The sequence below is a fragment of the Alosa pseudoharengus genome, unplaced genomic scaffold, assembly GCF_046254945.1.
Source record: "Alosa pseudoharengus isolate Yale_2024_CS ecotype anadromous, Long Island Sound unplaced genomic scaffold, YU_APseudo_1.1 YU_APseudo_1.1_scf_10, whole genome shotgun sequence".
NCBI classification, from domain to species: Eukaryota; Metazoa; Chordata; class Actinopteri; order Clupeiformes; family Clupeidae; genus Alosa; species Alosa pseudoharengus.
Window position 1 is genome coordinate 13,245,738 of NW_027468565.1, and position 144,179 is coordinate 13,389,916.

The 144,179-nt window shown below is 44.4% G+C and overlaps 2 protein-coding genes and 1 long non-coding RNA gene across 8 annotated transcripts; 1 reads left to right on the forward strand and 2 right to left on the reverse strand.

Annotated features, from left to right (window-relative positions):
• Nucleotides 1–12,095: 12,095 nt before the first annotated feature.
• On the reverse strand, nucleotides 12,096–106,842 carry peak1 (pseudopodium-enriched atypical kinase 1). Of its 2 annotated transcripts, none has more exons than XM_076264272.1 (7): nucleotides 106,688–106,842; nucleotides 79,743–79,799; nucleotides 59,208–59,305; nucleotides 30,334–33,809; nucleotides 23,736–23,956; nucleotides 16,551–17,359; nucleotides 12,096–13,930 (listed from the first exon to the last, which is right to left on the reverse strand). In XM_076264272.1, exons 4-7 carry the CDS (start codon nucleotides 33,672–33,674, stop codon nucleotides 12,572–12,574), a joined length of 5,730 nt encoding a protein of 1,909 aa, XP_076120387.1. In that variant the 5' UTR covers nucleotides 33,675–33,809; nucleotides 59,208–59,305; nucleotides 79,743–79,799; nucleotides 106,688–106,842; the 3' UTR covers nucleotides 12,096–12,571. The 2 variants fall into 2 exon arrangements, with proteins under 2 accessions (XP_076120387.1, XP_076120378.1); XM_076264263.1 differs by lacking the exon at nucleotides 106,688–106,842 and adding an exon at nucleotides 99,909–102,500.
• Nucleotides 106,843–110,959: 4,117 nt separating this feature from the next.
• On the reverse strand, nucleotides 110,960–123,361 carry hmg20a (high mobility group 20A). Of its 5 annotated transcripts, none has more exons than XM_076264306.1 (9): nucleotides 123,243–123,361; nucleotides 120,078–120,177; nucleotides 119,454–119,663; nucleotides 118,344–118,476; nucleotides 117,474–117,511; nucleotides 116,420–116,495; nucleotides 113,639–113,854; nucleotides 112,310–112,442; nucleotides 110,960–111,522 (listed from the first exon to the last, which is right to left on the reverse strand). In XM_076264306.1, exons 2-9 carry the CDS (start codon nucleotides 120,141–120,143, stop codon nucleotides 111,411–111,413), a joined length of 984 nt encoding a protein of 327 aa, XP_076120421.1. In that variant the 5' UTR covers nucleotides 120,144–120,177; nucleotides 123,243–123,361; the 3' UTR covers nucleotides 110,960–111,410. The 5 variants fall into 5 exon arrangements, with proteins under 5 accessions (XP_076120421.1, XP_076120400.1, XP_076120410.1 ...); XM_076264285.1 differs by having other exon boundaries at nucleotides 110,960–111,525; XM_076264295.1 differs by having other exon boundaries at nucleotides 110,960–111,525; nucleotides 120,078–120,180.
• Nucleotides 123,362–132,481: 9,120 nt separating this feature from the next.
• On the forward strand, nucleotides 132,482–132,871 carry LOC143139732 (uncharacterized). Its single transcript, XR_012990455.1, has 2 exons — nucleotides 132,482–132,518; nucleotides 132,784–132,871. It is a non-coding gene; the product is annotated as an uncharacterized LOC143139732 (long non-coding RNA).
• Nucleotides 132,872–144,179: the final 11,308 nt, after the last annotated feature.

Consider the following 144,179-nt stretch of genomic DNA (forward strand, 5'->3'; position numbering starts at 1 on the left):
CCCAAATAAAGGTGCTGTGCTTTGCGGAGCCTAAATAAAAGAGCCCCGCCATAAGGATTTGAGGATTTACGATAGTCCTAAACATTCCTCACCCGTTATCTAGACATGCATGAAAACATTTGAAAACAAAACTCACTGCCATGTAGGCTAATATTTGATCACTGTTTTGCTACTAATTATATTTCACATAATGAATACACACACACTATAAAGTAGGCCTACTATGCGCTCCGTGTCTGTAGCCTATCTGTCTGTTCACGTCCGCAATCAATTATAACGTTCCTCAAATGGAGAACACATCCATGTTCTCTCGCGTTATAGGCTGTCATGCTTCTGTGAATTTTCTGACGGTTCCTGATCGCTAAACGTTTGTTTTCCTTTCCTGTCGATCGCGGTTGATGTAGAAGCACCTAGGCTATAATTTGACTTCAGCGGTGAGAGAGAGGGAGAGAGAGAGGCACCTGCAAAGTGGTCCTGCGCGTTGGTCCGTCCAGTCAATAGTCACGCTTTCAGGCCGCTCCATTATTGGATTAATGTTATCAGACAGCGCTGTAACATGTGTGGGAATTTCTCTCATTATGATGGAGTTGTGGGACTTTTATCATTATGCTCAATACTTAATAACTTATGCGCAATACCCGCTGAAATTTAGGCCCTGGTTTTAAATGCATATTTTTTTTCTCTCGCTCTCTCGGAGGTGGCCAACCGAGTATTTCTTCTGCTGCCAGCTTGTGCCAATATATCGTCCAAAATGCTTGTTGCTTGCATTGCATTCTCCACATTTTTAGCTAAACTTTCATGTACCACATCAGCATTTTTGTTCAGTGAATCTTTTGTAAATTGCTTTACAATTAGCGTGGGCACTCGTCAGCAGCCTTCGGCTTGCCTCTTGCCGCTATTCACTCCGTCTTCATTAACATTCTCAATATTTTTGGCCTCTATGTGTCCAGTTACATCTGTCTGTTCTTGGTCTTGGATTTTGTGAAATAAATTTCTAAATATCACCTGCTTGCTGCAGCTTTGGTCTGCACGTCCTATTAAAACCGGTCTGTGCACGTCTTTTTAAAACCACATCTTTTTCTCTCTCGTGGGCATTTAATCTGCTGCCGGCTTCTCACTCCACATTGCCCAAAATGCTTGATTGCATTGCATTCTAAACATTTTTAGCTAAATTTTCATGTACTATATCAGCATTTTTGTTCAGTGAATCTTTTATAAATTGCTTTACAATTACCTTCGGGCCTATAGGTCTCTGCCTGGCTTGCTTCGGTCACGTCCTTTTAAAACCATCTTTTCTCTCTCATGAACATTTAATCTGCTGCCAGCTTGTGACTCCACATTGCCCAAAATGCTTGATTGCATTGTATTCTCCACATTTTAGCTAAATCTTGGTGTACCACATGACATTTTCTTTCAGTGAATCTTTTGCTTTACAATTAGACCTTCCAGCCCTCCTCTTGGCTGCCTTCACTCCTTCGTCTTCATTAACAGTAATCTTTTTGGCCTCAATATTCCAGTTACATAGTCTCTCTAGTCCAGTGCGACTTATATATGTTTTTTTCCTGTTCATGACGCATTTTTTGACTAATGCGACTTATAATCCGGGGCGATTTATAGTCTGGAAAATACGGTAAGACATAAGAGGTGAGATGCAACTGTCTTGTTAACGCTGAACTCTCTTGCATATGGAAATAGAACTCTTGTCACATTCTACCTCACACATTTAATTACCACATACCCACATATGGCACTTAGTTCCCCCAGCAACACATCCTTTATGCTTCAGGACACATCTGTGGAAGGAAAAGGCAGTAGCTTTCCAAACTATATTCAGCAGTCGGTGTGGGTGAGTCTGTACTCCATTGCCATATTATTTTTTGTAAATATGGGGCAAAAAGCTTTTAATGTTTAATTGTCCCCACCATGAATAGCTACAAAGAAAAGACTGAATTTCCCAGTGGTGGAGAGAAAACAGAGGGAACCAAAACAGCCAGCCTGTTCCAGGGAAGACTTGGCAGAAGCTTTCATAACATGCCGCTTCTAAATCTGTAATGTCTCCTTCTGACTAAGAGCAGACAGATAAGCAAGAGGGAGAGAGAGAGAGAGAGAGAGAGAGAGAGAGAGAGAGAGAGAGAGAGAAAGAGAGAGAGAGACTTGAGTATGAGTCATACCCCCACCCAGTGCCCCTGCTGCCACGGCTCCCTGCATCTCCACACTGGTGCGGAGGCTTCAGGAGAAAACAGCCACATTACACTAATGATATGGAGGAAGCGGGGACCCAAACACAACACACTCACAGAGAGCTGCTAAGGAAAACGTGAGTGAGGTGGCCGGATTAAATCGGCTGCTGCAGTGTGGAGGGTGTGTGTGTGTGTGTGTGTGTGTGTGTGTGTGTGTGTGTCAGCAGCCGAGTGGCCATTAGGGAAGCCCTGGTGCCAAGTCGACAAGCTTACATTTGACAGCACTCGCCTCTATGGAAGCAACCCCCCCCCCCCACACACACACACACACTTTCCCTGTCTTTCTGCTTCCCCCTCTGACACCTCACTTCTTTGTCAGCCAATCCCTTTATGAAGCCAAAAATGAAACACCTGGAGAAGAGACTGCCATCTTCACCCACCATCACAGTCAGCCCTCTCTCTCTCTCTCTTTCTCTCTCTCCTATTCCCTCTCACTCCTCTTTTCTCTCAACATTTAGCAGTGTTTAACAACTACTCAGGAACCCACAGCGCCACGCACGCTCCATAGTCCAGAGGGAGTTGTGTATGTGCTTGCTGCTCAGGTGTCTCACTATATTTTAACATGGCTCAGCTTAGGGGCTTTGAAAAACAATGGTGGTGTTATTTGCCACCCTTGGCTGAGTTTGTGAAAAGGTTTCTATGCTGCTGTTATTTATTTAGTAGGTTGATTAGAGGGAAGCATCAGTAAACAGACTCAGACAGTCTGGTTAACTGTTAACAAGACACTGTTAGTACCGGTATGCTTTGTAATTGCTTGGCTGCAGATATTTCCAGTCACTGAGCTGCATCAATAAACAGCTCTTGATTATTACATCTGATTGGAAGTACTCTCATCCAGCCACACTGCTTACATTTAGTACATTTAATACAATTAGTTACCACTTACATCACATGAATGAATGTGATATAAGTGGCACATGAATTATACTGTTGAGAGTCATTTTTCATTGACTGATTAATAGACTATGAATAAAAGAATTTAAAAATCAATCTGTCACGATGAACCATAAATGTGCTTTGGCTCAGCCCACATGGAGAAGAGGCATTGGCACTGATCACTGTGTCTTTAGCTGTAACCATAGCGCCAGCCAGAGCGTATGTAAACAGACTTGGACTTGGAAGAGAGGCTGAGTTGAGACAGAGGCCGTGGGGTACACAGGAGACAAAGTGGACAAGACAGATCTCAGCCATCGTAGACAATATTTGTGGTGCCCCCCCCCCCCCCCGGACTGAGAAAGAGAGAGGGAGAGTAAAGCAGGAGGAGGAATTGAACCAGAGAAGCCAGAGAGTGAGAGGCAGCAGAGGAGCAGGGGAAAACCCCCAGCGCGCTGCCTCTGCCGAGGAAAAATGAAAATGTGTACTTCCCTTTATTGGTCCCTCACGCTAAAGCACCAGTGATCAATAATAATGGGCATTGCACTGCTGCGCGACGGGAGAGAGAGTGGGAGCGCCAGCCCAAGTGTGCACCGTCAGCTTCTCCCCGCACGGCTCAGCAAGCCCTAATAAATCAACTTTGCTTTTAATCTCGCGCAATGAGTCATAATAAAATTAACTGCATCGTCGCCACATAGCAGGGGGGCTTTTTTCGAGAAGCGCCAAGGACCGGTGGCACCCTGCCGGAGGGTCCATCTGTGCCAGTCACCGCGGACGGAGCCAGGCTGCCAGCCCTGTTTCGGACGGCACCTTCCTGCTGGTGCTTAACTAAAGCCAGAGAGGCGTGCTGCTGCACCACCGTGGCGAGCAGGTGAGGGGAGGGGGGAGAGATGGGGGGGGCAGTGGTGGAGTCAGGGAATTGAGAAACAGTCCATCAGACAGACCACAGTGTGAGAGAGAGGCACGAGAGAGAGAGAGAGAAAGAGAAAGAGAGAGAGAGAGAAGATGGAATCTTTAAGTTGGGGCCTCCCACTCGATTGTGAGTCAGCGGGCCAATCAATCATACTTAAGAAGGAAAAACAACATCATCTCATCCCCGACATGCCCACTCTGCTTTGCTTTATGTTTCTTGTTTCTATTTTCACACGTTTACTTCTTGGGAAAGAAACTGATAACCAGCCTCGGGATTTGCTCCCTGCTGATTTACATTACTGGGCTTTCTCAGTCACTCAATCCAAGTAAGTGCACTGTTGCCTGGGGGAATAGAAGTGAGGAGACCTAGTCCCTTGGCTTTCTTAGAGACAGCACTGGTACTTAGCTCTGAGCTAGTGTGTGGAAATTAAATTAATGGACTAAAGGGAGTAGCCTAGCCTATTCCTATAGGCCCAAACTACGGTCTTTAAAGGACTGAGAATCTTACTATTGGACTGATAATATGAGGGAGCTATAGTGAGATATGTAGAGAGGAATAGCTATAAGGAAGGTGGAGGGATTTTAGTGCATGGGTAACCATGTCTTACAGTAGATTCAAAGCTGACATCTCAGACATGTCATCATGTTGATAGTCCTTTGGGATCATTTGAAATGATCAGATCTTAAATGATAGGCTATAGAAGTGCATCATAACATCTTATTCCTAAGTAAACACATCAGGGAATTACTCTCTCCAATGAAGAGACAAATACATCAGAGGCATCTAATTGACAGTGAATACCATCTAAACCAAACCCAGGTAAACAACAAAAACATTATGTGTGTAGTAGGTGTATTGCACCTAAGTCCTGACACATCATTTAATTTGTTAGGCGTGTGGGATGTTCTGACGTAAGTAGGCAGGAGTCCACGAATCTCAGGTGGTTGTCATGGCGAGGGATAACTGGACATATGTTGCTTTTATAGTTTCTCACCCTATAGCTATTTTATGCCATACACTCTTTTCATCTCACAACTTCTCATTTGATGAACAAGAGAAGTCACTCACTCTGAGGGTGTTGCTTTAAGGTTTGTGAGGCACGCGGCTAATTAATTGATATAAAGTGAACTTTGGCCTGTTTATAGGCTAGGGAATTCAACACAAATCTCAGTCTCTCAAGGAACTAGCTGATTAATACATTCAGATATGTATCTGCGGCGCTCAGTAACTTCAGAACCATTTACTTACATTTTAATAACCAGCTACATTTGTGGAAAGTGCAAATCAATTTCCCGGTCAATTGTTGCATGGAGATTCGATGACTTGCATATGATATTCTGTAATTTATAAACTTAGGCTACTGAAACAAGTGTAAAGGAATAATGCTCTATGCATAAATTAATGTCATTATAGGTGGAATCACCCCAATCCACCATGACTGCCAAACACAAACACGGTGCAGGAACTGCCTGCATAACGCGACACGCAGATAACACTTCATAGGTTCCTGGGGTACTTTCACAATAAATAATAATAATAAAAAACATTCCTTCATGAAAAGACAGGCAAACTGGTTACTCAAGACAGGTTACTCTTACTTACCTTGAATGAGTTTTGTTTTGGTGCAGTGAGAAAGGGGAGAAACTCCACCACTCTCCCTTCTTCAGCTCACTCGCCGTTATCCATGAAACGCACAGGCACTTCACTACGCGGGAAACGATGGGCTACCCGTCCAGTGGATTTCTCTGTCGGAGCACAAAATCAATAGGGAATGCCTGTGCCGTTGTCAGTCCATTTGCTATTTCGTGCAGCAGGCGTTTCAGATGCGTATACAAACCGCTACCTCCATGTAAACTGTGTGCGATGCGAGGTCCTGTGGAGACCGTTGCTGAGAGCATCTCTCTTGGAGCGCTCCTCCCGACTGCAGAAGTCCCACCCCTGCAATGCAACTTCCAGCCCTTGACCAGAATACGCCGGAGCGCTCAATACAAAGGCTTTCCCCAAACCTTATTTTCCTTATGCAATGGGAACATACGGTGCACGTTTGTTATGTGCGCCATGGCTTATCCCTTCGATGCGGAATAGAGCGGTGGCCAAAGGTTCTCAGCCATAATGGCCTATTCATAGGGCTGTCCACAGAATAATGCAACCGTGGTCTCGTTTTTATGGCCATTGCCTTTCTTGTGCCTGCATTGGAGGCTTGTATCAAAAAAGACAAACAACCAAACACTCCTTTTGTTTATCTAACAGTTTTTCTTTTTCCATGCGTAATGTTTTGTTTATTACATAGATTGTCCACGTACTTTTGATTATCACTTGCTTTTTACTTAGACATGCTCTACACGAGTAGCCTAGGTCACAACAGGTTTCATCTCCAAGAAATAATATCTCATTCCTTTTCCGTATTAGGTAGATTTCTGACAATCCACACAGAGATTACGTTGAATTAATATAAAAATAGTGCCTACTTCAGTGTAATCAGGATGTCTTAAGTCCCAGACCATCCATGCAGAGGGCCTATGGAAAGAGTCCTCCACACACGCATTGGTGGGTGGTGACCCCAGAATGGAATGAATTTCACACTTGTATCGGCTTGTGTTGTCCTTGCATGTTTCAGAGTGCACACAGTGAGATGTCCCAAATATTATTTTTTTCAGAGCCAAACATCCCAGCTATCTTCCTCTGGTTGTTGGTTGACCTTCGTCTTTAAACAAAATGACCACAATGGATTCATATGTGGCTATTTATTGTCCGGGAATTTTGGACCCCCAAAGAGTCACACTGAGGATTCTTGATACTTTGGTTTGCTTACATCATCTCTGGGTATAGGGGTCATGGAAACATTTAAGTATTTGAAGAATGCACAAAGAACATGAAATGTAAAGGAACTGTTCCTACTGTGAGCAATGTGATATGAACAAAAAGGACGATGCACTGTATGTCAGGACCTGCATGACTTAATGTCAGAGACATTATGATCAAATAGTAAAAAGTTAGGGTGCTCAACTTTCCCCCAAAGTATTATCGATCTGTTACCTTGGCATTGTGCAACAGTGTTATGCAACCGTGCAATAACTGTTACGATTCGGATGGAATTATGAAACCATTGGAAGATGTGTCAATCCTGCAGTCATATAATTCATTAAAATAAAATATATTGAATATTAACATTAAATATATTGAATATATTCATTAAGATTAAAATTAAGAAATAGTTATCATGATATCAGAAAGTGATATCTCAGACATGGTGTACATCTGTGTTCACATCACTCTGCTTTGCATGCATTTACTTTATTGTTTGTGCTATCAATTTTGATTACCTCTAATGGGCAATGGCAACAGAAACACTTCAATTCTCAAAATATTTTCTCAGAACTGACAAATAATCTTGAACAAGAATATAAATGGACAAGATGTAATCTCAATGATTAGGACTAAATATTCTCTTGCATTTTGGACACAGAGCTGCTTATTGCAATTACACAATTAAAGCAGCCTCACTTGGCAAAAAAATCTGCCATTAAATCTGTTCTGGAGGGCAGTCAGCATCTGGATACACTCATTTACAACAAACACAAGGCCCGTCTGAGCTCTTTACGCTGTCTGACACATTGATCAATTCTGTAAATGTAGTGGGGATTTAGGCCTGTGCTTCTCAGAGCCTCCATTTCCCTAAAATCACCAGAACAGACTGTTCTCCCTGTTGGGGGGGGGGCTACTACACCTAATGAAACACAATGTCTCCATCGTGTGGTCATGTCTCTGAATAGACTTTGCACACTCCTACTGCTCCCTTTTAAGGGCTGTCTTCGTATTTCATGTGTTTGGGCATAGGCAGGCTCTAAAGCGGACATGCATCCACAAAAATGTAGTCTGTTCAGTTGACTATATAATGATATTTGAGTGTTCAATATGTTCTCCTCAAGGAAGGAACCTTTCAACACTGCCATTATGATCAAGGATTTAATGGAAGGTCTAAGTCGGCACTTTTCATGCCATACACTGATGCATTACTGATAACTTACAAATAGGTTCAGTGGGTACAGTCATTCTGGTTCAACAAGGTTGCTAAGTAGATCACATGCAAAATGTTCCTTTTGAGAGAACTGCTTTAAAACATGTTTTTTAAAAAGGGTATTTCTTTTTTTTCTTTTAACAAGCTGTTAAATTTGGTTGAGAAAATATTTCTGGAAATTCCATAAACTGTGTGCCTACTGTGAAATTCAACAATTTTTACCATTCTGCTTTAGGATAAGACCAATATGACTGCAGTGACATGTGATAATACAGATAGCTAAATATGAAACCTGAGAAGAAATCATTAGAATAATTTACACGAGAGAAGACAGATAAAGTCACAGAGTGTATAAAAACATATATTCACTGTTTATTTAATGTTGGTTAACTTGATCGACAATGTTTGACCGTGAGCCACCATATATACACCAACAGAAAGCCATGAAAGCTCCTTTGTATGTTCATGTGGCAATTAAAATATACTGATAAAACAGATATACCCAATATTGGCAGCACTATGCATACATGTTCAAATGTGTAAATGGACTTGATGTAACTAAGCTCCTCCCAGTTGCTCATTAAGTGGTTCGGCACACTGACAGTTAGAACCAGGAACAGAAAAATAACACTAAGCAAAACAGCAACTATCAAAAGGAACACAAAGGACCTCTTCCCAAATGTGCACAATACAATTGAGGCCATTTTGTTTTACACTATGGTCATTGTTCAGCGCTGCTGGCTGGGAGACGTAAAGCTTTTCTGGAGAGGGAGGAGAACACTAGCATGCTGATGCATTAATGCACAGCATTAGTGCGGTGGACTCTCTTGTAGAGAGATACCATTGAGTAGATTATATTAGATTTGAACAATGGTGTTGACTACAACAGATTCAAATAGAATTGATCACTCTCTCTGTCTGACACAAGGACGGCCACCAGTGCGGTCCATGTGTATTCCTCAGTATATAAACTAGTCAGCAGCAACCTGGACTATGCGTCCAGAGTCCCTCTGAGAACAAACCCGACTATGTTGAGGATCCCACCTCCACAGCAGAACTGCCACTGAGTACAGAGTGTGAGTGTGTGTGTGTGTTAGGGGGTGAGGATGTAATATGGGATGAGGGAGCCAAAGCCATCAGAAAGACATTAGTGATATGTATGTGCTGTTTTGATTTTTCAAATCAATCAGGTTTTGATGTGCAGATGAATGTGGTGCTATAAGTGGAATGGGACCTTTTAAAAACCCTACATAGCACTGTACTGTCTCTATGTGTATCAACAACATTGCCATTGATAACCTGTCACAGATTCCATAAGTTATACCGTACATACAGTACTATTTTCTTTAAAAAAATTACTCTTAAAAGAATGAGCCTTTAATAACGCTGTTTTAGTAATCTGGAGATATCCTACTGCTCTCTTTTTACAAGCATTGTTTATGCAAAAAATATCATGGTAGATGGCAAAAATGGTAGATAGTCTACATTAAAGACTTCAGGGGGCAAATGAAACAAACTTCATTGTAATTTCCTTTTCTGAATGTTTGCAAGGAATGGAAATGATCCTGAATACCTGATGAAAACGCTATATGCTGCAATCTCACCGTGGCAAATTCCCCCCTTTTACTGCCATTGATTCTAGGCTGCCATTACTGCAGCTGAGACAGAGGGCCTTTCCCAGGTCGGCTCATCAATCTGATTTGCACGCTGCAGTGTGCGTGTTTGTGTGTGTGTGTGTGTGTGTGTGTGTGTGTGTGTGTGTGCTGCTGGACTGCAGTCTGACAGGCTGTTTGCCACTGGTCTCTTGACCACATAATCGATCTCTGTGGTTCAGCTTGGATGATGCAGAGTTGGGCTGGTGCAGTTGGCTAAGATGGAGCAGATTGGTTTAAGGCAGTGGTCACTTTCTTGATCTCTATTGATCTGGAGTTCTCTGAGTGTAGTGGTTCTGCACACTGGTTAAAAAAAAAAAAAAAAAAAGACAGCTGGGCGGGTGCAGCCTATGGGAAATCAGGCAGCTGCTTTAAGTGAGGGAGGGATCCTTTCGGGCAGAGGGTCACTGGTCACTTCGCTAGAAATCGACAAACACACATACATTCCATGTGCTGCTGGACTGACATAAAAACACAGGGGCCAGCTCAGTTCACTCCCCCCCCCCCACTTATGCTGACACGCCTCTCACTCATTCCCTCACTCCATCTAGGAGTGTGACAGTTTTCTACTGAATGTGCAAACTTTTGTCACTCGTAATCACGATAAAGGAAAAAAATATATATATAACAGACAATATAGAAACAAAAAGAAAAAAAGAAAAATGTGTGCAGTCCCTGATACAAACATCCAAAGCCTTCCCCTTCAACATGCACACAAACATACACACACTGCAAATATCATATCCTGGCTTTGGAGCACACTTTACATATCATAGCATGGTTCATGTGAGGAAAAATAACCTGTAGCAAGATGTTCTTATTGTTACTTATGTGCCAAACTGAAAAAAAGAGTTGTAACTTATTATGTTGCATATAATGATATCAAGTACATAAAATATGTTTAAATACTGTCAGTTCCATATGTTGTTTTAACAACAATTGCACAGGTATCTTTAAGTAGAGAAGCATTTGTCCACCCAAAGCTATTTGTAAAAAGACGTCCTAGAGCTGTTCTGACCTGTGCTTCACTTAAACCCCTAACTTCTGGATTCACTCTGACTCACTTGCATGACACAGAAGTGCCATTTCTGACTTGAACCCTGGCTGACGGACTTGGGCCAGGCAAGAGGCATTTCATCTACCGATTCAGATTTGCTATGCAGTGTCGACTGTGTAAGGGCACTTGGATCTACAAAAATACTTTCAAACAACCTTATTTCCCTACCCAGCAATAACTGGATGACATGCTAGAGTGAGAAAGAGAGAGAACACATCCTGCAAATCTTTGGCTTGCCTCCTCCTCTCTCTCGTTGCCTGTTTTGCATATAACATTACTCAGTGATAGAAAAATATGAGATTTAGATTGGGTGACTTTGGGATAAACAGCCTGAACATCCACTTTTCCATGAGATGCTATCCACAGAGACAGCCACTAATGTCCCGCTCTGTTATCACTCTCTCTCCCTCTGTGTGTTTGTGTGTGATTGTGTTTCACGCCTATCAAAATGAAAACTGAGCAGGGCTGATCTGCATTAAGTGCTGAAGAAGAGGACGTGAGGACAGGGTCCCTTGGCTGGAGGGGGTCTCCCGTCTGTCCTAGTGTGGCGCTCCCTTCCCTTTCTCTTCTCCCTTATTTCCCCTCTTTCTATTAATATTCTCACCACACGGCCTGGCTGTGAGAGCCTAAAGCCCCGGGCTTAAGACAGCTCGTCCTGTGGGCAGCCTGTGAAGAGTCCTCTGTGGACAGAAGAGGGCGAGGGGGGTGGGTGGGGGGGTTTAGGGGGGGGGGTGAGGGGATGGGTCAGAGGGACAGTCCTGTCAGAACAGCTTGGCCCAATCTGGATCGGCGTTTCACCAGCACATACTTTGTCCTCAGCAATGGCTCCCTGTCAATCATGTACGTGGGACTTTCCCCAAACGAGCGTAACTCACACATCAGCACGCGGTTTGAAAAACACAAACACCTCTCCACTGGTCGAACGCTTTTGGGTGGACAGCGGGCAGCCTCCTGATTCGTGAATCGGTTGGTGAGCGATGAGTGGTTTGATTGCAGCCAAAAATCCCAGGTGAATTAAGTACTGATACCAGACCAGCTCATTCACAAGTACCTGATATGCCGGCCACTTTTGCTGTTCCTAAGACATTCAATGCCTTCTAATTCTGTTCGGTCAACTTGATCTCTCTCCTTCATCTCCCTTCCTCTGTTGTCTTTCTGGACTTGATGGTATGTCTTTTCCAGTTGCTTGCGAGCTATTTATTCTGACTGAGGTTGTTCTGAACAAACACACTGGTAGATGTACTGAAGCAGCTACTTCCCTCACAAAACACAGTATGGACTACAGTTATATCAAAAGGTACATGGATTATTTAGCAATGATATGAAATTCTCTTTTTTCCCCCCTCCACTCTTGCGGCACTTCTATCAAAGAAATGCTTGTGTCTGTTAAGAAAGTTCTTATATGCTTTGCCATGTTTCTTTTTTATGAGTTTGTCAGTCTGTTTCTCAAAACTGGTCAGTACTGGTCATCAAACCCTTTCAAATCCTCAGAACCAAGTCTGACTGGATACCAGGAAAAACAACAACAAATAAACAACAAAATCCAAAGCACAACCATAACATGTAGTTAAAATGCATGTGGTACAAGTACAGCGCATAGTAATAATCAGCCACAAACAAAGCTGATGGACTCGTCCAGTTCTCCAAGCGGCAGAGTCTGGTTGTAGCCGTGTGGGACAGAGGAGCACGTTGAGGGGGAGGAGACAGCAGGCCTGCAGCCGTGCCCCCCTCCCTGGGAGGGGCGTCGGCACGGTGACTAGTGCTAAGCGCTAGGCAGCAGCCCAAAGGCGGTCCGGAGGCGCGCCAGAGACAGGGGGCTCAGACGTGCAGCGCCTGCAGGGCCTGCTGCTGGTGCTGCAGGATGCGGACGACGCGGCCGAGCGAGTCCGGCGTGGAGAAGGCCAGGTACTGGCAGCAGAGCCAGTCCTCCAGGCTGACGCCGCACACCGTGTCCAGCGAGCGCTCGGCGAACTTGATCATCATCAGCGTCCGCTTGAGGTCCAGCCAGTTCTGCAGCGTGGCCTGCCGATGGCCGGGGCCCGGCGAGGCGCTGAGCGCCTGGAACAGGTCCTCGCGCGGCCCCCACAGCAGGCACTGCAGGCAGGCGCGCGCCTCCGCCATCTGGATGCGCTCCGACGGGTTGGCGTTGAGCAGCAGCGCGGCCAGGTGCTGGAGACCCTGCGAGTAGAGCGAGCGCACGGGCAGCGGCGGCAGGTCGGCAGTGGAGTACTCGCGCTCCTTCAGCTCGGGCGACTCCTCGAAGGGGTTGGCGCGGTGGAGCATCTCGTAGATGAGGATGCCCGTCTGGAACTCGTCGCACTTGCGGTACTGCGTGGCCGTGACGATCTCCGGCGCCAGGCGCGAGTGGTCGCGGAGGGCGTCGGCCGCCGCCGCTGCCGCCTGGTGCTGGGCCAGCGCGGCGCCCTTCTGCTTGGCCTGGGCGAAGTTGCTGATGATGAGGCGCGCCGGGCAGGCGTTGGCCAGGGCCCCCTGGCCCGCGTTGGCGCCCGTGCCCGCGCCGAAGGCGTTGTTGTTGTTGTTGGGCTCGCCGTTGGGCACGTCCAGGTTCCAGGGGTTGCCCGGCTGGCAGTGCACCAGCAGCAGGTTCTCCAGGCGCAGGTCGCAGTGCGTCACGTGGAAGGGCTTCATGTGCTCCAGGCCCGAGCACAGCTGCAGCAGCAGCAGGCACACCTGCCGCTCGTACAGGTCCGGGCTGTGGGTGTGCCGCTCGCGGCCCTCCCGCACAAAGTCCGCCACCGTCTGGAAGGGCACCTCGCGCGTGATCACCACCACTCGGCTGCGCAGTTTCCCAGATGGCCCGGCGGTAGCGGCGACGGCCTCGCCCTCCTGCCCGTTGTGTGCCGCCGTGTCAGACGCCTCAGACGCCTCTTTGCTCGACCGCTTCTCCGCGACCTCTTTCCTCTTCTCCCTCTCTGGGCCGTTCTCCTTTTTGTGCGACTCCTTCTCTTTCCCCCCCTCCTCTTCCTCCTCTTCTTCTTCTTCTTCTTCTTCACTCTCACCTTCCTCCTCTTCCTCCCAGGGCAGCAGGCGGGAGGGCACATCGGCCACAAAATGGCCGCAGTCCTGCTGGATGTTGAAGTGGAGCGGCAGGCTCTGTCTCACCGCCAGGCTGTGGAAAAACTGCTGCTGGGTCTCCTTCACTTTACTCCTGCAGATCTAAAGGGAAGAGAGGAAGAGGCAGTGAGCTCAACATTCACACTCATAGGAGTTAACTACACTCGTGGGTAGGAACCTGCTCGCTATGAAAAACAGCATGTATTTCCTTTTCACTAAATTCACCAGGCAGTTACTACTGTGGGGACATTGGGAGAAGACATAAAAGCAGGCCATGTTTGTTTATTTTTTCAACAGTTTATATGCTCCATGCTTCTCCCCTCCAAACGCTTTGATATCACGTGAGATTAGTTTGTATACAGATGGCACTTAGACATGGGAATAAGCTGGAGTCTTTGCATACAGTAATTAAGAGTGCAGTCACTGTGTGGGTGACACAGGTGATTTGCAAGATGGAAGCCTGTGAGTTTGCTAATGGTGCTTCAGATGCTCACACAAACACAGTGTAAGTGAGTTATTTGGTGTGTTAGATCTCCCACGCCCCAATACACTTCAGTGGGTGGGAAAATGAGACACCAGTCTTAGTGGTTGATCACGCAAATGAACGGAGTAAAAGCAGGAAAACCCTCCAAAATATTTCACTTCATTACATGCCTCAATACAGAGCAGAGAAATTGTGTACGTCAACATTTACATCAATATCAACTATGTAACAGTGTCCGTTTAAACACACACGCACACGCAAACGCACACACACACACACACACAGAGAGGCTCCAGCGGCGATGGGCAGCCAGAGAGACCTCCGGGATGAGAGATGGCCTCCAACGAGATGGTAATGACGGGGGAATAATGCTTTTTCATCTCTCCTCCTCTCTCATTCTGTCAGATGATGCAGTGCGCATTAGCGTTTACGCTATTGATCTCACAAATAACGCAGAGAGAGAGAGAGAGAGAGAGAGAGAGAGAGAGAGAGAGAGAGAGAGAGAGAGAGAGAGAGAGAGGATGGCTGCGGTGGAGGATGGTGGTGTGGGATGGAGCGGCTCCAGCAGCAGGATTGACTGGCTCCGGCCCGGCAGCGCTCTAACTCAGGCTGACAGGTTTCCCCGGCCGCCCCCACTCTCCAGCACCGGCACACAGCCCCCATGCTCCCCTTTCATTCTGCCCACAACACCCCCCCCCCCCCCCCCCCCCTTCACTCCTGATCAAAGCGGTCGGGCAGCCACCTTATCTCCGGGCCTCTGCTCTCTCTCTCTCTCTCTCCCTCGCTCTCCCTCTGTCGTTCCTCTGGCTCTATCCCCTCACTAAAACACCAAAGGGAATCCTTCACTCCCACTCCCTGACAGGGAGAAATTGGGGTAAGGCCCTGCAGAGGGAGGATACCATTCAGATCACAGAGAATACCGAGCTCACTCACACAGTGGCTCTGCTGCTCCGCACTGCATGACCTTTTGAATTCCGATGTCCGATGATGTCCACCCAACATAACACATCCCTCACAGCTATGCACTCTTGTTATTTTTTAATCACTTAACATTTAACAAAAACATTCTTTGACATGAGGTTATTCAATTATAAAGGCCTCCATATTTTGAAGATAATGAGCCTTTGGAGGGAGGCAGGAGATGACCAGAGGCACCCAGTGCGAACGCCTGCTCGGCTGCTCCCGTGCCGTCCAGCTGTGCGTCTAGTGCAGCCGGCAGCAGCCAGTCTAGGCCCGAGTTGAGAGGTGTAATGGGGAGGAGGGGGGAACGTGTAATGAGAGACTGTGAAAACTCGCAGACCTTGTGAAAAGAAGCACCCTGTCGCTTACAGGAGAAGTTGATGAAAAAAAATGTCACACCATTTCAGAACGGCGGAGGGAAGAAAAAAGAAGCTGAGGAGAGTTCTCTCTCCTCTAATTGGGGCTCTGAGAGAGAGAGAGATAAACTGAGAAAATGAGCGAACGAGTCAGAGAGAGAGAGAGAGAGAGAGAGAGAGAGAGAGAGGGAGAGGGAGGGAGAGAGAGGAGTTAGAATTGTTGTTTATTTATAAGAGAGAGAAAACAAGCATCTCTCCTGAGCCCGTCTTTAATAGAGCAGTCGTTTTGAAGAGCGAGGTTTTCACCATGTGTAAATAATGCACTCTCTACTTCACTCCCTCAGTCATCTGGTAACATGCCTCTGCTCCATCTCTCCTCTCCCTCCCACTTAGAGGCATACTAATGAAGCTCTCCGAGCTGTCAGTCAACACAAACAAACAAACAAACACTCAACTATAACGATGCCTCCTACTGAGACAGTGACTAGATCAAAACAGCCAGAGATATGAAATAGTGTCATCAGCAAAGACAATATTCCATCAAACAGCTAAATAAAAAAACAGTAATTAACAACAACAACCAAAAAACATATTTCACTTCATAATGTCTCAATGCAGAGTGAAGAAACGCATCATCTCATCAAGACAGTGTTCCTTTGACTTCTCACTGCACCTTTGTGCTGTGACACTTTGTGTTTCGATCTGAACATGCACTATTTGCGAGGCTTGTGACCTAGAAAATATATCACTTTTTTTCAGTAGTGCGAAGAGGTATGAAAGTGATGAAAAGTAAAGCTTTTTTAGTGTGTCCCCTGAGATCTCCAGCTGACGCTTACAGAGGTAACGAAAGAGATTGAGAAGGAGGAAGAAAAGAAGAGAGAGAGAGAGAGAGGACATTCAGAGGACGTTTGTTGGCTCTCACCTTGATGGCATAGTTGACGAGCGGGTCTTTGGCGTAGGAGGCCGTGTAGTAGACGGCATCTCCGGCCTCGCAGCAGGGCTTGCCCGTGGTCAGCCTGAAGTGGGACCAGCTGTCTGTGCCGAAACGCACGTGGTCCTTCTGGCCGGCCATGAAGCGGTCTTCGCACTTGCCGGCCAGCTTGCGCAGCGTGTCCGTGTGCAGGCCGCGGATGCGGCCCACCACCTCCTCCCAGCTGTCCATGCCCTTGTAGAGAGCCTGCCTCTGAGGCTTGGCGCTGGCTGCCGCCCCGGCTCCGCTGGCAGGCACCCGGCCCGTGGTGCGGGCTCGGCCTGCCAGGGACTCGGCGCTGCGGCAGCCCCGCCACTCGCGGCCGGCCGTGGCGCTGTTGGCGGTGGCGGCGCCAGTGGCCAGGCACGAGAGGCTGTTGGCGGGCCGGCCCTTGCCCACGATGGTGGGCCGCTCCAGCGAGTCGCCTGACTCGTGGTCCAGCGCACCGCGCGCCTCCGAGCTGAGTGAGGAGCTCTGGCTGGCCGTCTCCCAGGTGGAGTCCAGGTCGTAGAGCGGGTTGGCCACACTCAGGTTGGTGCCGCCAGGTTTGGCCTCGGCACGCGGCCGCAGTGGCATCACCTCCCTGGTGAGGTGGGCATCAGGCGCGGAGGTGCGCCCACCGGTGCCCTTCTTGGGGAGGGGAGGCGGCGTGTCCTTGACCGCTGACTCAGGGGCATCCGGGTCGACTGAGGCGAGAGTGTCGTCCGAGGTCTTGACGTTCCTGGGGTGCTTCAGAGGGATCATGTTGGCTCTGGACTGACCTGTAGGATCAAAGACAACACAAAGTCACTCTTACATCAAACTGAAACACAATGACAATAGGCCCTTTCGCACTGTAGGAACTTTTTGCAGTTCCTAGAACATACAGTTCCAAGAACCCTTTTTTTTGCACATTCAGACAGCATGGAACTGGGGATTAAAAAGTTCCTCTGACTGCAGTTCCTATACTGTAACTATTTGAGCTCCTACTTAGGGGTACGGTCTTTTCCCTGTGCATAGGAACCATGACTAATGTGTATGCCAAGACAGCAGAAGCCACATTTAAAAAAAAATCTCTGTAAAAATAATTCAACTTCTGTTCTAATTTGCATAACATACAAACTGCATGAGAAGGCTACAGACACTGTCATGAAAACTAATGCTTTCTGAACAGATGAGAATAAATGTTATTAACAATGTTGATTCTTTCTTTTTAAATGTTTCCTGATACCATGAGCCTCTAGATTGTCAATACACTTCAGTAGCTAGTAACTAAATAGCAATGCTATCTGTTTCTTTAATTAATTGTTCATGTAATAATTGGGCTTCTAATGTGTGTTAAGTCATCTCAGAGTTCCTAGTGTATGTGAATGCAAACAGAAAAAAAGCCCTAGGAACTGTGTAGTTCTAGGGGTAGCCTCTCCAGCTAGTAGTTACAGTAGTAGAACTGTGTTCTTAGAACTGTTGTGTCCGAATGTGCCTAATAAGCAGCGACAGCGTCGACGCCTGAGAAAAGGTGGGCCCAGGTGTGATACTTGAATGCTCTGAGTTCCTGCTGCTTTGGATAAAAGCGTCAGCTTAATCCTACTTTAACTGTTTACTTTAACTTAACTTCACTATTGACAAACCACATCACAGCTCCCCGGGTAAAACAGTAGGCCCAGATGGCCCTTGTGGTGCCCATCTATGGCCGGTCTCTGGAGGGATGAACCAGACAAATCCCAGGGTAAGGTCTCCTGGGGAGGAGTCAGGACCTCCAGAGGGACAGCTGGAGAGAGGGCTGTCCAACCGCCCGTGTGAGGGTGAGATAAAAACTCAAATCTCATTTCTGGCCAACACCAGTGAGGCTTAAAGAGGCAAGCAAAGGGTGATTTTGCCTGACAGCTTTAGTTAATTCTGCCCTAATTTTGACGACCAAGCTAAAAATCACAAAAGTCTGTTCCATGTTAGAGAGAGGAAAAACAATAGTCAAGAGGAAGAAAATAGAAAGAATAATGACAATAGAAGTCTGAGAACTTCCAGGACAGCTTGTGCATAAGATATGGGTTTAAATAATGTGAAAAAATAAACATGTACAGATATTCCAAGGCACTCAGTGTCTTCTACTAAAACGTCTTTGAAATAAGATAGAAAAAAATATCAAAAGGGCCAGCTACATAAGATTGTAAGTTAGATATGAAGAATCCTGTTTCACGACCTGATAGCACTTAACATTGTCCACTTAAGCCACCATCAGCCCTCCAAAGACAGTGTAATCTCTACTCCTCTCCAGATGGGCTCCTGCCTCTAAGACTCTTAGGGCCATGATGTTATTTTTCATCATGGAAACGACAGATCTCGTAATGAATGCCAGAAGAGGTGGCCTTCCATTTTCGTAATGCTGAGTGTGTTGAGAAGATGTATAATAAAAAGTTGTATAATTAAAATCTGTATAAGTAAAATCCAGAGCCCAAAGTATTTATTCTCCTTACCCTTCCAAGTCTTACACAATCAAACAGCTTTCTATTCACTAAATTAAGGATCCAAGTTTTGACCTCACCATAGGCGTAGACAAATACCGATCCCCATGTGTAAAGAATGCATACAAATCAAATCCTGGGGCAGTGCCTCACTTAAAAATACCATTAATTATTGATTGATCACTGGCTGAGCTACATATTAATCAGAAACCAACCATGAGTGGAATATGGCACCTGGCACCATTAAAACACAATGAACAATGACATGGCAAAAACGGTGTTGATGAGACCTTGTACTGTTTTGTTTTAACTTCCAATCATATTTTAATGATCCTACACGGTTGGGTGACGAGGCCTCCATTGCCAATAACAAGCTGTTCTTAATTCCTTCCCTGGTTAAATAAAGCTTACAAAGAGTTTATCTTCTTTCTATCTAAACAAGTCTTCTTTGCACATGTGGCTGTTCAGGTGTTCCCTTCACTGACCCAAATAGATTGCTATTTCCTGGCACCTTTTCATACATACTGGAACGTGAGCCAGGATTGCGACTTCTTGGTGAGTCTACCCCAGCCTCGATATACACCACACACACACAGGTACACACAGGTACACACACACACACACACGTGTCACACTCTTACACTTAATTTGGGTCCCAATGCTGTCTCTTGGGACCTTAACATGCTTGACACTGCTAATAACAACCCACCCATACCAAACCAGAAGAGTCTGATTAATATTCACTATGCAAAAGAGTTTTAGCCTCTCTTCTGGTGGATCAGGATAGCCCTGAGGTCATAAGAAGAGTTCCATTTCTAAAGGGGCGTCATAAATGCCAAACAGGGTTGGCCTGGGGCATCCAAGTCAATGAGGGGTTCCAAGTGCTCTATTCCCACACACAACAGAATTACACATTTCTATGCCCGAGAAAAAAAAAAAGGAGAGAACATCATCAAGCTAATTTTTGCCACTTCACAATGTGAAAATTAAATATTGTGAGGACTGACACTGTTTTAACAATCACCTCCTGTTGATGACTTCCTTGTTTTTTTTCTCCCTCTCTCTCCCCCCCTCTCTCTCTGTGTGTGTGTGTGTGTGTGTGTGTGTGTGTTTGTGTGTGTGTGTGTGTGTTGATCTGTTGGCAGTAATCTTATTGGATCTTCAGCACCGGTGCTGTGCCAACTAAAGGGCCAATGAGAGAAAGTGTAAGGTCAGAGTCACATGGGACAATCTCTTGACTGAATCCCTTCAATCTCCCTTCGATGGTCAGCAAGCTTACTAAATTCCCCTCTCATCATAAAAGGTAACAGAAACACAATTCCAATCATACAACACTGACAAAGTAAAAGCCAGCCTTCTCCTCCACATAAACGTCTTTAACGTTGCTGTTAAAACTACCCATCAGAAACCCATGTCACCCTCTCAAAGGCTTAGGATTCCAGCACTACAAAACTCCTTGTGGCACTTTGAAAGCAGAGCAGAGGGGGAAAAAAGAAAACAAGACAGCTACATGATAAAGCATGACAGATCACCATTCCTTTGATCCCCCCCACCCCACCCCACCCCACCCCACCCCGATTCTCACAGGTGTAGATTAGCAACAGGACAGCCAGCAAAAGTCAGCTTTACACTCACCTCTCCTCCCTGCTCACTGATCTCCTATCACAGCTCACCGTGCGCAGGATTAACATATGGCAAGCCTGATAGCACACTCCACTGACCTGAGTACAGCACTGCCAAGTGCCAACGCAGACAGCGCAGCGCAGAGCAGAGAGAAGAACAAGCAAGGCGAATCTACAGATAACATGCGAGAGTGAGACAGAGAGAGAGAGAGAGAGAGAGAGAGAGAGAGAGAGAGAGAGAGATAGAGAGAAAAAACCCTACCTCTGTTGCTCTGTGCCTCCCCACTAAATGCTACAAAGTTCAGAGAAGTGTCGGTGGCGGCGGAAGCATGAGCAGCATCCTTGCTGCTAAGCGTGCTCAGCGAGCTGTTTTAAGATTTCCTGCTGCACCACTCGCCACCAGGCAGGAGACAGTCTCCACACTCTCAAAGACCGACACAGAGTGAGAGAGAGAGAGAGTGAGAGAGAGAGGGAGAGAGAGGGAGGGAGGGAGTGGGAGGGAGAGAGGGAAAGGTAGCCAGCCATGCTCCCTCCTCTCCACTGACACTTCACAAAGGGGAGGGGTGCTAGTGTGTGTGTGTGTGTGTGTGTGTGTGTGTGTGTGTGTGTGTGTGTGTGTGTGTGTGTGTGTGTGTGTGTGTGTGTGTGTGTGTGTGTGTGATGGCAGCAGAGCGACAGATAAAGAAAATCAATACAGTTCATTTTTCGCTTTTATGAAGGATATTGTTGTTTGTAGCGCCAAACAATAAAATCTCTATCAGAGCATTCAATACGTTTTCCACTGTGCTGTCTGTAATAGTGAGTTGTAGTAAGTCAGGCGAAAGTGCATGTGCTTTGTGTGACACAGTAGCAGAGGACAGGCTTTTGCAGAAATCGTGACACTCTGCATGCAACCCTGATGGTGACTAGTTCTTTCTAATGTTGCTAATAGTTCTTTCATTAACCTCCAGAAATCAGTGGAGGAGCTGTTTTTTCACACCCGCACACAAAAACCTATAGACACACAAAAGCTCACAAATGGTCACCCCATTAAGAAGATCAAAGTGCCACACATGGCTCACACAGCAGGGCACACACACACACACACACGCGCACACACTCCTGGCTGCTCACAAAAGGCCCACCAAGGGGCTTAACACACATGTCATTAGGGAGCAATGAGAAAAGCCCTTTTCCAGAAGCTTCCCAGGGCCTGCAGGATGCATCAGAGCCCTGTCATTGCCAGGCAGCCTCCCCTGCCCAGGCTCTGGCTGGGCCGTTAGTCACAGGGAAACTCAACTTCCTCCGCACATAGCTGAGGCAGCGGCAAACGGCTTGAGCACAGAGAGCTGAACAGAGAGAGGTCAGATGGAGAACAATGCATAATGACCGCAATCATACGGGTCAGAGGACACAGCGAGGGAAGAGAGTGAGAGAGAAAAAGAGGAAGAGAGAGAGAGAGGAGGTGGGGTGGATGATAAGGGTGGTAGTCTACACAACTAGAACTACAACTTGTACTGCCTGTGCTGTCGTCTCATACATTTTAAACTTCAGAAACGTCATCCTTCTGCGCAAAATAACACAGTGAAGTGCAGCCAGAGATCCACATACATGATGGAATGATGGAAGGCCTATATTGTATTTTGAGTGGCAAGGGCAAAATAAACAATACAAAATAATAAGTACAGGATATGCCTCCTATGCCACCCTATTTCAGGGATACATTCTCTTACATTTTCACCTGTCAAAGAGCTGAGCCCAAAAATGGTGAGCATAATGCATCCTGACACATAAGTGAGGAAAAATAAATTTCACATATTCTTTTCTGTCAGATAAAACAGCATCGCTAAGGTGTACTAATACAGTATGCATGAGAGTTACACTTTTCAGTGTAAAAAATACATCTCACATTTCCAAATTGACACATTCACTTCCTTACATATCATTTTTACCACAATTAGCTGTCTGATGGGGAGGGGGAAACTGCCTCAAGAGTTCTTTGCAAGATAACTAGCATACTAGAGTTTCAGACTGAAAGCTCCTGATTTCTATTTCCATTGTAAAGACTATGCAAGTTTCATTAGTATGTGGAAACGTGGGACATCATTAGGGAGGTATGGGGAGAGTTGCCAATGCCAACCCTCTCCCAAAATATGTCAGTTATGGAACAGCATGTAACTGGGTTAGAGGCGGTCATGTTTGTCCTAAAAACCAGGCAGCTTCACACTCAGTCACACAGCAAGGAATGTGGCGCGCAATTGCAATGTATGACTATAATCTTAATCACTTGCCAGCCAAGCTGTTATATTGATTTCAGTGATCTCAGTGGGCAGTGGGTCTGTGTGAGGCTAAAATGTCAATGTACACTTTTGGCACAGAAGGATAGGAGAGGGCAGGGCAGTCAATTAGTCATGCTCTTTCTATCTAGTGTCTCTTTCCTCTCATGAATAATGCCTCTGCTTTCACAGTAACTTTAGTGAGTCAGGTGCAGATCATTTCATTTGAACTCACATCTGAGTCTGGGATGATATTGGTGACTCAAGAAGAATATCACTTACATTGCTTAAATTGGACTGCCAAGTTTTTACTTAACTTGGTAATGACAAGCACTGATCACTTTGACTGGATTCACAACAACAATCATGAAATTATATTCATTCTCTATTGAAAACTACACGAGTAAGCAAATGACAGCAATAACATGGACTGTACGGGTGCAAACCAACAGTACAGAGGCACACTGGTTTCTCTAATAGCAGGTGCAGGCCAGGGAGTGCACAACAGCATTGTGATTTTTCTTGTAGCCATGGTAACCCAACCCCTGACAGTTTCTGAAGAGGAACACTCAAGTTTTGATGAGAATGTGCAGGAGTTTTACAACTGTCACGACGACTACAAAAACTACTGATGCACATTCGAATAATACTATCTACTGAGACAGGGTGGAGCAAAGGCAGAGAGACAGTAACAAACAACAAGTCCAGCTTTTACTTCCATATCCCTCCCTTTGTGGCTAAATTCTTTACGCCAGTTGGAAAATCCTGGCAGACCATGGAGACAGTGAGTGGGAGACCAGCGCTCCCAGTGTGTGCTCTTACCCAGATTGCTGTAGGTGGCGCTGCAAGAGCTGGAGGCGGGCGAGTACGAGTGACTGCCTTCCTCCTCCTGCTCCCCGAGGCTGGCACTGCCCTCGCTGGCTGATGCAAGGATGGGCCTGGCGCTCGAGGCGCAGGCCTCAGCCACCGACGACAACTCTAGCTTGGCCGGCAGGGAGGCAGCGGTGGGCATTTCGCTTTCGGCCGACTCCATCTGCGCTTGGCTGTAAGGGGGGAGGGGGGAGATGGTGGGGAGAGAGAGAGAGAGAGAAGGAGAAAATGCAGAGGAAAGGGAAATGAGTTGGGACGGTTAGCAGGACAAGCAAAGTAGGCCATCATCTATGATGACAAACTCGGAACTAAATTGGACTTCCTGGTTCCTCAGCTCAATAAAACCAATGCAAAAGGGGCAGCCGTGGCCTACTGGTTAGCGCTTCGGACTTGTAACCGGAGGGTTGCCGGTTCGAACCCCGACCAGTAGGCACGGCTGAAGTGCCCTTGAGCAAGGCACCTACATTAACACCTGACTGCTCCCCGAGCGCCGCTGTTGTTGCAGGCAGCTCACTGCGCCGGGATTAGTGTGTGCTTCACCTCACTGTGTGTTCACTGTGTGCTGAGTGTGTTTCACTAATTCACAGATTGGGATAAATGCAGAAACCAAATTTCCCTCACGGGATCAAAAGAGTATATACTTATACTTACACTTAAAAAAAAAAAATCCTCGATGCTTAACACTGAAAAACAGAAAACGCTTAACACTGAAAAACGTAAAAGAACATTTAAGCAATGTAGTACCTTATTTTAGTGCCTATATTGAACAGGTTCAAGTGTGCACTTAGCTAATGATTGCACTATATGCTCTCCAAGCTTTTGGACTGCCTCTTAGTGAAACATTCAGCAGTTTAGACTAGGCTACCAGATGCGGAGAAGCAAGCTGATTATGAGTGTGAGGAAGAATTAACACGTCTTTCTCTGCTGTCTATGAAGTAAGTTTTGTGGAGATGTGCCAGACACCAAAGTGTTATTAGCACCTGTTTTATAAGATGCCAGTAGGAAAGTGTGTCGGTGTGTGTGGGTGTGTAAAAAGGGTATATGGGATGAAAACCACAAAATGAACCATTTGTGTGTAATTTCCCACAAAAACATGTCCCACACAGACAATCACTGAACAAGACAAATAAATGCACATCACCTTTACAGTCACTGAAAAGTATTGGCACCCCTTTAGAAATGTTGGTTTTTAAGCAAAATACACACACTTTTGGAGTTTGTTTGAGAAAACAACACAAAATATCACCAAAATGCTGCAGGAAGTGAATACTGTCAAACTGACACGGCCAAAAGACTTGGCACCCTTCACAAAAAGTGTCTTTTGCACTGATAAAAGCACACTTTTCATTGTCAAAATCCAGTGCTAAGGTTATGGGTAGTCAATCGTCAGCTGTGATAGCACTTCTGAGAAATATCAGTCCATTTCTAATGAACAAAACAGAATACTGAACCAAAATTGTAGAACTAACTGCCAAACCTATTGTCACTCATTTATATGGTTTTGGTTCAGTATTCTGTTTTGTTCATGCTTATAAAACAGCAGTATGTTCGGATGAGGAAGAATAAAGCATACACTGTGATGTGCACCCTGTCTAAACTGATGCATGGCAATAACTAGGTAGGTAGATAGATAGATACTTTATTGATCCCCAGGGCCAGGGGAAATTCAAGGTGATACTTTAGGCCTAAAGGGGTAGGGTAGAGTCATTCAAATATTTGGAAATCCTTGGAGAAAACATCATACTGTCCATAGAAACCAATAGAAATGTACAGTAAAGTGACTAAACTTGAGTCTATTGTCCATTAGAAATGGACTGATATTTCTCAGGAATGTTCCCACAGCTGACGTCTGACTACCCATAATTTTAGCACTGGATTTTGACAATGAAAAGTGTGCTTTTATCAGTGCAAAAGACACTTTTTGTGAAGGGTGCCAAGACTTTTGATCGTGTCAGTTTAACAGTATTCACTTCCTGCAGCATTTTGGTGATATTTTGTGTTGGATTTGGGGAAATCAATTGTTGTTTCAGTTGTGTGAGCTATTGAAATGGTCCTAGTTTGTTTGTTCTCTCAAACAAAGTCCAAAAGTGTGTGTATTTTGCTTAAAAAACAACATTTCTAAAAGGGTGGCAATACTTTCGTTAGTGACTGTATATTAACTGAGAATCTCAGTTAATATACAGAGCTCTCTGACGGGATGAGAATCTAATGGATAATGAATGGTACCTGGACCTGAGGCCCTCTGATGTCTTCAGATTGACTGCTGTGCTTTGTTCATAATGCAGTCACCCACTGGTTCATTCAATGATTTAGACATGAATCAAAAGATTCTTGCTGTGTGCGTTCTGCAACTATTATTTATGGAGGGCTTAAATTATGTATCCAGATCGCAGATGCAGATAATTCTATTAGAGAAACACATTGCTGCACAGCTGCAGCTAGAGAATTTCCCCCGTCCAAACTATTGAGGGCCATCAATCAATGTGGCCCTAGGGGAAAGTACTCTCCTGCAATTATGGTGACTTAAATAGGAGCAAGCTACACAGGTATGACACATGGTAGAAGCAAATTGTTCCCATAAAGGGTATGATCAGGTCAGCAGGCCAGCATCTTCACATGACCCCAAACGAGGTGGTGCGAGAAGACGGCCTGGTTTGGCCACATTCTTACTGGACCTGATCGGTGCAAATGCAGAATCTTTGGTAATCCTACAGGTGCTGTAGGAGGACCTGCTGAGATATAAAACAGGCCACGTGACATAGGCCGAGTAATGTTCTCCATACAGCATGTCACAACTGACCAACCTTATCACAACTACCGGTACTCATTTATCCCAATCCGTGAATTAGTGAAACACACACAGCACACAGTGAACACACAGTGAGGTGAAGCACACACTAACCCTGAGCAGTGAGCTGCCTGCTACAGCGGCACTTGGGGAGCAGTGAGGGGTTAGGTGCTTTGCTCAAGGGCACTTCAGCCGTGGATGTGGGCATGGGAGAGCAGTGCTCAACCACTTCCCCTGCCCACATTTTACTACTGGGTCGGGGATCAACCGACAACCCTTCGGTTACAAGCCCAAAGCCCTAACCCCCATGTCTGCCCCAGATGGCAAATCACGATATGACAAAAATAACTTTTTACATCAGTAACAACACCTTGTCCTCCTAAATAAAACCAACTTTTACGTCTGACGTTTGGACCTCACAAACATTTACCCAACTATGACTATTTGTTTCACATGCAGTTGGCTGAAACTGTTCAGTGTCAAAATCAATCAATCATCTCTAAGCTTCTGCAGCAAAGGAAGACGTTTTCTGAGAGCCCTTTGGACACTTCCTGACAAAGCAACCAATTACATTTAAATGTAAGCGTGCCCGCAGCAGAAAACATGTGTGATTGTCTACATTTTGGTGGAGAGTGAGAGAGAGGAAGTGGGGTTTTGAGTAACAAAATATCCTTGGCTAGAGAGAAAGACAAGAGCATTAAAGACAAATACAGTGAGAGATCATGGTGAGTATAATAACCATATATACAGTGAGAGATCATGGCAAGTATAATAACCATAGCCGAGGGAATCAACAACTACATGAGAAAAAAATAGCCAAAACCTAACATAGTTTTCAGTAGACCTCACAAAAAGCCAAATGGGTTGGTGATGTTCACAAAAACAGCCAGAGAAAAACAAAACAAAAACAACGCAAAACACAAAAAGTTCTTCACTGTCACAGTATAGTATTTAATCAGATCAACAGGCTGCATTGTTAGGATGGTTCCACTGGTGATTTTTAACAAATAATTTAGAACCTGTTGAACTTGCAGAAAGTTGGAGAATGCTGGAAAATATGGGGGTGGGGGCCATTCCATCCATTTGATCTACTTGTCTATGCTTCCAACCAGAAAAAAAACAAGCACAACTTCCACATCCAAGTTCTTGCTACAGTATGCTCACACTGGTACACAAAAAATCTCAACTGCACAACTTCAACAAATGTAAGCTCCAGACACTGGATGAAAAACCAACACCTCCCCAACAAATACCTGAGCCCACTGCGAGCACAACATGACAGCTTTCGGTGTTAGGACTTGTTCAAACAGTCTGAACGTGCCTTGTACTTATTGCAATGTTATTGCCTTGTGTGCATACCTAAACGTATGTGCCCACAAACAATATAGAACACACAAGCATGTGCGCACATACAGTACACACACACACACACACACAGTGAGACACTCCTCGCTAAGTCAACAGGACAGATGAAAGGTGTAAAGCGGAGCTTACCCTTTGTACTGGCTTACACAGTTCCCCATGAGAGCAAGTTTTGAGAGTAGCGGGTTGAGAGAAGCAGTCCTAGAGCAGGCACATTCTTCGAGGGTGAGGAATCCCTGGCTGCCTCAATGAGTGGGAGCTTTCCCTTTTTGCGTTAGGCTGGCTCTCTTTAACTCACTCAGCCTTTACTCTCCACAGCACTCACCTGTCTGAGGTGCTATTTGGCGTGGTGTCAATGAGCACGCCCATAACCAATCACTTGGCTCGTTCACAAGCTAAAGGCGGCTTAACCCCTCCTCTCCACCAAAGAAAACTAGACACTTTCCTGTCAACCTGGTTTGCCCATCGAAACGCTTCTGTTGTGCTACTGGAGATGAGAGTCTGACGATGAATAAACGTCCTCTGACAGCTAAGAGCAAAAATGGGGAAGGACATTTGGGGCTTTCCCAAACACTATTCATTTAATGAGTATGATTTTATCACTCTAGGGATCAAAGGTTGTATGGTGAACATACTGCAGAGCTCCCGTACCGCAGAGCACACAGGAAGTGCTTGCGACACCACAGGAAGTGGCTTATGTAGGTGGGGGAGATTGCAGGGTTGTCTATCCATCTACAAATGCAGGTCACATTACAGAATGTCAACAGGGCAAAGATCCTGTTGGCATGACAAGTTGGTTTTGTAATTTATGATTTGGTGGAGCAAAACAATTTCAATGGTCTGACAGAGTGTGAATCATAGGCTTGCCCTCTAACCAAACATACAGTTATAAAAAATAAAAAAAACTTCACAATAGAGTATAGAAGAAAGTAAGACCAAGTCATATAATTTCAGGCTGAAGTTCAGACTGTGTGGAGGCACATACTTGTGAATGATCAGAACATCATGTACAGTAAATGTGTATCAATCATGTGAAGTGTAAATACAGCGCCAAGACATGACTCTCGAAACCTGTTTTTTTTTTACTCTACTGTGAGAAATAATAACAATAACCACTTACAAGTGCAATTGCATTTACAGAGGTCTGTGACAGGATGGTGTGTGACTGTGTGTCATAAAAACATGCCCAATTACAATTCACTCTTGCATCACAGGGTACAGTAATTCATGGTAGGCTACTAAACATGTGAAGGCAGAATAGTCGCAAAGCAAGAAAAAAAAGCATGCATTCCATTTTGAATGTGTTTGGGAGAACTTCAGTAATTTCACTGCTATTGTGCAATCAATTACCCATGCTGAGCTGAGTGAAATGAATGAGGCCACTAGCACCTGACTGTTATTGAGAGCATGAGAGGGGGCAGGTACCACCAGGCACAGGGACTTGCACAGCTTCTGAAGAGCCAGTTGGGCCAGTCTGAAGCTCATTTTGCTTCCCAGCTCATAAATAAGACATCTCTCGCAGGGTTTCACTATCCCTAATTACCAACAGGATGGACTGTATTTACATTTGACACAGACAAATATGAGGTCCTTTAAGCACCAGTTAGCTCAACCTCTCGAGACCCTTGTGGGGATGTGACAAGGCAGCGGGCTGATCATTACCAGTGACCCTTGCTGCCATCTGCCATCTTGATTTATGGGTCTTATTATGTGATGGACAGGGGCGAGTGGTTAACCAGGCTGCTCACTGAAGTATGGCCCCCCTGACAGGGTCAAGAGGAACTCAGGCATGGTGGAAAGACACAAAAAAGCCTTCAGCTACTCAGCAGTGCTCTCAGAGACGAGCCTTCAGGCTTGGAAGCTTGGTATAAGGTCCAGGCACATCCTCCATAGCTTTTCATAAAGAGCTCTAGTGATTACAGTGTGTTGATTGAACTTCTCAAAATGAGGATTCACTTGTGATCAAAGTTTGTATTTTAAACAGTTCACTGAGGGGCATATCGCATTTGGCTAATTAATCAGCGCCACTCTGTCCTTAAGAAACAGGAGTTGTTACATTTTCCAGATTGAGCATAGTACTCCTGCTGGAGCACATATAATTAACTGAAAATGATGGATGGTTGCACTATGCAATTAATTAGACAAAGCCAGGGGCAAATATTGAAAGGCTGCTGTACTTCACAGAAGAGAATATAAGCACAGCACATTCAATTTTCTGATCTTGGATTACCCTGCATCAATTAAATATTAAGGTAGCTCTACACAGTAATGACAGCGCATTAAATGTACTTAAAAGGTTACCTCAGAGAGCAGTGAGGGTAGTGAAAAATACTGTAAGGGTAATGGAATTTTAGAGCCTATAACAGAAGAAAGAGAGAGAGAGAGAGAGAGACTAATTACCTCATAACTTTGCTGATAAGGAGACTTGCTCTGCTCTTTGGAGCTGGTTGTCCAGGGGACAAGGGCCTTATGACAGTGGCCTCTCCTGAAGCAGTCTCCCTGCATTCTTCAACACGTAATTCTCCCTCTCCATCACCAGTGGCACTGCTGTCTGGTTTGTATGTAAATATTATTGTGGGTTTCTGGTTGGGGTCATCCCCTTTGGCTTCAGCAAACCAGTGGTGGCGTTGCGTGGGAGGCGGAGGTAGCATGGTGATTACAGTTCCATCGAGGCCCACCAGTTTGCCTTTATCCTTCTCGCGCTCCGCCTTCTCTTTCTGCTCATCTTCGTCCTTCCGCCGGCGGAAGAAGCTCTTAAAGGATATCCAGCGTTTGGGCTTGGCACTTTCAGATGATGGACGTCTGCCCTCTCCAACCCCTGGACTTATCTCTCCATCACTGGGACGAGAGGACCCTGCAGAGGGCTTTGTCCAGTTGCTGAAGTGCCTCTGGAGAAGGTTGGTGGCATGGTATGGAGAGGAGGTGGACCTGGGTGGAGGGAAAGGGGGATTTGCCTCTGCCTTAGGACTTGTTGGGGCCACAGCGGCAGATGCACTCTGGGACTTTGGCAAGTGTTTGGCTGGAGTCTCCTTCCTGGGTTTTGACAGGCATCCGTCTGTAGAGGAGAAAAGTGACTTGGGTCTGCTGAGCGTGTCCCTAGTGGCGTCAGGTGGGAGGGCATAGAGCTCCTCAGCACTGCAAGTTTTGCTCTGAGCAGACGGGGACTCTGGAGGGGACTGGGGTGGCTGTATCGAAGCCACTATCTGGGACAGCACAGTGCTCGCTTTCTCCCGCTGCCCTGTGCTGGTGCCAGATGATGACATAGTGTCAGTGTTGCTGTCTTTGCACGCCTCCCCACTGGGCTTACGACTCCGCCCTGGTGTGGCACAGCTGGGGCTGTTTGGGGGCAGACTACCAGGCAGAGGAGAGGAGGCGCTAGTGGGAGGGATGAGAGATACAGGAGTGGTGGCTGGCGTGGTGTTGTGTTCGCTAGTGGTTCTGCAGTTCAAGTCCAGGGATTTTGGAGATGTTCCTAAGCCACCTGTTACATCCCCTGCAGTGAGCTTGTCTCCTGTGGGCTTGCTATTGGGAGACTTCTCATCAGGGGAGGCTTGGATGCTCTCAGATGAACCAATTTCCTCGTAGGTGTGACTTGTGACCCTGCCTCCAGCACCAGGTTTGGGCTGTGGCAGTTCACCACTGAGACCCAGGAAGCTCTTGTACACAGCCAAGTTGTCATAAGCACTGGGGTTGATAACAATGGGAACCTTTACAGCATTTTTTGAGCTGCGGGCATAAGTTGGCTCATCACGGATGATGATGGGAAATGGGGGCATTCCTGCATTGTTGTAACTGTTGAACTTGATCTCTGACAGATTTGGGGACTTCACTGGCACTGTGCGGGATGAAGATAGGCCTGCAATAGGTGAGGTGGGCGCAGATTTGTGGGTGCAGTGTCTAGGAGGTACAGAGGGCCCAGGAGCTCCTCCAGAGACCAGCTCGACCCTGGGGATCTTTTGTCGAGGGCTGGTGCTGGAGGTCCACACCTCTTGGTAGCGGATGTTTCCAGGTTTCTTGCGAGAAGTGCTGAGAGGAGCAGAGGAGTTTGCCGTTGATGGTGAAACTGGGGTTGTTGGAGTGTCTGGTGTCGCTGGGGAAAGTGGTGATACTGGGGACATTGGGGAACCTGCTGACAGTGACAAACTAATTGGGGAGCCGGGGTAAGGTGGTGGGCTCAAGGGAGTTGATAATCCCTTGGGTTTGGGAGTGCTTTCTGGGGCATAGCCTTCTGTGCTTGCCATAGATGCAGACACATCTACCACAGTGTAAGGTTTACAAATGGGAGGCTTTTCAAGGTTCACTACTCTGTAAGGTTTAGCTTGTTCCTCTGTGGGACTAAAGCTAATCGTAATGGGCTGGCCAGGGTGAGCCTGAGGAAGAGCACCACCTTCCCGCTGGATTGCTTCTTGGTCCTCCAGTCGAATGGCAAGAACAGCTTTGTGGGTCTCATTGGCTTTTGGTGAACTCAAGGCTCTGTGCTGAGGCTCTCTTTCTGCTGGAGCTGAACGAGTAAGGGCCTCTCGGGGGGCAGGCGAGTGTAGGCCGTTGCGAACACCAAAAGGGACACTGCTAGTGCTGGATGATGTACGTGAATCAGGCATAGAGGATGAGGATTCTGGGGAGGTGGTGGACTCGGAGTTTGACAAAAACCCACTGCCTTGCAAGTCATTTTGTCCATAGGGGAGGAGGCCAGGCCCCCCATTTGAGTCCATAGAGGGATAACCATTAAGGATTTCATCATAACTGTCATCGTAGTCCACAGCACATATGCGCTGCAGGGAGCGATTTCGGAGTGGCACAGTGTTCCATTTCTTTCCTGCAGCAAAGGGCACTGGAGACAAGGTTGCAGCACGGAAGTTTGCAAAACGCGGTTGACCTCTCATTCGGATCTCCATGGCTAGCAGCTCCTCGTCACTTTCATCCCAGCTCTCATGCTCATCATCACCATCACTGTCATCATCATCCTCATCTTCCTCATCATCATCATCCTCCCCCTCGCTTGAGAACTCTGGATAGCAAAAGCGTCCACCTTCAGTGCTTATGATCTCTGCACTGTCACTGAGAGATACCCGTTTGGCTTGGCCACTGCTGCTTCCCATTGCGAGGCACCCAGCAGCTGGCAGTCCCCTCTCCAGAGAGCGCCTGTATGAGCTGCTGATCCTGCCTAGGAAGTCGTCTTTTGAACTGCTGCTGGGTCCAGAGCCCAGACCAGCAATCTCCTTCAACACATCTGTGAGTCCATTGTTGTTGTTGTTGCCACTGGGAGTTCTGGGGCTGCAAGGACCATAGCCTTCAATTTCATCGCCACCGTTTTCGCCTTCATTGTTGTTTGGTCCACCAGGCCTTTGGTGATTTAGTCCATTACGGTTCCACACGGTGAATGCTGAGCTTTTGCCAGTGCCTGGGCCATCACCAGACCGCTGGTTTCCCTCAGAGTCCAGGCCTGTAGAGGAGCAGGGTAGCATCATTGTGGGCTTCACAGCAATCGTGGGCTTCTTGGCAACAGGTGGCCGGAACTGAGCTGAGCGTGCTGTGCCACCGCTCCGTTGGGAGCTGTTGGCAAGGTTGGCGTTGGGCCTGGTGGCTCCAGTTGGAGTGTGGCTCTGCTGAGTCTGGGCTCGTTCAGGGGGACCCTTCCTGGGGGCACCCTCGCTGAGGCGGTGCAGACTCTTGGGTTTAAAGCAGTTCTTGCACTCACCCGGTTTCCATACGTGCTCTGTAAAGGTGTTGCAGGCGGACATGGTTCTTGTCCTGGTGTGGCGCCTGAGGCTCAGTGGACTGGAAAGCCCTCCATGGGCCCAGAGGTGGGAGAATGGACTCTTCTACTACACTGCTGCAGACACAGGGCAAGTCTTCAAGGTGTGAAAACTCCTAACCTAGGACAAAAAAGAGAAGAAAAAGGGACATTTTAAATCATCCATTTAGTGGTAGCATTGATTAAATGGTTACAGTATTAAATGTCACATTAAATAATACAACAAATAATGCAACATAAACATATCAGTAAAACACAATCTCTGTTGATTCAGTTCAAAAGCATCTTTAGCAACATGATATGTGACATAGCTTAAAGTCACGGAGACAACATATTATTTATTTTATTTTGATATTATTCTGATGACCTTTAAAATCACCACAACCAAATATGTAATTGAAGTACGCTTTCATTGCAAATGAATTTGCACTAAATCTCTGCAGTAGCTGCTGCTTTCCAAGGGGTGGCGCAGTGTCACTGAGCTGGGCTGACTGATGAGGCTGGGGCCATTCTCCACTGGGTGGCAGAAGGCTGCCTCATCATGAGCATGTGTGAGAGTGGAAGGCCGGGGGGGTGACAAACACACAGGATCAGCCAGATATTCGCAGCTCTATTTTTGGACTGCAACTCAGTTCAGTTGCAGGTAGTAATCAGTGGGACAAGCTGAACTGAAACGGAGAGTGCTGATGCCTCTGCAAAAAACACGGAAGCACACATTTAGCAACTATTAATGTATAAATATAAGTAGACAATGATGAGAACTGCAATTTGATGATTAGATCTCATCAGAAGAGTAATGAACTCATTACACTTCTGAAAACTGAGATGTAGATCTAATAGAACTCGGCCACTCGGTCCAGTAAATGAGGCAGGGCAACATAAGAATATGCAGTACATTATATAATATAATGTACTGCATATTCTTATGTATAAATATAAGTAGAAAATGATGAGAACTGCAATTTGATGATTAGATCTCATCAGAAGAGTAATGAACTCATTACACTTCTGAAAACTGAGATGTAGATCTAATAGAACTCGGCCACTCAGTCCAGTAAATGAGGCAGGGCAACATAAGAATATGCAGTACATTAGGTCCAATTTTACTGTTGAAAAACAAATGAGTTTGCATACCAAACTGTCATAGAACTCAGAAGACTCATCTTAGCACAAAGCATTCTGGGTACAACTTTGTTAATATTTCAGGCATGTCCATTCTGACAGCACATCCTGTTTATGACCGAGCAAGCAGAGTGAGTATGATCCTCTTTCCTGGCACCGGCAGGCCACGCTTCCCACTGCCTCATGGTATCAGAACCCACATCCCACAAGATGTCTACTCTAAACTCTGTCTTGCTGTCAACTTGTTTCAGAAAGCTAGCTGCCCATGTCTGCCTGTGGTTCAATTATATGCTGGTAGTATGCGCTTAAATACACTAGTTAAATACAGAGGGATACTAAGAAAATTATCATTAAGTAAACAGATTAAAGCTCATGTCTGCTTTGTGATGACAATGAAAAAGCACATCACATATGAAACTTCAACAGTCTGAAGCAGTTATCAGTCACATTCAAATTGCCTGGTTTGGTCCTATTAGAAAAAGAAAGAAGAAAAAAAAGAATATTGAAAAAAATTGAATATTTCCAGTCCATTTCCGCCTCACCTCAATTGACCAGTCCACCCACTCAGACAGCCTAAACCATTTATGCACAACTAGGAGCAAACTCGCATGTAGAAATTTGAATTTGAAACGGCAACCTACCAAGGACTGCAATTAAAATGAGGGTTTTATTTAATTGCACTTCTAATACCACAGAATGCAAAATAGTTTTCTGACCCAAGGCAGATGTTTTTTTTCTTCTAATGATGAAAAGGGCTTTGCCCCACTGAGGAAACTTCCATGGTGGAGGCAATCGTCAGTGGTAGGACAGTATTTCTGAAGTTGCTTGGCTAAGAGGCATAAAGCCAGGAGGTGTGCTCTGTATAAACCCATAGCTGTTTATGCCCAACACTCCTCTTATACAACACTGGGTTCAACACTGTCTTCATGGCACATTTCTGGAGCCGTGAGTCCATTTTGGAAGCTCTTTTTGGATGCCTCATTACTGGGAATCAGATCTAAGAACACAGAGGAGACAGAGGACAGACATAGAGGGACTGGATGCCTGCCTTGGCTTTGGATAAGTGGACCCTCTCATCAGTCACCTGCTGTCTCTCTCACTCAGTCACCATCCAGGATTCATTGTGGACATGGGCGCTACGGGATAGTGAAGCACCCCTGACAAGCAGCCTTTCAGGGAGCACAGTCGTGTTAATAGCCTGTCTCTATACTGTCTGTTGAAGCACAATGGGGAGAGTGATGCTTGTGCAAGAAGGGACTCAAATTGGCTGTGCATTTTCTGCACTAAACACAAGTGAAATGTGTTTTTTTTTTCTCCAGGGGAAAGATTTTGCTTATCATTTTTTTTTATCAATTCAGAGTTTCAAAGGGGGCTTTTCCTTGATGAGAGAGCTATTATCAGTATGAGAGGAAGGAAGGATAGCCTTTCACTTTAAATGCCTCTCAGTGTTCTACTTCAGCTGACCTTTACATCTTTGAGGGAAGGAAATCCCTTATCTCAGCCAGCCTTTCACAACACTACATATACTTACTACTTATTCATACTTTGCACGCGTCTCTTTGGCTGGAGCTGCCATCAATGACCTCAGCATTATAGCCCATATCCTCTCGGAAGAGGAGGGATTTTTTTTTATCAGACATCAGTCTGCCAAGGAAAAACATATACGTTTTCAATCAAAAGGAGCTCAAATCATCTAAAGTAATAAATGTGTTTAAGGCTGCGGACATTCCATAAAAATAGCACAACACTTGTGTTTCAATACGAGGGAGGAAACTGGCCTCTATCCCAACTTGGTGGGGTGAGTGATTGAACACCTCCACATGACGTGGGTAACACAAGGGTGGGTGTGACTGTCTGACGGGGCCACGGAGGTCAGATCCTGTACCGGGCATATTGCTGTGGTAACACCCTGCACTGCAGCCCGACTGACACAATGAGGCAGGAACACCCAGCTGAGGGGTTATTCACCACGACCCCAGCTCAGAGAGATTTATTCCGCTAACATGACTTTCCAGGTCCCTAGGGCAAACAATAAGGAGTGACTCAGGCATTTAAAAACAAATTAATAAAAACAAAAAAGATCCCCATTATAAACCATGACTCTTGACAATCACTTGCCTACATTTGGCTCACAGGTCTGTTATATTTTAGAACAGCCTGAACAGTCAGTAGGTAGTAATTGCCCACTTTCCACTATTTAACCTGTCAAATAAAGTACCTTCTATTAAAGCAACTGTTCCATTTCTTCTGATCAATTAACTTTCTCTCTGCAAAGAGGAAATTACAAACATTATAGGAAGGTATTAGTATAACATTTCAACATCTAAAAACAGAACAGAGTACAGGATTGTATATTAGCACCTTAACAACATAAAACAACATAGCTACTGTAAATTCATCATTCACCCCCAAAAATGGTTAGCACTGCCGGTCTGCCTATTAGCCTCTTAGTCAGACTCTCCCTGTCTGACATTGCGGAAATGAAGACAATACTCCATGGGCCCTCCCACTCAGTTCATCTCCAAACCAAGAGGGCCAGCCAGAGACTCATCATTCAATGTACCCAACAAAAGCAAATTCCGCCCATTCTCCAGCCACACAATCATGTTATTTTATAACCTGGCGTGAATTGACGACAACTCCCAGGTCCCATGGCCTACTTTGAGTCTGCCCAGCCAGAAAATGTTGTCTCTCAATTCTCTGTTATTTATTTATTTGCATGTGGCCACAGATGCAAAGTCTCACTGCTTACACCGCTGAGCATTTAGTTTTGTAAATGATCGGGGAAAACACAGACCTGGCCTCTTTTGGGATGGGACAGAACAATTGTTAAAAAACAATGATATTGATTATTTGCGAGCCATGGCAAAAAAACATTCTTTTCAGTTCATCCAGAGGTGAGCAGGCATCCTACTTAGCTCCCTGGTAATGAACAACTTATGGGAAACATCTGAAGAAATTCTTTCATGCAAAAAAAAAAAAAAATCCTCTTATGTTTCAGTCATTATTTGAAGTGAGTTGTTTAGGGCATTACAATTAGACGAATAGGCCAATCAACAAAGTAATGCTTCAATGTCACAATACCCGGCTTTCTTTCCTTATTTGTTTTGTTTTGTGTTTTGTTTATTTAGTCTCTGTGCTTGCTATGATTGTATTTGGATGAGGTTGTGTTTGTTTATACTTGTGTATTTACTGAAGCTATCCACAGGTGCTCAGCCTGAGCAGGTATTGATCACTGGTATTGACTGGATCTAGGCACAGTTCCAGGTCTCCTTCCCTCTCACTGATTTGGATAACAGAGTTTTAGTACAGAGAAATGGGAAAAGATAGGTGTGAAACGCTGCCATGTAGACACTTCATTACATCTTCTTACAACCTTCGCATGACCTTCAATCACTAAAAGTGACACGTAAGACATTAGTTTTAATGTCACCTTATTAAGTTTTATTTCACTATATTATTTGGCAAGATGTACTATTATAGCCATTTTATATCAGGCAATTAGCACAGTACGACATATGAACCAACAGGGTGGAACAGAACTAAGAGACTGAAACTGATCACAGCCACTACTATCCTTGTGTAAGACTACTTGAAATGTTGACAGAGACTAAGACAAGACAAAGTGCTGCCTTAAAAGACCCTTTAATCCTTCAAATGTCATCTCTGACAACACCATTACAGTCAGGCAGCAGAAGTCGGGATTTATAAACAGCATCAAAACCCAAGTCAAGAGTCAAGAGTCAATTCAGTTGATGGCAACCCTGTTAATTAAAAATGATACGAGAAAATTTAACCGGACCTCAACTTATACTATTAATGAGGCAAGTGTGTTTTCATGCTCTGATAGCATCACTGTATAAAGCTCTTTGTATAACAATCTTCTATAACAATCACAAAACTTGGGATCAGGGATGGAGGGAATCCAGACCTCCTCATACACTAAATATATCTGCATGCTCTGGCTGTGCCAATGTAGAATGTCCTTTAAAATATTTGCTAACATTTTACTTGAAGGTATCTACATAAGAGTGACATGACACTAACCCTAACTTGTCATGACAAAAACCGAATGACACTAATCCTAACCCTAACCCGAACTTGTCATGACAAAAAACGAATGACACTTGACAGAAGTGAGTGACAAAAGCGCTATGTCATAAATGTTTATGACTTGTTTATAGTGTTTATGACACGTTCATGACAGTGTCATGTCACTCTTATGTAGATACCTTCAAGTAAAGTGTAACCAAATATTCTATACAGTAAACATCATACAGTAAACTTGGGAGCAAGAATGAAAGGGGATGATTTAAGAGACCAAAACAGCTACAGTTCCAGTTTCTATGAGGAGAATGGGAGACACAGCTTACAGTGAAAGATCCTGCTGTCATGTCTGTTGTATTCAGGCACTTTGAGGTTTGGTGAACTTCTTTCTTATCCCAAATTACGTTTAAAAAGGAGGCGATGAATCCCAGGAGAGAAAGCCTGAGGCAGAACTGAAGGGCTGTGAATGAAGCGGGATTAAGCGCCTCTGTGGAGCAACGTTGAGTCACTGTCATCCATCATGAGGGCACCGAGAGCCACAGCCATCCCTCAGTCTGCTGGCTCAGAGCGAATGTTTACGTTTCGCCTTAAGCTAATGAATGACTCAGGGCATGCATCATTAATAGACTGAAATATAAAGTCTAGTTTTGCAGTATGCAGCGCAAGAGAGTGGTGACAAGCGAGGTGGCCTGGGTAGGACACGCTTTGCTGTTCTGGGTTCGTAAATACGCAGCACAAAACATGTTGGGACAAAGGCTATCCTGGAGGTCTGACCAGAGCATTGTGTAAGCATGACTGATATTAGCTGGGGTCGTGGTGGGCAAGTTATCAGCCTCTGCAGCCCGAGGTACACTCACCGAGCAGGCACAGTGGAGGGAAGGAAGGGGGCCTCGTTGGTGACTGCAGTGGCCCAGGCTCTGACACACACACACACACACACACACACACACACGGGTGGCAGACTCTAAAAAGGACATGTCCAGGTGACGAATGTGCCCCTGAGCCCTGGCGGCTCATCACTCGGGCTCGGGCTCTCCGGGGGGGTCTGACAGGCAGCACTGGGTCTGGAGCTTGAGCCAGAGCTGCTGGAGCCAAAACCACGCGTGAGCAATACAAATGACTGCTGCCGGATCCTGCTGTCTCACACTGCTGATCCACAGGCTGGCTCTGCAGCAGTGCACTCTTCTTTCACACTCACACCATACATTTGCAGGCACAACAAATAAATGGTCAAGAGCCAGTGCTGTGCAAACAAGGCCAGCACAGGCTTGCTTATTGAGATGGCATGGGAAAAAAATGGTTTAGTCCGTGTTTCTTTTGGAGGTCTGACAGACGTTTAACGTTGCTTGTGGTGATCTGGATCATCGCTACACCATCATTTCAGTTGGATAACCAAAACATTTCAAGACTTTGGCTGAAATGCAAGAGCCCTGAAAGCATGCCTCTTGACATGTCTCTGTATCTGCACTGAGTGAATACATGTGTGTGTGGGCATATCAAAACACAGACTTCATGTCTCAGATGGTTGCATGGGGACTGATTACAAATGCACAGGCCTAAGTTTAAACACTTCACATGTGAGAGTAGGCTATGTGTGTTAATACACCCACTTTGAGTGTATGATTTAATGTGAGGTGAAACCCTGATTTACGGGTAGCCCCTGAGGAGAGACATAGGAATGCTGTGGCAAGGTGCTGACTCCGGCCAGGCCACAGTGACACAGTGTGTGAGTGTGAGTGAGTGAGTGGGAGTCTGTGTCAGCAACACACCATTTCAAGTGATGCTCTAAACCCCACTTCTGAAACCAACACCGTCTTCTGACACATTGCTCAATGCAACAAAATAAGCACATAGGGACGAGGCCTTGTTTATCCCCAACCTCATTTAAATGAGTACTAATTAAGAAGCTCTGGGGAGGCCTCCCACACTATACAATTAGAACAAGGAGGACTTCAATGGATTGCTACGGATAGTTATATGCTGTATTAGTTCGGGGAACTTAAACCAGTTGTGGGATGAACAAAAAACCCTGTCATTATGGCAATGCTTTGCCCTTTTCACCCTGTCGGTCTCACACACACAAAGACACACACACACACACACACACACACTGAGAAATACACAGACACACACACACACACATTCATCAAACATCCATCCAATCTAAAACTCATGTCCTTCTTTGTCTGTTCCGGGTTCATAAGTTGAGCACACACAAATACATCACGAGGCAGCAAAATCACCTGCTGGCACAAGGGCAATTCCGTGTCTGGCTCCTATGAATGCACTCAAGCAGTGAGGCAGCATCCACCTGGCCCTGGTCTCATATTAATGAGGACTTTGTGCTCGTGCAAGTCTGTGTGCTTCTAAGGACACCTGCTACTCTTCTCAACCTAGCCAACAGTCCCCCCGGGGGAAGCTTGGCAGGCCGAAGAAGCAAAACTCAGCTGAGACCGAACAGGACAGCCACAACCACAAAGGCCTCACTTCACTCTGCTGCTCTGACCAATGGACTAAGCAGCACCAGCGTCTAAACAACGAAATAAACAAAGAGAACAAAACAAAATAAAGTTACACTGGTAAGGAGGAGAAATGTTTCTTGCTTTTACTGTCCAAGAGACAAAAAGAGTGGAAGCATTGAATGCAGAAAGCTGGAGTAAACATTCAGTTTCTGCTGTATCTAGACTTTAACTGGTTGAGTCCTATCCAACTCCTGCAGAGCCCATAGCCTAGGGTGAAATCATCAAGGCAAGTTCATATCCCTGACCTACAGAGGTTTTGACTTACAAAACACCTGCACTGCCCTTACACATCATTTGAGATCTGGATGAAGGAATTCAGAGGGAATTAATTTCACTCATTTGTTAGATTGATCATGTAGGCCTTTGAAGGCTCCTCTGGTGTCAGTGAGAGCCCATGAGTGACGAGTGTCGTGGCAGGAGGATTAAAGGAGAAACCCTTCCACTGAGGGCCCCCACTAATGGTTGTTTTCATTCCCGTCTCATGTGAGGTGATACGGTGACATTTTTTTTTCATTTGTGATGACTTCTTTTCTGTTGAAAGGGCTGGGTCTTCCTTGTTTAAACTGTTTGACTTATTCCACAAGTCAAAAGTAATTTAAGAAGAGTGCCATGGGCTATATGGTAGATACACCCCTCTACTTTATTTATACAAAATCAGTACAGCTTCCTTTTAATTAACAATCTCCTGTGTTAATTACACCATGTGTAAATATGTGACAAGCCAAATTACTACTCTCTACCATGACCGTGACCATCTGACCTACCTACTCTAAGACAAAGGTACAAGCTAAAAAGACGTAAAAGAGAAGGATGATAAAATCACAGAGACAGGCTCCAAAGAGTAGAAACCAAACCTGTGTATACAAAACAGTCCTGGATGAACAGGTCTGAGAGAAATCTTGTAATAAGGTTCACTGCAAAATAGGTAGACATAACATAGCAATGTTTACATTAAATCTCATACACATACTTAACATGTGTGAGCTAAGGAGCTGACTCAACCATGACAAATAACAAAGCGACCTTTAATAAAGCAATGATGGCTGCTTTGTTGACCTTCATGCTGAATCCGACAGCATTTCCCTGACAGTGAACCAGTTAATCCCGTCTGAATGAAAACCCTGCTTGTGATAAAAGCTTGGAAGTCTTTTTTTTCTTCTAAATCCTCCTTAGACCGCAAGAGAGTGAGAGTGAGAAAGAGACAGAGACTGAGACAGAGGGAGAGTGAGAGAGAGAGCACAGAGAGTCGAGTCCATGACAAAACAGGAGAAAAAACATAATTGAAGACCCGATCACGTCCTCACTGGGGTAGAACACTCCGGTGCCAGAGCTTCATTATGGAGTCTCATGCAGACTGAATGGGCTGCCTATGAAAGTTTTAAGATGTGATTTGCTGATGCTTTAGAGCTGGGAGGTGGTGTGATTAGAGAGCGGTACCAGACTGGCAGAATGTGTGTGTGTGTGTGTGTGTGTGTGTGTGTGTGTGTGTGTGTGTGTGTGTAGCCATTTGCCGTTGGGAATGCTGTCACTATGCTGTGGCAGCAAAGATAACCTGCTGCTATCCTCTATAAGATTTGGGCTCCCACAGTGGCTATAAAGTTGGCCCTCGGGGTCTGTTTTTCACCCAGCAATGGCTTTCAGACAACCCATGGTAAACCATCTAAGAACTCTGCAATGTCATAAAAATCAACACCATCTCCATTAAGGCAATTTTTCCCTTGCACTCCGATGGGAAGTGTGGGAGTGTTTGCAATTTAGTTCAAATAAACTAATCCTAAAGTATAAGATCATAAGATGGTGTACAATCATTTGCAAAGCCTTCAAAAACAGAAAAAGATCAATGTTTCACCAAAGACTGTGGGATAATATTCTTAATGGTGCACATACCCCTGGCAAATATTGATTTGATGTTGATTTTCTGCCAAAATGACCCTGCCACATGCCAAAAGGTTGCAAGACAATGTGGTAGAACCATAGAATCAGACAAAGAAGCGTTTACATATTTTTTAACATTTCCATGAAAAATGGTGTGTTCATACCCTTTTTAAATAATCAATAGAAACGACTTTATTTGCCATCACAGATCTCATGATTCTAGACGGCATCTTTTTAGCAGCAATCCAGATTTTTAGACAGGAACAATTCTTATTCTTTGCCATCACTCTGGCCTTGTGCTCACTTTTTAATGGACTGAGGTCTGGACTCTGGCTGGGCCACTCTTCAAATGTTGATATTGTTCTCTGTTAACCATTTCTTGCCTTGTTTGGCTTGTCAGGCCGCCATGTCCCTGGGTCAAAACAAAATTATTTGTCCAGGTGTGCCCTTATAAAGGTTAAGCTGAGTTGTGCATGTTTGGAGAAGGGTGCTCCTTGATCAGCATCTATGATGACCAAGTGGTCCATTTTGGAATGGGGTAAACCAGGGATGGGCAAACTACGGCCCGCGGGCCGGATCCGGCCCGCCAAGCACTTTCATCCGGCCCGCCGAGCATTTCATTTAGGCTAGTTATCAGGCTGCTCGCTATTTTTTTCCTGCGATAGACGTTGGTTAGCTTTACTGCAAACTGCTTTTCACTCTCCTTAGATAACGTTTACAATGTCAATGTCAAAACATCATGTTAAATAGAGATAACATCATGTTAAACTAAGTTAACTCTTAGTTATCTCCTTTGCAGCAGATCTAACGTGAACATATGCAATCCATTTAATTGGGAACGCGTCTGCACTCACGAGAGGGAGAGAGAGCTGCAGGTTCCAGCTGGCTTGTGATTGTTGATAATTGATATCTCCTCCTTATAAGAAAGTTTTAAAAGGAAATCATGAAGGCAACAGTAGTTCCCACTACTGACCATTTAAAAACTGTGAGAGGGCCCAGCCGTAGGTACAGCACTAGCCATAGTGGAGCAGGCAGAAGATCATTGAGAAATAAACGTGAATTAAGCGACTGTCTTAAAGCGATAGTGTACAATTTATACATTTGTTAAACAGCATAAAATTAGCAGTATTTTTGTATTTTTAAAACAAATTAGCAGTATTTTAAAACAAATACTTTTCATACTAAATTATAGGCTATAAAAAATGTATTTTTTTAGGCGTGTGTCGTGGGGGGGGGGGGGTTGGGTTGTGTGGCCCGCCGGCCTATTTTCAAAACCCAATGTGGCCCTTGAGCCAAAAAGTTTGCCCACCCCTGGGGTAAACATTTTAACCACCAAATCACCATACCCAGAGTGGAGAATAGCTATAGAGGTGTACTAGTTGGACAATGGGGCCTGGCAACATTGTTAAACTAAATAGCATCATGAGAAAAAAGGACTAGATCAAGATTCTGAAGGAAAACCTAAGCAGGGAACCTTGGGCTCATAGGCAGCATCAGACCTTTAAGCATAACAATGATCTGAAACATCCAGCCAAAGTGGGAATAAGTAGTGAACAAGAAACAATATGGTTGAGACCTCAAACCATAAAAAAGTGAGCACAAGGCCAGAGTTATGGCAAATAATGGTTCCTGCCTCAAAATCCGGATTGCTGCTTAAAAGGTCTAAAATCATTGTGGAGAGATGGAGAGGCTTGGTAGGTATTATAAGAGCTATCCATTTTGAGAGCTATGATGGCAAATAAATATGTTTCCATTGATTATTTAAAAAGGGTATGAATAATTCTGGACATGCCATTTTTCATAAAAATGTTAAAGATAAAAACTTTTCTTTTTTTGATACCATGTTTTACCACATTGTCTTACAAACTTTTGGCATGTGGCAGTGTCATTTTCAGTCAGAACAAACATATTGGTCAAGAGAAAATCAACATTAAATCAATATCTGCCAGGGGTATGAATCATTTTGTTCTTAACTGTAAGAACCAAGTCCCAAGACAATGTACAGCCAATGATCATTATTTTGACATACAGTAGCTATGATCCCTTTTGGCACTATTCTGCATTTGCCATGTTTATATGTGATTAAAACCACTACAGTGAGGTATGAAGAACTCAAAATCTTGGCTGCATAGGGGGAAAAAAGTGTTGACAAATATGCACACAGAATTGTGATTGACAGACGTGCTATGGATCGATCTGAAACGAAGCAGGCTTGTGCACCACAAGCCAGGCATGACAGGACCAAAACTGCACGATACACTGCCAATTTCCAATTGAATAAGGAGACCGTAGGCATGCTTCAGTTGTTCCAAATATCTCAGTTGGCTCTCAAGCCTCTACCCTGCTGAATAAACACAGAACGGCAAATGGATTGCACAGAGTTTCTGTCCACTTTTTAAAGAGAAACAGCGACGGCAATGAAACTGGGCCATTTAACTTAACTTTTAAGTGGCTGGAGGCCCATAGTCTCCAGCTCTGAAACATAAGCCCAGCCTGGCATGGTCAGGACAAAGCTAGGGCAATGGTCGCCGTGAGGATAACTGAATTACAGCGTCTACAATATCCTTTGTGTGCGTGTCCGCGGTCCCGCTCCAGGCGCTCTAACTCGTTTATGGGAGACTTAGCCTCAGGTTGAGGCCCCAGCTCTCCGGCACTAAAACAGCCCATTAGAATTCAGTTGTGGCCAGAGCATTGACTCTCTGTCCAGTCTCGGAGCTAATCCATGGGAGCGAGATGGCTCTGGGTTGGGTGGGAATACTGATTGAGATGTCAAAAGTCATTCCTCTCATCCTTGTTTCTCGCACTTTGTGTCCAAGACGATGTTTCGACCGTGCACCTCACAGGGGAGATCTCTGAGGTGATGCAGAGGGGAGGAAAACGACAGCTGCATAGATCCATCAATAATATCAAAGATACGGTGGAAATATGCTTTTCTTGAAATCGGGTGAACTCGTTTAAGTATAAGTATAAGTGTAAGTATAAGTATATACTCTTTCGATCCTGTGAGGGAAATTTGGTCTCTGCATTTATCCCAATCCGTGAATTAGTGAAACACACTCAGCACACAGTGAACACACAGTGAGGTGAAGCACACACTAATCCCGGCGCAGTGAGCTGCCTGCAACAACAGCGGTGCTCGGGGAGCAGTGAGGGGTTAGGCATGAGCATGAGCTACATGACTTCTTTGAACTGATTCTTTAAAAGCCTGTCAGAATTAGTCATCTTCACTCAATTACATCGAATCATTGTCAGATATTTTTCAAAGCATAAGACCTATAGTTAAGCCTCGCTCAAGGGCACTTCATATACTCTACGTGCCTACTGGACGGGGTTCGAACCGGCAACCCTCCGGTTCCAAGTCCGAAGCGCTAACCAGTAGGCCACGGCTGCAATACACAATACACTCAGCAGTGGCAATAGTGTGTGCGAGGTGAAAAAAGGGATTTATTAGTGACCCCCGCGACCCCCTTCTCTATAACCGGCGGAATTTGGTTTCGAAATGTTGTGAGATGTGCATTGGAAGCAGAGGCAGAAAATGTCAACATCAAAGGCATTATGTCAATGCCAGCCTTTGACTAAAAACCTTTACAAAAATGTCTTTAATCCAGACTGCAAATCATTTCGCGACCCCTTCTAATATTTTTGCCAACCCCCCTGGGGGTCCCGACCCCCAGTTTGAGAACCACTGCATTAGTTCATACTGATGGCAGTGAATGGGAATTTAGGCAGGAGTATGACTGACTCGGTTCCTGTAATAAAGGTTACGCAATAAATTTCAAATAATTTCAACTTTTGAGGCAACAAGCAATGGGTGATGAGTGAATCTTACTACCCTCTCATACCGGGAAGAAAAACACAGCCTGACAGCTAGCACAGACATAAAAGGAAGCAAATGACACTTCCCAAGTCTTTCACATGAACATTTGTGTCAAATGCAGCTTTGAGACATACTTGAAAGGACGCCCTCGCAGGGAAGGAAATGATGGGCCCTGCCTCTACCTGCTCCGACACCCAGCATGAGCGCTCACCTCTTAATTATACATTTCAATTAGCATTTCCATGGCTGTGACGGAGGACGGGCCAATTAAACTACTGCTGCTATGCGCAGGTTCCTGCTGGCGCCTGGCGTCCCCCCAGGGCCGCTGGCCGTAATAATTACAGTGGTGGCTGAGGAGCTCTGGGAAACGCTTGGAGCGGAGCGTCAGCTCTCCACAGGTCTGAGAGGAAGCAGACACACAGAGCACACCATAGACAATGCCACAGGGGTCACGCTTGTATTGGTCTAGACTAAACGTGGAACTGAAGGCAACCATGGTATGGGTGTTGTCGCCAACAGTGAGAACCAGTGTGAGACATTTGCCAAGTCAATTGCCAAAGAAATAGTGTAGGAAGTCTGCAGTGTTTGCCACAAAGCATGAGCTACATGACTTCTTTGAACTGATTCTTTAAAAGCCTGTCAGAGTTAGTAATCTTCACTCAATTACATCTAATCATTGTCAGATATTTTTCAATGCATAAGACCTATGGTTACCAGTAAACAAAAATACAAGAGGAAGCAATACAGTATTTGTACATCTAAGATTCACAACATAAAGCATTAAAGAGCTTGATAAGTGGTTGTGGTACTTTTAAAGCAGTGCAAAACCAATACTTTCAATGTATTTTTGCCCGAGGCAGTCCACAGCTCTTTGAGTTCCACAGACACAACAACCTCTTTTCTACTTGGCTAAGAAGGTCAAGGGGAAAAATGGGAGGGCTTGTCCATAATCCGCGTCCTCCTGTGAACCATCAATGTCCTCTTCTGAGCCATACTGTTAAACCAACCCTTGCAAGAATATCTTCAAATTGCTCTGGTAATGAAGGAAGCATATCCCTAGCATACAGTAGCATATGCTCAACAAGCAGACAAGCAATAGAGCTCCATCAACACAATCAATTCAATCAATTCTGCCAACATCAATGCTCCTTCATGCTTTATGTGCCTTTATTAGCCTGCTTAAAGGGAGCACATTGGAGATGAGAAGGCTGGGCACCATGACATATTGTGGAGTGTCCTCTACAGACACACATAAATAAAAGGCTGAAAGATGAGACCGTGTAAAGCTCTCGGACTGTACGCTGAGAGATCAGGATCAGGGGGAGGCTAGGCTCAAGCTCATGTGGGATTCCTCCTCTTGAAACACTTTGGGGCTCAGAAAACGAGAAGTATGACTGCATGCTGCCAATTCGCTTAATGCAGAGCATAGATGATATCCAAAACTCTATTGGAAAGCACAGTTGGTGTTAAGAACTGAAATCTGGCAGTATGGCTTCCAGCATTCTGGGAACCAGAGCCGAGTTGAAACACCCCACTTGTCTGATCGCTCCCATCCACATGTTTGCCTTTACGAGCCAAAACGCTGAAAATGACCTCAGATCAGCGGCAAGGGGGGAAGCCTGGGATTACTCGAGTCCAGGCCTGTCTGGAATTGACAGAATTAAGAGTGCCTGGCCCCAGCCGTGGCGCAACTGGCTGGGGCACCTGCACCGTACACCGGCGACCCGGGTTCGATTCCCGCCCCGTGGTCCTTTCCGGATCCCACCCTGACTCTCTCTCCCACTCACTTCCTGTCAATCTCCACTGTCCTATCCAATTAAAGGCATAAAAAGCCCAAAAAAATATATATATAAAAAAAAAAAAAAGAATTAAGAGTGCCACCTCCAGCTCTCGGTGATCCCCACCACCTCAGATAGTCTGGATGTGTAGTCCGTCTGCCAGGTCCAGCCAAGGCAAGACAGATTTCAACACTTGTTTTTTCAGAGCAAAGAAAGCACTGTTTCTGAAGCACAACGTCACCAAGGAAGTTCGGAGATGTCACGCAGCAATTCAAAAGAAGAAGCAGATGTTGCTGAAATCGTTTCCTTGATGGGAAAGAGATGTGTTTTGTGTAAACACTGATATTTATAGAGATGTTTGCGCCTGAGGCCATTGTTTTGCTCTCGGTCTTTCTCTCAGACTTATCCTCTGCTCTTGGAGTATGCATTCCTTCACTGGCAGGAGGGGGAGAGGGGGTGTTCATTAGGCTGGGCTGTTTTGATGAGCTGCTCCGTGGCAGACTCTCAGTGACTTTGGGAGTGGGGGGAGTGTGTGTGTGTGTGTGTGTGTGTGTGTGTGTGTGTGTGTATGTGTGTGTGTGTTGGGGGATGGGTGGGTGGGTGGATGGGGGTTGCGGGATGCAGAACAGATTTGCATTCTTGGAGGTCTGAGACATTTTGTCTTGTGGGCAGATATTTCAGTTGTGACGGCTAAAATCATCTTTAGCCGGAGAAATAACATTCCATTGCTGTGTGTACTCTTGCGCAAGGTCTGCGAGCAAGCATGGGAAAGACCCTGCACTGCCTCCCTAGGGGGGGGAAAGGGAAGGGGAGAAAAAGTTGGAAGGGAGCAAATGACAGAAAACGGCCCCCAGGGCAAACACCAGCCAGTGACAGAAAGCAGGTATGCAGGCAAGCAGACACAAAACACACACACACGCACACACGCACACACACACACACACACACACCGTAAGTGGTTTTAAACTATACAATATGTAGAAAAGGGAGATGGGTGCGCTCACACAGAGAATGAAAATGAGAGTACTTAGGAAAAGGAGAGGTATCTGCACAGCCACACAAATTTGCAAAGTGCCGGTTATTAACACATATGTGAATAACTACTTCTTAACACTCCTTAACACTACTTCTTAAGGCAAGGCAGTGTCTCCAGTAAGAATATTTCCATTTTATAATAGCGAAAGAAAAGAAAAAAAGAAATGCTGAAGTCAGTAAGCAAAAAAAGCCCTTGTGTGCTCATATTCACCATGACACACTCTGCCACTTTCCCTTGAAAAGCGAGTAATTGCTATGGCAACTGGCAAGAATGAAAAAAAAAAAAAAGAAATCCCATGAAGCCAGAGCAGGGGCATACCGGGCCTGAATGGGGTTACGGTTTTTGTCTTTTTTTTTTGCCTTCATAAAAAGCCAAATTGCACCAGTCAGAGGCGCAGCAGGGGCCGAGGTGTGGAGGGGGCCCTTGAGCAGAGACTCCGCAGCTGAGAGCCAAGCACTGCCCTGCCCTGCCTTGGCCTGCTGGCCCTGGTGCTCTCTTTCCCAGGCTCTCAGCTACCCGAGTCGGCCTAATCACTTAAGGGAGGCCACAAGGGAGGGAGAGAGCTTTACCGCCCACAACCTGTAGTTCACCTCTAGTTGTTTTTTTATTTTATTTTATTATTATTACACGTCGCAGGTAGCTCCACTTAGCACATAGTCGAAAAAAGAAGGTCACAAAGGTTTCGCTATGTCCATAGTGCAAACACATATACGCAAACCGCAAACACTTGATCACACCAACCCAAACATCCACACGCCTACATATTGAATATGTATTGTACACGTGATATGTGCTGACAGATAGCAGATCTATACGCCTCAAGCTATTCAAGACATGGTGCTTGCAAGCACACCCACTCTACAAACTCAGACATTAAAATTACCACACACTCACACACACACAAACATACTCACACACAATCACACACACACAGCTTTGCCCCATGGGTAAAATTAGTGGTTAGGATTTAATACCTGTGGCTGAGCAGGTAAAACGGAGCCGGTCTCAGCATGACTGTGGCCTGCAGAGCTCTCTGAGGTTCACTCTAAGATGTCTCCCCTGTGCGGTGTTTGAGCCCTGTTCCCACGTGCGCACCTTCAAATCAACACAGCCTGCTTCGCCACACTGGGTTACAGCTGCAAATGGTGCATGCAAAATATTCCTCTCCAATGCCAGTGTGGGGGAGGTGTTGAGCTGGCGATCAGTAAGTTTAAACAGCCTCCCTGTGCCAAAGTAAATTCACTCCCAGAGAAACTGTTCAAAACACCCAGAAGTAAAGAAACCTGACGGGACACCTTTAACCGAACAAGGCCCTTTCTTCAGGGCAATTAAGAGCAAACACATTTTACACCATCATCTTGGAAGGGAAAGCGCCTTGTTTCCTCCCCATTACTTGTGACATTTAAATGTCAGCGTCTTGCCCTGATTAGAATGAAGGTGGAGGGTAAGAGGTGAAGGGTGAGAGGTGGAGGCTGGGAGGTGGGGCCAGCGGCTTAATTAAAACACCTCAGCATGTCTGCACGTTTGCCCCAGTCATCCTTTCTGTACAGCTGCTGATAGCTGCCTCTGTACTGCTGGAGCTGGTCCTGGAGCGGATATTGCCTGTTGCGCTGTGATCGTAATGAATTGATGAGGACTGGTCTGGCTGCTGAGGAGCACTGTGTGGCGACAGCACATGCTCTGTTTAATCTCTGTGGGCTGCCACCGTGGGCCGGGAAGCAGGGGGGTGAGGAGTGTGTGTGGGGAGGGTGTGTATGTGTGTGTGTGTGGGGGGGGGGGGTGGTGGTTGGGGGGGCATTATAACAGAATCCACATGCATCTTGACTCATGAGTGGGGGCGGGGAATAGCGCGTAGGCACGTGTTGCTATGTGTCTAATATGCTCGTGGGCAGCAGTGTGAGCTGATCTGTCTTGATGCATTTTGATATGTGTGTTCCCTTGTATTGTTTTGCGCTGGTGTGTGAGCATTTGTCTTTGTTTAGCATATTTTCAGTGTGTTCTTCTCTGAGAGGCCTGCTAGCCAAGAGGCCTGAGAGGAACTGTAACACTGCCAGTGTTTTGAGTGGACTGGAGACTGTGGGATTGGGAAAGTTGGATGAGGTGTTCAGCCTGTCCTGCAGGGGAATGTCACCTTCATAAAGCACCACCCAGAGAGCCAAATCCCATCTACTCCGTAGACCATATCTGGAGAACGCAGCCCATGGTCAGAGAGAGAGAGAGAGAGAGAGAGAGAGAGAGAGAGAGAGAGAGAGAGAGAGAGAGAGAGAGAGAGAGAGAGAGAGAGACATGTGCCACTGTTCACCAGGCCGACCTTCACTGCCACATGAGCATATTCACCCTGACCATAGCAGACATGCTGTACCCAAACAAACTCTACTAAGTATAAACACAAGCAACCTTGTCTGCACAATAGTCACAACATGTCTAATACAATCAAACTGAGACTGATTGCACATTGACCAAAAAAGGACCCTGATATATGGCCCACGGGCAGTCCCTGTATTCAAGTCTGCATCATATCTGAAGTTGTGGTATAAACACCATCCACCCCCCTCCGTCACTATGGCTGCAGTCAATACGAATCGTTTCTTCTCTCTCTTTGCGTTGTCAGGGCCAAGTTAAGTGCAACAGGAAATTCCATTAGCTTTGCATAAGCCAGCCTTTTCTCTCACTGAGGGAAACAATTTGCTATCTCCATAAAATCCTATGGTAAAACGATGCTGCAAAGCCTTCACACTGGCAGCTGGATTACTGTTATATTATGAATTATGAGTTGAAAGTGCGGCCCTCTCTTAGAGGTACACAAGTTCGCCTTGAAACCCACACCCCCATGCTTGAGTCCCCACAATCCATCCTTGAGAGTAGTCTTCCGTTACTTTTGTAAGGGTACAACTCAAGGGATTTCACAGTTCTTTCCTTTCACTTTTGGAGAGGATGAGGGAACATGTTTTTGGTGGTAAAGAAGCAGAAATGGTTATGGATAATAAAGACTGCACTATCACTGTGCCAGTACTGGGTGTGATTGAAAGCCCCATATCAAGTGCCATCTGCATAAGCATTGGTGTGATAGACTGTATTTGTGTATGTATGTGTGTGTGTGTGTGTGTGTGTGAGTGAAAAAGAACGAGAAAGAAAAGTGTTATGTACCACATACTGTGCTTGTGGATGAGTAAATGTATGAAGAGAAGGTGGGTACAAAAATGCCTGCTTATTTGCATGTTAGCAGCTCACCCTTTGGGTGCATAATTACCTGTGACTGTGTGTGTGTGTGTTTGTGTGTGTGTGTGTGTGTGTGTTTTTTTGCGTGCAACATAGAAAGTGTGTGTTTGCCAGTCTCAGAGTGTGGGAGGGAGTACGTGTGAGTCCTGGAGCCACTCTCCTCTCCAGACGCAGAGCGCATGGCCGGGGGGTCAGAGGGAAAGCGAGCCGGGTTTATTTCAGTAATTACTCGGCCACGGGTCGCCGGCCCGCCTGCACATCCAACTTTAGCTCCATCGACTCCCTCTCCACTCTCTGTCGCTCTTCCCCTGCCACCACCTAACCCTTCAGAGCGGCTCCATCAGTTTACACACACACACACACACACACACACACACACCCACACACACACACCCACACCCACACACACACACACACACACGCACACACACACACACAGCTAATAACCATGAGAGGGAATTTGGGGCCTAATGGCTTCCTGCCTAAAAGCCCCATCTCAAAGTGGGGTAATCGTTCACACAGTCAGGAGGGGTCTGCGGTAGCATACTGAGAGAGGCTGGGAGAGCTGGACATGTAAAGCTATGTGCTTGAGGTTAGAAATGACCAGAGAAAAACTACAACCACTGTCAATCCAGCAGAGGCGGACAGAGTACACAGCTTCATTACTTGAGTAAAGGTACAGATACCCTTTGCTAAATTTTACTCAAGTACAAGTAAAAGTACAACAGTCAGATGTCTACTTAAGTAAAAGCACTGAAGTACTTGTTTTTAAAATTACTTGAGTATCAAGAGTACAAGAGTAGCCTACATTTTCTAAATATTGCATTACTACTGCCACAGTGCTTACATTTATGTACAGAAACGTCCTACATGGAGTTATGAAAAATTTTAATGTTAATACCTTGTAAAAGGAATTGAAAGTAAAATCAAATCATTTTCATCTTTTTACCATGTTGCCAGGGATGGGCAGTATTTCTAATACATGTATTTAAAATACGCATTTCAAATACGAAATACCATTTTGTATTTGAAACACTTGAAGCGAAAACTATCATTAACTTGTTCAGAAAATTGAAATAGTCTGGCGAGGTGGGGCCACGGGTTGGCACATTCCCGGGATGGACCTGCTGCGTCTTCATCCATTGTTTTGTCTATGTTTTTGTCTCTTATCTAAATCTGACCATGGAGTTGACTTTGGCGGAAAGCATAAGGTGATTGCTGATAGGCTGTCCCAATCAGTGGCGCCTGCACAATCCAATCACGTGAGAGGGAAACAACGGACAAACAATCGAGGGTTTCCAAGATTTTTCTTTTTTCCTTTTTTTTAGAAGTAACGGGTACGCACGGTTATGGATAGAAATGTAGTGGAGTAAAGAGTACAATATTTGCCTCTCAAATGTACTTGAGTAAAGTCATGAGTACTCCCCAAAAATGATACTCGAGTAAAGTACAGGGGCCGTATTCACAAAGAATTTTAAGGCTAAAAGTAGCTCCTAAGTGGCGAATTTAGGAGCAACTCCTAAAAATAATGGGCGTGTCACTCCTAACTTTAGGACTCCTTAATTTTTTTCACTAAAAGTAATTGAGAGGACTCCTAACTCACTAAGACCTATTCACAAACAGCTTTTTGTGGCATTTCACGTTGCGATGTTTTGAAATGCGTAGCCTATGCGGCAACAGGAGCTTCCAATCGCGAGGGAACAATTTTGCATTCATAAAAGGGATGCAATAACGCCACCAACAACAACCAAAACTAATCATTGTTAACATGTAAATTAAATGTAACGTTTCATTGTGAATCAAATTAAAATGTTCTCCTCTTTGCAAATGTAGGCATATGTGACAGATTAATTTAATAATGTTGCAAAGATACTGCAACAGTTCGTAGGCCTGTTTCATTAGGCTACTACTGTAGGCTATTTGTTTTGCCTTACTCTTTATTCATTTAGGCTAGGCCTTTTTATTCAGTTATTCATCATCTTCCGTCCTTCGAACACTACTTGTGTAGCGCTCGCATTCTCAGACCTGTCACCTGTCACTCATCATCGTAAGGGAGGTGTTTGGAATCATTCCCGCGTTACAATCATCAGCCAATCAAGGTGGTCACTTCAGTCAAGCTCGTGCATGAGTAATGACGTCATCCATAGCAACGAAGACTCACTCTTAGTTTAGGAGTTGTCATTTTTCCTTACTAAGAGTAGGTCTGAAAGGCAGTGTGAATAACTTTTAAGAGAAAACTCCTAGCTAAAATCTTTTAGCGCGATTTAGGAGTACTCCTAGTGGTAAGATAAAAGGCTTTGTGAATACGGCCCCAGATCCCTCAAAATTGTACTCAAATACTGTACTCAAGTAAATGTACTCCGTTACTGTCCGGCTCTGCAATCCAGCCAGTATTATTTCCATAGCGCGATCCAACTGTATCACAGTATAACTGCCTACACAGAATGCATTCTGGCCATTAAACAATGCTTCAGGATGAGCATCAAGAAAACTGATTCAAGTCATATCGGTATGAATACTGTGGTTCATGTGTTGTGTTGCTTCTGCTAAAGATAGTGACTCAAAGATTCAGACCTTTGTAATATCGCTAAAAGATTTTGCAGTGATAGAACTTAATAGGGGATATTATTGACTTTACTGCACAGACAGTTAGTACCTTTGAGGCCCTGACTGACACTTTGGCAACAGTATTAATAGTTCACACATTGCAGCGATGAACATTTGGAAAAGCAATGTTCTACACAGTGTTCTACTTGGCTCCATCCTTATTGGTGTGTTGCAATGTTGGCCATAATCCCATGAAAAAACAAAAAACAAAGACATGAGGTCCTAACTAAAAGACTAGACATAATCAGCTCCATCCCAAACATTTAATGACGGTAAACTGAGTAATTACACACTAGCTCAGACTAGCTTGCAGTGGATGGATGCAAACAAGGAATGGAAAAACGTGCAAAAGACTATAACATGAAAAGGCCTACATGAGTTACACTTGTACTTCGCCAAAATGTCAGTGGCTGTGCCTGCTGTTATTCTCCTAGCAGAAGTAATGGCCACTGTTTAGCTGGCAGAATGTAATTGAAATCATTGATTTCATCCCCTGCAGAATGAGAGCGCAACGGAGCATGAAGTATGAATGACAGGCAACAAATGGACATGCAGTGACTCACAGAGCAAATGTGCAGAGCACAATGAAGAGGAGCATTCTTTTAAAATACAGAGAAGGAGAGGAGGGCTTACTGCCGCAAAGCAAACAGAGTGGGCCCTCTCTCCTCCTGCCTCAGCTGGAGCAGGCGATCTGTCATCTGAAGTGTGCTGTGGAGAGAGGGGAGAGAGGGGAGCCCATAGGAAGATGGTAGTGGTGGTGGGGCTGTGTGTGTGTGTGTGTGTGTGTGTGTGTGTGTGTGTGTGTGTGTGTGAGAGAGAGAGAGCATGTGTGTACACTGCATGCACGTGCGTGTGGGTGTGTGTGTGTGTGTTGGTGTGAGAGCATGTGTGTACACTGCATGTGCGTGCGTGCGTGCGTGTGTGTGTTGTTGATTAAGAGTACAACCTCCCACACTGATTTATATTTCAGCAATGACAGAAGAGAGCAGCTAATGAGAGGATGACAAAGAAGAGTCTTGCACATGTGCTCTCTCTGCTATACTGCACACTGGGAGACACCGCTGGACAATATAATGGATAAATTCTGCTCTATTCTCTACTGCCTACCACTCTGTGCTTCAGCCAACACGATTCAAAGGGAGCTGACACCCGACTCTGAAAACCTACTACTTCAAAGAGAGCATGGTTAAAGTGTTACAAAAGGCAGCTGACAGTGATAGGTATGGGAATTGCCTCCTGAAAGAGAAAGTGAGAGAGAGAGAAAGAGAGAGAGAGAGATAGAGTGAGTGAGTGAGTGAGTGTGTGTGTGTGTGTCTGATATCACATTCTGCCCCTGAAATTGTTAAATCATTCCCCTCACTCCTACTGCTATGTCCACAGTCCACACACACACACACACATACTTCTGTTCTGTATCACCTCTCAAACACATACACATCTTCACTGCACAAAACACATTAACACGACCATCGTTGAAACATCTAAGGAACTCCCAAGGCCTCGTAAGCCCAGAGCCCCAGACATCCCTCTTCAGAACCTCAAGGGCCCACCCCATGCCCTGTGTCCTCTGTCGTAATCACACACACACATGTTCACTGAAGCATACAGCAGATGGCCACACTCTCTGCTAACGCACACACACATTAACACCTACAGAGGACACGACATACAAACTGACAAGACAACCGTAAACTCGCCCTAAACAGACCTTTTTGGAAACTGAGACGACAACAACAACGACTGAAACTGACCTTGGCGGTTGAACAGAAAACGTGTCGCAATGCAATGGGTGCAGGCCTAAAAAAGGAAAAGCGACGGAGGAATGTAAGAGAGCGGAGAAGAAAGCAAGGAAAAACAGAGATGGATGATGGGGGTGGTGTGGGGCGTTAAGAGCACAGGCCTGTTGATTTTCAGCTCTGTTTGTCTGCGGAGGTGCTGCCAAAAGGCCATCCCTCCCTCCCTCCCTCCCTCCTCGCCTGCCTGCTCTGTTTGTGTTGGAGCTGTGTGTGCTCGCTGCTCGCTCGCTCATTGCTGCAGTGAAGGGCAGCTGTAGGAGAGTGAGATTTGCGGGCAATAACTCAGAGGGGATCGGCTGCTTCAGAGGTGTGCCTCCACACACACACACACACACACACACACACACACACACACACACACACACACACACACACACACACAAAGATACAGAGACACACACAGAATGCGATGTCAGGCACAAACATATACCCACCCACACACACACGTGCAGACGCCCGCACATGCATTCTTGGCACCGCCAGCCAACATCTGTGACAAAAGAAACAATAGTCTGGGGTTGCGTTGCATTCATACACACACACACACACACACGCGTGCTCACAGGCCCCGGTGCTGCCTACAGATGGCTGCTATTTACGCTGGTGGAGCGTGGGCATATGGAGACGCCGCAGAGGATCTGTTCAAACCTCCAGTGACGGATGACTGAAGAAATGCCCTGAGACAGTCAGACACTTCTTCTTCTTCTTCTTCGACACCGTTTCGGGAGGTTCTGGTGATGGCCTGTCTGCTCAGCTGCACAAAAAGTGCCCCCCCCCCCCCGATGACACGTTTTTGCATCGGCAGAACTTTTTCCGAGTGTCTGCGGATAAAGCGCGTTCTCATGAGGTGGCCAGAAAGAAGAGAGACTAAATAAATTAAACAACACTGGAACTACAAAGACGATTCCGCGGTGTTAGTAGTGGTAGAGACCTCCGCAGCCACATTTGTCGGCGGTGAGATGCTTCAGACATCAAACGAATCCCTTACTACTGAATTCTGCTGGGTGGAGAACTAGGGTTTAACAGGAACATCAAATAGAGCTCCAGTCCGTTTGTCTTGGATGTGCAACCTCCATCAGAGGGCTTAGTTTCTGTCTTTCTTTTTTTTTTCCATGGAATCCGCGCAAGATGAGGAGAGGCATTGGGAGCACGGACTGATTACCACATCAAATCAAAGGGAGGGAAATGGAATACAACAATGCCCACGCTGGGAGATGAGTGGCCACGGGAGAGGAGAGCGTTCAGCCCGAGTGAACCTCTGGGATGGGATGGGATGTTCGCTTCTTCGCTTCTGGCAGTTACGACTTTGGTTCTCAAAACTAACAAAGACCACACACGCACTCATGCACACACTCACACATGCACATATAGGCATGCACACACAAAGCTGTGTTCTCACTGAATCCACCCATGAATTTTCATAGCTCAGTCTTTTGAAATCCCAGTAACACAGGCATTCTTATAATAGGCGGTGGGGGGGGGGGGGGGGGGGCATGTTTAACAACCTTCACTGGCACAGAGTGCATTTCACAGGGCTATCTCGGGTTGGTGTGTAAGGGGGCCCTTTGCCCTGGTACATCGGTAAGCGTTCCTCTGTACCCGCGTGGGCACGCTCATTATCACATTGCACTTTGTGCTGTATGCTTGAGGTGCATTAGGAGGCAGAGGGAGGTGGAGGAAGAGAAGAGAGGGGAACCTACAGCACTGAGGATCAGACGGCAGCCATGGACTCCCCGCAGCTCACGGCGCCTGGTGCAGCAGGCCAGCCTCGGCTCCACGCGTTCTCCTCAGCAGGCACCTGAAACCACAAAGGGACAGAGAGAGAGGGAGGGATGGGGGAGGGAAGGGAGAGAGGGAGAGGGAGAGAGAGAGAGAGTGAGAGAAGTGAGTCAGAGAGAGAGGAAATGGGGGGTGTAACACCTTCTTATTATCAAAGTTCTTAACCTTGAATTAGCTCATTCTCAATGACCTTCTAATCTCTTGGTGCCATAATGCACAATAGTGAGAGGGTGTTTGCGTTCAGGCAAATCTACCCAGTGGCAGGGGAGAGGGAAGTGAACCAACGCGGCGTGCGTGATAGATGGACAGGTAGAGCAGGAGAGGCTGAGAAAGTGCCTTGGGGATGAGGCACTAATGAGACACTCCATCACAGCTTTGGAAAGGTGTTTATCTAACGCTGCACCTAAAACCAAGCCCGGCAAAGACTGTTGCTTTGCTAATGGACAAACAGCTGCACGATTATGTAAAAAAAACATAATGTATAAGAAAGTTAGCAGAGGGAGGGGGGGGGGGGGGTTAAGAGAGAATGACAGAAAGAGAATGAAAGAGAAAGCAAGGGGAGTGAGAGAGAGAATGAGAGAGAGAATGACAGAGAGAGAGAGAAAACTTTTCACCACCTCACAGCCCCAACGGCAACTGAACCCAAGTCACGCTGAGCCTTTGCATCATGAAATTGAGTCGCCTGTCTCCCCATAACATGATTTTCCACCAATTTGTGCTTAAACAAAGCTGGCTCTTCCAAACACCACGTATGCGGAGTTATTTCCCCCCTGTGCGCTCCAGCAGGAAGAGCTGCCTCTGTAGGGTTTTTTGACAATGGGGCCGTTTCGGCTGTTTTCACCCACACGGATTATGCCCGAGTGTTTGGGAACGCTGCATTCCTCAGAGTGCACATCGCTGTGTGAGGAAGCGGGTCTTGCTGAGATCCTTTGTACTCCAATGTGTTAAAGCAGGCACCAAGTGCAACTCTGAGTGGATAAATATATCCAGGCGTAATTCTCCCACTCACTGAGATTCTGTACACGCACACACACCAAATCTGGAGGCCTGGGGAGTGTTTAAGACCCTATTTATTCCAGCATAAAGAAAGCAAATCTCACAAAGGCAGAAAAGAAATCTTTCCAGCAGGGATAAATTCGTATTAGCTAATTAGTGGGGAAGATTAGTGGAGACCTTGCTATATCGGCTCACAGCCCCATTCCTTCACAGCTGAGCACGCCCTTCCTCCCTCTCTCTCTCTCTCTCTTCAGCTCTCTGTTCTTCTATGTCTCTCTACCATTCTCCCTTCTCTGCAACCCTTCCTATCGCATTGATTGGACCTCAGCTTTGAAACCTTGCCAATCACAAAGCATGGCCCGAGGGTTTGACTTTGATGAACTCCGACAGGTAGTCATACGCACATCTCTCTCGTGTCCTGCCTGTTAGCACTCATGTTCCAAGTCAGTGAGCTCAGGTTAAAGCAGCTCTCCGCATCTGCTCCGAGGATGACAGAGGTGGCCTGTGTGACATCAACCCTGGCCTGAGCGAGCTTGTGATAAATGGCTTATTATCAGAGTGCAACGGTGCAATCAGGGAGAAGAGATAATGTTAGGATCTCTGATGGATGGAAACAGACGTGTTCTGGTTTGCAACATTGGATCTATCGCTCTTTTCTCGTGGGTGACACAACACTCCTACAGGAATGGCTTTGGGGAAAGATCAAAACGAGCGTGATGATTTAAAAGTAAAATATGGCTCCTCTTTACTACACTTAATGGATTTCTGAAGTGGCCATATCTGCTCATGGCAGTTGAAAAAGGTGCAGCACAACCTCTAAAATACCCTTTGCATGTGAAGGTAATCTAAAAAAAAAGTCCATAAATAAGAGGAAGGGAGCAGTGACGGCAGTTTAAATCCTAGTTTCATGCTTAAGAGGGCCATGTTAAGCAGGTCAGCACAGAGCAGGCCCACGTCGCCCCGGCCTGTTATGGGTCTGATTTATAGGGCCGGACAGCTGAGGGGGCCTCCCTGCTGCTGAGCCCAGAGCTGAGAGGGGGATTCTGGGGCTTCGTTTGCAGAGCCCTCCTCTGTCATGAGCACAGCTCACAGGGGGTGGGGTGGGGGGGGGCTAGCTTTTGCGCCAAAGCCAGCAGGGCAGAGGCCAAGCAACAGCTAAAGTGGCAGTAGCACCTAAACCTGGAAGCAAGATCTCCAGTTGGGTATGGAGATCACCCTCCCCCCTCCTGCAGACTACAACGTGTATAGTTCCAGTTGTACTGTTGCACATTACTGAAGCAGTTAAACATTAAGACTGAGAACAAAGCTATCCCACAAGCACACGGTTAAGTAAAGGGTGAAGTTACAGACTGTCGTCACACTAACAGTACATGGAAACAAGCTCTTTGTTTAGAGACACATTTTAAAGAAGTGCTATTGCATTAGGGTTCTGTATAAACAACTGCCTTTCTCGGGTCAGTCTGATTGTTTTGCCATATTGATTTGTGCTCAAACAGTTGGCAGGGCAGGGCACTTTAAAGTCTAAACTTGTCAGCCTGTTGTCCCATAAAGCCGGTACATTTGTTAATGCAGAAAAACATCCAGAAGCCTCAGAGACCGTTCTAGCACAGTCCTTCCAAACACATTTACCTCAAATGGCATTCGGTAGCCACAGCACCCAGCCAGGCAGAGCACTGCCACCAGGCCTTTCCCAAACAAGACAAATAAACTTGTAATGGCATCTCACACTGTGCAGGACTATTTCTGGGAGAGACAAGCTGCGCAGAACTTCCACAAAACTTAGTTCTAGCTAACCAGCAACAACTCAGCTAGAGAAACAACTGAACGTAGAGTGCAGGTTTCTACTATCTCCAGCCCACAAGCGCTGAAATCTGCAAACTAAATTAATTTTTTTCCAATCTTTTTTTTTTGTCTGCCGGATATAGGAAAATAGCTCCCTTATCTTAAATTGCCTTTGGGAATACACCGCTAACAATTGCATTGCACTGTGCTCTGTATCAAATTACTTGAGTGGGGGGATGGAATAGTTGTGCTGAACCCACAGCAGTTTCCCCCAAAATATCTGCACTTGATATGTGCATACATTAACAGGGGTCCAGAATGTGAGCATGGAGGATTTAGCGGAAGCAGTATCCCATAAACAGTCCAAAACAAAGTGCACAGTATTCTAGTCCAGGCCGTCTGCTTTCCTACTACACCCCAAAAGCACAACATATTCTTCTTTTCAGTCTCAAGAACACTGCCTTAAAACCCCAAGCCAGAAGGAATAGATTAATGTATAAACAGTGAGGCCTAATCATAACTACCTCAGTGCCAGATTTGACACTTAAGCCAACTAAACACACAGGTACAAAAACACAGTATGAAAACACCACACACTCAGGACACTGCCTCCCAGAAACAATTCAGCACCTCACTGAACTCAGCCTGCTGCCAAATCAACTACTGAGAAGTAAGCAACAGCAGCATCAACAGCAGCTGCAAGACAGCACAACACGAGGTGTTGTCTCGTCTTTTCTTCAACTTTCAGTGACCCCTGGGAGGTTAAACTGAGTCGGGGAGGAGTGTGCAACAGACTGAGGTGTTTAGTGCTCGTCACAGATGCCGACAGACTCCTTTGCTCGAAAGCCGACTGGCTCGCCCGCTGTAGGAGGCCGTCGTCTGCTCAGTCACTCTAATTGATCTAATAGACGCGGAGGGAGGGAAGCAGGCGCCGGGGAGGCAGATGAAATGTCACTGGGCATGCTCGACCCAATCCATCACACACACACACACACACACACACATGCGCGCACCAATAGAAGGCCAAATTACGACATTAAATATGTAGTTGGGAGGCATTAGAAATGGGCAATGTGTGGCGGGGTTAGGTCACCGGCTGGGCCACAGCACGTGGCCCACAGTGCGCCTCAGGGATGGATCCCAAGAAAAAAAGAAAAATACAAAATTACTGGGATGTTCCACCACGGCACTTCCTGTCTTCGCAGTCTCCATAACAACGGGATTGTGGAATAGAAATGAGCGGAGAGCAGCGGTGTAGTAGTCCATGTGACGGAGAGAATGTCAAGCTGTGGGATTTTTACACTAACTGTAGGAAAAATCTTGTGTGTGTCCAAACAACAACACCGCACATGCAGAGGAAGTCCTGAAGGAAGAAAGAGAGAAACAAAACAGGTGGATATGGTGTAGTAGGGGTGAGGCTAATCTGACATGATGATCTAACAATCATTACATTCTTCCGCTGGACAGCCAAGCTACACAATGCGTCCGCTGGCCTTCTCAGTTATGATTACAGCATCTGACATGCATTGTTTAAAGCCTTGATTAACAGGGTAATGCAACTCCTGAATAATTGGACACATCTCTGTGGAACAAAAGGCTCGCTGTTTGTTATGGCATACAGAAAGCCTGGCATTTCTCCTCATCAAGCTGAACCCAAGGCCAGTGGGGAAGACTTCTCAATGTGGGATTAGCGGATGCTTCAGGCCCATTAAATGGAAGTTGCTTCCATTTTGGAAAGCCTTCAGCGCTACTGTCATGCAATAAATCTGTATTAATGACACGCTTTCCCCCCATGTGTCATGCACATGTGAGGTAAGGAGCAGCTCCTCTGCCCCAGCGCTATCTCCAGAAACTCTTCAGCGCGGTGGCAGGGCACAATCAAACCACCTACAGTTGCATCCATCACGGGGACAGGTGCTGGGCCTCCGTAATGAAACAAGACAACCAGAAAATTATAATGATTCTTCCCACCTCCTATGTCACTCCATTGTGATTCTGTGACACTGAGGGATGGGCATCAACTACTGTAGTGATGAGTTTTTGTATGTGCGTGAGTGTGAGCTACTGATTGTGTGGAGGAGGGTGCTTCTCGGCAATCGTAGGCTGACTGTGGTTGAGCGCGAGATGGCAGAACCGCGGGTGGGAAGGACTTCGCAGCGCATTTGCCTCCCGTGTGAGGGGCGGTTGGTGTCTGTGCTGTTCACGTACAACACAGCACAGTACAGTACAGTACAGTACAGCTCAGTAGAGCATAGAAGGACACTTTCTCCACTGCTTTGCCCCTTGACTCCTCTCCCCTTCTCTGTCATTTCATTCTCTTTTCCATCTTCTTCACTCTATCCCCTGATATGCTGAAAATACAGCTTCTTGACAATGAGACGTTGTAAACCAAAACAAATCACCCACAACAGAGTGGACTGCTGTTGCACTCTGAGGCATATGTGTGTGTGGGCTCTTTTTCTAAGAAACAACAAATCCTCTCAAGTAGGCCTAATTGCAGGCAACGGTGTCTGATATTGTTTGCTTAATTGTATGCTCTCTGTGGCACAAGTGAGAAAAAAGGGCAGATCGATGCAGAGACACAGTGCAAGCAATGAAGCTTAATCAAAAAATACCTCCGTGCCAGAACTGACAACTAAGCTGACTTGACACACACAACAAGGTGCCTCGATTTGCACATTATCACAACAAGCACTCATGCATTTAAAGGGCAGGATAACACTTCACTCAGCACACCAAATACACCATGTCAGTCATGACTCCACATGGGAGTCCATAACACTTATTAGCAGCTTTAAACAATCGAGCATGAGAATGTGAAATACCAGGTGACAGGAGGCACCTGAAAGAGGCCTTGTTGAACAAAGGAGAATCAGTTTCCAAGTGGGAGCACTGTTTTATCTTTTGTCTCAGAAACGCTCACTCTAACAACCAAGATCAAAGCAGAGTAATGCATAAGAACAGGCAGCCAGATGGTATTGTTAACAAGGCAATGCGTCTTCGGTTAGTGATGACCACAATATTCCAACACTGCCTGAAGAGAAAATAAAACACAGTAATGGAGATCAGATGACATTTGGCGAGTCAGAGCCCAGTTCCCGCGGCACTGAATCATCCTTCCGTCAGCGTCGGCTGACCGTTTGGGGAGGTCGCGGCATGACCTCCGCCTGTGGGCGCTTCACCAGGCGCCCAGGCACAGAGGGACACTGTCAGCCCGGGTGACAGGAGGGGTGTGAGCGGAAACTCACGGCCCCTCGCCCTGATGTGACAGCCTACTTGTAGCCGCAGGAGCCGCTGGGTTGGGCAGACCTCAGCTGGGGAAGGAGGAGAGCCAGGCAGCTTGACCTCCAGAATTTAGCACAGCGGCCTGGAAGTCACACAAACGACACCCTATATTTACACACACAGGCAAGCCTGGGGAGCAGAGCGGAACTGCATCAATAATGGATGCGACAACAGCAACTTGTCTTTCTGGAGAGGAGGGGAGGAGATTTTTAAAAAGACGATCATCATCACTGAAGGCAGCAGTGCAATACGTGTGCGTCAGCGAGTGCGACTTGGAACACACTGCGTAAGGAAAACTAAAAAAAAGAAAGCTGGAGAGATTGAGTGTGATGAGAGAAGTGTGACCTCACCACTGAGTCTCTTCATCTGATCACTCCTCCTAAATCTCCAATCAATGGCCATTAGCTGAGGTGCTCAGCTCACGTGGCCTCTCATTATTGATGCATCTGTCATGTTTGTCCTGATTGCAAATGACTGCCAATGTACAGTGCAATCTATTCACCATATTCACACGGCGGCCATCTTGTCAAAACAAGATGGCCGCCGTGTGAATATGGTGAATAGAGCCTCATCTGAGCCTGTTGTGTAAGGAGGACTTGTTATCCACAAGGGGAAATCCTTATGCAGTATGCAATGAATTAATAATTATTATTGCAGTTATTGAAGCAAACATCATTAGCAATGTGACCTATATACGTTGCAAAACACTGTCACTCTGTAAAAACACTGCACTTCTTCAAGAGAAGGACTTATGTGACTAGAGAAAGATTCTACATAATTTGGGAGAGAGGTACAATAGCCGTAATAATGCAGTTAATGACGGATAATCAAACACAATTGCCCGTTAAGTGTGTGGGGAGTTGGAGTGGGAGTGGTGTTTGTGCCACCTAACCACTTAAGTTGAAGAGCCACTCAGAAGGCCTACTTGTAACGTTACCATGGCAGAGACTGATGTTGTAGCACAAGCACAGACACACACTGAAAAATTCAGCATTTCAAGGCTGACTAAGACGTACAGTAAGGTCACAGATATATTTCTATTGGCAACCATAGCAAAGAAAGGAAAGAGAAGAGAGGTAAAAAAGGATAAAATGTAGGAAATGAATAAAAAAAATTGAAATGATAGAAGAGGAAATGACTTGGCTGTGCACAGACCACAATTGATTGGGCACTGGCACTGGCGCTGGCAGAGGGACGAGGGTTGGGGGGGGGGGTGGAGGTAATAAAGCCCAGCTGGCTAAGTGAGGGGTGCTCCTCATCAAGGTCAGGTGCAGACGCTCCGCAAAATGTTGGGTCTGGACAGACATGATGTTCTAATAGTCTGCCTCCGAAAGGGGGACTGTGGCGCAGCCTTCCCCTCTTCATTCTTCAAGGGCTTCCATGGCACGCAGAATTAGACCAGCAAATTAATCACTTTCCACTTTCCGATAAGACTGGCTCCCAGAACTAGTGAGAAAAAGTGAAAAAAGCAAAAAAGAAAACATGCCAGAGGCGATATCCCTCTGCTTTGCCTCAGAATCACATAACGGAACGATTCCCAGAAAAAATCCTTCCAATATACTGTGAACCTGAACATCTGTATCTGATCAATTGTGCCCAGCAATCTTAATAATAGCAACTTGAAGGAGATCGAAACAAAGCTGTCTTTGGGGAAAAAGAGAGAAAGAACGAGAGATAAGGAACTGGTTCTATTCAGGGATTAACAGCTTTCCTGGCAAATGGAAGCGTACAACCACATACTTTGAATTGAGAGCCTCAGTTGAAGGAATGAGTGAACGAATTGTGTTTGGGCATAGAAAACAAACCCTTTGGGTAAAGAAAAACAATAAAAAAGACAGAGAGAGAGAGAGAGATAGAGATAGAGAGAGACTCCTGAAGACCCAAGACAGAGATGTTTAGTAGGTAATCACACATATGGTATTAGTGTGCAAACAAAGTATAAGATAACCACAGTCTCCACAAATCCCTCCTGAACATAAACATTCACCTTGTTAACATGCAAGGCAGCATGTAAAAAGAAGCCACACACCCCGCCTAATTACAGGGCACCCCCTGAGCCAGGAATCCACACATACACGCTAATCCATGCACAGGATTTAACACACACACAGAAACAAACAAACAAACAAACATATATAAACGCGCGTTTGCACATGATCTAACACACTCACACAAGCAGTCAAGCACATTATATAAGACATAGACAGAGATAAATATATAGATAGATAGATATAGATAGATAAATATATAGATAGATAGATAAATATATAGATAGATAGATAGATAGATAGATACAGAGAGACAGAGAGAGACATATCACATATTCATGCTGACATCTCCGATATCTAGATGAGCTTGCCTGTGGCTGTCAGGTGGCTGTTCCCCCAAATGAGCCTCAGCAACAGTTGCCTTACGCAGCGATAGCAGCAAAGCGAGAGAGAGAGAGAGAGAGAGAGAGAGAGCAAGAAGAGAGACAAAGAGAAGAGAGACTAACTTACAGAAAGAGCCGGGGAAAGAAAAAAAAAAGAAAAGAAAAATCACTGTGGAGCCTCAGCGTCAGCCGAGAGGGAGGAGAGCCACGTGAAGAATGAAATCAGAGCGGCAAGCAAAGAGAGAGGCAGGGGGTGTGAGCAACGGAGGGAAAGAGCGAGGGAGGGAGGGAGGGAGGGAGGGAGGGAGAGAGGGAGAGAGAGAGAGAGTAGGAAAGACTACAGAGTGTGGTAGATGAGAAGAGGGAGAAGGAAACAGAGTAGAAGAGACATGCAGGGAGAGAGAAGGAGCAAGGAGATAAGGCAGAAGACAATGCTGGACTAGAGCATGGGGATTCTTTGGGTGTGAATCTATCCAGCCACTAGCTGTTACTTGAGCCGCTTCCCGCGACATTCATAATAATGTGCAACTCATACACAAGGAAGAGAGAGGAACACATACACTCTGGGGGACAGAAGTAGAACTCTCACCCGGAGGAATGGCAATGTTGTGAGAGTGTGTGTGTGTACTGTGAGAGTTATAAAGACAAAGTGTGTGTGTGTGTGTGTGTGTGTGTCTGAGAGAGGGGGGGGGGGATAGAAAGAGAGCTACAGACGGGAAGATGGAGAGTATGACAGGCAGACACTGACAAATTCCCAGTGTACCGTATCAGCTTCCCTGTGCCTTGTGCCTCTTAATGAAGCACTTCATGGGGTCTGAGTGGAACATCTGTCAGCTGACCAGAACCGGAGTTCGGCCTCACTACGCCAACTCCCTCCACTGAACTACTCCCACTGACTTAGCCTTAGCCACATGACTGCACACCGCTAATGCACTATACTCAAACAGAGAAAAGGGTGAATGAATGAATGAATGCATGAATGATTTTGTGATTTTTAAAATGATAGCCCAAATCTCAGTCTACTACATTGGTTGCAAGCTACTGATTCACATTATAAACTGGCTACTTCTGGTTTTTCACTGTTCTATTAGTCAAATGAAAAGTTTGAAAGGAGCATTCTTCTTATAACCCTTACAGTTGTATCTAGAATGTGTATAACCTAAAGTGGAGATTTGCATGCTTCCCTTACGATGCTGCCACTATTCCCATGCTTCACTTAAGCATTCTGTAGAGTTTGCTGCATTTAATTAATTGTGCTCAAATAATGAAAAAGCTTGCTACAAAAACAGCACATAGAAGAGCAATTTATATTGCAATTAATTCATGTATTGTAATTAAGGTAATGTCTTCTTAATTCAAACCATGGGACCTACAGTACACTATACTACATTATAGACAATAGCAGGGACACCTGATATTACACTCACACCATAAAGATTCTCAGAACATTTCATCCAAATATAAAAAGTCTCTCAGTAAAGCCCTTTTCACTTAAACAAAAACACCTTTCAAAACAGTTCTGCTTCACAGCCTTATCACAAGATTTCAAATAAAACCATCCATCACCTCCTGTCAGGGAACTGGCCACATTGGAAGAGGTTGTCCAGGTGACTCCAATGGGCCCGAAGAGAGACATGTGTGGCAGACAGGAATTTTATCCTTTTGTACTCCATCAATAGTAATAATTTATTTTCATAACAGAGAGAGAGATAGACTGACATAAATCAGTGTCATCAGCAGATCAGCAGAGTTTCATCCCAGTTAATCTTGTCAACTTTATAATCCCTCAGAAACTCATCTCTGATCGTCTCTCATATTCACCAAATACCAGACGCAAAAAAAAATCTACAGTTTTCTCCATTTCAACCTGGCTGCAAGTTGACAGTAAATTAATTCCCAACAAAATGTTGGAAAAAAAAGCAGCACATATTTATATAAACATTGCATGGTTTGTTTTATTTAGCTGGTCTCTAGCCAGCATTCATAGAGTGGGCATTTGCTAGTGAGTGGGCGGACACTGAGTGAACTAATGGACCTTAGTGTCCCTGAGACTTGAATCCAGTGACAAATGATCCATTTCTGTTCCCTACGGAGAAGAAACCTTCTGCCCAAGGGAAAGCAAAAGCTACTGAACATATACTGGCTAAGAGCTTTTATGCATCACATGTATGTTAGGCAAAGTAATTGGAATGTCTATCCATCTTCTGGAAAAATAGTCTAATGATCATAAATTGTCCTCTAACAAGGTTCATTGTAAATTCACAGCATGCGTATTGGTCTTAAATTGCACAATAATACCCTGTGTTATGGTTCAACGATGAATACAAAGTGCTTTTTTTAAAGACACCAAGTCAGATGACTTCTCTCTGGGGGAACCGAGAGAGGAGCTGGAGGAAGGAGAGTTTGTGTGTGTGTGTGTGTGTGTGTGTGTGTGGGGGGGAGGTACTGTAGCATTTGACTCAGCTGGGGCTCCAATGCGCCCCTGCAAACAACCAGGGCTCGTGCTCTCGTCACCACAGCAGACTCGCAAACCCTTGGGGACACATTAAAATACCACCCGAGCTTTTGTTGTTGGCTGCCTGCTTTTGTAGGCTGCCATTAGAACAGAGACCTCCCAGACAGTTCTGCAGTAATGAACTCCCAGAGCACACCATTGTGCTGGACAGAATAAAGCCGAGGCAAGACAGAAGAGAGGGGTGGGGGGGGCGAGAGCAGTCATTAGTGGGTGGCAAACTAAAATGGTCATGGGAAAGCCAGAGTGTGGCGTTGCATGGAAATCATGCAGGAAAAGGGATGATGCACTCATTTGCAATTAACAGTCTCTCTCTTCTGGTTAACAGTGGTGTCACTTGTAATAAATGTAATCAAACCATGTACACAAAAATAATAAAAGAATAAATATGTGCCTCTAATCAGCTTGTCCCCAGTGGGCAAAGAATGTCAGAAGCAGTTAAGCTTATATTGTGTAATCTTCTTGATGGTGTGCAAGTCTGGGACTTTAAAAAAGGATCTTGATTTTGAAAATGTTCCTGTCAGTTTGACGGACATGTCCATTTCACTAAAGCCTAACATGGGTCAAAAGGTGAACTAAAGGCCTTGCCAGCAAAATGAGACCATCTGAGGCATGTAACACTTCCCGACCACCTTGCTCTGATGTGCACTATTGGGAGTTACCAGGCCGTCTTGAACTTCCTTCTCCCTGAAACATGTGCAGTCGTTCCACAGCCTGAGGCTTACGACAACATGGTGGGATTACACATTGTCCGGTCTGATGGTTGCCTGTTGAAGCCCAGAAATAACCTCTGACCTCTGAAATACAATATAGAGGAAGTTTTTCATTTATAACACACTTTGGTTAATTTCATTCTTGCACATGAAACCTTTCTCACTCCAGATGCATTTCATCCCTGATCTTGAAGTACCAAGCCAAACCATTTTTAAATGTCCTCCAGGCTGTCTCTTTTTCAAACTGTACTTGAAATTTCGATACTTTCCAACGCCCTTTCTAACAAGTCACAAGCTTTCGCTGAACCTCCCTCTTCTCTCATTAAGTACATCCTGCAGTGCATGCATGCGTCATGACATCACCAGCACTAAAGCATTCCTCCCAAGCGTCCTAATCGCTGAGCTGCGGAATGGCTGGGATTCCGCAAAGCAAGGCTGCGTGGACCCTAGCATCCAGTTTCATCATAGAAATGTCAGTCATGACAGCTGAGTGCCTCCCTGCCACGCTGCAGGGGCTGGGGGGACTGCACTCTTGGCCAGGGTGGCTCTGACTCACACAAGGAGGAGAGCTGGGCATGGCAGGGCTGCTGCCAGGAGCCTGGGCCTGGACGATAGCAGCTCCAGCCCTCGATACTGATTTAACTTTGTCCCCTCTCCACCCCCTACCCTTCTCCCCCAGCAATTTCTGCATCAAAGAACTCGCCTCACTCTGCACACATTCGGAGGCAGAGAGCCAAACGGGGTGCTGGTGATTCGATAAGGCTGCGACACACAAAGCTTCTAAGGGGCTGATATTAGTTTGGGGCCTTTGGAGGAAACAAATCAAACATGGACTGCTGAAGAATCTACTGGAACTCCTAGGGGAAATCCAGTCTTCTCTCTCTCTCTCTCCTTTTGGCAGTGGTCAGGGAAGAGCTGAGGCATGACTTTGAGAAGCTGACCCAGCAGGGCCGTAGATAAGGAGCGGCATTCCACGGAGAAGGCTTCTGTCAAGACAGTGTGTACAGAACCGGAAGCGATAAGGGCCGCCTGAAGGCAAAGAGAGGCTCGGACATCTTCTGAATGCACACTTGTCTCCAGCGCTCCCTGTCTATCCAGAACCAGTCCGGGGACGATTTATTTGTATGCAGTGACTTTTCGCTCAAATAAGAACTGCATGCTGGGATTTCTAGAGTGCTGCACGTCTGCAGAGTTTTTTTCATTCAGTTTTTGCCAAACGCCAAGAAGGAGAAAAGGAAGATCCCCCGCCCCCCCATGGAACACTCTAGAAGGTCTGAAAGCTTGTGGAAAGGGGTGAGCGCTCCTTCACGTGGCTTCTCCTCTCTCCAATCAGCCGGCGGCATAGAGTGTGACAGCACTGCCTCAGCCTCCAGAGCACAGCTTTATTAATATCTGCATCAAACCATTTGTCAAGGCTGCTCACCACATTCGGGGGAGAACAGCTGGCTGGCACAGATAGTGCCGGGGCTGCACACTGTCACTCTTGGGCCTCTGCAAAGCCAGAGACGGGATGCACGACAATGCTCTTACATGTCAGAGTGAACTCAGGCTACGACTTCCACAGCAGGACACACAACAGCTTACTCTAAAAGCTTTGGACTCTGTGGTGCAACATTACCATTGCGTTGGCTTGGTGGTTGTTACATGGGGGACATATGAGTAGTCCAGATATGAACCTCCAAGTAATGCATGACTGTGCGATATACATGTAAACAATTAGTCCATGTGCAGATTAGCTTGGCAAAGAGCCGGTCACAAATGAGTGATTTAAGAGGTGCTTGTGACATGATTAATCTCATCGCAGACACATGGAGTACAGCAGGTCAATTACACAGAGTTTATAGAGGTAATTGGCTTTGGCATTCACGTCTTGTCTCGTCAAAGACAGGATGAGAATAGAGAGATATATAAAGGAGGAGAGGGAAGAGGAGAATGGGAGAGTATGAGGGAGATTGAAAGGGTATGACAAAGAGAGGGACAGATTAAAGGAAGGAGGGTGAAACTGACCTTTCCTCTGGAGTCACTGCAAACAGTGGCTGAGCATGAGGCTGGTGGAGGCAACGGAGATGGGAGTAACTGAAAAATCGTGTAACCCCTGTTTGCAAGCCCAAGTACACAGGGCATTCGGGGGAGAGAGGTCTGAGGTTTTTACAAGACACTCTCTGACTGAGCCAGGGTTACGGACATTGAGGTTCTTAGACTGCCGGGGTGGAGGAGGCGGCTTGCGTTCTCAAACAAATCCATTTTCACAGCAGAGGGTAGTAATGAAAACACAAACATAAATCTAGATGCTGCACAGCAAATGGTATGGGAGAGTAGATGTGGGGCTTAGCAATCCACATGTGTCAGTCCCCTTTGCTGAACCTAATCTTTATTTGATCTGCCTAACAGGAGAGAAGGTTGAGGAGAAACACATCAGGGGGAAAAAAACATTCCATGGCATGCCCTCTCATGAACACTCCAGCACATGGTAGGTGAAGCAATCTGTGCATGCATAGTAATATAGGAACACATCAGAATACAGTTAGAATACCCGAGAATTCTACAGTACAGGGGGTGAAACCAAAAATTATATTTTGGTGGTCCTCTTTCACAATGGAAACAATATTGCACAGGCACGTGATAAAATGTTACGCATGCACTTGCCTCTAAGAGAAATTGAGCACAGGACACTTCAAGAGGATTCCTTGGGTTCAGTTGCTTGTCTGTCGAATTCCTTCTCCAGTCACTGTCAGATTCCCACTGCTAAATGGAAGTCTGTTCCCTAGGCCCCACCATAACAAGCCACCTGAGAAATTCTACGGATGTTTGACACGATTGCGAAGCTTAGACCCGGAGGTTTGTCACAACAGGCACAGCGATGGCTGCACTACTGTCTGTCTTTCTGAGTATGGAAACATAAACAATGGCCATGCTCTATAGGAGTTCAATTAGCCTAAAAGGATGCTGACGGTTCTCGTCAATCAAATCATTAATCAGCGCTAGCCCATGTGTGGGGAGGTAAAGGGTAGGTCTCCTAACAGATGGTGCCGCGCCGATCTGCAGCTGTGAGCACATGGCGCACCACTTGCCAATACAGTAAAGACACACCTTGAAATTCATCCTGAACGCTGGTCAGCAGGGTGTAAATGAACAAGGGAGCATGACTATGTCAGATGAAAATGTCACATGGCAGTGAAAATGTAACATCTGACAATCAGTCAGGCTTTTAAAAGAAATAGAAATTCAAAGATCCGTGCAGATTGACAGCAAATGTTACCACTTGTACTGCCAATGAAGTAGCAGACAGTGAATGCTTGTTAAAATGCAATTGCATAACACACTAATCAATCTTACAGCAGGACACTCAAATGAACTGCGGACAGTTATCTGTTAGCATCTGTCAACTCTTATTTACCACTGTATGTCTTCTTGGGAATGACACAAGGACTATCTCATGAGTACCACATCTGTATAGACACACAGATAAAGACTTTTATACTGTAGAGTGGGCCTACAAGTACACTGTGTGAACCAGGTTATAAAGTACACACCAAGTTGCCTCTACTACAGCGTTGGTTCTGAAGTAGTGTTAATTTCAGCATGCCTGGTGACTACAACGGCATGTTCACATGAAGGCCTACCACTGAGTGAGGTGTGAACAACCAGGGCAAAAAGACCAGCAGGGAAAATCACCACAGAGAGAACCACAGGATGGCAGAAAATATGCAATCAGCCCTCTGCAGCAGGAAAGCACTAAATAACAGGGTATATGTTACACACTGTAAGAACCGTGGCATTTCGAGAAGCTTTAGCTCTGCTGCAACTGATTAGGGAAAATGACAATGGATGTCTTGTTTTTCCTCTGCTGACTGTAGTGAGACAGAGGGAGTTTGTTTGGGGAGTGGATTCGGACATGGCATATAAAATGCCACAACACGGTAGTTGGGTCATGAACACTTAATATTTTACAGTGTGCCTGTGATTACGGGTGCTTCTCACATCTTCAAACCAGCCCTGTTGGGTTTAATGAAAGGGCAGCTTTCGGCCTCGATTACATGTCTGGTCATATACACTATGAAAAAAAACCTTCACACTTCCATTACTACACAATGTGGAATTTCCAAGGCCGATCTCTTCGCTGAAATCCAAAATGGCCTTTTCAAGCGCAGCAACTGACCCAAAAGTACTGCAGTCAGAATGCATATTTTCTGATTGAAATAACAGAGCCCAAAAATAAACGTCTGATAGAAGACAAATGATCATGGAAAGGCAACATGTTTTAAATGTACAGTGTTGAAGTGCAAAACATGCAGAATGATTTAAGCTTTTAAATCAGTTGTGGAAGTATTGCAGAGAGGAAATTACAGTTTTCTGTAATATCCACATTTTCAATTGTTCACTTTTAATTTAAAACTTTTACAGCAGTATCAATGTCAGTTTGTGAGGCCGAGTAGCACCATGAAAGTTGCAAATCTGGCAAAAAGTAAAAAAAAGAAAAATTCCTCAGTCAAATATCAGAACATTCTACCAGTGAAGTACTGTGGGAATAGACTGCTTTCCATTCCTGCATTACTCTCAAGAAAGAGAAGGATCTATTTCACCTAAATATTCAAACATCACTGCATCATCCTTCAGGCATCCAAAATTCATGTTGATTGGATCAGGAGTTCACTCACATGGACTAGCAACTTAGGATGAATATTTCACATCCCATCCATGAAACGGTAATGGCAAAAAAATGTGCCTAATTTATCACATTTACTTTGAGGCTTTTCAGAAAGAGAGAATGTTAAATTGAGGAGAAACATATAAAATAAGTGGATGCTGAGGGTGACAAGTATAAACTGACATGAGGAAAACTGATCACGTGTAAGGTGACCGCATCACCTAAATGTTCATTTAAAACACAGAAACCAGCAGCATAATGAATGCTCTGAATGTTCTGCAGAGTCATGCTAAAATACAAAAAAATCTCTCAATTCTCAGAAATGTACTGCAGTGCACAAGTCTGTAACTGAAGCAAAACAACTCAGATGTTTGTTTTCACCCACCATCCTACTAATAAAACAACTTGAAAGTGCCACAAGACAAATTGCTGCTCAAGTACACTTTGGAAGCCTCTAAAAGTTAAACTATTATGCGAAGGCAAATTCTTCAGCTGTAAAGGGTCAGACAGCGAACTCAAAGTATGTCATCTGCCCAATCTGCACTCTAACTGTGCAGCCTTTCTTTGCCGGCTGTCTTGTTCTCGTAACACCTCCACATGGCTCTAAAAGTGTGGAGATAACACTTCCATAGCACAACGACACAGAGCCAAAAAAATCTCCAATTAATTCTAAACACCTCGCAGGCAAACACATACTCTCTCTCTCTCTCACACACACACACACACACACACACACACACACACACACACACACACACACACACACACACACACACACACACACACACACACACACACACACACACACACACACACACACACACACACACACACACACACACACACACACACACACACACACACACACAGACAGACAGACAGAAATAGGAAAAAAGGCTGAATGCTTTAACAAACAACCGTTTTATGAGGCTGATGGTGTTTGTGTTCATGCCCACATTTGAATGTCATCATCCAGGCTGACTTGGTGCAGGGTCAACGTTCTCACAGTTCTCTGGAGGTCACCTTTGTGGCACAGACTCCTCTAAAATGCAGGCCACCACGTAAATGGAAAAATCAAGCCTCGAAGGCTAGGCTATGTCTCCAATTGAACTGCTTGCACATTCTTATCTTTTCCTGTGCTGCGATGTAAACATTCCAGTTGTCCATCCTTTGCTTTTTAAAATTTGATGATGTAAAATGGTGTATGGAAAGACAATGTTATTCCTGGTTTAAGTCAAACAGCGTATTTGATCCATGTGCTCACTGTGAGACCACTTCTTTCAGCTTTTGTGCTGTAGCAGACTTTAATGTAATTATCCTGTGCTTCAGTTGACAGATGATGAACACAATGGTATCCTATTTTAAAAAAGCAGGTGCTAATCAAGTCCACATCCTAATTGCTGGCATTCTGCCTCCTTTCATGGCTTTAGCATGAAAGAGTTGGCCTACTACAGTCTACTGTATAAATAATTAACAATCATTTAGACAGATATGCTAACTGCTAGTGTACCACACGACCTGCTTTACTTACTTGCTTCTTACTTGTACTTACTTGTACTTGCTTCTACATTAATAATGAAAATAGGTGAGCTCTGAGGAAAGACTGCCCAGAGGTCTTAATCAGGCAACGGATCTCTGTGCTTGCTTTTGAAATTCAGCAGAAAGCTTAGTTGCTTATGAACAGTTCTGTCTTGATCATCAGTGCTGGAAATATGCTTGTTTGAAGAGGTGATAATTACAACCCCGCACAAACTGGGGGAGCATCCAGTTCGCAGCTGTATGTCAAACACCCAAATCTTCTCTTTTCTCCCTCTCTTTCTCTTTACTCTTCTTCCCTGTTTTTCCCTCATTCTCTTTTCCTATCCCCGGCCTCAAACTCCAACCCCCAACCCCCCGCCCATCCTCCTCGCCCTTGCTCACTCTTGCACTCGCTGCATCAAAGCATGCATCTGTCACCTGAAGAGACTGAAAAGTAGGTCTTGTTTTATCATCCGCCTTGGCCTTTGTGCAGCATGAACAGCACAGCTCCACTGCTGTCAGTCTCTGAATCCCACTGATATTCATTAACGGCATCGTCCTTGGTCTAGCGCGCGTGTGAGTTTGCATGTGTGTGTGTGTGTGTGTGTGTGTGTGTGTGTGTGTGTGTGTGTGAGAGAGAGAGTGCTATGTGGGTAGGTGAGATCAAATCAATGAGAACAGGTGAATAAAGAAAATCCTAAGTGTAACATTAGCATAGCGGCTGGGCTAATGAGCTGCCATCAGACAAGCACAATTAGAGAGGATCAAAACAGAAGGAGGAAAGCTGTAGCGTTCCCATAATGCCTGACTGCAATGCCTTTATACATCATTACCAGTTCACCATTTACATCAACTCCACTCCACAACACACTCATTATCATTCTTTAATGTTTTGAGGAAGAATGCCCCTACACAATGTACAAATACGTCACTCAAAGCACCATTATAAGCTAAATCAAGCTATAGAATGCATTCATCTCAGTGCAAGAGAGATCTTTCAAGGTTAATGCTTGCCACTTATCTCTAATGTGGAGCCATATTTAATCTTTGAAAGTGAGTCTACAACTGAATTCAGCACTGACTGCTTTTATCGTGACATGTGCTGCACGTGGGAAATGAATCTCAACGTCCCACCTGGCTGAGTTATTGAGGAAAGTGCAGGCTAATAGAGCCAGTGAGAGTGAAAGAGCAAGTGAAACTTGAGCTTGCGTCCATCACGACTCACTTTTTTTTCCGGGAATGGGCAGCCGTGGGACAGACTAATGGTCTCACAGGAGCCCTCTCAGACAGAGCACATTACGGGCCTCATGAAGGCCGGCCGCCATTGCAGGAGGAAGACAATGAAGAGGCCGCAGACAGAGACCTAGAGCAATGGTAATATTCCCTTACGCTGACCACTGTCAACTCTGCAATACATCTAATGGCCTGGTGCCCATCTGTAGACGCAGAAGGAGGTCGAAACACCATAAGGGAGAGAGAACAAAAGTACTCTCTGCGTGAAGCCAGACAGAAACATTGCCCAAAACATGAGTATTGGCTCAGCTAGCATCCATGGATATGAGTTCACAGTCGACTTTGTCATTCCTAATGGGAATAGTTTTTCTATCCTAATAAAACAATTGGAGGCAGATGAGTTACAGGGGACCTGCACCTGCATACCAAGTATCCGCAGCTCAAGGGATCACACTGAATGGACCACTGAGTCATCAACGGGGAGCCGAGCGGCCTCAGTATGAATCAATATTCCCCCATGGCTTAGCATAAGAATGAGGTGATGGGAAGAGGAAGACACAATCCCTCTGGAGGCCTGCAGCCTGCTGTCAGATGTCTATTTCAAGCAATGGTGCACAGAAATTAGCCCACTGGACTGCAAATTCGACTGTTTGGACTGCGGAAGCAAACCAGAGGTCTTACACAATCTAGTCACTTTACTTTAGCTGCTAACATGGTGCACAGAGTTGGTCAGTCAGAGTCATTACTTGAAGGACATTCCATAGAATAGAATAGAATTGTGTTTTGAATAGAAAAGTACAATAGTGAAACTCACAGTAGGGGTTTCATGAATTTGTCAACTATTTAAAACAAATCACTAGACAGTGTTGTGGCTAGTCGTGGACAAAATGGCTAAAGGATAAACATTCCTATGTATGGAGTACTTCACCACAGTGACATGTAAGTTGAGTACAGCTGTACAATAAGTACAGTACAATAAGAACACATCTGTTATAGATAACCATCTAAAGATTAAACACCCGCTGCCAACAGCTAGCACTACCAGTAATGTAAGCACCAGCACTGTACCGGTTCATATAACTATTATGAAAAACTTGTCAACTAGTACAAATCAGAAGTCATGAAACCCCTACCTCACAACATTATGCCAGAGATCGCTGCCTTGAGGTGGCTGGATGCATTTAATGAATTTATTCCTCAGTATATGATTCTCTCATTACCAGCTGGGCAAGCCGCTTACTAAGGCTATTAAAATGGTAAGGATGAGTGTCCACAAGGATCGTTTCAGGATTAAAATAGACTTTTTTGAAGCACAATCTGGAGGCAGTGTGAGGACAGAGTTATGGAACTCCTACCATAAATCGACACAGAGAGAATGAGAAAGCAGACTTTACTTACAGATAAAGCAACAACGTATGCAGCTCTTTGATGGGTGTCAGGGTGAGACAGGAATAGCTGGAAGGAAATAAGAACATAAAGCACCATAAGAAAATAAACAGTGTTTTTTTTTAAGATTCAAAGACTGAGCTTCTTGATCGGCACTTCGTTCGACTTCGGCACATCACAGGAGCAAGAAAATATTCTACATGACTTTGGAACTGAGTATAAGCTCAGGATGGAACCATCATATTAAACACCACTTAGGATTGTTAACTCTGTCCATAAAGGACCATCTGGTGGTATTTCAAATGTCTGCTTACAAATGGGGTACCAGCATCGTTAACCTATTTCTGTTTTTTTGTCCCACTCAACCAAGCTGCCACACCACTGGTCAAATTGCGTTGTTGGGGCTTTTGCATTCCTTACTCTAGATGACATTTACATTTGACATTTAATCATTTAGCATACACATTTATCCAAAGCGACTTATACAGCAAGATAAGAACATTCAAGCTAGAGTGCAGAAGAGACCTTAGGAATTACAATTGCATCTGTCAATACTATTACTAGAGGATGAGTGCTGACATTACAAGTACTAGTCAGTGTGATAGGAGAAGAAAGTGGTAGAAGGAGGAGGTAGAGAAGGGAAGAGAGGGAAGTGCCTGGTAAGTGTTTGGTGTGTTAGGTTGTTAGAGGAGAGGAAGACAGAGAGGGACACTCCTGCTCTGGTGAACATTATAGTGATGAACACTAAGTGAATAGAATGGTAAATAAAGTAATAAGTAAATTACCAATCACCTCACTTGTGCAATTCGCTTATAAGATGCCAAAATCTTCCTTTCACTTTCTTGCATTCTTTAAACATGTTACTACTCCTGAGAGGTATTTCCAACATGGCTTAACAATAGCCTAGGACAGGAGGAGGCCTCAGCATGTAGGGAATCGTTCCTTGCAGGAAATGAAGCGTACTGCTATGCACTTTTTTGCTCTTCAAATTCCCCTGTGCCAGAACAGTGCGGAGCCCAGGAGAGGAACACCATTGTCTTTGGTAATGACATTTTGCCAATCTCGTTACATTCTTCCATTATGGAGGATCCACCATCTGTTTCCTCTCCATCTCCGAAGGGCAGTGCACGAGCATCTGCCCGCTCCATTCAGACGTCTTTTTTGAGGAGGAGAGTGTAACCTCATTCATGGTCCAGAGTCACAAGTAACAACGTCCAAGTAGAAATGCAGAATGGAGAAGGGATTCCCGGTAACCAATAGCACAGTTGACAGTTCTGTGTTTGCACTGTTTTGAGTGCAAGACCCTCTTATTACAACAGGTATTTCTACAAAAGTTAGCCCTCATCAAGACTAAGGGCCCTACAATACACTCTAACACTCTATGGAAACACATACCCTTGACATAGCCCCTCTCATTTCCATGTAAACTCAGCTGTACTGAAACACTAGACTGTACTGTAGTTATAACAAAGGTCTAGTCTAGGCTATTTGAGAGCAGCTCATCTTCATACAATTCTGTGAAATGGCCATAGACAATAACCCTTACTTTCAGATCAACCCACAGGCCTGGTCTATTTCCTCTCCTTTTAAGAGTTTCTACACTTCCAGGTCAGAATGTAATTTCACCCTGTCCAACCTGGATGTCAACAAAGTTTCTCCTGTTTGTTCAGATCCCATAGCAGCCATCATTCAAATAAAATATGCTTTGGGGCTATGGAAAGCGGATGCCACTAAGAGACTTGAGACACAGGGTCAATGCCATACCAAGGAAGTACAGTAGGCATAGGAAAGAATGAATCCAGCTTTGTCTGTACTGACTAATGGCAAACAATTCACCTTTAGAACAGAACATCTGCTATTTCACTATTGATGAACAGCACAGGCAAGGTGAAAGTCTTTTTAAACATCAGCGACCCAATGGAAGCTATGTTTGTCCAGAGGCTAAGCTTTGTTCCGTTAGTAATTCCGACAAAAAAGCAAAATAATTTGTCAGAGACTTAGCTGTTCTAAGGATGATTCATTTTCTTTCTTTTATTCATTCCGTAAACCAATAATATTGTTCTGCCACCTCTCTGGGAAATGTAATTGGCTCTCCTGCTCTCTCTTTTTTGCTTCTTATCTTCCTCAGTTATATAACCCATCTTTTTTTCTCCTAATTGTGCGGCTAAAATGTAAAATACAATATCCAATACAACAACAACACAAATATTCCAGGGACAAGACTAAAAAAGGACGGAATTAAATTAATTACTGAATCAAGGTGTACTGCTGCATATGAAACAAAAAAAGGCAGGGAGCATTGTACAGACAGGCTTGCCAAGACAACAAGGCTCTAGGCAGCGAAAAGAGGTTTGAGTTGTACAACCAACCATGTCAAAAAGCCTCTATGCTGCATTATGTGCATATAAATTGTGTATTTACTTAGGTCTGACATGGAAATGGGCCAAATTAGCATGCCGCTGATCGATGCCCCAGACTGGACACTTCCAACGGTCCACATGAAGCTGTTTTGGTGCTCCCTGGAAGACTGATTAGCCATTCACATTAGGCTCCACTTTCAGGCTCATCAATGATGTATGTACAGAGGGTCTTCTCATGCACTTATATGGCCACCCACTGACTGTTGAGAGTACACTCCTGCATGTTAAGTGCGTGATCAATGTGAATACTATCCGTGGCAAAGCTGTGTCTCTTCCTCTGACCCTCTCTACTCCTTCCTTGTCAGAGGAATAGAAACACTTAGTAATCACTTCACCAGATGCGGACGGCATAATGGGTCTAATCATCAGCGACAGGCAATAGATGCATTGCTGGGAATGCAGTCCTCGCAAACTTGAAGGTTCCGTCTCATTACTCCAGCACTTACAGTACAGAGTTCCAGTGATGAGATTTCCTGAAATATTCTCACTCGTTTGGAGTGTCTTCCTCACTGTGGGAAGCAAAGGCACCGCTTCAGTGGAGAGGCCGCAGGCCAGGCTTGAGTATGCTTCTGAATACAAAGTGATCCGTGGTGGAGCGACCAAGCTTTTGCCCCACACTGAACTCAATCTGAGCCGGGAAACACAAACTAAAAATTCTAAAGTGTCGCACAACATAGCCACTTCTCATAATGAAGAGAATAGGAGGTAATCTAATTCTATGTTGTGTGTGTGTGTGTATGTGATTCTTGGAGTGTGCATAAAAATACACAACTTCTCACAGAATAACATTCAACCTGCTATGGTGGCTTGGCAATATTTCCATTTGTTTTCATCTTTAAACTAGGCTAATTCTTTTTTTGAATGACTAGCAAGAACACAATCACATCAGCTCTGTGTAAATGCAAATTGAGAAATCTTCCCAGACCCTTCAGCTGTCTCAGGAGCTCAGGCATTTGGGATTACAGAGGGAGGAAGTGGTACCGGCACGTGCGAGTTACATAACAGCCCGCATCTCCTCACAATACACTCCTCTGGCATTCCTTTTGAGATCCTGCTTATTCTGTCTAGCCCCCACTCCTCCCTTTGCCTCCCTCCATCTCTTCCCCCAACACCATTTCCTCCCCCTCTCCCTCATCAGCAAAGCTGAGGCGGAGGTTGCAGAATCAATTTATTAGCATGCAAGCATGGCTGGAAGGTGGGAACATGTCGACGGATGTGGTGAGGCAGGTACTTCGCACTGTGAAGAAGCGGAGATTGTTCCGCCTTATTAGCATGGCAGAGCCATTTCCTTCGTTACTTATCATCTCAACTGCATGAGGAATATGAGATGAAGGGGCTAGCTGGGCAAGCAATTATTCCACGCAAATTTAAAGTATCAAAAATTTAAATGGGGAGCAGAAAATGGTATGAATGTCCCTCGTTTTCATATACATGCCAGCAGTAATAGACCAGTGGTAAAATGGATTTGACACAGCACCGAAAATATTTACATTTTAAAATGTATCTGCAGCAATGACATATTGACAACCGTGATGAGAGGAACACCCATGACCTTTCTCCCTCCTTTTCCAGTACTATCCACTAGTGTTAAACAAATCATGGAAAATGCACAAAACAGGATTCACTATATTATTCATTAAGGTTGTAACCTTATACCACACACACCTGGATAAAGCTTAAGTGTTTAGTGATAATTAACCTAAATGACTTTAAGGTTTGGCCATGTTGACAGTATACACAGGTAGTGTTTCCAGACTGCAATATGATGACATGGATAAAAAAATGAAATCCAGCACTGAATGTTGAGATGCTACCAAATCTGCATTCAAATGTTTCAAATAATCAAAACTGCCCAGTATGTGGCTCTGTGAATTTCATTTTGAAGATGGTTAGTACTTCTACTCACTCAGTGTGTTGCTAGGTAACCCCCAAACACTGTCTTGTACATGGGGCCGGGGGACAGGACAACTCATTTTTGCCATAGGGTCTGCAAACCCAAATATGAAACAACCCATTTCCAAGAAATGCAGAGGCTACCTCAAAAATATCACCTTTCATCTTTTCCTATGGCCTATGGAAGTGCGCTGCTGGTAAAAAACAAACTAGATTTGAATTTCAAGAGTTTCCAGAGAAACCTCATCATTTTCCGTTGCTGGAAATAAAAGTTCATGTAAGACTTAGGTTTTTATATATATATACCAGTGGTCCCCAAACTACAGCCCGCCACCTCATTTTGGGTGGCCTCCCAAAACATGTCCGCGGTATATAGCATCTGGCCCGCATAGGAGTACGACATCGTCAAACTATAACTTCCGTAATTTCCCCCATTCATTCTCTATGGCGAGTCTTAACAGTACACATGTAATACTCTTTTAGTCCACTGGTGGTTATTTTGCCGCTGTTTTGCGTTTGCCATCGAAAACGGAATGAAACGTAGGCCTACCTGCAAACAATGCAAGAGGCTGACTGCATTAGTGCTCAAAGTATTCTAGAAGTGTATCAACTAATTTTTAATAACTAACTAAGTCAAGTCATATTTCTGGGACTTTCTGGGATAATTATTTCTATTTTTTATTCACTCGTTCAAATGTTCATACAAATTCACAAGTTCTCATCAGGTGAGTGAAGTGGTCATTTCAGATGTTTTTGCCTGCACTTCATAAAACTCTCATAGTTTGAGAACTTCAAATTATTTGTAGGATATTGCTTGTTCACAACTTGAGCTGTGTATGCAAATACACAGAGTTCAGAGTTCACACATTTTGGATAAAATACACTTTTGGGACTCCCTGCTAATACTTTTGGGAATGTTAAAGTCTTTTTATTAGTATTATTTCATTTGAGCTACATTTTACACTGATATGGCATGATGGCAATATAAACACAGCTAATAATGGTATTAAATTGCAGTAGCCTATGATTAAATGTAATGGAATATTCAACTACAGTAAGGTAGACTGCTGTTGTTCACAGCACTAAGCTATTTATGTTTACTAATATACTCCGAATCTCTGGCCCTCTCTTAGAGCCAGGCATAGTGAGCTGGCCCTCGGAAGAAAAGGTTTGGGGACCACTGATATATACTATGCATTTGTTTTATGAAACACAGAAGGACAGCCAGCCACCATAATCCAATCTCACGTTTGAAGTCTGATGAATGTGACATTGGCAGAATGAGGGCAGGCATGTAAAGCCCTGGTCTTTGGAGTATGGTGCGTTTGTTGTTGGGGTGGTGAGCTGGGGAAGAGGGGAGAGGAGGATAGATACAGCTGCAACAACAGGAACTGACTGGGACTGGGGCAGACTGTGCTCTGTGGGGCAAGCAGGCCAGTGTGGAATCTGGGTGTGGGGTGGGGTGCCAATGTCAGGGACACACACAGGCACAACAAAGTCAGGGATGAGGGGATTAAGCGGGAAGCCATGGGCCTCTTGACGAGAGACGCACTGTGATCTGAGCGTACCCGGACCGAGGGACTCTGCCCATCAGCTGGTGAAAAGAAGAATACTAGCAGGCAGGGTGAATATTTTCACAGTTGATAAGCTAAATAAGATTGTGACTGAGGGATTAGTGACTTTGCTAGGTCTGTGTGCTTCACAGGGGATGTGGTTTGGAGCCATGTTTCCAGGAAATTGCATGCTGTCCATTCTGGGAAGCAACATAATGTGAAATAGGAGCCTCTCAACTCAGGCACTGCATCCTCCTCTACAACCTCACCTCCACCCTTCTACACACCCCAGTCAACAATTCCAAAAGTAAGCCTTTATTTCATTTGATTTATTTATTTCAAAAACATTGAACATTAAGACAGAACTGCTCCAGCTTGTCGATACATTCCTTAAGAAACAAATATGGTCATAATGGTGCACAAACAATCAAAACAACGAAGGACGAAGTTGACAGGATGACAAACGGCCGGGAGAGTTATATCAGAGTGCCTCCCGGCCTCACATATCATTCCTGGCTCCGGATGACATCCATCTTGCGACAGTGGGCATGAAAGTAAACATCAGCATGAAGACAGAGCGCCAGCAGTCTGCTCTCTTGCTCTTTGCATCGCTAACCAGGCACTGGATTCATTCATATCCGTGGGTAACATTAGACGGAGGGTCCGTGCCTGGCTTGTTGACTGAAAAGCTGTACCAATAAAGTCAACAAAAACGGCTAAATGCAAAATGATCACATATGGCAAGAATCACATCGATTTCAGAGGCCCTCTCCTTTAAGAGTTGTTGTGTGATTTTCCAAACCAGGAAAAATAAAATCATAAAAGTTTCATTAACTCAGTTAATAAGAGCTTTGTGAGATGAGATTTATGTACTGGGAGAAAGGGACCTGACGAAGCAGACCAGCTAGTCCCATCTGGTAGTGAGAAACAAGCAACAAGAAGTGAGTTTGCGCCAGAGACCTCAATCTCTGCATCAAGCAAGACACCCTGAGAATGAGAGCCATCTGAATTTAGATCATCGCCCTGGCAGTGATAGATTTGGCAACCGATGATGTTGTGAAACCAAGAGAGAGAAAGTTGAGCTGATATAGAGACCTCTACTGGGACAAGGTGACAAGATATTCCCTTACTGTCGTCAACCAAAAAGGGGTGTACTGTATTTTGGAAGGGAGCGCTTCAGGAAAAAGAGAATTTTGTACTGTACTTTTGCCATACGTAGCACACTAAATATTGCCTCATATTTTTCCCCCCTATGTTGATCCCTCAGGGCACAATTTAGAGGAGCTACCTCAGGCATGAGAGCCTGGATTAGAAGAGACAGCAGGTGACCACCAAGGCACACCATCAGACAGATAGACAGGCGGACAGAGCTTCAGTCTCGGTGAAGCAGGAGTGGAGAAGTAGAGGAGACGCAGTGCCTTAAGTGCCAGACAATCTCCGTACAGCCAGAGGGCTCTCGGCAGAACCCAATGACCCCCCACTCCCAGCCATGAAATCCCTTTCCTTCGGTCCAGCTTCAAAGATGGGGGGAGTGCACAGCTGAAACCCAAGCCTGTTTTAAAAGGAGGCACAGCACTGCCGATGACTTCTGAAACAATAGCCTGGCAGACAAAAGGGCCACAGATCAAGTTGAAAGTGAATGGGCCATGACCAACTAAATCAAAAACACGTTGAGATGTGGGTGAGGAAACTCAATGCTCCATGAGAATCCAAAACTTCATCCCTATCATACCCAGCTCTCTAACCCCGCAACAATCCTGTTAATGTCTAAAAGCAAACTAAACCAGTAACAATATTTAGATTACCATTGAAAAGCTGTTCTCATTTTGATGTGTTTGTTATCCAATTTAAAGCATGTGATATGAAAATAAATCAGACCAAACTTTCTCATAAAACATGAGTATCTATCACTTCAAGTGAATTAAAGTGAGTTCCTCAGGAATAATTCACTTGAGAGTATTTTCTTACACACTGTGCCAAGTGAATGACTAATTAATCTAATCAGCTTCCCATTAGACCCTGCTAGGATTTGCCAGGGAAAAGAAAAGGGCCATATTAAATTAACATATACTTTATTTGAAAATGCCCTGAGTGAAACATGGAAGGCAGATAGTGCAATAACAAGGTTGAATTTTAGAAAGACACATATTTTACTCAGACATCTGTTTAAAGACAGAGGTTCTGGTACTGATCGATTTAAATTTATAGCACCTCTACTTCATACACACTCACCATCTGAAAACGTGCACATACAGTATGAGCCTTTTCTCAATACACGGTGTAAAACCACCAGTGTTTTATGACTTGTTGACCTATAACCTACAGCGCAGATGTGAGGAAATGTGGACTTCTATAAAGCAGAGTGAAATACAGCAAAACATATGATGGATAGCCTGTAAAGCTGTGCAATGGTCACATGAGGAAAAGCCTTGTCCTTTTAAACAATTCAGCCTTAAGCCATCCACGCTTCACAAAATTGATAGCCTTCTATCTGACAGGAAATGGGATAAAACAAACAATGCTGCGAATTAAAGAGGCCCTATGCAACAACTTTAGCAAAAATGACCTTACTTATGCAGGTTGAGAGTCGTTCTGATGGTTCTACAACACTTTTTGGGTCGTTTGGTGGGTGCTTCGTCTCCCCCTAGTGCTTCTCCGCGGAAAAACCGAATATGCAACTTTCTGGTCGCAGTCCGAACAAATCCGGATGTAATTCGGCGGAAATACTCGAAAATGTAGTCAGATTGTAGTTTCTAAGAAGACTGCAAAACGGACTCCGACTTGGCTTTGTTGCTGTTGAAATTGTAAGTAGCCTACCCTTGTGAACATGTAATGTGATTTAATAGTCTCTTGAACAATGTGTTTGCTCAACCGTTTTATTGTGAGCCCTATGTGTTTAGCTTGGTTTATTGATGGCTAACTCGCTAGCTAGTGGGGGTTTAGCGTAGCAGTCACTTGCTACCGAAGCTGCAGGGGGAGCTATGTCGTGAAAAATGCGAGCCCAAATCAGGCGAAAACCCAGAAACAGCGAAGGAATAACCAGACCTGCATAGGGCTTCTTTAATTCCACAGCCCTTGTTGCTGAATAAAGTGGCTTGTTTTGACCATAAAAGCATATTGTAAGAGTCCAACTGCTTCCTGTGTGATGTCATGTCGGAGACGGACATAATGTATGGCCATGGCCAAGCAGTATGCCAAAAGTCAGGAAAAGCACATCGCGTCACTCTGCACCTCTTCCTCTGGGCCAGGGAGGGCTGACGCAGTGGCAGTGGGACAGATGACCTCTTCTCATGCTATTGCACATTCTTTCCATATCTCAGTCCAAACAGACCTGTGATAACTATAGCCACTCGCAGGGGCGAGAGGGGCTCCCAGCCGTCAGTGTGGAATTTGGGGGCGACTCTCTCCCACTCGCTCCCAATCACGGCAGTGAACGCCCGCTCAGCTGGGGCTGACGTGGCAGAGGGGGCTGGGCACCGCACTGGACAGGTCATGCCTGTCCCGCCGTACATCACACTGCTCAACTCTACCCCCTCCGCTCGGAGTACGTGCATATGTTAACATCTACACTGTCGTGGTGTCCACTATTTCTAGGCGCTGTTATCACTGAAGAAACAGAGCAGAACTGTGCTGTAGTCGTGCCCATAGTCTGCCCTGCACCCAGTTTCTCAGAAGTGTATTTTTAATAACTCTCTGGAATACTGATGATATAGCAAGACTGTAAAATCTGATGATTTTCTTTTCACCCCCAAGCAGTTTCTTGTCCCTTCCCAAGACAGTGAAAGATTAACTCTTGTTAGTGGCTTTCCGAGTCAGAGAGTGAAAATCAGGCTCTTTTCTGCTGTTTTGAGTGTTGAGCAGCTGAAAGATCAGTTTAGTGTAGAGACTGGTACAGGGGGTTTGACATTGGGGGTGCTGTGTGTGTGTGTGTGTGTGGGGGGGGGGGGGGGGTTGCGCTGCTGAACCTGAGCGGGTGCAAAAGCACTGAATGACAAATGGCCAGAGAATAAGCAGCACACAATCACCGTGCCACATCTGATATTGATATTTCAAGGCTCTGGTGTTGTGCAGCCTTAAATTATGCCACACAGCAGTCAACCATTAGTCATTCCCCAGCGCTGATGAGAAATCAAACAGCTGCTGTTTGCAAGGCCTCCCAGGAAAGAGAGGGCAGGCAGAGAGAAAGAGAGAGTGTGTGTGTGTGTGTGTGTGTGTGTGTGTGTGTGTGTGTGTGTGTGGTGGAGGGGGGACAGCGGCACTGAGCCATATCTGCACCACTCCAGTTCACTATTGATTGACAGCTACTTTCTCTAAAATGTCATCTATGTCATCCCGGATGTGGAGATTGCTGAATGCTGTCTTTACGGACACACAACTCCTAAGAGACTACAGGGAGTGCATTCAGTATGGGGGGGTATTGATTCTTTCTTATCAGTGTGGGGGGTACAGTGGCAGACTTAACCAGAGTCATTTGAAGTATAGAGGTCCTTCAAAGTGACTGAGTGTTTGCGCAGAGGGGAATCAGTATTTTGATTTGAACATCAGGATTAAAGATGCTTCTTAAGCCTTGATTTGCAAATGTTCACTTCATAACCACTAAGTTGCTCCAAGTGGAGTGAGAGGCTGAAGCAAATCCTCTACATCAAGTGCTGTTGCTTTGAGTGGTAACTAAGGATGAAACACATAACTATGTCAGATTGCCATGAAAACATGACCTGGATTTGTCCCTTTGCACTGACCCATAAAACGTAACTAAGGTTAACACTTGTAATCCAATGAAATTTAACGACAGCCATCTAGATCAAAATGAGTTGAGGAAAAGTGGTGGACAGACACAGTGATGTAATCAACTGAAAAATATGAATAAATTCCATTATTGGCAGCACCAGAGAACTCTCTCGGCTTTTAAACTAGCCTCAGACGAACTCATGCCATTCAACTGAACTGCAGATGTTTCCCAGGCAAAACTGCATTTAGTCAGACGTTATCACATCCCTGTTGTTCATTATAGCTGGCTTGAATTCCGTTCTCTACAGCCCATCTAAAATAATAAAGCAGAAATGGCTTTGTTGGATCAAACCACACTCAGCCTAAAAAGGCTTCACTTTCAACCAATCAGAATTTTGGAGCAATTTTGTCACAAACAAAATGTCCCCAGCAGCAGCACCACCAAGACACTGACGCCTAGAGTTGGGACAGGACATCCAGAGAGAATGAGCGCTTGTGAGAGGCATCAAGCTCGACAGAGGCTAGCCAAAGCCATGGCAATTTCAATTAGTCTAAAGGTACTCGAACTCTGTCCGCGACAATTGCAGGATTTTGTTCTAGTGCTAATGCAATCATGCTGATCTAATGAGAGGGACAGGCATAGAAACCAAACACAAGGAAGGTTAGATCAGAATAATCTGTCAACACCATTATGCTGCAGTTTCTGAGCCGTTAAGCCTTTCGTCACGATCCAGTCACATATGAATGCTGGAAGGATCAGAGTTTTCTTGTTTTATGTAAACATAAACAGACATGAATTCAATAAATAAAGAAAACACTTTGTTAAGAAAAAAGATGGCAAAAGGAAATGAGCTGATAGCTCAAAGGGCTTTCATTTTAAAAAAAAGGACAATATTCACTGAATGCAGCACAAAGTACTGACAACAGCATTTTAATTATGATCAGAAAATATCTACATTGACAGGGGAGTCCAGGCTGCTTCCTCCCATGAGAAGCATGTCTGTGCATGTGTTTGACCACTGATTTCCTATCGTGGGAGGCCACAAGAAAGTCTTGCTCATTTCTGCTGGATCAGAATCCACCCAGTCTAGCTTGGCCGGCCTGTTTTTGAGTATTAAGTGTGTTTATTTGTTTCTTAAAAAGGATTTCCAGGATACTGAGAGTTCCCACATGTGATTCCCAGCCTCTCGGTAACACAGTAAGGAAAATAATGGGAGATCAGAATTATATTTCCCACACAGTCTAACCGTCCCAGTGGGAATTCCAAATCAAAGCCATCTCTGATAGGGGACTACTGTAAGAGAGGACTGTGGAGGAGAGGAGATGTGCTTTAATTTTGCTCCAACATGCTAAACTTCTTAACAATGTGGTGGAGTGACATACACTCTGTGACTCATCAGGGCGATGAGACAAACCAGAATCTTTGAGCTCATTTATTTTTGAGTTTACCACATATTAAGACAGTCAGTCAGCAGCATACGTCAATGGAAAACATTTGTTCAACCCGGACAGAATGCGGATCAAAGTTGAAGTCTGACCTAGAAAAAAAAAGACCTCCTAGATCTACTGCCTTGTTAATAATGTCACCAGTGCTGCATACATCACAGTCAATGGGGTCAGCTGACAGTTTGTTTTTAACACATCACCTGCTGGCTGGCTGATTCAGGTAGATGTATGGCCACCGCTCGCCGAGACCTCTGGGTCACGGGAGACCCTGCAGGGAGCCATCATGAGGGGAAGGGGCAGGTACGCTGAAGGCCCCTGCGGCTGGCCTGTGGGTTCTGGAGAGTGTTGGCACCCGCTGCCAGATTCCTGCTCGGCCCAAGCCTTGGCCCGAGACCCGCTCCGCTCAGCTCAAAAAAAAAAGTGGGGGGGGGGGGGTCTGGCCTCCAGAGAGCCGACTGCTCAAACATGTTAAACAAACAGAAACATAACCTGTGTGGTCTGAGGCTTGGTGGCGTACGCCTCACCCTCAGACCGAGGAAGCTCGGATACATTTGCAGCTCGACCATTACGGGTCTTGTTTGTGCTGTTACTTTTGCTTTGGGCTGATATAGAAAACAAGTTTGCGGGAGATCGCAGAGCATGGAAAAATACTAGTAGTGACTGGCCTCTCTTTCACTAGGTGTTGACAGATGTTGGGCAAATGGATTCCCATTCATGGGCATAGTCTGGGTGAGCCCAGCAGAGCCAGAGACGCAGTGCAGCACGAAACCGCTCAACTCAACTAGACATCCTTGTCCTGATCGATTTTACCAAAAAAGTGGACTGATGGAAGACTGGCACACACCTCTCAGCCAAAACATCATGAGTGAGAGTGAGACTGCTCCCATCACTGAGGGGGTCAATTGGGCTTTCCACATCAACACATCTGGTGAATCAGATTTTCTTCCATTAAAAGCGATGACTCACCAGCTCAAGAGGTTAACTGCTGCCACGACCTCAATTTGTCTCCTTGCACAGGCGTGGCATCCTGATTTCACCCACATCTCGCTGTTCACAAGAGCCAAGACACAGAGACACAGAGACAGAGGGAGAGAGAGAGAGAGAGAGACAGAGAGAGAGAGAGACAGACAATGCTATATAAGGCTCGGTGCACCATGGCTGTGGCACTCTACTGTAAGTGCAGCATGCCTTGCCCTGGTAAGGTGCGAGGGAAAGGGCCTGGACCGAACGCTTGTTTACACAGCATCTTCTCTTGCTTTTCCTTTTTAAGAGGTCCTGTTACCAAATGCGTCTCAAGCCCCTGTATTCCCATCTCCAGCACTAATATTTACAGTGCCCTTTGCGGCCTGAGAGAGGAAGTGGGCTGAGGTCTGCGCCGACGGCGCAGCGGCACTCGTGGCTCCGCCCACACCACGGGGTCACGTCCAGGGTGGAGAGGCTGCGCGCATTGGGGCCAGGATGTCCTGCTCCAGGTGGTGCCAGCGGAAGAGTAGTGAAGGCAGAGCTGCAGTTCAGTTGGAAATTCTATTTGCAGCACGTGTGTGTGTGTGCATGTGTGGGTCTGTGCATACTCAAGAGACCATGTGGAGAGATGGCCATAAATCTCACCTTTTGCTAAACAGTTACTCTCCCTCTCTCTCTCCCCCCTCCTTCCTCTGTCTCATGCTTTCTCTCCCCTCGGCTTATCTGAAATTCTTCTTGCTTTTCCTTCCCTCATTACCCCTTTCAGTATCCATCATACTTTTTTGCCTTCCATTTCCAGCTCTCTTGCCGTCTCCCTCCCTCTTCCTCTTCCTCTCGTTCACTAGCTCATGTGATAGAGCAAGGGTGCAAGGGCACAGAGGAAAACCGAGGCATAGGAGAACGACGGCGAAAAAAAAAAAAGAACCCTCTCAGGACCGGCTGATTAGTCAACCGTTAAGAGGGAAAGACAAATAAACGTCAGGGCTTCACACAGCTCTCCCCCGGGTATCTTTTACTTCTCCTTTTAGAAATGACTGCTTCCTCTGTGTCTAATTCACTAGGCCCCTCCACAGTGTGTGGGAAAAGAAAAATACCTCCATATGTACGTCCACTAGTGTTAAACAAGTGTGGGTTTCACAGCTGTGTTGCCAACCATGTCAAATAGAAGACAAGCACCAAGGGGTGGATAAAATGTTATACTATTTAATTTGCTGTAAGGCCTAATAGCAGACCTCACAGCATACACTCACTGTACACACACTAATATTTTTAGCTTTTTGTAAAGATATTCAGGTATATGAAAGTCAGATGTGCTTACGTAAGAATGCTTTGATCTTCTTCTTAATAGGGAAGGAGTCTGCCCCGTTGGGCTCGAAATAGCCCCCTGATCAAGATGAGCAGAGTCGTAGTCTACCCAAGCAATTAACACAAGCCTAGATCAAACAAATCCTGGGCTCTGGAAACCCAGGTTAGTGTGGGCAGGTTGAGGAAACATGATTCTGACAGTCGTGAGCGCACAGGGATCTGCTCTGTGCGGCATCTTCCTCCTCTCTCCTGACACACTCATGCTTTGATGGATTTCTCACAGGAGCACACCTCTGAAAATGTCTTGTTTAACTCGTATGCATGTCCACAGAGGAAAAAGTAGAGCAACTGAATTTAAATAAATATTCTTGTCCTCAACAATACCAAATTGTTCCAAATGATCAAGAACCTAGCACAAGAGACTATCAGGTAGATGTTATTTAGTGCAGAGGCACCAAATTAATCACCTGTCTGTTTTTTTCTTTTTTCCACACCCAGATCTACTTCATATTTGAAATATGTTCACGCACACCAATTTTCAGCTGTACATTAACAAGATTTTTTTACTCGGCAAGAATCAAGGCATCTTGAGGATGCCTATCTGATTGCTCTCTGGGTATGCTCAAATGCTATACCCTGAAACTGGACAGGCACAGGCCATGAGCAAGGGTGTACACGCACGCACGCACACACGCACACACACACACACACACACGTCAGTCATCCTTAGAGCACAAACATTCCATTTACTCACACAAGGGTCTTGTGCTCCCCATGCCCTTGCAAAAGATGTGAATGGAGAGTCTTTGCTTTTAGTGCAGACATGTCCTTGGGCCATGCTCAATCCCCATGGCCCCACATGGGCAGCTGCCTGCCATTCCTGATGACCTTTACCACCTCTCAAAACATGTTGGCAAAACTCCCCATTTATTTCTTGTCTGTAACCATAGACCTCTAGGTCTGTAGAAGGCACCAGAATGGGCTTTATCAAATGGTATTTACCAAGTAATCATTAGTGAATTTCACAATGCAGTTTTAACTAAGGAAAAACACTGGGGAAGCCAAGGTCAAGAGCATAAAAGAGGAGTCAGACAGAAAATGACCTGGTAAGAAGCCAATGGCTCAGCCCAGCGACAAGCAGGGCCAAACCCTGGCCAATCAAAACAGACCTCCTAATTCCGTTTCCATAACAGAGTGTGGAGCATGCAGTCGTTGTGGCGATTACAGTGATTAAGTGAGCCTGAAGCCAGTGTGATTGGGAATCAGCGGTCTGATAGAGAGAGAGAGTGAGAGAGCATGGGACAGGAAGAGTGCTGAGGATGTGACACACCGCCAAATGCGCATTCATCATGATGTCACCGTTTTCCCTGTCCGAGCCAGGGTCGGAAAAAAAGAGCTCAGCCCAATCCAGGCACCAAGGGCTTACATCACATTCAAACGAGATCACCTACTATATTTAAACACGTGAAAGCTCCCACCGGGTTCACTGTCGAGTCCAAACTGCCCCTTCTCCACCAGCGCCCCCCCCCCCCCTCCCCACCCCACCCCACTCTGCACTGCCCTGATCTGACCATGTGCATATGGATGCTGCAGCAGTCCACACAGCGGAGAGTAATGGGCACTGGCTGCTCAAGGGACAAAAGGCATTTCTAAACTGTCGCGGTGAGGGCAGTCACCCATGGAAATCTACTGTGGACAGGACGCAGTGTTTATGGCTGGCAGTAATTACAGTTTGGTGGAGTCCCCAGCTTCGAAATGGAGCAGTACAAAGCACACCACTGGTTTCGCTGGCAGCCCAGCAGAACCATTAAATCTGTCGGCAGTTCAAAAGATGGAGATAAAGTGCTGGATGTAAACGTCATGGAGGAGGACCTCCCAAACACTGGCGCTCTCTGGCGCCCAGGAACTCTACAGTGTTGCAGGACAATTGCGTAACTGAGGCTCTAGCCAATGGTATAGCCTACTGCTGTTCTGATCAATTGCAAATTACGTTATGATGCTATGAGTGTTACCCTGAGCTCCTGGACTAGGCCACTTAGGCATCAATGTGTATAACAACATTAGACTAATGCATGCTTAATCATGACTTTTCCTGGACAGAACTTAATGCATTAACAGAGCTGAAAATCATTTGCCAAGGTCTTCAAGGCTGAGGCATAACAAAATCCACTATCCACAAGGAATTCAGTAATTGATTAAAATATATTCAATGCAAACTACTATTGTTACTGTTACTCTAGTCACTTTCCAAATTAAGTCCATTGGTAATAGGAGCTTGATAGAAACAAGCTGATACTTGCCTTGTCAACTGCAACTTGCCTTAGAGTATGCTTACCCCCCCCCCCCCCCCCCCCCCCCCAAATTATCATATTCACTGTATGACTGAGAAATGAAAAAAAAACCTCGTTCTATCATCTCTCACTTCAGTAAAAATGCTACTGTCAAAAGCTATGAAAACGCTGTCAAGCTAATGTGCAGACATTTATCATACCTGCAGTGTGCACTCATCATTCACTAACAAATTAACCACAAAATACAGAAAGCACCTCCAAAAACAGTCACACATGCACACACAAAATCTCCAATCAGCAAAACAACGACTGGCTTTTTCTGGGCCAACTGTTGTTGCGAACCCATCCCAGTGACATCAGCGTCCTTATTTACCCAGCACGGCACCATGTTCCGATTCCGTTTGAGCATATGGTGGTGCCGATGAAGGGGAGCTTTGTCACGTTTCAGGTAAACGAGACACGAGCCGCAGGTGGGCTGCCAGACCAGGCCCGCTCCCGAGAAGCGCGCTGGCTCCACGCCAACCGGCTCCAGCAGCTAGGATGTCCGTATGCATACCAGAGCCCCTAGCCCCTGACACAAGGAGAGAGAGAGAGAGAGAGAGAGAGAGAGAGAGAGAGAGAGAGACTCCATCTGACCTATCAGCAGGAGGTGTGGGCCAGCCAGATTTTGTTGTCAGAGGCTGAGCTTTTTCGCAGGGCAAACAAGGAAATCTCAGTCCCAGCCTGGGCCGTCTGGCATTCTTATGAGAAAGAGAAAGAGAGAAAGAGAGAAAGAGAGAGAGAGAGAGAGAGAGAGGGAGACCTCAAAGGGCGCTTGGTCTGTTGCAGGTACCAGAAAAAAGGATAAAAAAACAACATCTCCTCAAGTTAAGGCTTGCCGACTTGTTGAGTCAGCATACCTGATAAAATTAGGTTCTCACCTCTCAGCAATACCTGACAGACTGGTTCGCATTACTGCAGTAGTCTGGAGCAAATTTAAAAAAAGTTGCTGCTTCATGCTTCAATAGCTGCTTGGCATCTGAAAGTGCAAGGTTATGGGAAGCACAGGAAAGGGACCCAGCAAAGAAATAGCAGTCACACCAAGTATGACCACCTCGCCCAATGAAAGCGAGGGTATCTCCGTGGTAACGGGGCCATGGCACGCCTCATCGAAGAGAGAAGTGGAGAACGCATTGAGCTTGTTGATTTGGGCAGAGGAGAGTGCTTTCATCTGCCGGCTGTGGAGAGGGCTGAGTCGAGATGGAATCAGCGACTCCTATCTTGAGTGCCCAGCCTGTCACTGCAGCGGACCTCATTATCTGAGGGACGGCGAGACGGACAGCCAAGCATCAGTGGAGGGAAGACTTCAAATAAGCCCATAATTGCACTGTTTGCAACAAATTCAACTGTAAGCTTCTTTCTCTCCTCTCCCTTACTCTGTGTGCGTGTGTGTGTATGAAAGAGAGAGAGAGAGTGCAAATCTTAAAATGGTCTAAAATTTAAAGTCATTAAAAGTTGCAATGGTCACTGGGCATGTATAATAACGGGCGTGACACCGATTTAGATTTCCTGTTGATTTTTATCACACTGCGTGTTTGACAAATGAGCTAAGTGCTTTCAAAGCAAACATTACAATGAAGTGGTGTAATAAAATAAAGCAACCCGATCCTCTGCTCCCTCAAAGGCCAGGCTGAGGCCATGTGGCTGGGGAGTAGCGTCAGTGTTGGGGTGGGGGAGGTCTGGAGGGGGGGGGGCAGCGAGGGATTAGACATGAGCAGTGAAAAACCAGTGGCCTTGCCAGCAAAGCACACTCTGCTCATATAGCCCAATAAAGAGACCTGACAACTTTGTTTGATCACTCTGTACAACAAGGAGGATGGGTGGTTAAAGGGGGAAAAAAATCCGTCAAGCTTTGCTTGCTTTGGAGGTGGCTCACAGCCTGTAGCCTATGTCTCTCCTGTCCATATGTGTTTGAGTAAGTGGATACTGTATGTTTTGTGTGCAAAGTCTCCAAACAAGATCACACACACGCACAGAGACAAAGGGGGGTAGGGGGCACTACTCTTGTCACTCACCACTAGCAAGTTCATGCTGTTACACTCACCTCACCCCCCCTCCCCGGCTCCCTCCTGTTCTCCTCTGTAATCTCCCTGCCAACCGTGGCAGCGTGCCAGCAGCTCCGCTCGACCCCAGACGTCCAACCATCAACACTCCACCTCTCTCCTACTCCCCTACACTTTGAGCATTCCTCAACTCCTGTATATGGACTTCCGCCACGGTTGCCACTACCACCAGCGATTTCACGCCATTCTCAGACAGCCGTGTCACAAGCATCTTAGCATTGCATCCCCACAGACAGCTACAACCACCTAGCGCCCAATATAGCCACCACAGGGAACCGGACTAAAGGTGTTTGTTTTTCTTTTCGTGCTCAAAGCCTGAATGCGTTTCTGTCCACCCCCCACCCCCAACTTGCATAATGAACAGTGAGCAAAAGCAACGGCTGCTGGAACACTAGTGTGACATGCACTAATACCGCAGATGATTCATAGAGTGGAGACATTGGACGAGATTAGCTCTTGTGTTACATGCCACTGCTGCGCACAGCCAACAGTGGTGACAAACAATAGTGTCTGCCTTTTATACATGCATGCGGTCACAGATGTATTTTGACTCCGCAGTTCCATGTCTCAACTCAAATAAAGTTACGGGAAACATATCAGTCCACTGAAATTGCTTAAGACCTCTTTGCATGGCTAATGCATGTCTTTAGCACAGTTTAATAAGAAAGGGATTTCAGTGATCAAAGTGATTTCTGGAGCATCTACAAGGGCCTATCTGCCATCTCGGCCTTGGACAATTCCTGAGCTAGGCCAAGTACGTGCGCAATGAACATAGATGATTATTTTCAAAAACAACTGACACACAGCACTACAAATTAGGTTGACAATTTCCCCACTGTGGTTCTTTTTGTCTGGCATACCTGACTAATCACTCAACTATTGTGGTGGACAACCACTAAGTGAGCTATCCATGGAAACTGGACAAACACTGCAACACTGCATTGCAAAACCGCATTACAAAAATAGCCTGACTCAAGTCTTTCAGTTACCTGTAAGCAAAGCAGAGGTGGAGATCAGTTTGCAATAGCTAGCTTGGCCAAGTTTAGTAGGTATCAGCACACAGCTAGCATGGTGGAGCATAAAGACATATTAGTGCTCGCCGCCCATTCAGATTTACCAAATGCCTATTCATACTTCTGATTCACCCCACTCAGGCTAAATATGGTCAGTCTGTAAGCATGTAAAATCAACTGATGTCACAGACAAACTGAAAGCTGTAAACCAAATGCTCACCAAACGCTCACAAATTACAGACCAACCAAAGCAAAGCCAGATAAGCAGTGTTAAACTGAATTTTTAAAGTTCACTGGATGAAAATGACACCTACCCTTGGGACTGCTGCAGGGCATCCAGAATGAATGCATGTATTGTACCATATGTGACTTAGGCCTTCTTTGTGCATATCACATTACCCATATGACAGCTACAAAGTTCAAAATTTTGGCAAAAAACATAGAATTTTCTTAAAGTAACTTACTCTTTTCTCGCTTTCTCTCTCTCCCTCTTATTCTCGAACTTCCATTCTCCCTTCCTCCAGCATAAGAACAAATAAGGACGTCTGACAGAATCTGGTTGTGGTTCTGGCAGCGGTTTACTCTATTTTCGTGACATTTCTTTCAAGATTAAATTTCAGTTCATGCATGACCCACCAATATATCATTTAATTCAGAGTGAGTGATGCTGCAAATATGTCGAGCACTTCAAAGTGCCATGAGAAATCAACTGTGATCTCTCTGGACATCAAGACAAGTACACCATTTTAAGCGAGAAACCAGAGGCAAGAGAGAGGAAAGAAAATGTGTCTGAATCCTGGTTATCTTTGACAGGGAAAGAAATCATTGTGGCCTAATTAACTATCTGAGGTAGGCTATTATTCATTAAGTTATGACAGTGGTTTAAGCTGGCACCTTTTCAACCTCTATTATACATAGACACAAAAATAAAAACCCTGAAGGCTGAAATGCCAATAAATCTACGATATAATTTCACAGTGCATAGAAGGAATATGGGGTGGAATAGTAATGTGTGGGTGAAAACATCAGAGACATTCCTGCAAAACTATGGAGAGACAACCTAAATTGAAGACCACATAGAAGCCTGCAGCCCGGTTAGTAAACAGCTTTTGAGTTGCCCTCACCACTCCTCAGCTTGCTCCTCTCTTGCACACCATCATAGATCTCATCTTAGTGACTCTGGAAGGGGCTGCCAAGAGATAAACCAAAAATGAGGAAAGAGAGAGAAAGAAAGGCAGTGTTTGTGCAAATTGATGGGTTTGGTTTCCACAGCACCAAGCACTTGTTTTCTTTCTCTTGTTCTCAGGAATTTTGCGACCTGGCTCTGGCGACGAGCTCAGCCCTCACAAACACAACACAAAGCAACAGGGCTCGTTGAGTGGGCGCTGAAGATCGGGCTCAAGATTGCATTCGGGGCATGTCATGAAACCTGCCCTCCTCCTGCCATGGCTTATGCATCGCATCTCCCACACCAAGCCCAGAGCGGGCATGCCACAGCTCACACTCGCCTGCGTAAACAAGGCAACCGGTAAGGTATGGATACGTGGGGGTGGGGGGGGGGGCGCTTATCTGCCTAGCACCGCAAGTGTGCCTCTAATTTTAGCAGCAGCCCCAGTATGAGTACAGGAGGCACGCTAACCACAAATATGGATACAGTGTTGTCCCTCTATGCAATTAACCACCAGGAAAACGACCAGCTTGACTCTCGGGATGTGTGTGTGTGTGTGTGTGTGTGTGCATGGTGGTGGGGGTTCCGGAGGCAACACGACAGCTGGCCAGCGCAGAACAATGTAATTACACACCATTATGGCGAGCTGATTCAACCTGGAAACTGCTGGAAATTCCATCAGGACTTTATGAACTGACCCCAAGCACACATGACTTTCCAAAGCCAGAACCTTGCACCTGTGACTGTGCATGGTACATAAGAGCACAGACAACACATGTCTCAGCACAGCACAAACAGAGTTCTGTTTACTTGGAGTAAGGTTGCAGCGAACTACTGGTATTGGATGGTCAGGATATTATATGGGTGACTGATAAAAATAGTTCCTTGTGTCTGAAACTCTGAATTGTAACATGTTATTCACTCTTTAACCTGTTAGTCCAAAAGAGGCTCATATGAAGAGGTACTCTGCCAAGGGGAAACTGTGAGGACTGGAGTTGACATTCAGATCTTGAGCATAAAACTGAGTGGACAGAGCTAAGGAGAAAAACAATGACATCATGGAAGAATATTCCAGGCCAGCAGAGGTGATCTCTACCAAAATTGCAATTTTATGAACACAAAGTAGTGATTTACTATCAGAACCACATGGGCTAAGGTAAAAACATTCATGGTCCTCTTTGGTTTCAGTTCAAAATCCCTTGTTACATTTTGAAAATCAGGTCCATGCAGGAGAGACAGGTTTCAATATGGCTATGAGAAAAACACGACTCGTCATGAACAGCCAGGGCAATATCCTTCAGGGAATTGTAAAGGACAGAGAGGAATTTGAGAGATCATGCCAGGAGCAAGGGAGAGAAAAAAGGACAGAGGGGATTTTTTCCCCTGCCCTGAACGCTTCCTGGAGAAGATGTGCAGTGGGAATAAGGAATGAGAGGTTAGACTTACCTGTTACAGTCATCACAACTACGGTGCACAAACAGCAAGCCGGCAGCTTCACCTGTGCCAAACAGGCAATAAACACAATCGCTTCAGCCAAAGGAAGACTTCAGTACTCTTGCAAAGCACTCTGCCTCCCCCTTTCCCAACCTACTACGGATCTGAACATCAGCAGTGCTAGGTCACGGGGGTATATTTAAACCTGTCTGAGTGATATAGGAGACTTTCTGAGTGGCACAGAGCGAAAGGTGTGCGCTGTTTGAACAGACCCCCCGAGGCTGAGGGCTCTGCGGGGCTATGACGGCAGACGCCCCAGAGTCCAAGCTCGCTGCTCTCAAATACCTCTTTCTAGTGCTACCAGACCTGTCACTCTTGTCTCACGCGATGAAAATAACACGGTCATCACCACCTTTGCCGACCACGCACACAGCAGCCAAAACAAGAGCCATCCACACAGTCATCCGTGCCTGGGCCACTTTTTAATTTGGTCTCCGGTTTCTGGGGTGAGCAATGTAGGTGAGTCAGGCTTATAATCACAGCTGTGTAATTTTCAAAGCGCAAAAAAGAAACAAAACAAAACAACTCCCCTCTCCAGTTCCCAGATAGGCTACAATGCTGTGGGTGTTTCTTACCGTGGAATCATACCAACATTCTGTTTCTTTCACATCCGTTTCTACCGTGGAGCAAAGCAGAATACACATGCATAATAATGTGCCACTGTATTTAGATGAAGCAAATACTCATTATGTCAGTTTGAAAATGGTAGCTAGAGGTTTCTAGCTGTTTCACCATGTGTCTAATTACTAGACACGAGGCAAACATCCGCAGCGGTTCCATTCTCCTATCCATCTCATCAGCCTGCTAAGCTGCAGGAATGGGGGAAAAGGTCTTTGGAATGTAGAGTTTGCTGGAGCAGACACTAAACTCCAAAACAGAGATCTCATTTCACAGTCGCCTAGAGTGATCCAGTTATTTTACAGAAACATTTCAGTTATCTTAGCCAAAACACCATGAGGCCTAGACCATTTTCTCAGACATAATATGCTTGCACAGGATGCATGCACAAATACAGCCTCAAATATTCCTAATTTAAATGTTTCATTACTTAGCCTAATCTAATACAGAGGACAAGCCCAAAAACTGTGAGATTTTAGAGAAGCCATCCCTTACTACCAAATAACATGCTTGTTAAAATCATTAAAATGGTCTGAAAAGCTTTGGTTTGGTATTCAATGTCAAGGTGACCTGTCTCATGCACAATGCATAAAATCCAATTAATGAAGACTCACTGCAAACTCTGCCAAATCAGAAGGATTAATCTGAAAGATTAAGAAGAGACCACAGTCAAACATAGCACATGGGCGTCGCTGGCACATCCAAACTTCCCATTTTGATCACTGGCTTTGCAAAAAGGAAAAGATGTGTGCTTCACACGCTGATCGTGTTTGTGTATCTGCAGTTTATGGTTTCAGGGAGGGGCATTTTGCCATGGCAACCAGGGTATTCAGACTCTTCACCTCCCGTTAACCCTTTAAAGCTATGACCTCTGCCCTTACCAACATCAAATAAATGGGCACATGTAAAGGTGTCCATGTGGCCTGTTTAAAATGCAGGTCACTGGGTTTATGGAGAGGCTCAGGTTCTGGGAACGCATCGTGGGTGTCTTGGTGTCTGTTCTCTGGTCCATTGAAACCAACATGCAACCAACCAACATGACTGTGCAGTAATAGCCTAATGCATCAGTTGGTATAAAGTAAGCAAATAAAGTATTACTGTATACTGTTACTACAATGTTATAACAGGAGTTAGAGCTATCTGGGGGTGTTGATTTGCGATGTGAGGTCCAGGTCTCCTCTTAAGGGGGTAATCGGAGCTGCCACTGCATCTGCTGAGCATCACGTTCCACACAAGATGATGAGTGCGTGGAGCATCTCTGAGCGAGTGTGACCTAAAGGCTAAACCTCCGTCCATCAGGTCATGCTAACTACTGCAGGTCTCTCCCTGCCAAGCTCCGAACAGCCAGCTTCCAGCTTTTGTGGAGCCACATTAACACTTCAAACAAGAGGGCAAAAACTGGGTGTCATGTGCTCAGCCACTGGAGAAAATTCACTGTGACAATCAATGTCAGGCTGCAGTACAGCTTTTTAGGAGTGCTGGCATCCTAAGAGAAAAGGACTAGTACAATACTTCACATCAAAGACTTCTGTTCTACTTCATAAAAATGATTGTGGCAGAAAGGAAATTTATTCTAAGAGGCTTGCATTATGAATAAGTCTGTGACAGTTTGGCGCCTCTAATTCATGAGAACACATTCTTGTGGGTTTCCATCATTTGCGTTGGACATTATTTAACGACAACTATTGCACAACTTTCATAGAGGTAAAAGCTTGCCATGTTTCACTTTTCTGTAAGTAGAAATGAATGTTAACTATAATTGCTAGTTTACCTTTATGATTCCCACAGACCCACAAAGTAAAGATGCATAGAATCTTTATTTCTTAGAGAATCTCAAAGAGCAGATGTTGCCTTTGTCTCTTATTTATGTTGAATATTGACTTTATTGACTGGAAACACTAAACCAAACACCAAATTGCTTATAACAAGCCACCATCCTGCTAGAACGATCAATGCTCAACTAACATGTCATGTTTCATCCAAAATGTTATGAGGTTAGTGCCCCCCCCACCCCCACCCCACTCCGCCGACTAAGGCAAGTTGACCAACTTCGACGTGAAGTTACAATTTTGAGGAGGTGTACGTCAGGAGGTACATGGTGACACAGAGGCTCTGCATAGTGACAGCGTTGATTCGACACAAACCCATAAACTAGGCTTAAGACTCTTTCCTTTGGCTGTCCTGCCCCTGGCCTGCCCCCTCCAGGCCTCTAGGTCACACCTGTTCTCTAGCTCTGACCGAGGGGAAGGGGAGAGTTCAAAGAGCACGGTGTCACATAACATTTCCTCAACAAGATCACGGAGGATTCCAAGCAATTCAACAAAAACGAGAACATATGTGCCAAACAATAAGTAAACAAACTGAGGTTCTGGTGGATCTACTGCTATCCAAACCTACAGTCATAAAGTTCTGTTTTAGGATACAGTACATGCGTCACAAAATTTGTGATTGTTGTTTTCTGGATAGAATGTGAAGATAGCTGAAAACTACCTACCACTGAACACACTTTAAAAAGCTGGCTGGTCTACTTGTATTAGTATGAGCAAAAATGCCAATAGGAACACAGAGCAGTACAATCCTACTAAAGGGGGGTCATATTTTCTCAGAGAGGCAGAACAGCAAAATCCAGACTCAAGTAAATTAAGTAAAACCTAAAGATGCTTGTTGATGGTTGGCATTCACGGCAGATAAAAACATTTTCTAAAGCAAAGTATTCTGGCTGTGCTTCCAACTATGGAAAACAAGAGAAAATATATCCACAAAAGAAAATATATCCACACACATATCTTCTATGCTCCCAGTGTAGTTTGATGAGTACGTTTCGACCACTCAGGTCTTCGTCGGGTACATATTGCTTCCAGCTATGTCAGGTTGATATCCAAAAGCAGCAGACCCACTGATGGTGCACTATGAGGGCTCATGGCACTTGTGATATTGTGTAGATATTTAACACAATAAAGTTACTCATAATGCTGCACAATAAAGGGAAGTAAGTGTGGTAATGTGTTTGCTCTAATTGTGAGGTCACATTGCATGTGTTTGATCAGTGTCTCAATACCTAGTAGTGGACATTGGTGACATTGTTGGAGAAAGTGGAAGTCTGAATTCAATTGAGCAATAATAATTCAGTTACAACCTGCAATTGTATGTGCATATAATCGACTACACATACTTAGCCAACATAGGCTACTTTGAAACATTTTCGAAACAGGATTGACACGTTAGAATGTTACTGTACGTATATTGGTTACTCTTCACTAGACACTCTATTCTGTTCCTCACAAATACATAAATTGTTCACTCGTCCCTTTCAGGCAGCCAATGATGTGCACATGGTCACATACACACGGTGTGGCCCCGTCGCAGACAATTGACACAAGAACAAATGACACGACACATATCGTCCGACCGTATGATGAAAAATAAACCTACGTGCATTTGGCCTACTCTGTGTTTATCTGTATTGGACTTACTATACTTTAGCATTCTGGTTTGACGTCACATCATAAAACAGGGCGAGCGAAACGTGTTTAGACCAGTGTCAATACAGAATCACAATCTGTGTAACGGACTATAACAGATTATCTAAGTCAAAGGCTAATTAAAATGTTTTTGTCGACAAATGTCTAATGCCTTGTGTATTTATTGTATCATTACTTTACAGCAGTCAATACCCACGAATATGTAATCATTTTGCTATTAAATGCTATCGAGTTGTTGCAGGTAAACTTTTAGCTAGCTTTGGTGACTTCGCTGTGCACCACAGCAGAACAGCAACCAAACTAAATAGCTTTACTGGCAACAACTGTCAGATAATAACAACAATGCAAAATGTTTATGATATGACGACACGAAAATAGAATACACTCTCTGTGTAACGGCCACATTTAAACTTTCCTCTGTATCAAATATATAGTTACGCCTGTGTCTTCAGACTGGGAGAACTGGAACTTTTTTTCTTACCGTTAGCAGTTTTGTGCTCCGTCACATTCCTTTAAAGTCGTGACACCATCTTAATCCGAACACGGTGAACTGTCCTGCGATGGAAATGTCGAATCCGTCCAATGTATTTATTGGTTGATAAAAGTAATCACGCGTCGCTGGTCTCGCACACTTTAGCTCTCCGCCGCAGCATTTCCAGCCATTCGCGTGAACGCGCGCATACGTAGCTAAGGGCGGTCTCTAGTCTCAAGTGCTGGTAAGCAGTTCATGTAGCCTGAACTGCTTACCAGAATGTCGGACACGCGCGTCCACATGAGATAGACTGAAATGTTGGTTCTGAGGTCCAAATCCACTGAAGTAAAATTATGTCTTTATTTCTTATATCTTTAAGATATATCCATTACCATATTTGCTCTGAGATATGTTTTTATGATTATTAATAAGCTAGACTATATAAAGACATTTTATTTTAAAAAAGTAATTCCCTTTAGGTGACTTCTTGAAAATGAAAAAAATCAAATGGTGGACAAAGACTATGGGCTTGTTTGGGAAATGGGGGTTACACATCACAGCTCGCAATGACATGGCAGTGGTAGCCTATAATTTGCTCGTCATACATACTTGTTGAATGGTCTTGGTAAACATTGTAGAGCAGGCTTCGGAGTTCCCCCTCTGATCCTAGTTTCTGTTTGCCCCTGTCCTCGTGAAGGGGAGGGTGGATCAGTGAGGTGGGTCGGCAGTCAACAGCGATGTGGGGGAGTGACTCATGTCTTTACACATTCCAGACATTGTTTCCTCTTCACCAGCCATCAGGGCCAAGGTTTTCCAAGGCTGGGAAGGGACAGTGGAGATGATATGATGGCAGACGGCAGATCAAGGACAAGACGGCTGCATCAAAGTTGGAAGCCTCACATTCGGAGTCCCCACAACTTCACTAGAGGTGTTTTCCTTAGATGGAGCAGGGAGGAATATGAAACCTTCATTTTTCTATTGTGGGTCATACCTTTTCAGCAATTGTGGTGATGAGCACAGTACCCAGTGAGTTGTTATTCACTAGGGCTAGACTACATGAGTTAAGAAAACAGAAACTTTACTTTGATGTGTTGACTAATACTGCTGATCATACCATGATGACCCTAAGACATTGGATTTTGTAGTAGACCTAGGCTATTCAATGATGCAGTGGCTCCACAAGAGGGAGTTTTCATGACAGGGATTACTAGCAGTATTAAATCAATTATCTATTCTGAAGTCATGTAAGAGACATTCAGGAGATAAACAAACATTAGACCAGCTTAACCATAATTTTCCTTAACATGAATCACTATTAAGTAAATGACTTGATATGCTTTCTATTTGACTAAACCCAAATGCTTATTATATTTGGGGCAGCCGTGGCCTACTGGTTAGTGCTTCGGACTTGTAACCGGAGGGTTGCCGGTTGGAACCCCGACCAGTAGGAACGGCTGAAGTGCTTGTGAGCAAGGCTGTAGCAGGCAGCTCACTGCGTCGGGGATTAGTGTGTGCTTCACCTCACTGTGTGTTCACTGTGTGCTGAGTGTGTTTCACTAATTCACGGATTGGGATAAATGCAGAGACCAAATTTCCCTCACAAGATCAAAAGAGTATATATACAGTATGACACATATGTTAACTCAGTAGCCAATACGTAATTTAGTTCTCCAAGGTATGATGATAAGCAAGTTCTCCTGTCCCCTAGTTTGCATTGTGTGGAAGAAAGAATTCATGAAGAGCTATCACAAACTATCACTGCATACAAATGTGATTAAATTGTGTTGCTTCTTTGTTAACGTAATGCAAGCAAAGATTTTAATCAGCATAGATGAAAGGGAAATGTTGACTCAGAGGGTGAGAATGCAGTACACAGGACAAAACAGTACCGAGTGGCTTTCACTGAAAAGAAAACAATGCATAATTTATCATACATCAGTAAATCTGTATAATACTCATCAGTGAAACAGCAGAAATCGTAGAGCATCTATTTTTCTTTTGCTTCAAACTTAATGGATTTTTGTGTCAACCATGACAAGTCACCTCATTCAAGTTTGTAATCAATGACACCTACAAATACAAAAAGTAACTTAATGCTTTGTAAGCTCAAAGTTGTCCTGTTGGGTAGCAGGCTATTTTTGGGCCAGGCTTTTAAAAAAAAGGAGAAGCCCCAAGCAGATATCTGTGCCAGCTCAAGGGAGAAGGATGTGAGTCCAGCTCAGCGCATGACTTCTGACTCACTCACACATCCTGCATCCCTCCCCAGCCCCTCTCATGGAAATGACTTATTTCTCTCAGACATGGGACTCTGTCTAAACCTCACCCATTGTCCACTTCACATGACCCCCCCCCCCCCCCCACATCCCATCCTGCTCAGGAAGCTGGGGAAAAGTAGATGACCCTGCCATATTAATGGGGGGCATGAGAGGTTGAGAGGTGGTGGAAGCATGAGATTATTCATTCGGGAGTTTTTACCCACCTCTCCGGCAGGGGCATCTTCTCAAGCACGGGGGTGTGGCAACATATAGAGTCAGGGTCATTCAAGCAAACAAACTTTACTGCTTGCACTATGTGCATGTCAAAATGACTTGGATTTCTAGAGTCATAAACACTTGTGGTTATAGGAATGGAAGCCTTGACCATGATACTCATGAATCAAAATGGGAACACACCACCATGGGAACTACAACACTGGGCAACACTCGTTCTACTTGGCAGAGGAAGTGAAAGCGATAAAGAGGGGGGAGAAAAAGACTGGGAAGTAGGACACCTGTGAGCTGGCTGCTGGGTCTGTTCCAATGGCACACGTGGGGCTTTCACAGGCAGGATGCTCCAGCTGGGAGACAGGAAATGGGCATCAGAGGAACAGAGCCACCCCCCTCAACAGAACACACACACACACACACACACACACACACACACACACACACACACTAAAAATAAAACGATCAGAACTTCAGTTTCTAGCTGTCAGTGAAAATGCTAAGACGGTGATTCTCGACACAAACCATTTACAGTCTATATTGTGGCGCAACATTGTAAAATCCTTTGAAGCAAAGTACAAGGTGGATTCCTGATTTGTGAGATGTTTGACATAAAGCAGCCAATCAAACCAATGAAAGGTGCCAAAATCTGCAATATGAAATGACAACATTGTGCATCTTGGCTTGGAAATAAAACGCTGTTGAAGTACAAAGTGCAGACCACAGATGGTAGGGGAAATTATTTCTTGGCTGTGTAACATAGAACGGGTGAACCATTTAGAAAAATTTGCCTGCTCAAGGCCTCACTCCATGGGGGACTGCAAAGTTATGGGCTGAACTGGCAGTCTGCTGCTGAAAATTATGGACAAATGCTGGCGCTACACACATGGCTAAGAACACTCCTGTTTTTTGACAGCACAATAGAGATCTCTCTCTTCTGCTTGGCTTGGCACTGTCATAGTGAGCCCTCTAATATATGCCCTTGGGCTGTTTCTCCACAAGTTGCTCTGAAACAATGGGACTCCAGACTTCACATCTGCAAGGCTCATCTGACTGCCAGCATACCCTCCATGCTTAAAAACACAACGTGATCATTTCCCCATGAGTCAGTGTCACAGACAAAAGCCTTTGACCATTCATGGTCATAACATAAACCACACCTGTTGCAATTACATTAGCAAAGTACCATCAACAGGGAAAAATCATTCTACAGCTCCCCCTCTTGTATTTTGCATGGCCTGCTTACATAAAATACATACTGTACCCCTCATAGAATATTGACAGTTAAACAAAGATCACAACCTATTAAAGGTACACTATGCAAGATTTTCACCTTAATATAACCTTTCCGAAGATAAATGAACTTGTAATAGGGGAATTGTTCACCTAGCATAGCGATACAGCATAGACATAGTGAGTCGCTACAAAGAAAACCGGCAATACAACTTTCAAGATAGGCGGCCCGCAAAGTCTTGCGAAAATCGTGAAACATTAGCTTGTCAGTAGATATAGCTCTTTGGAGTTAGTTTTTGCCTATTGTTAGTCCTTCACCTCTACAACAAGAGCATTTCATTATGTACAGGGGGGACAAGTCACGAAAAGTTAGCTATATACAAAGGCAGAGGAGAATATAAATATATTGCAACTCTAGAGGAAGCTTTACAGTTCCCAAAACACTTGCCTGCATAGTGTACCTTTAAATGTATTTTCTTGCACACACCCTCAATATGAACAGGACAAGCAACACTGATGTGCTATATACTCCTGTTGAATGAAAGCTTTACAACAAATGCAGTCATTACTGTAAATGCACTTTATTAGACAAAACATTTTGTCACACTTAAGCTATTCTGTGACGGCAAGCTACAAAATAATTTCAGAACCAGAATATGTGACAGATTAAAAAAAACATTCTTTCTAACTGACCTTGACATTAAAAATGTTCAAAACCATGTATTAGCAAACATTTAGTCAACAATGTGTGCATGGTTTTAGACAGATAAAATGAGAACAAACTCCTCCCATCAGCTGCTCATTTGTACCTTAGACAAAAACCCACCAAAGTAGACATGGGCATTGGCATTCTTCCTGTCTCGTCATGGCAAAGAGGAGTATTGAAATAAAAACAAGAAAATAAAAAAAGTTTAAAAAACGGAAGGCTCACTGTAGAAAAGAAAGAAATATTCAGTCACGGTTCCACATGTGGCATGAGATACTTAAAAATTGACAGAAAATGGGCAGTGTCTTCCTCACAGGACTACAAACGGACCTCTTGGCGGTAGTGGTGGTGGTGGCGGCGTCTGAGCGGATGAGTCGGATGAGGACCCATGGACGCTCAGCCTGAGGATCACCTCTCCACAGCTTCTGATGAGGAAACTTCAGTTACCTGCGGCCAGTTTGGTTTAGTGATGTGAACATCAGTAGGAGGCTTTCATCACTCCGATATCATTAATAGGATTCCACATTAAAAACAGTCATGTAGTTTCTAGCCTTTAGATGGGTAAAGGCAATGTTAGGATCTCTTACTGCCTTATAGGGCGGCACTCACACTGCTTTTTTCACCTCCAGAGTGTATTTCAAAGTAGTGAGTGTTAAAAACATGCAAGCTATAAAACTGATTGTGTACATATTGTTGCTATTATACGTTATATTTGGCTAAATCGCTAGCTTCCTGACTTCGCTAAGGCAGGCAAGCAAGCTAACGAACGACCCATTGTTGAAAAAAACACAACCTCAAAACTATTTTTAACTTTGAGCGTATCGCGTTTTTAGAAGCCACGCTTTTTTTCTGCTTGCGCCCCGCTTTTATAAATGCGAGGCGCATTGTAACGGAAACAATTTAATATGAGCGCCTGGAGGTGAAAAAAACATGTCAGTCTGATGCCCAAGGGATGAAGCCACTATACGAACCCAACCTTACCTTTCAGTGAGCATTGAAAGCACAAAATTATTGGCAGTCATGGACAGTCTCTCTGCTTGCGTGTTTTCTCACAGGTTAAATCAGCTGACAGACTGTGCTGTAAACCTAATCACTCATAATATGGGGGAGCCTAGGAGAATGTTTTGTTTTCTCAAAGCATCTGTTTCTGTCTGCATCGGAGAGTAACAGGAACATGTGAGTCTATCTGCACCATGGAGCTAGACTTACCTCTCCAGGCGGTTCACCACCTCTCTGACGGTGTTGATCAGGCTCTCGTGCTCCTGGGGGTTGGTCAGAATGAGGCTGTGCAGCTTTTTCATGTAGGTGTCGATGGAGTCCACTGTGGGCATCTCTCCACTGCCTACAGATCCAGAGAACAGTCAGGGTGACGCAGGGGCCAAGCGATAAGAAGCGGTTTGTGAATAATGTGGTGGATTATTAAAGCTGCCTAAGCCAAGTGCCTGAGACGATGCAGTATGATTGAATTTGATCTTTATTGCTAATCTCACCTAGCCGTTGATTAAGCATTAAGTGCCTACAGGCCACCTTCACTGACATACAACTCATGGTGAGCAGAAGGATTCAAATCTAGGCTGCAGTTCACAGAAAGAGAGAGAGTAAAAGGAAAAGCGAAAGAAAGAAAAGGAAAGAAAGAAAGAAAGAAAGAAAAAGCCCCTTTGGGGGAGCTGAAGGCAGGCCAGTCTCTCATCTCCAATCCTCAAAGAAAGGAGACCTCAAGTGCAAAAGCCAAATTGTTCATGACGCATTAACATTACATTACAAGCCCCCTGAGATGCAGCAATGTCCTTCAGCTGCACACTTTCAAAGTCAGACAACGCAGAAAACACAGAAATCCAGGGTTAATTATTAACTTATCCTATAACCAATTCCCTAACACTAGCATTAACATTTGAACTACCTCTGCCAGTGAAGCTGGCAGTAATGACTGCAGTGGGTTATCATGAATAAAAGATGTCTTCCTGGCAGACCTTCCTTATCCCCCTCAAGCTCTGCCCCGGTGCAGCAGATGTGCGAGCCACGCTGAGGAGCCTTGAGCACAGACCGCACATCTGTACCGGACAGCAGGGCAGGCCTGGTGCCAACAAAACCTGTCCAGCTACAGTACAGTGCGCGCACACACACACACGCACGCACACACACAGTGTACACGTGGTCATAATCCACGTGATAAATCAGTGTGCTTACAAGCAAAACAAAGAGACGTGCAGCACTTGTGCTTGCGTGTGTATGTGTACACATAAAGCCAGATGGAATTCTCTGTGACAATTGTGCAAGTGAAAGCTTGAATGTGTCTATGTTAAGCTATTGATAGTCATGATAATTCTGTATACATGTAAGTTATGTAAAGCTATTGATACACTGTGCATGTGTAGTGATATGTATTAATCACAATAAAGGGTGTCTGTCTGTGGGTCCATAATGATTGTCTATCCATGTATGCGTCTGTATGTGAAATACCATGTGTGCATGTGCATTCACGTGTGTGTGTGTGTGTATGCACTGTGTGTGTGTGTGTGTGTGTGTGTGTGTGTGTACCTGGCAGAGGGTACTGGGAGAAGCTGCCAGTGAGCGCCTGCCTCAGCGTCTCCAGGTGCTGCTGCAGCATGCCGTTGCGCCCGCGCTCTTGCATCAGGTCGCCCTCCAGGCGCTCCACGGCGCTGCGCATGCTCTCCACGTGCTTCTGCAGCGCCGCGTTGCGCTCCTCGTACTCCATGTTGGTCTTACGCAGCTGCCGCATCTCCGCCTCGCGCGCTGAGGGGATTAAGGGGTGGAGGAAGGGAGTGGTGAGGGAAGAGGACCGGAGGGCCACAGAGGAACAAGTCAGAGAATCTCAAAAGAGCTCAAAGGAGCTTTCACAGGAACTCTGCACCAAAGAGAACTGTATTCGGTGTGGAGATGTTAGTCCTTTTACCATTTGAGGTGACTTGATGTAGGGGATTCAAAGTATATGGGTGTGTGCTACTACCTAGTGTACATGCATTTATTATACGGCTCTTCATAATGCTAGTAGAACGCTCCATTGACTTGAATGGGATTTCCCAAAGTTCTAGCGGTAAGATATATTCATGTAATTACAGCTGCAAACATATAACTAGATGTACCGCAGAGCGGTACAAAATATGACCGCCGCCCAGTCCAGCACATTTTTTCCACAAAAAGAAATCACGCTGATGATCACGCTATGATTCTAACTGTCTCACTAAATTGCATTATCCACACTCAATTCTCACTGGTATCTGCTAGACAACAAGTACCAAAACATTATTAGTTCATAGATTTCACATGTAAAATTCATTTTATACAACCCCACCTCCATCTTGCCTATTCATAATTCTGAGAAATTCTTGATTGTTTGTGTTATGTTTATGTTATGTGTGTGTGTGTGTGTGTGTGTGTGTGCGTGCTTGTGTGTGTGCCTGCGTATGTGCCTGTGCATGCAAGCGTATATGTCTACTGTGTGAGTATGTGTCATACGTATGATTACTGTGAATGTATGTGTGTGTGTGTGTGTATCTGTTTGTGCACATGTGTGCACATGAAATGGGTTAATATGACCCCTGGAGGCAAACATACGGAAAAAAATGGTCATCCTAGGCCCTATAGTTCTCAAGATATTCACAGAGAACTGTGTCTGCCCTACCCTCCTTTTGGGGGGTCCAGTCCAGCGGGGGGGCTACAGATCAAAACGAAAAATGACGGTTCCATGTTATCCATGTGGGGGTACATGCCCACCAAGTTTTGTGTACCCCGGTCTTTCAGTGTCCCGGGAATCCTTGTTGGTGTACGTCACTAAATGTACACATAAATTATTTTATTGTAAGGCCCCCCATGAACGAAAGTACACAAAACTTGGCATGCATTCGGAGGGTGTGATAATGATCCTAAACTTTTCATTTCGTGCAGTTTTGACCTTGTCAGCCAGAGATATTGTGATGAAAACACCTAATTTTTTGCTTTTTAATTTTTAACTAGGTGGCGCTATACATGAAATAAGTGGTAATGGGATGGGATGACATGCCCCCTTAAGACCAACATACATAAAAAAGGTGGACCTCCTAGGCCCTACGGTTCTCGAGATATTCACAGAAAACTGTCTCCGGCCACCTACAGGCCAGTTGGTGTATAGTAACGTAAATTCATTTATTGTGTGGCCCCCCATGAACGGAATTCCACGAAACTTGGCGTGCATTCAGAGGGTGTCATAATGATCCTACACTTCCAATTTCGTGCAGTTTTGACTATGTTAGGTCACAGATACCTGCGATTACAACACCTCATTTTTACTTTTTTGTGTTTAACTAGGTGGCGCTATACATGAAATGAGTGGTTATTGAATGGGTTGACATGGCCTCTTGAGATCAACATACCAAAAAAAAATGGTCCTCCTAAACCCTACGGTTTTCGAGATATTCACAGAAAACGGTGTCTGCCCTACCCTCCTTTCGGGGGGTCCAGTCCAGCGGGGGGGCTACAGATCAAAACGAAAAACGATGGTTCCATGCTATCCATGTGGGGTTACATGCCCACCAAGTTTCGTGTACCCCGGTCTTTCAGTGTCCCGGGACTCATTGACGGAAATTTGGGCATGCGAAAAAAAAAAAAAAAAAAAAAAATAATAATCTGACTAAACCTATATGACCGCCGCTTCGCTGCGCGGCGGTCATAATTACCGCTGTCAATGGCAACGGGTTTTGTGCTTCTGATACGTCTTTCATATCACTACGCAAGGACTGGAACTTCATTCAAACGTGAAAGCAGACGGTTGATCAGCTGTGTTCTAAAGAATGTTTGATTCAAGTTCAGCAGCGTGTGTTGTTGCGAACTATTTGTTTCTCAGCAAATGCCACGATGAACGGTAACAAATAGGCTAGGTTATGTAGGCTAAAGTGATGTGGGGAGTTTATTATTTCGTTTTGGCAAGTAGCCGTATAATAAGCGGGATAATGTATAGAACGCCGGTCATTACTGTGAAAATAAGTCCCTTCAGGGCGGAACAAGACCCCTCCGCTGCGTGTCGGGGTCCGGTTCGCCCTGTCGGGACTTATTTTCCCAGTAATGACCGCCGTTCTATACATTATCCCTTACGTAATGTGTGTTGTGTGTACGTGCATGTGTGAAGGTGGTTCAAAGTAGGCAGGTGTGTGCTACTACCAAATGTGTATGTGTGTGATATGTGTGTATGAGTGTGAAGGTGGTTTAAAGTAGGCAGGTGTGTACTCCTAGTGTGTGTGTGTGTGTGTGTGTGTGTGTGTGTGTGTGCGTGTGTGTGTGTGTGTGTGTGTGTGCGCACATGTGTGTCCGTGCTCAGGTACTTACATTTGCTGTGGTTGAGAAACTCCTCTGTGAAGATGGGGATATCAAACACAGACCTGTCCTTCCCTTCAGCGTCTTTCTATCAGGCGAGGCGGAGGTGGGGTGGGGTGAGGGGGGGTGTTGGGGAGTAGAAAGACAGTAATGAAGAAAAATCGAGGGGATGAGAGCCCAAAGATGATGAGAAATCTGATTGCTGTGAACAATGCCAGACTGCAAGTGTCACATACAGATAGCTATCGGCAACAGAGAAAAAAAAGTTTCAAAACGATGGAGCCTGTGCCATACTTCAGAGCAAAATTGCACCCATCCGTCCCCGTTGCCTGACTATGCTCATATATCACTGCTAACTTCACCCTGGTGTCTTCACGGATGGACTAAAGCCCTCTGCTGAGTTAAATCCAGAGCACTGCCACACTGCCTGGCCCACGGTCTCATAGCGAGCTATGATGTAAAAAAGGTCATTTCATCACTCTGGGGCAATTAATCTCCTTCAGAGGCCAGGAATGAAGCTGACACCTGCTCAGACACAGAGAGTGACAGATAGAGAGAGAGAGTGAGAGTGTGTGTGTGTGTGTGTGTGTGTGTGTGTGTGTGTGTGAGTGAGTGAATGAGAGAAAGAGATTCCTCACAAACCTAACAAATGACTTGCATGACAGGCCCTTTGGTCCTGCAAAAACATTTTGGGACATCAGTGCATATTATAGCTGTATGTCAACAGACACTTCTATGGAACCACCCTGGCCTGCGTTACATAAACTGCTGACAGACTGAAGCCGAGGATCCTTAATCACATTGCTTAACTCCATAAAAATGACTTATGCTCCAAACAGCATTTTAACAGCTGAAGACTCAGAGACACTGTGCCAAGGCTCCTTAATCCAGCTTTTAGGGCCGCTGCAATTAGAAACTTAATTTGTAGCAAACACTCTGGCCAGGCTCGAAAAGATTTCACAGCAAGGAGGGGAGAAACCGGAGCCGTATACTGGATTTATTCAGGCACTTTTAGTCCCCAGTACATTTTTTTATGGGGGCAGAGCAGAGAAGTACAACGGCTTACCTCGTGAAGAGACTCACTGGCTACCTGGCGGCCAACATCTGTGAGGGAAGAAAAGCATACAGAGAGGCTCTGGGTGATTCATCATGTCTACTGTAAAGCACGTCCTTTCAATACATCTTGAAGTGATTGGGAATGAATCACGTAGACGTTATCTGGCTGGCGAGCCAAAGGGGATATTTCAGCCATGGGGCCCCAAAATGCAGACCAGAAGCCTTTCGGAGATGTAGGAATAAAACTACAGCATTCTACTAACAGCATGATCAATTCAATTCAATTCAATTCACTTTATTAATTTATAAACTTTATTGCATTCTGGCAAGACAGCACCACTTCAAGCCCTGGCATAAATGGTTTTTCTGGTCTGATATGTGAACTTTGAGAAATAAACCCCTTGATTATGCAGATCTTCTGCATTTGTGAGTGCATGGGGCCTCAGACAGAGCGGTCTTACAATCAGATAAGTGACTGAGTGGCTTCGGGGGAAGCAGCTGGCTGTGCTGAGATGCCATGGTGAGCGAGTAGTGGGAGGAGTGGGAGAGAATTTGACTTTTGGGCCACCTTACCTCCCCATGGTGAGCGACTAGTGGGAGTGGGAGGGATTTGGACTTTAGGGCCACCGTACCTCCCCATGGTGAGCGAGTAATGAGAAGAGTGGGAGGGATTTGGACCTTAGGGCCACCGTACCTCCCCATGGTGAGCGAGTAGTGGAGGGAGTGGGAGAGATTTGGACCTTAGGGCCACCGTACCTCCCCATGGTGAGCGAGTAGTGGGGGGAGTGTGAGGGATTTGGACCTTAGGGCCACCGTACCTCCCCATGGTGAGCGAGTAGTGGGGGGAGTGTGAGGGATTTGGACCTTAGGGCCACCGTACCTCCTCTGTGCCTCTTGCCCTTCTGTTTCTCCTGCACCTTCCGGGTGTAGTGCTTGTAGGCCTCCGTCTTCTGGTACTTTTCCAGCTCTTGCATGTAACGCTCCTTATCCTTCTCCGCTTCGTCAAGATAACGCTGCCGACACAAAGAAAGAGTGAGAGTGTTTGTGTTGGGTTTCTGAGTGTAAGTGTTTGTGTGCATGAGATAGAAATACAGGGTTTGATTGGAGAGCCAACATAAAGACACCCCCCCCCCCCCCCCCCCCAAAAAAAAAACACTCGCAGAGACAGCCCTCACCTAGACTTTCATATTTGATTTCTCAACAGTAAACGAAAGAGTGGCGTGAGGTAAAGTTGTATACAACATGACACAGTTATTTGAGCCTGCTTGGTTTACACAGGTCTAATGATCTTATCAAGTAAATACAACTTAATACCGTTGAGGGATAAGGAGAGCCTACTCTTAAGCAATTCATTTAATTTATTAGCAAACCTTTTCAAACCAGGAGCACACCAGAGTAATTTATGCTTGTCCGGGCTTGCACTATTCTTGGCTTTCCCAGAGCCTACTGAATCTGATATATACCTGAGATCTAACTGAAGTCTTTGGTTAAGTAATGAACATGAAACTTTTTTTTTTCCATTACCTAATCTGACCACAGTGTTCGCATGAAAATGAGGAAATTCAATTTAGCAGTCAGCATTTGGCCAGCAGATCAAAAAAATAAATCTTGCTGTTCATTGGTCACTCGAAATTGAACTCGAACTGCCCTTTGTGGCAGTTGGCCACCTAATGGCATCTCTTTATCGGTTCATTCATCTGAGGGCTGAGGAGTATTTCAGAGAATGATTTCATTAAAGCTCTTCCAGGCCATTGCTCTAAAAACAGCAACAGTGATTTCCAGAGAGATTACATTTGAGCAATTTCTCTAACCCAAGGCATGTTGACCTGAAGCAAATATTTTCCACAAAAAATAGATTTTATGGAGCACTACCAAGCACATTTCTACACAAAGAGAGACAACAGAAGTGGGAAATGCATAAGCCTTTTTTCTGTAATGTTGAGGGAAGGTAAGAGTAGATGAGGCCTTGCGACTCTCCTAACCACCCTACTTGCTTCTCGTCCGGCGGAAGCTTGCTCCACTCATTGCCCAGCATGCGGGTGATCTCGGGAAAGGGCACGTCGGGTCTCTCCGCCCTCAGCTGCTCGCGACGGTCATTCATGAACCGCACATAGCCTGTCAGCGGGGCCTTGGGCGCATTGCTGTCCTTCACAGGCTTCTTCCGCTTCCGTCCTTTGGTCCAGCTTGTGCGTCTGGGCTTCTGTGTGGAACCAAACAAGTAACCCTTATAGCCCCTCAAGAAACTTAGAACCTCCTAACATTTACAAACAACAACTGTGTTAAACATCACTTTATGTAGTTAAGAATAATACCCAACAATTGGATAACTATCATAATCCTACCTCTTAGCAGCAATACCAAAATAGTGTGCCGTGAAACAACACAGGAAAAGGGCAATCATGCAACACAGACAAATGGGTGCAATTACTTTTTCAGGCTGGATATTCAGCAGGATATAAAGGCTATAAGTACATCTTAGTCCAAGTAGAAAAGTCTCTACTCCTCCTAGCATGACTGACAGACAGACAGACAGACAGATAGATAGAGACAAAACTATACAGGTACACACTGAGGCCGTTTTCCTTGAGTGAAAAGCCACAGTCCAGTGTCTTACCTCTTCTCCATTTCTCTGGCTGCTGTTATCTGTGTTGGCACCAGGCGAGCCAGTCTGCTCCTCCATGGCCTTCTCCTCTATCCACAAGACCAGACAAGTCCTGCTGGGCACAAATGGCTGATGAGGGTATGAAATGAATGAGTGTAGGTGTGTGTGTGTGAGGATGGGTGTGTGTTGGCACATCCACTAGCATGGATCGGACTGAAACATTACACACTGGGCATCAACTCTATGTCAGAAATCACCACCCAACACTGTCTGGGCTATATTCAGATAAGACCCAGATGTTGAGGATTCATGAACAGGCTGTTCTTGGTCTTTACCTGTAAGGAACATATATGTCTGGGGGTTTGGTAAATGGATGCCAGGTGTAAGACACATCTTTGGTACAGACACATTAAATGAGAAGTGATTTACTGAGAAACTAGCTTGCATGGCAGATACTGTTTGTGTGTGTGTGTGTGTGTGTGTGTGTGTGTGTGTGTACTTGTGCACCTACATGCTGACAGTGTACTCATTTGAAACGTCGACACAATAATCATTTTACATAATCAGCGGATGACATAATCTACATGCCAAAACATCCTATTGTTTTTAATTAACATGATTCATTTATTGTTTGGGAAGGGAGACTAATGGCTTGTTGATAGAATGAGTAGTAGCTTGGAACTCATCCAAGGCAGGTTTTTTTTCTTTTAAAAAAAAATCAGAATCCAAAATAGACACAATGACAGATGGCTTTGTCATAATACTGAATGAGAATACTGAAGCCCATCAAATTTTGACATGACTTTTCATTTTGAACACCTAACAGCTCTCTCTCTCGCTCTTTCTCTCTCCGATGTCATCCTCTCATCTGACATGAAACTTTTGACATGAAAATTGCCCATCTTTGCTACCTGCGGCTATTTCTTAAACGCATCTGGAAGTCTCTTAGTCTTCTCCTTTTTAATCTGACAGTGTGACCACTAAACCCTTCTTTCCACCCCGCTGCTGCTGTGCGTTGCCAGATAGTGTTTTCCTCTGACACACAAATGCTGTCCAGAGGAGCGGTGGCGGCAGTAAAAAGTTTCACATTCAGTGCTGGTGGAAAAAAACAGAGTCCCCCTTCAGAGTGCAGCCAGGGGGCCACATTTCCTCTCGGGTCACCGTACCCTGGCTGCAACCGAGAACTGGGGTGGCTTTGTGCATTTCCTGAACACGAGACACGGCAGAGACCAGTAGCACGGCTACAAAACAGTTCAGACACAGCGAAAGAGACACCAAGCTGAATGCACTACACTGTTGGCTTTCAAAGGAAAGCAGCGACAGAGCCTGCGGACCCGACAGCGAGATTCACTGATTGAATTCAACATGGTGGCCCCTGGATGAGAAAAATCAGACCCCTGTGTGAACGGCTGCGGGGCAATTCTGTGCTTTAGTCAGGGTCAGGGGTTTTGTTACAGGTCTCAAACAGCCAAGACCACAAGCAAATACAACTCCAACCATTGTCGCTATGTTTTTTCACCTCTGACCCCTAAATCCCCACTCAAGAGTCAAGCAGACACATTGTGGCTCTCTCCATCCAGTCATTCAATACTGTGGGAAAAGGAAAACGAAAGCTAGAAGATGGAGAAAAGTAAGGTCAGACAAGCAGGCGCATGCCAAAAAGCATTCCATTTTCATTTTGCATTGCAAATGAAATGCATGTCCAACAGAATTGTTCACTTGGTCCACCATGGAATTTCCATGGCATTTTGGATCCTGCCAAAAGTGCTGATAATAAGGAGCAACAGCTTGGCTGATCAACTCAAAAGCAGTTAGGGTGGTTTGACATGCAGGAGGCTGCAGCATGAAACAATTACTTGATTGCTGCAGTTAAAACTTCCCTTTTGGGGTGATTAGCTGTGGAATCTCAGGCAGCAGCTGCGTGTTAAAACCCTGCACGTATAGGAACCAAATATCAGTAAAGAATACTAGTACAGCAGTGCCCTCTACTGTGCTAAGTGTACATAACATTGTTATTGCAACTAATCAGTGGTTGTGAATGAAAAAGCAAACATATTATCCATAATGTGGGGCACGTTTCGGCATTTCTGTTGATAATCTGAACATTTAAACATAAAGACATGCTAAAAACTAGGGTGAGGACCAGAAAGATTAACACTGAGGAATCGATATGCTGAAACTGTTCGACTAGAAGCTAAATTTGTTCAAACAAAACAAGCAAAGGGTCAAAACACACATGATCTTGCACTAGCCTAGTCATTAAAGTGTTCTCATGTAGCGTAATGTTAACTTCGAATATATGTAAATATCAAGGCTAGGGTCATCTTTTGGGACGTTTGCCAAACTATACGCTGTAATTTTCTGTAACACAGTAATGCCCAATTACAAGTAACATTAACAAACTAATTTAGCTAGGCATATATTTAGGCATATAATTGCAGCAGCTGGTAGCAAATATTCATATTGAGTATTTGACAGAATCCATTTAGGGCAATCGCTTTCTAATGCTGGACACAGTTAAGAAACCAACTGGCCCCATGGTATCGTGAAATTGACATGCCAGCAACTAGACAGTTAAAGGCCTGAAGCTAACGCTAGTTAGCGACAGCTGGCAGCTATGTACGTTCACACTGCGGCAACCAAATGCAATGACATAATCGACACTATTGGTAAAATTATGAAACCGTTTGATCTGTATGACTGTATCGTAGCTAAGTCACGGATAAAGGTTTAACCGGGTGCAATTGTCTACGATTATTTCCAAGCTATGGTTATGGATCCAAATAACGGGCAAGCTAATGTTCGCTAGAAATTCAGCTAACTTAACGTTATCTGGATAGAAGCTAGCTAGGACTAACGTTAGCACAAAGTTAGAATATAAAACCCCAGTCGGTCCAAAGTATGTTCCCATAAGCGTTGACGTTGCTTTTGTCTAATTAAGCAAGGTATTTGACTGATCAGTGGTCCCATCAGATGGTAGCATCATTAATCCAACTACATGACTGTTACAGCTAACGTTAATGGTAGCCTTAGCAAGCAATAGCCTATCTTCCTATTGGTAGCACTAACTAGCCTAGCATAATGATGATGGTCGATTTCCTTTATCTACATTTCCATTGCCTGTTAAATATACCGTCATATTGTACTATAAAATAAACGTTAGAGTTTCACACTGACCTGTCTCAGTCGTGTTTAGGGCTAGGGCAGGTAAAATATCAGTCAAGGAACTTCAGAAATCAAAACAATACAAGACGCGCATTGAAGTCGCAGCTGCCAGCACAAACCGAGGGGATGTTAAAAAAAAATCCAATATTACAATAGACTATGCTGCGCAGTTCTACATAGAGCGTCTCTTCAAAACTGTATTATTACCGTATATGAGAGATTGTATAGACCCTTTCAACAATAAAAACAAAAACAATGCTTGAACGTTCTATTTGGTTCCAGATGACAAGTTGTATTCGTCTATTTAGAACTTGGTTCTCAAAGTGGGGTCCGGGGACCCCCAGGGGTCTGCAGCACATTGTCAGGGGGTCCCTGACAAAGTTTGCTACAAAATATGAAATTGTCTTATATGGCGAAAAATGCTACAGTATCAGTATTTGCCAGAATTAAGCCAATTGGCAGACATTTGAAAGGATACAAAGGGGAGAGTGATATGGTGTGGTGATTTTAATGCACATAGTACATTGTGGGGGGATAAGAATTATGTCAATGGGGATGTGATTTTAGAATTTATGGATGAGGAAGAATTAGTTTGTCTGAATGATGGCTCAGGTACTAGGTTGGATATTGTTAGGGAACATAATCAGCAATAGACCTCACATTAGCTACAATGCCATTAGCAGACAAGTGTGAATGGGAGATATTGGGATAACGCTATAGGTAGTGACCACCTCCCTATTAAAATTCAAGTAGGAATGGAAGTTGCAATTGAGCATGAAGTCAAAAATGAGAGATATTAGAGAAAGCAGATTTTGACAAATTTAGAGAGATTAGTGATGAGATGCTGTCAGTAATAGATATCAATAAAGATATTGAAAGTTTATGCAAAGAAAGATTTAGTGCTGGCATAATCAGTGCTGCAAGTTTAGCCATTTCTAACCCAAACCCAAGAATTTAAGTAAAATATGGTGGTCTAATGAATGCAAAAAAGTAATTGAAGATAGGAACAAAGCTTTTAGAGTTTTGAAAAGAACAAATAATTTCCAAAACTTAATTAAGTTTAAGAAATCTCAAGCAGTTAAGGGAAACTATAAGGGATACTAAGCATGGTTGCTGGAGAAGGTTCTGTGACTCTGTAGGAAGAACTACTCCAGTGGAGAAAGTTTGGGAAATGATAAAGAAAATGAAAGGGAGTGGAAAATAATATGGATATCCTGTGTTGCATGATGGTCAAAATTTAATAACTAAGTAGCATTGGCAAAGCAGAGATAATTGCAAAGGCTCTGAGTAAGGTACATAGTAACCTAAGGAAAATCTTAGCCAACAGGAAAAGGGAGCAAGAGCAGAAACAATTGAAAAATATAAACATCATTTTGAGAATGAAGTTGTGATAGGAGGGGTGTTGGATGAATTAATCACATTAACCAAACTCAATAATGCTCTGAGAAAGTTAGGTAAAACTTCACCAGGGGGGGATGGGATTTTTTATGCTATGTTGGAAAACTTAACTGACAAAGGAAAGGAAGTGTTATTGTCTCTTTACAATAAGGTATGGACAGAGGGAATTATTCCAAGGGCATGGAAAGAATCTATAACTATCCCTATTAAAAACCTGGGAAAGATCCAAAGATTCCTAACAACTACAGGCCAATAGCACTTACATCCCAAATGGGGAAAACAATGGAAAGAATAATAAATGACAGGCTTATATATAGTTGAGACTAAAGGATTGATACAAAACTAGATGTACCGCAGAGCGGTACAAAATATGACCGCCGCCCAGTCCAGCACATTTTTTCCACAAAAATAATTCACGCTGAAAGGCCTATATGATTCTAACTGTCTCACTAAATTGCATTATCCACACTCAATTCTCACTGGTATCTGCCAGACAACAAGTACCAAAACATGATTAGTTCATAGATTTCACATGTAAAATTCATTTTATACAACCCCACCTCCATCTTGCCTGTTCATAATTCTGAGAAATTCTTGAATTGTGTGCATGTGTGCATGTACATGTTCATGTTATGTGTGTGTGTGTGTGTGCGTGCTTGTGTGTGTGCCTGCGTATGTGCCTGTGCATGCAAGCGTATGTGTCTACTGTGTGAGTATGTGTCATACGTATGATTACTGTGAATGTATGTGTGTGTGTGTGTGTATCTGTTTGTGCACATGTGTGCACATGAAATGGGTTAACATGACCCCTGGAGGCAAACATACGGAAAAAAATGGTCATCATAGTCCCTACAGTTCTCAAGATATTCACATAGAACTGTGTCTGCCCTACCCTCCTTTCGGGGGGTCCAGTCCAGCGGGGGGGCTACAGATCAAAACGAAAAAATGAAGGTTCCATGCTATCCATGTGGGGTTACATGCCCACCAAGTTTTGTGTACCCCGGTCTTTCAGTGTCCCGGGAATCCTTGTTGGTGTACGTCACTAAATGTACACATAAATTATTTTATTGTAAGGCCCCCCATGAACGAAAGTACACAAAACTTGGCATGCATTCGGAGGGTGTCATAATGATCCTACACTTTTAATTTTGTGCAGTTTTGACCTTTCAGCCAGAGATATTGTGATGAAAACACCTCATTTTTTGCTTTTTAATTTTTAACTAGGTGGCACTATACATGAAATAAGTGGTAATGGGATGGGTTGACATGCCCCCTTAAGACCAACATACATAAAAAAGGTGGACCTCCTAGGCCCTACGGTTCTTGAGATATTCACAAAAAACTGTCTCCGGCCACCTACAGGCCAGTTGGTGTATAGTAACATAAATTAATTTATTGTGTGGCCCCCCATGGCCGGAATTCCACAAAACTTGGCGTGCATACAGAGGGTGTCATAATGATCCTACACTTCCAATTTCGTGCAGTTTTGACTATGTTAGGTCACAGATACCTGCGATTAAAACACCTCATTTTTACTTTTTTGTGTTTAACTAGGTGGCAGGCATGAAATGAGTGGTTATGGAATGGGTTGACATGGCCCCTTGAGATCAACATACAAAAAAAATGGTCCTCCTAAACCCTACGGTTCTCGAGATATTCACAGAAAACTGTGTCTGCCCTACCCTCCTTTCGGGGGTCCAGTCCAGCGGGGGGGCTACAGATCAAAAAAACGATGGTTCCATGCTATCCATGTGGGGTTACATGCCCACCAAGTTTCGTGTACCCCGGTCTTTCAGTGTCCCGGGAATCCTTGATGGAAATTTGGGCATGCGAAAAAAAAAAAAAAAAAAAAAAAAATCTGACTAAACCTATATAGTCAGATAGTCGCTGCGCGGCGGTCATAATTATCAGAGTGGTTTTAGAAAAGGTAGAGGTACTATGGATCCTTTAGTATTTTTGAAGGATGCATAAGACGAGCTCAAGTGAATAAGGAGTCAGTGGTGGCTGTCTTTTGTGATATTGAGAAAGCATACGACATGATCTGGAAGGAAGGACTCTGGTAGAAAATGGTATCCCGCAAGGGAGTATTATCAGTATTGTTCTCCATCATTATAAATGACATTTTTAAGGAAGTGGAGAATTTTGTAGATGTAGCATTGTTGTGCAGATGATGGGGCTTTATGGAAAAGAGGGAGGAATGTTGAATTTGTTGAGTGGGGAGCAAGTACCTGCTCTAAGAACAATTTATACAGGATTGATCAGGTCTGTATTTGACTATGGTTGCATAATATATGGCTCTGCAGCCAAAACATGGCTGAGTAAGTTGGATGTGATCCAAAATCAGGCGTTAAGGTTATGCTGTGGTGCTGTCAAAACCACACCAGTGAGAGCTATCCAGGTGGAGATGGGAGAAATGCCTCTTCACCTTAGAAGAGATCAGCTAGCCCGTGTGTATTGGGCAAACTTGAGAGGTCATAATGAAGATCATATGTCAGTCAGTTTTGAAGCAATGCCAAGAGCGTGGAACGCTCAAGTCAGAAGTTTTGGTTGGGTCATCAATGATAAAGTAAACGAAATGCCGTTTAATGAATTAAAAATAAGTCCCACTGTACCTCTCCCGCTACTCCACCATGTATTTCTAAGGAGGTGTCAATTGATTTGGGATTATTAGAAGGAAAACAAGATAATGACATGGACAAATACAGGGTGCAGAGCTATTTAATGGAGAGGTATAGTGAGGATATAAGATAACTATCTATCTATAAAGCAAGAAGCGTCTGTGTGTGTGTGTGTGTGTGTGTCTGTGGCACGCATATCTCGCTGACCGTTTGTCAGACTGACCTAAGATTTCGTATGTGGCTCGCGCGTGGCACAAAGGTGTGCACTCTCGATTTTGAATGCATATTTCATGCATATTTCATATTTCAAAATATGCTTATTTATGTAGGACGTTTATCGCTGCACTGCACTGTTTCCAAGGGGACCAGTTTAAGGGGAGCTCCACCCCATGGATCGTGTACTGACAGTAGCTAGGTCCAGAGAATGGGCTCTGATTTAGCAGTTTACACAGCGGAATTGATTGCTGTGTGGCTAGCTTTGCTTTGGGTGGAGGTCAATAGGCCAAGGAAGGCAGTAATTGCTTCAGATTCCAGCTCAGCTTTGATCAGTATCAAAACGTTTCAGTCATAGTCAAGGCAGGACATTGTGTATGACATACTGCAATTTGCAAATAATCTGATAAAGTCAGGAATTATTTTAACTCTGGTATGGGTACCAGCTCATATAGGAGTTGTAGGAAATGAGTTAGCAGATAAAAGTGCCAAGCAAGCAGCTGGAAATTCTAATATAAATATAGTAAACTACAGCAAAGCTAGCCTGGCCTTGCCTTCCTATGTACTTCCACTCGATTTTCATCTTCCTCCACGACTCCGTCCGGGATTCCGGCCATTGGCCTCGCTTGCAACGAGCAATTCGACCCCGAGCCAATTAGTGAGCAGGAGGCGGGAGTTGTGAGACAACGTCAAGATTCTGCGCTGTGTTTGAATCATGGAGGTATTATATATAACTGGAGAGAGTGACTAAGTCCCGCCCTCCATACAAATGAATGGCGGAGGCTAGGCTAGTAAATCCGGCCAATTCATAGTCAACGCCATCTTGAACACTGGGGTTCGGATCCAGCGCCAGTCGGCTCTGACCATGCGCCAAGTTACAAAGCTGGAAATGACGCATGGACCAACGTCGATTATTATTGGATATTCTGTAAAAAGAGAGTCGTCCTCCAGTAACAGGGTGGCGATAATGCACATAAAGTCCTTGCCTCATAACAAGAAGAAGAAAAAGTTGATCGGGAACGCGCATGGAGTCCGAGTGGAGTCGGCATGAAGCGCAACTTAATTTCATTGGATAACACAGCGGCTCTAACTAAAAGCGGTCTGCCTCACTGATCTATTATAGATCAGTGGGTCTGCCTGCTGTCCTGCTGCAAATATGCATTCGAACATGACGTGAAATATCCGTAGTTGAACTATAAATAAACGATTCGGTTTTTAGTGCCAAGTGTAGCGCATTTTTACAGTCTATGATTAGTTTGTTTTTTATTTTATTGTTTGCCATCTCAGCGGGTGCTCTAAACGTATTTTAGCGTTGGCCCATGACCAAATCAAGCCAATAATAGCCAGTAGCCACAATAATGACTGGAGCCAGAGCCCTCAATAGCCACCCTGTTTTGAAAATAATATTAAAGATAGTATTGAAGATAACGCACAGAACGGTCAGCCTGAGCGGACAATTACGTCCCCAACTCATCTAAAATGTGGTGTCTTTACTTTGAGTTGTACACCGCAGATCAGAGGAGGCTCCTTCATTGAGGAAAGGGAGGAACACCCTCCCTAAAATTTCAGAGAAAAATAAAAAATATATTAAGTGAATTACTATTCTGATAAATTACTGTTAATATATTACTATTTGAACACTTTAAATGAACAAAATCGTTCCCCTAGGTCAAAATGCCAACAGCACCCCCTATCGCAATTGAAAATTACTGTATGGAGGAGCTTCCTCCTCAAGCCCCTCATTGAAGTCCATTATAAACGCCTCGGACCCCAGCGGCTCGTGAATCACGTCGTTTTCAATGGCCAAGGGAGGTAGCTCCTCCGTACAGTAACTTTCAATTGCGATAGGGGGTGCTGTTTTTAGCGGCAACGGTGAACTAATGAGCAGCTAGCTGCTCTGCAAGCAATATGCAGTCATACAACGAAGAGTCTTGTGTTGAACGGAAAGCTTGTTTTTTTGCTCCTGAAATAAACAGTACAATGGAATCAGAGGACAAAGTCCATCTTTTATACATTCAAATACAGTGCAAAAGTTAGGATCAAAGCAGGAAGACCAGATCCAAAAATGAAGGATGGTAAGGCTAGTGTAGTAGGCTACTGAATGCTACATAGGCTAGTATGACAAATAGCCTACTCCTGACTAACTGGTAACGTTAGCACAGGTCTGTCACAAACGTGGACAGTTCAGGGATTTGGTGATAAAAACATTTTCGGATAGTTATGCGTTGTTATAATCATCCAAGTTATGCCTCAACTAAACAATTGTTAAATGATGTTCTTGTTGTTAATATGCTCTTGTTTTCACGTTCTAACTGTATCTTTGGATGGTTACATTGTTAATGAATGTTTCAGACCATAATGCATTCCTTTAATGACGTCTTCAATAACATTTGCCTTTCGAGTATAAATTCCCACTTAGCTATTACAACCTGTCTTTAAATAATAGCAATTTGGCTTTAAAAACATTAGCATGTTACAAATAACCACTTTTAAGGTCTATTTTTAATGGTCAATAGTTACATGGTTTTATATAACAAGTGTCTATTTTTAGTATTATAGACTTTTTTGCAAATGTATTACATTGAGCAAAACCTCCAGACTTTTCATAATTTTGCACATCAGGAAAACAGTGTTTCATAACTAGACCTACATATCTTCCCTGACTTCCCAGACCTAAATTTACATTTATTTACATATACATTTATTAATTTAGCACTATTATCCAAAGTGACTTGTATATTTAAATTATATTACAAAGTGTATTGTTCCTGGAGGAAATGCACAATGGTGGAAGCCAAGAACTGAACCCACAACTTTTCTGGCTACTGCATGCTAGCCTAGCTCCTTAGGTCAGACCCCCCCCCCCCCCCCTAAGAATGTCAGAACAGCATTTATTGCACAACATTGCCAGTTAAAATGCTAAATAGTACATTCTGCTGCTATAAATGTGTCTGGGTAGGTGGCCTACATACTTGTTCACATATGCCACCAACACCATCACAAACTTACATTTGCCACTAACACCAATCAAGCGGACATTTCTTCCTCCGTTATTTTTTTAACCACCGGCCGCCACTGCCGCAGATGGTAAAGTAACGGTTAAAGAGAATGTTGTCTGCGGACTCAGCAAAAAACAGTTTACTTACGCATCCACGACATCCAATCTTCGCGCTCACCTGTGGAGTTACCATCCAAATGAGGCAGCGGTGTCAGAGGCACAGTAGACGGCCAGAGCATCGCCAGGCGTCCAACATCGTATGATTGCATACTTTCCGTATATCCTAAATTATGTCCAGGGTCTGCTATTTACTTTAGCTGCAAAGCACAGGTATTTATTTGAGGTAGACTTATTCGAGGCAGACCTTTATTTCTTACATTGTACGTTATTGTGAGACATGCGTTTTGTTTGGAGCGGCATACCAGGCTATCAAACGCAGACGATTTTCGGTTTTGGTATGGGATTTAATTTACTTTTTGACTTTTATTATATAGTTAAATGTTGAGACCGATGGGCATTTAAATCTAGAGGGTATTTGATGATCACTGTAAAGTTTCGTGTAGTGGAAAAAGTGTTGGAATTTCCAGCTGTTTATTGCGAGACAAGGCCTTTCCTTCATTCATTGAACGTGCGCTGTGATCTAATGGAAACCTTATTGCATAGCGAAGTAGCCTAAATTGAGCTTTTTTTTAAATTATGCATGGTTTACTTTTTATTAAATTCGTAGGCTGGAATGCCTCGCAGCAATAATTGTGTAGTAGCCTAGTGCTTTAGCCTCTGGCAAGCTCCAAAGGGGGCGGCAATAGGTTGAGAGCAACGTGTTGGAGACCCATGGTGTAACGAGACAAGGTCTTTATGCCGCTGTTGTGTAATTTATTGTCTTTAATCATGTTTAGGCTATGTTTGTTCGGGACAAACAACAACGAAACAAGATCAATATAATTTAATTTATTTGTTTATTTGTCATATGATGGATAAACAACCATAATATGCGCGTCTTCTCATAGGATCCTCAAGAAATACGCACTGAATAACGTTTGGCTGTAGCCGCCGGATAGGTACCCGCCCACCAACATGTACGCGCATGAGAGCTCGTGCCCAACACGGATTTTCGTGCATGGAGCTGGTTCCAAATGCTCCATGCAGCGCCATATTTGAAAATGGCGTATGCTAACATGCCGAAGCTAATCTGCACGCTCTTGACCCCCTGGTTTGAATAGACCTCTCCAGAACAAGTCCCGCCTCCGTAGCTTCCGTATCCATCCATCTTCCGGTCGTCAAATGTCTATGGGAAATAACATGGCGTTTCGAAAGATCGTACCTGTCAAACTCTGTAGGTGACAAAGTAGAAAAAGCTGCCCAGATAGCAATTTCCTTTGGGCCGGATTCGCATAAAAGCCTTTAGATCCGCCTGTAGCGGACATACGGTATCTGACTGTGGGCCAGGTCTGCTCCTGATACAGGTTTCAGCTCTGCTAGCAATGCTGTTTTATCAGCGGTTTACAGATTTGTCCCAGGTCCAATTTCGGCAACTGAACTGGAAGTCAGGAGATGCTTTTAAAATACAAAACACAGATTTGGCCCAAATCTGTGATAGGATATGAGCCGAAGGACCATTTTTTCACAGCAGACCCAGGTGGTAATGATATTAATTAAGGTGCTGATTCTGCTAAATTGACTGTCCTTTCCCTACTTCATTGTCAACTGGCTGCTAAAGAAAAAAAAAGGTATTTTGGAATGGCACAAATTTAGAAACCATGGGGGTGCACTATGTTCCCATGGCCACTTCATTTCTACAGTAAGGCTGGAAAAGAAGATATAGTTGGCTCAATATTGATCATATGTTCGTTTCATTATTTTTATTATTACCTAGCAGTGGTAAAAGTAGTCAATTGTTGTTTGTGTCAGATCTAACAGTGCTATGAGACAACCCCATATTCTTGCCACGCATGCAGAAGTCCAAGCAGTAACGTTAATCAAGGATCTTTGGTTTGCTCACTATCAATCTTTTGACATGATTTGCCAGCCTGGGACTGGACTAGGACAGCCCAACTTTTCAAGGTAGGCTATTTGCTTTTTATCTCTGTTTTATTCAGAGACAACAACAAGCAACCGAGCTATTGATAACTTTAAGGTTATACTATTATTTTCCAGCAATGGGCTAGGGCCTACTACCTTAGCTTAAGCAAAACAGCCATCACAATAACTATTTTGGAAAAAACATTGATAACGCTAACAGGATCACTGATGATAAAAACGAGTGTAATTGTGACTACCTATTTTCAAAAAGGAATAAATGGCTAATGTTTATTTTGTGTTGTTTCAGATTGACCATGGAGATGACTGAGGAAGACAGCCTGAATATCGATGGGAACAGTGGAATTAACACGACTTAAACTTTGTCTGGGATTGCACTTCTACAGCCAGGTTGTTGAATAAAAAAATAATAAGACACTTATGTGTAAAGTTTTTTTACCCCCCTCTTGTGTTTTTAGCCTAGCTTATGTTTATCAGTTGAGCTGTTGGGAAAACGTTACGAACTTTAGCCTGGGTGAACCTATAACGAACCTGTTAGCAAATGTGTATAGCAAACAGATTTATCACGGCAGCCGAAGTAGGAAGTGAACAGCCCTGCTCCTGTGTGAGCACAGGTGTTTCTAATTAAGTGTCAGATTCGGCCACAGTTACTTCAACCAGAGGCCTCGTTAATGTTTTTAGGAACACCTGTGGTTTGCCTGCCAACAGGAAACTGAACAGCCCTGCTTCAGCTGCCGTGATAAAGGCCTAATAGGCCTAATTACCAATCACATTTCACATGTCAAATAAAGCCGGCTGATGTCTGATAATATAAACGGGCCCGTACCACACACGGACAGCGGACCCGTATGATTGCATATGATAAGCAGATCTGGAACACGTCAGTAACACAGACTACCATACGGAACTGGGCCAGTCTCGTCAAACGGATCCAGACCAATTTTGGACCGATGTGCGTTTGGACGCCGGATCAGGTCCATTATGCAGATCCGTGCCGGACGTTGTGGTAGGTGTGGCCCAGTTCCGTCCCAGTGTATGTTTGCTATCTGGGTGGTGGGACGATTGGCCTACACACTTCTGCCATCTAGTTTCCACTGGATTTTTTGATTGTCGGTGCCGTTTAAGTAGTAAACGATTATTAATGCTAACCGGGAGCTAGTTCCGATGTATGCGGGCGGGGGAGGGCGTTAGATCTTGCTCACAACCCAGTCACAACCTAACGTAATGGTCATTTTCACGTGTGATTCATGCGTGGTTTCAGTGGTCTATAAATGTAAATCGTTTGCAAGGTTCAGCCTCTTTTCAACATGACTTAACTTTGGTTTGACTGTGCAAGTTTGTTGGCTGTTATTGAGATATTTGAAAAAGAAAGAAATTGCCGACGAAGACACTAAAGACATGACGAGATGAGATTTTTTTTCACGAATAACAGATAATGATAAGCAGACTAGGAATCAGAGGCTGAATCGTATTGAGTCGATAGCTTTATTTTGCATGACCTTGATCAGAACAGTAACGTTTTCAGAATGTATTAACAACCTATCAAACATGATGATTTCACGCAGGGTTAGTGCCACCTCCGTAGACAGGCTCTGGTGTCACAAACTCCATTTCGGTGAAGACAAACTATGAAACATTGCCGTTGCTATGCAACCTTGACTGGGGGAGTCGCGGCGTCTGAAGCGTGCGTTAGCTTACGGCTCCCACACACATTTGCGTTCCGTCAAGGCATGCCAGTGGGTGTTCCCGACGGTAGCTATGCAAATTACTTGAAGTAAAACCGTAATGTGATTGGTTGGTGCCGTCCGTAGATTGGCTTGATTGGCCGGTACCGTCTGTCGGTGCAGCAACAGTTGAACTCCTCAACGCGAGCGGCGGGAGAAACGCGACGCGACGGACCCACAATTCAGTTCGGCAACGGATCACGTGAGCCCATGTAAAGTGAATGGGATGCGTCTCCAGCAACGCGAAGCACGCAGCTGTGTGTGGGAGCCGTTAGTGCTTCTTACGGCTCCCACACACAGCTGCGTGCATCGCGTTGCTGGAGACGCATCCCATGTTACTGATATATTTCTACTTTAACGGCACCGACAATCAAAAAACGCAGTGGAAACTACTGTAGATGGCAATAGTGTGTAGGCCAATCGGCCCACCATTTTTTCTACTTCGCCACCTACAGATGTTTTACCGGTATGATATTTCGAAACGCCATGTTATTTCCCATAGACATTCGATGCCCGGAAGTTGGATGGATACGGAAGTTACGGAGGCGGGTCCTCGAGGAGTTGGCAATGGCATAAGATAATGAAGCAATTTAGTCCGTGCTGTATACCCTTCCAAATATTCAGAAATTGAAGTCCGAACAAAAGGAGTGTTTAACACATTTTATTTCGGGCAAAGATGTCGTGGCCCTACTCCCTACGGCAGTGTTTCCCGAACTTTTTTTCTGGGGACCCACTTTTTAAAAATGACAGACCATCGCGACCCATTTCACTTCAAATCTACCCTGCAACCACCAATATTGTTTTAGGCCACAGGTTCTCCAACTTTTCTATGCATTCCCCAACCATAGATTGCTATAGGATCTAGATAGACAGATCCTACTTTGAACACGGTTGTGTTGCATTTTAAGCACCATCAGCGTGAACAGTTGGAAATGACTACTGAAAAGATACGTTTTAATGCGCATCCAAGAGTTTGGGGAAATCCTCGCATGTTGCGCAGTCATCATTCGTCAGCATAGTAAGCTGTTCCTGTATTTCTAAAAAAAAATGTTGTAGGCTACGTTGCGTTGCAGACAAATGGGTCCATAACCAATGTTGGGAGTAATGCGTTACAAAAGTATTGTAATTACTGTAATATATTGCTGTTTGTGGTAACGCGGTAATGTAAGGCATTACAAAAAAAAATTGGGTAATATTTACTCGGTACAAACTTCAGTAACGCGCGTTACAATGCAGTTTAACCCAAAATTAAGCGCTTGTTTTGTTTTGATACATATTCGCAAACACCACGCGAGAACAACAGAGGAGAAAAAATCCGCGCAAAATAGTAGAACGTTATCTCCTGATACTGGTTGAATATGACTGTGGCTGCAGCAGACTCGCAGGCGGACTCTATTTGCTGGATGGACATAAGCCGCTCATTATTTTCAGCTTGTCAGAGACAAGGCTATGAAGAACATAATAGTTAGTGCACTTTGTGTGCGAAACCGAAAGATCTCTCAGCTCGCGAAATAGCACAAGTAAATTAATTAAACATCTAAAGTAGTGCCACGCTAATCTTTTTGATTCTTGATAAAACACAAACTATGCTGTTGTGCATGCCAGCTTTGTGCTGTGAACTTGAATTGAAGAGAATAAAGGGATAGAAATGCAGAAAAAGATTGTGTAGCCTGGCAGTGCCACCGCTCCCACCACGCGCATCACGCACTTTGCGTTGGGCACCAAAGGACAGAGGGGGCACCCAAATGTAACCAATGAATAGTAGCTTTACTGCAAACTGCGTTTCACTCTTCATCAATAACGTTTACAATGTCAAAATGCACTAACACGATGTTACATGCAAGTTTGACACCTTTTGGGTTCTCTCAATCACCACGTAGTACTAGAATTGGTGGGTCTTCAATCATTCGTTTTCCAAGCATTTAGGCTACATGAAGCACATGATATGCTGAGTCGACACAACATGTCATTGCATACTTCCATTTCCAAAGCAATGAAGGTTGCTTAAAACAACTTAACATTGTGCATATTATTGTTAATATTGTGCTATCAATGTAACTCAAACAAATAAGGCTTGTAAACAAGAGCTAGCAAAAGGGCATTATGACAACGTAAAGATCAATGCTCTTAAAGTGACAGTGCACCATTTATAAGTAAAACAGCATTTCTTCAGAAATTAATGTTTAAAAATACACAGTAATGGTCTGTAAATAATAGGCCTTTTACTTTACTTTAGGTGTTTAAGTTATCATTTAAATGTCACTCACTCAAAGCCACTCACTTAGGGCACCGAAATGGCCAGCAGGCCACCATCTTGACATGTCTTTATTAAAGGAACCGTATGTAAAAAATGTATTTCAATTAATCATAAAATTGCCCTGATATGTCACTAGACATTAAGAAATCATGTTCATTTCAAATACTTATATCACTGACAACAGTAGTCTGGCCAGGATATTGTCATTTAAAAAGTGAAGTTGCAGCCCTCAACTGATGTTGATGTTGTCATGTTGTGTTTTGGCCTAATGCGCCACCCTCCACCTATCTACTAATCACAAAGTCAGTAGTGTTTCATCATCCGGTTGCCAACTCTGCCAGTCAGAGGGGAGGGGAAGGGGATACACCGCTCTACAGTAATTTGAAAGTGATTGTAGTACCCGTTTTGGCCACAATCTTACATACGGTTCCTTTAAGCTTTGATTTACAATATAGTAGGCTCTCTATTAATTTTAATGAGTAGGCCTAGGCCTTAAAGTTACAGTATTTCTATCACAATTTACCAGACTTCGATCTTTTGTCGGTTTTTAACAAAATTCTGACTATGATTGTTCCTTGTATTGCATTATGAGCACTGCGCCTATTGCATTCTACTGTTGCCTTAAGCCTAGCTCCGTCATTATGCTATACCACATCTCCCTCCATTGGAAGAGCAAGCTGCATTGTGTGTAATAAACTGCATTTAGAATGGCAAATCCATATTTCTAGATATTTTGGTGAAAGTAACTTAAAAGTAATGCAATAGTAGTGTAATGCCTTACAATTCAGAGACAGTAATATTATAATGTAACAAATTACTTTGAAATTACAGTAATAAGTAATGCATAGTACATTAAGATTTTGAAGTAACTTGCCCAACACTGTCCATAACACTGTGGACGTCAATTCCGATGTAAACAGCAAATAATTCAAGTCGTTATATTGTATTGTAGTATTATATTATATTGTATAGTCGTTATATCAGAACAAGAGGCTTTTGCGCAATAGCCGGAAGAATGCGCCTTTACTTTGGAGTTAGCGAGGTAAAAAACGAGAGGAATAGTATTTAAAATGTCCATTTAAATTGTAGCCTAATATAATACGAAACTATCTATGCAAATTGAATGGCCTTATGTCCGGTCTATGGATGTCTGCTTTAGTTGACAGCATGGTCACTAGATTTTAATCAGTAAAGTTGAGGAGCTGGTATCTGTTAATGTTCGTGCAAATAGGCGATTCATGTCCCTTGTAGTGGGGGGGGGGGGGTTATTTCATGAAAATGTTCAGATTCAACTTTAGCCCAGATTTTCTAATGCTCCCATGTCTTGGGAATACATTGATGTGAAAAAATTTCAAATCAAGCCCGAAACCCCCACCCTGAAAATTACTTTTTCAACCCTGAAAATGTGTGTTTTTTGCCAACTTTCAAAGTACAGGGTTCCTACACATTTTGCATTTGAAAATTCCATACTTTTTCCATACTCACATTTCCAAACTTCTCTCTAGATTTTTCTGACTATATTCTCGACATTGCGGCCACTTCTGGTTTGGGATAACTCGGTGAAAACAAATGGATTGGACAACTGAAGTGAATTAAAAAATGACACTTAATATTCGTCCTTTTAGCTAGGTCATTTTTAGTTGTATCTTGACGATGGGGACTGACAGTTAAGCAGGAATGTAGGAATGGTTCATTATGACCTGAGTGAAGTGATTAGTACCAGTGGTGGACATTACTTGAGTACATTTACTCAATTACTGTACTTAAGTCGCTTTTTCATGTATCTGTACTTTACTTCAGTATTTCAATTTTGTTAAACTTTTTACTTTTACTCCAGTACATTTCAAGACCAAATATCTTACTTTTTACTCCACTACATTTTGTGACAGCAGAAGTACAGCTCAAGTTCCTTTTGGAAAAAAGACTGTCCAAATACATGTATATTTTCTATGAAGCGAGCTAGGCTTTAAATAATGGTGTTGCATAACCTATGTTATTATCCACTATTTACTGTACCTTGTTGACCCCTTTTCATAATATTGATGTTATCATAACTAGCCTCTTGATGCCATCGAGCAAATGATAGACAATGATAGACAATCTGACACTATCAAACACAAAAGGGAACATCTTGATTTGGTCTGAAAGTGTAAAGCATTCAACAAAGAAAAATGTGGTTACTTTGAAATATCTAAGATAAGATATCACATTAGTTTGTTTTTAGTTCTTTCTACATACAACAATTATTAGCTGATTTTGTCCTTGAATGGAGGAGAAAGGCTTAATGAATGCCTATGTCTGTGCCAAATCATTTCAACAATAGTAAATTAGTCATAACACATTTCAAGACTTTTACTTTCGATACTTAAGTACATTTGAAGGCAAGTACTTTTGTACTTCCACTCAAGTGGAAATGTAAAAGGAGGACTTTTACTGGAGTAACATTTGACCATGTGTATCTCTACTTTCACTCAAGTACAGGATTTGTGTACTTCGTCCACCACTGATTAGTACTGCAAATGCAATAGTCTGGAAACACAAATATTTCTCCATACCCTTGTTTGTTTTTTCCATACTTATCCAGACTTGGAAATTACTAAAATCAAATTCCATACTTTTCCAGGTTTTCCATACTGCGTAGGAACCCTGAAAGTACATAGTGCATTTATGTTCATGCTGGGTCCTTTAAAGGTATTTCATGTGACATGCAATGCCGTAAGAGCACTTTGCACTACAAAGGGTATAGTGTCAAGGTCATATTTTAGGTCAAAGGTCACAAAAATGGCTCAAAATGCCTATTTTTTGCAAAAACACACACAATATTCTAACATTTTGTTAAGTTCAATGTAGAGAAATGTTCATTATGGGCCCTTTGATGGTCTTTCATGTGGTATGTCATGCCATGAGAATAGTTTGCATTATAAAATATCCTATTTCAAGGTCATATTAAAGGTCAAAGGTCACCCAAAATGATCCAGAATTACATTCAATAAGAAACATTAAGCAGAGATCATTACAATGCGCAATGTAAAACAAAGTTGACCTCACTAGTCATTGCTGTCAGTGTCCGTGGCAACGTGTACTTTTCTCCTTTTGGACTGGAGTTGCTCAGTTGCAGGGTTGTATGTATCATCAAAGTCCTTTTAGGCAAGTCCCTCCACTCGGCGGCCATATTGCAACGCTTTTTGGGCACTCATTGGGCATCCTATTCGGCAGAAATGCGCGTGCGCAAGGCTTCACGACACCAACCTTGCTCCAGCGGCGAGTTCACAACACATGATTGGCACGATGTCTTCACAACACACCATATGATTGGCTCAATGTATTCACATCACACCACATGATTGGCTCAATGTATTCACATGTCGACGTTTTGCCGAGGAAGGGGTGGGATATGTGTAGACAACGGCGTTACAAACTAACCCCATGCATTTCTATGGAGGATTTTTTGAGTGCTGTGTCTCCTCATTAGAAAGTCTCTGGTATCATCTGCTGTATTTACCTGCTCTGAGATACTATCAGTAGATTCAGTGGTGGTCTCTCTGGTTGCCTCCCCCATAGCTTCTTCGTATGTTGACCCAACCAATGCTGTATCAGCCCTCTTCCGTTCCTCTTCCTTGTTCTGCATGGCCTGCAGGGCCTTTTCCCTCGCATTCTTTCGTTCCATTGTTCGCTCCCACTTTCTATCAACCTGCTCCTCACAGTAACCTTTGTGACTATTACGCATGGAATGCAAGAACTGCCATTTCTCATACCCCATCTTGATCCCAAAAAGGTAGGGGGGGGGTTTTTGGAAGAAAATTTCAAAAAAAATACACAGGACTGCTTAAAACATCTTGTTGCATCAGGAAATCAGGGCTATTGTGGTATTTGGTATTAACACCCCCCCCCCCCCTACTTGTAGTTTGCAACTGCGAGGTACATGGCAGGCGCCCCACAGAACGGTTTCATTTTGAGAGGTAGATATCCATGCTCTGGCACCCCCTCTGCGATGCGTTCGTCCCCTAGTTTCATGCACCAGTTTCATGAGCTTTTATGACAAAACCGTGACTGTGGTAGTTAACAAACTACATCCTAATAGAAAACTGTTAGCTTTCCTGGTATCAAATGACAAATGGTATCAATTAGGCTTATAACACAACATAAATTGTGCTGACGACCCAAATAAAATCTCCTGCGACCCACCCGTGGGTCGCGACCCAGACTTTGGGAAACACTGCCCTACGGGATTTGGGAAAAGTTTGATTTGTATCGCGCAGTAGCCTCGATATTAAATTACAGCATGTGCGGCAGACCCGGTATGAACGAAGCGGCGTGTTTTTAATGATCACATCTAGCTTTGACAATTGTGATGATATTGTAGCGCCGAGGCTATTTGCCCGCGTGTTGGGCTTTCCCCTGTGTTCCCTTTGTCTTCTGTTTTCCCGACGTGTGCGCATGTGTGCGAGTGTTTTGGTGCATTCATGGCACTTCGGAATGACAAGGCTACTTTGTTTTTCCCACAGCAAGTGTTCATGTGCTTTGCCGTCGGAATGTGTGACAAACACGGATGCCACAACAAAGGTTAAAGCGATGGTTTGGAGTAATATCACCCTAGGGTCCTTTGCACCATGACCCCGAGCCAAACACCTGCTATCTTCCTCCCTCTATGGCTACGTCTGAGCCCGCTAGCATAGCAACATGCTAACACATTCGCGCTGCGCACCAGAGCGTTTGAGTGCACGTACCGACATGGGAGAGGTATGACTCAACTCGTGAAAGTTAAGGTAAGAACATATATTACTACTGACATTGGGTGGCGTGTTCCTTTAAGGTCGAACTTTTGTATAATCGTTGGAGTAGGTCTGTCATCGTGTCATACGGAACTGATTTTGCCTAACGTGCCTGTGTGGGAGAGAGAGACTCGTCGTGGGGGTTGCCTGACAACAATAGTTAGCCTATGTTAGCTCGACCCAAAGGTTCAACCAAAAATAGGCGAGCATTATACTTTTAGCTCTCTGTCTGGTTTGACCATGGATTCAATAAAGCACCGGAGCTGTGCTGATTTGGAAGCGTCTTTCATGTTGAGGTTACAACACTCCATAATTTAGCTTTAGGCCTTTTAGGCCTATTAGTTCCCAGCATGCATTGAAAGTCAGTTGCCGCATTTATTGTTTTTATTTTAAACTATGGTTGAAACAGTTTAGCCTTCTCTTGCTGGTGTTTTGAACAATAACATGACGGGATATGCCCATTGAAAATGGTTTAGTTAGGCTAGTTTATTGTGAAGAAAGACACCGTAAATGTGAAAGAAATAGGTATAACATGGTATAAATATCCAGCTGATTCTTTGCCTTAATAACTTGGAGGGGGATGCAGTTATCGCTATCGCTGGCATGAGGTAAGCATCTCAAGCACCTGTCACTCATAAATAGCTGGAAAAATAGTATTAATAAATGAGTGACAATTAGATTTCAGATATGCACTTTGTCTCTCTCCTATACGAGGCTGATATATCTCTCAAATGAAATCATGCTCAGTAGGCTTCGTTTTTTCTCTGCTCGAGTTTTAAACATGGTTCAAGGAACGTTCCGGCGCTGTCAAGAAAACTTTCCTGATTGACCTTGAGGGAACCTTACATTTTGGGGAAGCTCCACAAATTATTTTTCACTCTTGGCAAGTGCAGTGCAATTTTACATTAACATTGCGAGATGGGGAATTTGCCCCTTGGAGGTCTGCACTCACCCAGTGTCCTTTTAGTTGCATTTTGTTGCTTTATTACTAATCTATGCTTAGTCCTAGCTTGTTATGTACAGTCATAGTTTGAGAAACATGTAGCCAATTTTGAGAGCAGTTAATTTGTGAAATTGGGGCAGCTATGGAATAACATTTCTCTCCCATGTTAACCACACGCAAATTGTCAACATTAAAATAGTCATAGCACATTAGAATGTAGTATTTGTTTTCTCTGCTAGTGTTAACTTTGCTCTTCCATATATGCCCCATTGGGGAAGTAAAACTAATTTGTCTCCCCATGTTTTTGTAACTTTTATCTTTCTCCGAACACTGAATCTTTCCATCAGGTGACCAGGCAGGATTGGGTATGATCAAGCTGGACACAGGAAAATTGACAGACCTGAGGGGAAGCATCGGTCAGAACATTCCATGAGTAGTCCCAGCACCATCTGAGAAAAGGTACCATCAGAGAGCTTCCTATTCATCTGTCTGTGAATAGGTCCCTGATTTGAACACACACTGAAACTGAACCCTGGCCATTGTGCTCATGTTCTTATCCAGTTAGAGGGATGATACAAATATCACAAAAGAAACCCAGCTCACTATTTGGCTAAAAACAACTCTTCCATACATAATTGAAGCAGGGAGAGTCCAGTTACTCCGCTGCCGGCCATGCAGAATGACCTTGAGCCAGTCGTGAATTGAGGCTTGTGTATAGTGTAGTTATGGGTTAAGTACTATAACAACCGCTAAATATTTCAGAGTTAAATGATAAAGGGTTAGACTTAATAGACTGGCTCTGTCCTTTTGTCAGTTCATTTTCTCACTGAGATCACAGTCTGGAACACCTATTCATAGTAGATAGATAGATAGATATATACTTTATGGATCCCCAAGGGGAAATTCAAGTCCCATCATTTATGTTTGGGCTTTTTTTGGGCCTGAAACCGTTGATACATACATATCAGCGGCTTCTGGCCCAAAAAAGGCCCAAACATGAATAATCAAATTCATCTAATCTTTCTTAACGATCCGCTAGCTGTCTGCCCCATAAGCAGGCCGTCAAAAAAACGCGCCTCTGTAGGCAGCCTAGGCTCTGAGATCTGTACACAAAAACAATTGCTACCAACAAGGGTTGGCAACCACTCAAAGGCAAAATAAAGTGTTTCAACGACAGCGACGAGATGCACGTTTAGGGGAGTTTTAATTGCATGGGAGGGAGGGGGAGGGAGTAGCGAGCTAGCTCTCTGGTTTTTTTGAACATCAACAGAAGTGACGTATCCCCGCTATCGCTGATACAACCTTTAAGACACCACACACAACATACACTACAACATAAACAGGATGATAAAATAACAAATCCACATGACTAAAAAGAACAGTAAAAGATACTAAAGATACTAAAACAAGGATCCACATGAATGTACTAAGGATGTATAGCATGAGGCGCTTGCAGTGACAGGGCAGGGACTGACCCTGTGTTTCAGTATGCAGTGGTAAGGTGCTCAATGAGGTGTGTGTCATGGTGGTATGGCAAATAAGTCCAACAGTGCAACAGTACAGGGTTAAAGAAAATAAATATAGACAATATAAGAGACCAGCATTAAATATGGACAATATAAGACAGCATGGACAATATAAGACAAGCATAGTAATATAACAGTTATAGTTTATATGGACAATATAAGGGGAAAATGTAAACATAGTAATATAAGAATTATAGCAGCAGTGCAACCCAGGTAAAAAAGTAGTATACTTTAGTGTGTTAGAAATATGATTAAAGTATATGAAGTATAAAGCAAGTATGCTTTCACTTTTTGTACTTTATGTAAAGTATGTTTAATGTGTACTTTTAGAAAGTATACTTCAAAGTAGATGTTATTAAGTTCAACTTCAGTGTACTAAAATTAAACATACGTAGTGTGCGATATTCAAAGTGTTTTTGTAATGTACTTTTTAAAAGTGTACTTTGTTGTTAGTGTATTTTAA

Excerpts from the sequence above, each read along its gene's own strand:
- peak1 (XM_076264272.1), bottom strand. The coding sequence starts at position 33,674 with ATGTCCGCCTGCAACACCTTTACAGAGCACGTATGGAAACCGGGTGAG. Across the intron at positions 23,957-30,333 it reads CTTATCAGCAAAGTTATGAG|CCAAGCGCAGATGGAGTCGG; the intron begins GTAATTAGTCTC and ends CCCCCCTTACAG. Across the intron at positions 13,931-16,550 it reads TCGTCAACTATGCCATCAAG|ATCTGCAGGAGTAAAGTGAA; the intron begins GTGAGAGCCAAC and ends TCTTCCCTTTAG.
- hmg20a (XM_076264285.1), bottom strand. The coding sequence starts at position 120,143 with ATGGAGGAGCAGACTGGCTCGCCTGGTGCCAACACAGATAACAGCAGC. Across the intron at positions 116,496-117,473 it reads CCAGTGAGTCTCTTCACGAG|AAAGACGCTGAAGGGAAGGA; the intron begins GTAAGCCGTTGT and ends CTCGCCTGATAG. Across the intron at positions 113,855-116,419 it reads GTTTCTCAACCACAGCAAAT|CGCGCGAGGCGGAGATGCGG; the intron begins GTAAGTACCTGA and ends TAATCCCCTCAG.